The 144179-nt window shown below is 45.3% G+C and overlaps 1 protein-coding gene across 1 annotated transcript; it reads left to right on the top strand.

Moving 5' to 3' along the window:
• Positions 1 to 58539: 58539 nt before the first annotated feature.
• On the top strand, positions 58540 to 138034 carry STC2 (stanniocalcin 2). The gene is made up of 4 exons (XM_078653021.1): positions 58540 to 58752; positions 122694 to 122836; positions 129996 to 130207; positions 131624 to 138034. Exons 1-4 carry the CDS (start codon positions 58590 to 58592, stop codon positions 132012 to 132014), a joined length of 909 nt encoding a protein of 302 aa, XP_078509147.1. The 5' UTR covers positions 58540 to 58589; the 3' UTR covers positions 132015 to 138034.
• The last annotated feature ends 6145 nt before the right edge of the window (positions 138035 to 144179 follow it).

Raw genomic sequence — 144179 nt, 5'->3', positions numbered from 1 at the left:
GCCTTCTGGCCTCCTCTATCCAAGCCATCTTTCCAGGTCCTCTTCACTATCGGGCCCTTCAGTGCCTCAAGATTTATTACATACAAAAGAGGTTTCATTACGATCACCTAACTCCCTTACCTCCAGACGCTCGAGAGGATCTTCTTTGGTGGCTGGAGCACATGGCGGCTTGAAAGGGAAGAGCAATTTTTGGCGCCTCCCCAGATGTCATTGTTGAGTCTGATGCCAGTCGTTGGGGCGCTCGATGTGGAGATTTTGCCACAGGCAGATGTTGGTCAGCCGACGAATTAAAATTGCACATCAACTGCCTCGAGTTACTAGCAGGATAATTTGCGATAAAATCAGTATCTCCTCTGAAGAGCAATTGTTGCATCCTCCTCCAGATGGAAAATGTGTCGGCGGTGAGATACATCAATCGCCTAGGAGGAACGAGGTCATGTATGGTGGTCAACATTGTGAAGGAGGAGGAGGGGGTGTGGCCAAGCGGCATAGGGAAATGGCCGCGTAAACCAAGAGCTCCGTCCTCACTGACTCACCTGCATCAATCCGCCACAAAAATCCGCCAGCTGAACCCAGAATCGGACACCGGAGGGAACAAATATCGACCCCTCCCCCCCGGATACTACTGTGTCGATCTGACACCCGGAGACTGAGTTACGACTTCCGTCGTAGTGCAGCCTGTACTCCAGGCGGAGCCGTGACCTGGCGTACTGTCTCCAGCCGGGATCTGACAGGAGGCGGCTGGCAAAAGGCACGACTCTGGCCTGGAGCGGCCCTTACACCACACAACTGTTGCCGATTGGAGCATGCTGAGGGTACCCCCTTCCCCCTCTGCTTCTCGGGAGGGTTTTATACAATTAACTGCCCCCGGAAGCAGCCAACAAACGGATCGGCGGAAGCCCGGCCTGCTTGGTGGCTGATGCAGCAAACCTCCACACTCTAGTGCGCCGGAACAGAGGTGGGGAGTTCCTGTGGCGGCGACGGTGATCCGGTGAGTGCTGTCTGGGGTGAGCACACGGGGGCCCTCCATCCGCCGAGGGCCGAATGACCAAGTGGATGGAGTCCCACCTCCCCTCCCTCCGCAACACACCACGGCCGAGACTGTAATGGGGTTATTGCTCTGCAGATATCGGTGCCCAGAGTGCAATATCCTTCCCCCCCCGACCTGAGATTTCTGCTCCGCTGTTGAAGTAATTGCCAGAATCTTCGCCGCTCCACATGGAGCCGCCCGACCTACGCAGCGCCTAGGGAAAGGAGGGGGACCAAGGCCTGACTGCCACAGCACTCACCTGTACGATGGCTACCTCCGACAAGCCCAGAACAACGGGCCCGAAAGGCCACAAAGCGATCCAGTCCAATAGACTGGACCGGTATGCGGTCCTTAGAGACTCGCCCCCCGGTCTGCATCCCGGGAACCAGACCGAGAGCAAACCAGATGAGACCCAGGAACTGACGCTTAAGGATGTAATGGAAGGAATAGCTGGGATCAGAACCTCGTTGGAGCACAAAATGGATACGCTTTCCATTGAAATGAACCTTATGAGGGCAGACCTCACTAAAACCATTGAGAAAATTAAGCCGGTAGAAATTACAGCGGCAAGTCTGGAGGACGACATGTCACATCTTCAAAGAAATGTACATGACTTGCAAACATTCCTCAAATTTACGGAGCACAAGCTGGATGACTACGTAGGACGCATTAGACGAAATATCCTACGCATACTAGGGTCCGTGAAAAGGCGGAAGGCCTGACGCCTGACCTCTTCATGGAGGATTCTGTCGTAAAGCACCTAAAACCTAAAGGTCTCAGCAAATTCTACACGATAGAAAGAGCACACAAGAGTGCCGGGAGGCCCCCCGAAACCCGGGGCCCCACCACGTCCTATACTAGCGAGAGTAGAGACCGAGATGTCATCCTACAAAACGCTAGAACAACAGCGCCCCTCTGCTATGAAAATGCTGACATTACTTTCTTTCTAGACTTTACACATCTGGTTCAGAGGCAGAGAAGATCATTCCTGGCAGCGAAGGAATGACTCAGAGACCGGGGACTCAAATATGCCATGCTCTTTCCCGCAAAGCTCAGAGTAGAGTCAGGGGGAAAAACTTGTTTTTTTTGCCAGCCAGACATGGCCTCAGAGTGGCTGGACATTCAAGCAAATCATGACTCTGGACAGACCAGCCGTGATGCTCATGCCAGAGAACAGCAAAGGGACTGACATCGACTTTGGCAGCAGTTGATGATACCGGGTGTTTAGGCACTTCCCCATCGAGGCCAGCACCCACCATGACCCGAAGGGACCTCCTCTTGGTTTCCCGCCTTTTCCATCCAGCTACCTAGCAATATCAGGAAGCAGAGACTTTACTGGGTTCTGTAAACACACTATGGGAGGGGGAGGGAAGTGAGACGGGTGGCGTACCCCATTCTTTTTCTTCTTTTAGCCAACCAGTTGGGGCGACAGGCACTCTGCAGGTTTCATGGGCAGTTGGGCGCCCGAATTGCAGGGAAGCAGGGTGGGGGTGGTTGGAATGGGGGGTTGGGCTGGGGGGTGAATTGTTGTTTGGTTTTGTTTTTTTCATTGACAGTACAGGCCGAATGGATTAATAGATACACAGACAACTGTATAATCTTCAATGTATGCTCAGTGGGACAGAAACATTAAGCTATTAAGTTGGAATGTTAATAGGCTTGGGGACAAGATTAAACCTAACATAGTGCTCCAGCATATTAAAAGGCATATGCCTGATGTAGTCATGCTCCAAGAAACACATTTAGTTGGTAACACATGCAAGGTCATGCCTAGATATGGCTACACCATGGTGGCTCATGCTGGATTTACATCTAAGTCACGCGGAGTAGGTATAATGTTCAGAAAGTAGTTTCCTCACACAATATCATCTACATGGATCGACAGCCGGGGTCGCTACATTGGGGTCACGGGCACTTGGGAGGATCAAATCATCATTCTCATGTCAGTTTATGTCCCTCCGGGCCTACAGGCCATCAAGTTTAGAGGCCTTAGTGCCATCCTTCTGGCTTTACCAGAGGGTCTGCTCGTACTCAGAGAGGACTTTAATTCTGCATTCTCTGGCACAATGGATCAGCCCCCATACCCGAGTGCTTAGACAGTCACACTGCTGGTTGCCTGGCTTTCTCGATGCAATGGGGCTTGCTGATGGGTGGAGGACCTGTCACCCTGACAGCGTACAGTACACGTTTCCCTCTGGCGCACACACCAGCCTTTCCAGACTTGACTACATAATAGTCCCTGCCTCGCACATAGATTATATCCATGAGGTCCGACACCTAGCTAGGGGTATATCCGACCACTCTCCACTTTGGATACACTTAGTTATCAATCAAACATGGATGGGAAAACTGTGGCCATTAATCCTTGGTACCTCCGCGAACCCAAAATTCTCAAAGACTTGCTTAAACCCATGACTGATTACTTTAGGGAAAATGAAGGCTCGGTGGACTCACCTCAAACTCTGTGGGAGGCCTTTAAGTCAGTGATCCGGGGTCATCCCTGTCTTTGATCTCAGGTGACAAAAAGAACAAGCGCAAGGATATCTCTGACGCTGAGGAAGAGATTTACCTCCTAGAACAAGACCTGACAGGCAACGTTACCCCCGAAGCGATGCACACGCTTCGCCTTAAACAAGACAGTTATAGAGACTTATTGACAGAAAAAGCAAAAGCACTTGGGAGAGACAAGCTGAGCAGGATCTAAGACCTGGGCGACAAGGCGGGAAAGCTAATTTCTTGGCTTCATAAAAAGGAGTGGGCCAGAGCTCTGTAACGCCCCACAACGGACCCACAGGACATAGTTAACCAGTTTGCTGACCACTTTTAAACCGCCGATAACTCAATAGCGCCATATACCGAAAGCGAGGCGGCCAAACTCCTGCGAGATATCTCCCTCCCTACACTCTCCATAGAAGACCGTGAGTTTCTTGATAGCCCTCTGACCGTAGGTGGGATAGCTCTAGCCATACATACGCTACTCTCAGGCAAGGCGTTGGGACCCAACTGCATCCCGATAGAACTGTACAAACTGCTGCCTGGCGAGCTGGCTCCATATCTAAAAGCAATGTACGTGAGCAGCCTGGAGCAAGGAATACTCCCCCTAGACCAAAGGATAGCCTCTATAGTCACTATTCACAAAGAGGGCAAACCAAGGACAGATTGTGCATCTTATCGCCTCATCTCGCTCCTTAACGCAGAACGCAAAATTCTGGCCAAACTATTGGCTAATCGATTGATCAAAGCAATCGGAGGCCTGGTGCATCCGGACCAATCGGATTTATGCCGCGTATAAAAACGGCACTGAATCTCCGCAGGGTCCACAGTGTCCTCGGCCGAGTGTCTACTATACAAAAACAGGCACTAATAATCTCCCTAGATGCCACTATGGCTTTTGATACTCTAGAATGGCCATACCTATTCGCCACACTCACCAAACTGGGATTTGGCTCGGGTGGTACACAATGGGTGGTCCTCTTATACCATGAACCCCTAGCCTACGTGGTAGTTAATAACAAAAAATCAGCTAACTTTCAGCTCAGTCGAGGGACACGGCAAGGGTGCCCTCTTTTCCCCCCCTTTTGTTTGCTCTTACTCTCGAGCCTCTTGCGGCCTGGATTCGCAAAGAACCAGTCATCCGTGGTTTGCGGTGGTCCCCGAACTGGGAAGATCGAATTTCCTTCTACGCGGATGATATCCTCTTGTATCTTGCTTCCCCCACAAAATATTGGATTGCCGTTTTTGACATCCTGACCATTTTTGGTAGATATTCCGGTTTCAGAGTAAACTGGCAGAAATTCCTCCTTTATGTTCTCAAGGGGATCCCGCCCTGAAGGCCTCGAGACTGCCCCTTACCAACCGCAACGGAGGGCTTCACATATCTGGGGATCTTTGTTTCTCTAGACCGGTCGCTTTGTTATTCCCGTAATCTAGTCCCCCCGCTGCAGAGGCTCAAGCGAGATATAGCGAGCTGGAAGGCTCTCCCTCTCTCACTGTTGGGTAAAGCGGCCCTTTTTAAGATGAAGTCTTTGCCCCGGTTCCTATATGCCTTACAGAATTCCCTTGATCCTGTCCCTAACTCTTATTTTAGAGAAATTGAAGGGCTTCAGAGAGAACTTCTTTGGGGTGGTAAACCACGAATAGCTTTGCAGAAATTAACCCTCAACTAGTACAACGGTGGAATTAGTCTACCGGACATCAAAAAATATTACTGGGCGGCACACCTCGTGGCCGTAAACCATTGTACTTATGGTCGTTTTGATGACCCTGGCTATGCCATGGATCGTTGGCTCCTCCCTGGGGGAACCTTCAATAGTGTACTGTATTCTAAACCAGAAAGATATCCCCTTACAGGCCCAACCAGCCAATCTGCGGTGGTGTGGCACGCAGCCAATAGGTCCCTAGGATGGGAAATTAAGCTCACATTGGCTACCCTGCAGTGGCACTCCCAACAAATGGGAGACCTCTGGAAATTGAAAGGATTCACTAAGTGGGACTTTATCGGGATCTCCCATGTCCGAGATCTCTGGGACAAAAACAAGATTAAGTTGTTTACTGCCCTGCAGGAGCAATTTGAACTAGCAGACTCGGAACGCTTTTGCTACTTACTGGCGCGTCACGCACTTAGATCGCTTCTCCCTGCTGGGTCCTCCCCCCTCAACGCGTCTCCCTTAGAGGACAGAATACTGGACGGACATTTACCAGAAAAGGCCATTTCATTAATATATACACACACACTACGAGGAAAGTGGATGACTGATGGCATTTTAATTGAGGATGAGGAGCGGCAGGAGGCAGTGTCCTTCCCAAGAGTAGTTGCCATCTTAGCACGCCTGCGACTCATACAGCTTAAGGTTCTTCACAGGGTCTACGTAACGGGACCCCAACTGATATGCATGGGAGTGACTGGGGGAGGTGACTGTAGGAGAGGGTGCACTTAGTTAAGCACCTTTTTCCATATCATCTGGGACTGTGCTCACATCCAATCCTGCTGGGTCAAAATACACGAGGTAATCAGTGAGGTGCTTGAAATCTCTCTCTGCCCAGAAGAGCGCAGATGCCTTCTCAACATCTGGGAGCCCACTGACTTGAACACCTATCACACATTATGGGTCACTCTAGGGCTTACAATAGCAAAAAGGAACATAGTATGGCTCTGGGGAGCCACTCACGCACACCCACCCTGTCAGACTGGAAGAAGGACCTTGACTGGTGCATGTTCAGGGAGAAAACGGTACACACTGCTCGGGGTTGCCCCCGGAAATGGACCAAGTTCTGGAACCCATGGAATTCCTACAGGTGAAATGTTTGTAGCCCACCCCATGAAACCGATCTTGATACTGTCTCTTCCCCATGACTTCCAATTGGGAAAACTGTTGATTGATGCTTGGTGAACGTCTCCACTGTCACAGCACTTACCTAATCCTATGTACTGTACGTATATGTCAATGACTGTTAATAAAAAGAATTATTAAAAAAAACATTGTGAAGGAGTTCTGGCATTTCTGCCTGGATCACAAGATCAATGTCATAGCGGAATACCTGCCGGGCCATCTCAATCAGGTGGGGATTGGAACTCCAGATTCCTGAGGGATTACAGCGACTGGAGGCTTCATCCTTCTCTATTTACGGAGATCATGAATATGTGAGGTCCTTGCAAGATAGACCTCTTTGCCTCTCGTCTCAATGCCCATCTCCCGCTTTTCTTCAGCTGGAGACTGGACCCGATGGCGATGGGAATGGACGCGTTCCTTCAGCATTGGGGGTCTCAGAGGAATTATGCTTTTCCTCCCTTTGCTCTGATCCCAAGAGTGGCGGCCCTGGTCCGTTGACAGGCGGCTTCGATAGTGTTGGTGACACCGTTGTGGAAGACTCAGTCCTGGTTTCCCACATTATTGGAATTGTCTGTGGATCTTCCCTTTCAACTCCCAATATTCCCGATACTTCTCCAGGACCCAGTGGGAGCACCCCATCCGCTGGTCCTGCAGAACCAACTGTCTCTCATGGTGTGGACGCTCTCAGGAGACACAAGAGCATTGACAGCCTTTCACCGGCAGCTGCCGGCTTTATACAGCAAGCTTGGGCTCCATCTACCCGGAAACGACATTCAGCTTCCTGGAAGCAATGGGTGGGTTGGTGCCTTCAATGGCAGGTGGGTCCCGTGGGATTCAGATGTAAAAGAGGTTTTGAATTTTCTGTCAGAGTGTGCTGAATCGGGTCTTTCCTAAAGGTCAGTTAACAACTTCAGATCAGCACTCTCGGCAGGCCATGACTCTATTGATGGTAAACCGGTGGGGATGCATCCCCTAGTGTGTAAGTTACTCAAAGGTATTAGGGTGGCTAATCCTCCTCGTCCCAGGTATTCAACGTTATGGGATATCTCTAAGGTTCTATCCTTACTTGGCTTGGCCGGATAATAAAGATTCATCTCTGAAACAGTTATCAGCCAAGCTCACCATGCTGTTATGTTTAATTTCATGTCTGATGTGCGTGCATTGGATATGGCAGGAAGAATGTTCTCCCCGCAGCATGTCTCTTTCATCATTACAAGACGGACGAAAACGATGTCACGTTCGGTTGAGTATCCTGCTTTTCCACAATAGTAAATTATGTGTTTTGCAATGTTTAAAGGTTTATGAGGAACGCACTCTTGCTCATAGGTCTGAACCTTTGGGTCAATTGTTGTTAGCGGTTCCAAAACCTTTTTGACCGGTTGGCTAGGTGGGTCAGATGGGTAATGTCAGAAGCAGGCATTGAAATTTCTGTGTATGGCGCTCATTCCGCTAGAGGCGCCATGGCCTCTAAAGCATACATGTTAGGTTCTCGTTTGGAGGACATCCTGAAGGAGGCTGACTAGTCTTCCAATTCAATGTTTAAGGTGTTTTACTACAAGCCTATCTCATATGTTTCTTCTGCTGTTATTGGTAAGCTTTGACCAGGCATAATCAAAAGCCTCCGGTCGGTCCTGACATAGAATACAAAATCTTCCAGCTATCGCAACAAGAATTTTAAATTCTATTAAGGACACGAAGGCGAGGATTATCCCACCCGTTGAGACAGTTAATATCAACTGTTACATTGTATGACTTAGTGATTCATAATTTGTTAATACCCACCCTGAGAAGTCAAACCTTGTGGGTTCCCTATTGTCAAACTTTTTTTCTTTTTCAGGGAACGATTCTAAACAGAACTGAACTGCTGCTCCGGCTGGAGATGTGTGGTAAATAAAATATTACCCTGGCAGAATTTCTAGGCATTAACAAAGTATCATGCATCAAATGAGAGACAGGATCCGTGGTGTCCAAGTTAAGTGGGCTTTATTCCAATAACTCAAAGTCAAAGGGAGAATCAGTTCCATCACCACAGAGGTTCAGGAAGGGTCTTCTAACAATTATTTTCTGAACATGGGTTATATACATTTTATCTTGTACATAGGACGTAAGAAGGAACGCTCGAGGCAGAGCAGAGAGAACATGAGATAAGAACATGTGGGTGTACACTTTATGAGTCATAGGTAGGTGATAGGTAGGTGTCATAGGTGGGTGGTACACAGAGGAGGAGTTTGCATGACCAGCTCGAACTTTGTCCTACTTGTGTGCAACTTGGGCATGACGTGCAATTGACGTGTAACTGGGAGGAGGCTGACTTTCAGTCTAGAAGAGAGATCTCTTGTGTCAAGGCGACCAGCACAGCTAGTACAACTGATATCTAGAGTATTGGGATGTATTATCTGAAGCAAAGGTTGCTCGTCACTAAATGACAGAAAGGGCATATTTATTCGTTCGTTGCATGAGCTTTCTATGGATGCAAGCACTGTAATCCACTTAAACAGAGACAGAATGGCTGGGCCCTATCTATGCAGATGGGTTCTGTGTACCTTCTTCACCAGACTGAAATGTGATTCTGTAAAGCAAACAGATAACTGTTATTCATAATACTGTCTTGGCAGGCCTCTTGCTGGGCTTCTTGCGGCTTTCAGTGTGTCAGGAGTCATGAAAACATTAATTCAGGGACTGGTGGTTCAATCTGAACCACAAAAAGGGTTCAGTACGATATTTATTTAAAAGTGCACAATGTAAAATACATGGGCCTTTATGTTAGCTTAACTTTTGGGAAACTTGATGACAGGCACCTTAATGCAGGACATGAATGCAGAGGCCTAGTGATTCAGGCCACTACAAGGAAATATGCATGGATGACATGCACACACATGTAACATAGGGTATACGTAGGGGGCATCTTGGTCAGGCAAAATTTCATTTTCCTCATTCCCTCCTTGTCCCCTACTTAACCCTTTAGGATACATCTATATTCATGAGACCGTATAGTTGATCATACAGAATCATTTGTTCATCTTTTATCCTTTGTTTACGTGGATGGGGAATACAGGCAGTAGCACACAGGCCGCAAATGGCCAGGCCACACTGTAAACAGAGACAGCAACCAAATATCATAAGTAGGATCATTCCTAGGAAGGTCAGCACTTTCCATCCCCAAGAAGATATTATACCCCAGAGCCAACTGGACCAAGTCCATGTGCCTGGATCTTGATGTATGGCATGAGCAATTTTGTGGAGCCTTGTTATTGCTTCGTACACAGATGGTGCATTATCTGGGATGAAAATGCAACAACTAGATCGGATGACTCTACAAGCTCCGCCCCTATCCGCCAAGATGACGTCTAGAACGAGGCGGTTTTGAAGAACGACAAGTCTAATAGCAGACTGTTCCTGGGTCAAGTTCGCCAGGGCAGATGAAGTTATATTTATAACTGTTTCAAGAGTCCTTGTTAACCTGCGTATCAGTTTACTGTTTTGGACGGGGCCAACGAAGAAAAAGAAACCTTTGTTGAAGTCTGTATATTGCTCCCAAGCTGTTTCAGTCTGATCAATCCCTGCAGAATCTGTCTCTCTCTTTTGTCTAACATGTTCTAGTTGTGAATCTCTGTGATAATGGGATGGGGCCAAGAAAACAGGTGGCAATAGGAATGCTATATAACAAGTCCCACCCCAGTCTAAGGGCAGATGTACATAGGCTGTCTGACCGCAAATGAAATAGGTATGGCGTGATGGTTTGAAAGAAGAAAGTCCTTTATCACTAAACTCTACTACAGTGTTACACTCGCTGTGTCCCATATGTACTGAGCCTTCCTTATTAACACATAAATCACCTTTTGCTGGTAGAACTGAAATAAAAGGTGGACCTGTATTTTGCTTGGGCTGAACATTTAACATTATAAAATTAACGGATGCATTTCCCTGCTCGTACTCTTCATTCTCTAGATCGGTTCCCTTCCTTTGAGGAAATCCGTCTTTGTCTGGAAAACATGCGTCATTCATTACTTTATTCAGGTTTTCATATATCCAGCCACCTGGATAAGCTGTGTACTTTCTATCTATTGAGGTCATTAAGGCAAACCATGCTCCACATGAACCATTGTGTGAGAACGGTAGAGGATAGAAGGGCAGAACTCCCTTCGTTTCTTGATAAGGAGGCAGTTGGCCACATACCCAGCAATCAGTTGCATTGCTGGTCTGGTGAGAATGGTGTAACATACGAATAAAAGTATTGTTACGTAGTGCAAGTCGATATGACAGTTCATGAGGTGGCAGGTCACTGAATGTATGCTCTACAGTATTGTTAAGGGATGAGTGCATATGTGAGGCAAGAGGAAAGAAAACATGTAGTAATAAACTGACACAGATTATAAAAATGCACAGAACAAAAACAATGATCAAAGTAACTATACATCTACTGCGTAATAGTTTGCAGTATTTTTCTCTCATGTTTCCTTTCTTACTATTCTCGTATGTGATCTTATACATGTCAGAAATCTAGCCTAACCGATTCACCACCGAGTGGACTTAGACAATTAAACTACGTCTGACTTACTAGATCTTAATTTAGATTTATACTCCTGCTGAGGGGTCTTTTCTAGCAAAGGTCAGTGTTCTTTATAAAAGTTCCAAAGTTCCAAATAGTCCGAAGTATCTTTTGTAGTGATGAAGGTGAGTTCGGCCTTTACGTCCTTCCACCAACTTCGGCGTCTTCCAACGTGGCTCAAGGGGACTTGAACGATCAAAATTCCGGATGCATACAAAATTCTCGGGGACAATGGCGTGTTCCTTGACCTGGGTGTTGTCAGGGAAGGCAGCAGCAACCTGTGAACAACAAGAGAGTAGTGCAGAAATCAAGGAAGCCAGGTAATCTGTCAGCATGTTACTGTCAACATCAGGTATTTTTTTTTTTTAGGCATAGGCATACCCCACATATTTGGCGGTCTACCGAACACTACTTCATAAGGAGATAGGCCTGTTCTGGAATGAGCTACCATACGCATGTAAAAGAGGGCAACCGGCAAGGCCACCATCCAATCCACGCCTTTTTCTGTACAGATCTCAGCAACTTTTGTCTTAATTGTCTGATTATGTCTTTCATCAAGGCCTGCTGCTTCTGGGTGTCTTACACAATGGAATTTCCAAGTATATCCTAACAGAAGAGACACTTGTTTCATTAATTCAGAGGAGAAAGGCTGACTGTTATCTGAATAGATCACACGAGGTAATCCATACCTAGGGAAGTACTCACGCACTAACTGTCTGGCTGTTGTCACAGCAGTATAACCTGGAACTGGATATGCTTCTGTCCATCTAGATAGTGCACACATAACTACTAAGACATATTTGTAACCTCTACATCTGTCCATTTAGATATAATCCATCTGGAGAACCTCAAAAGGGTGGTCAGGAGGATGGAATCCGCCTTGTTCCACCGGGATGCCTTTACCTGGATTGAACTGGCAACAGATCATACATGTTCACAGATCATACATGTTCGCACTTTCTGTTTCGCTGCTGCACGTAGGTGCTTGTTAAACCAAATGTTCTGTAAACTGTCTAGCATTGCCTTCTCTCCTAAGTGTGCGGGACTATGTGTTGCGCTGATGATTACTTGTACCATAGAATCTGAAAGAAACCATGTGCTTTTTCCCTTAGTCATCCAACCTTGGTTAGTCTGGACCCCTCCTTGTTCAGTCCATTTCTTTATCTCATCTGCAGTGGCATGTGTCTGTATGTCGAGTACATCTTGAGTGGGATCCCTGACTGTCATATTTATTGTCAGTAATGGTACCTCTGTCCTTGTCGTGTCTGTTGGTGTCTGTGCTGTAAGCTTAGCTGTTCGGTCTGCCAGGTCATTACTCTGGGAAATGGTGTCTGTAACTTTGGTGTGAGCTTTATATTTCAGAATAGAAATGGCTGTAGGTAAATGTATGGCTTCTAACAAGGCTTGAATAAGTTGGCCGTGCTGAATCATGGTCCCATGGGAGGTCAAAAAACCTCTCTCTTGCCACAGGACCCCAAAATCATGAACTACGCCATAGGCATATTGTGAGTCTGTATAAATGTTCACTTTCAAGTGCTTAGCTCTTATGCAGGCTTGTGTCAGAGCAATGAGCTCTGCTGCTTGTGCAGACAGTGTGTCTATTTCCTGTGGTCACAGCATAGGCTGCTACTAATTCTCCTGCACTCGTTCTCATGCATGAACCATCTACATAGAGCGTCAGGTCAGGGTCTGGGAGTACAATATCTGTCAGGTCTTGTTTTGGTCTTGTCACTATATTCATAACTTCCACACAGTCATGTGGTGGTGTATTTACTGTACTTGAGGGCAAAAGTGTTGCAGGATTCAGAATATTACAACGTCTGATCTCTATGTGTGGCTGAAATAATGTCAGTTCATATCCTGTCAGTCTCGCTACAGTCAAATGTAAAAATAAATAAAAATATGGCGCGTGATATAATGCTCTTTTTAATTCCTCAAATGCCAAGGTGTGTTCTTGTGTCCTAGGGAGTACAGTCAAAATGGCTGCCTCCTTTGTAGTTAACTGTATGAGTGGTTTGGCTAGATATGCATACTGGGGAATCCATTGCCTACAGTATGAAGTGAGGCCAATAAAGGCACGTACTTCCTTTTGTGTCCTGGGCTGTGAAAGGTTAGTAATGACCTGTATGTGATCTTGTGTTAGTTATCTGTTAGGTATCTGAGTTAAAATGGGCTTTATTCCAATAACTCGAGTCAAAGGGAGAATCAGTTCCATCACCACAGAGGTTCAGGAAGGGTCTTCTAACAATTATTTTCTGAACATGGGTTATATACATTTTATCTTGTACATAGGACGTAAGAAGGAACGCTCGAGGCAGAGCAGAGAGAACATGAGATAAGAACATGTGGGTGTACACTTTATGAGTCATAGGTAGGTGATAGGTAGGTGTCATAGGTGGGTGGTACACAGAGGAGGAGTTTGCATGACCAGCTCGAACTTTGTCCTACTTGTGTGCAACTTGGGCATGACGTGCAATTGACGTGTAACTGGGAGGAGGCTGACTTTCAGTCTAGAAGAGAGATCTCTTGTGTCAAGGCGACCAGCACAGCTAGTACAACTGATATCTAGAGTATGGGGATGTATTATCTGAAGCAAAGGTTGCTCGTCACTAAATGACAGAAAGGGCATATTTATTCGTTCGTTGCATGAGCTTTCTATTGATGCAAGCACTGTAATCCACTTAAACAGAGACAGAATGGCTGGGCCCTATCTATGCAGATGGGTTCTGTGTACCTTCTTCACCAGACTGAAATGTGATTCTATAAAGCAAACAGATAACTGTTATTCATAATACTGTCTTGGCAGGCCTCTTGCTGGGCTTCTTGCGGCTTTCAGTGTGTCAGGAGTCATGAAAACATTAATTCAGGGACTGGTGGTTCAATCTGAACCACAAAAAGGGTTCAGTACGATATTTATTTAAAAGTGCACAATGTAAAATACATGGGCCTTTATGTTAGCTTAACTTTTGGGAAACTTGATGACAGGCACCTTAATGCAGGACATGAATGCAGAGGCCTAGTGATTCAGGCCACTACAAGGAAATATGCATGGATGACATGCACACACATGTAACATAGGGTATACGTAGGGGGCATCTTGGTCAGGCAAAATTTCATTTTCCTCAGATGGACCACCTCGTTGTTGAAGGATGGATGCTGATCTCAGGATTCTGGAATATATTCTCAGTTGAGAATTGAACTCTGCTGTTGTCTCTCCGTTGAGAGTTGGAACTGTTTTTCATTCAGACATTATGGACTGGTTTTGCAAAGAAAGAGGAAGCCAAGATGGTGCCTCTCTATTTTGTTCACTTTGATGTGTTGCCATTAGCTGTTTGACGAGGCGTGGTTTAAAGCCTCATGGGAGATGTTTTTTACTATATGTAGTTTACTTTTCATTGGCTGCTGTTGAGTCAGTAAAGAAATTGAGAAGCATAATCCTCACCTCTGTGTCCTTGATAGAATCTAAAATTCTTGTTGCGATAGCTGGAAAATGTTGTATTATACAAGCCTCGACATTAACACATGTAATTATCTGAATGAACCACCCCCTCCCTCTATCGGTTTCTATGCCGACCTCAATTGTTCACGGAATACACTTACCAAACGAAGTGGAGAAATGACCTAACAACACGGCTGTACCTCTGCGTGAGCCATGAGAACGCCAACTCTATTGTTGTATAAACATGCACTTGAAATTGAAAAAGGACAACTCCTCGAACAGAAAACAATGGCCGCCATCTTGTAGTGTACCCACCACCTAACCCTCATATTGTGGTTAAAACATGCCACCAGTTTATAGACCAATGACTCGCCAAAAGTCAAAATAGCATACACCTTGAAGAATCTCAAATCCAAACTGCATGATCCACATGTAACTGTGAATTCCATAATCATGTAACAAGAAAGAGCACTCCCTAATATTATATACACTCGAAATCTAACTAGTGTGGAAAGTAAATGAAGCGGCATCTGAGACCTATAACCCTTATCTATAAAACACACCTTTGCATTCTCATCACGTGCCTGACTGCCATAATGTCCATCGTATTATGATGAAAACGTGAGAATCAAAGAATCAAAATAGAAGTAACATGATGTGCTGGAAAGTGCGAACCAACTAAAAATTGCTGTTGTTTTTTTGCCATTAATGTTTGCAAAACTTGCCCATGGTGATGGGAGCAAAGTGAAAAACTTTAGGAACTTCACAACGATGTTCAAAAGATGTGAACATAAATACAATACGCCAATTTCTGTAAATAAAAAACAAACATATCAATGTTGTCATTTAATCCCCAAGGAGCCAAAGTATTCAATTTCCTTATCCACCAGATTTCACATTGCGATAACACTTTCGCATTATCGCGACCTGTGATTAATGCCACATTTTCCAAGATGGTATATCTCAACTGCGCTATTGTACATCCACACCCTGTTCTACAGCCCACCAGCTCATAAGCCAATTTCACCAAAACGTCTCTACTTCATAACACCTCTACTAATCAAATCAAACACCTTCATCCTCCTATGAGACCTGAACTAGCACCTAGAAGACCTCTCTGACCCCAAATCATCAGCCCTCCAAGTTAGCCTGAAGAATCTAAGCCTCGCCCAATGCGTAATAAGACCCAGGTACATTGGCAGACACATTCTGGACCCCATCTGCTCCAACCTCCTGAACCATTCGAACGGCACACCCTTTACTATCACCTCGTCAAACCATTCCCATATAAGCTTTATGATCTATAACCCACACCCCAGGAAAACAACCATTGCCTGCCTAGCCAGTTGACAGTGGAAAACACAACTGAGGGAAACTTGGGGCCGCCCTCTCAGAGAACCCTCCCAACCAAACAGGCAACCTACAGGCAGATGTTACAAATTTAAACAAATGGATGACGCATGTTCTGACCCACATTGGCCCCCTCCAAACTAAACTAAAGTACAAGACCACGAATCCCGGCTTGCTGGTACACAGAAGAACTCAGGGTGTACAAATGACAATGCATGGAGCTGGAGAAAAAATGGATACTAAGTCATAATACCATAGGCAGAGACACCTACAAATCTGCCCTACAGAGATACCACCAACAGATCTGAGAGACTACATGGAAATATCTTACAGACCACATAAACACAAATTACAACAGAAGCAAGCAAATATTCTCCCTTGTGAATGAATTCACCACAGCCGCCACCAGCAAAATCACTCCCTCCCTGAAGCTCTGAAATGACCTCTATAAATTGTTCAACAAAAAGATCAGGAACAATTACAGGAGCTTCAAGGACTAGCCTGATACCCGCCACCTAACTGCAGGTCTACCACTTACAGAAAGCAAGCACACCCTGATCACCTGGAACAACCTCAACGCCAAGGAAACAGTTGAAATCATGAAGACCATCCACTCTGTGGCCCTGTCAGACCCCTGCCCACATTACATCTTCAATAAAGGACTTGCACCCATAAGCATAGTCCTCACTTGGAATCTCAACACCTTCGTCAACATAGCCACTTTTCATGAGATCTGAAAGCACACATCGGTCAACACCCTACTTTATAAACTCTGCGCAGCCCACCACGCTTGACAACTACCATCCCATATCACTCCTACCGTACCCAGCTAAGATCTTGGAAAAAGCCACCACAGGCACCCTACAAAACACCTTCCTGACCACCAACTTCTTGACATCATACAATGAGGATGTAGACCCATCTACAGCAATTGACAACATCAGGAAAATCTTGGACCAAGGAGGTTCACAGCCATCATTCTCCTAGACCTCTCAAAAGCATTCAACACAGTATCACACTCCTAATCTGACATCTGCATGATACTGGCACCGATGGACATGCACTCCAGTGGTTTTCCTCTTCATCTTCATACACACAGTAGATAAGGGGTGGGAGGAAACGCCCCACTCCAACCTCCTAAGACTACACACACATAGAAATGGGGCTGCGCAAGTTATGTTGCTGTGATATAGATGAAAAACACACAAGTTTTTAATACTACCCTCACCCACAGTAATCTGTGGAAAGCTTCATCATAGGGCTGCTAACACACCTATGCGCAAGACAACTCTGGAGGTGGAGCAATATTGAGAGGGGGCAACAAAACAAACAAATAGAAAAACAGTGCGGGATCAAAAGAAGGGTGCAGACAAAATGGCCTCCAATAAGGGCAGTAAACAGTCTCACCAGAGACAGATCAATAAAATGTCATGGGGCTCTAAAGGTGACACCAAGGAGGTGACTCTCGAGAAGGCGCCCAACACCGTGACCCCCTCTCCGACGGCCCGTGCCCCCACGCTGGATGATGTGATGGAGGTGATAGCTGTGTTCCGCTCGTCGCTGGAAACAAAGATTGACTCACTGAATAAAGAAGTTACTCTACTGCGGGTGGACCTCCGCAAAGTGGATTCCAAGGTATGTGACATCGAGGTCAAAACCGCAGTGCTCGTGGATGATACCTCCACCCTCCAACAACAGGTGGCCCAACTACAGAAAAACCAAGCGCAAATGGCGGAACTCCTGGACTACTACAAATGACGTGCATGACGCAACAACGTCCGCATCCTAGGGGTTCCGGGACGGATGGAGGGGCCGACCGCCGACCTATTCGTGGAGAACCTCATCCTTAAGCATCTCCAGCCAAAGCAGCTCTCCAACTATTTCTCTATTGAGCGAGCACACAGGGTTCCTGGGGGAAGACCGAAGCCGGGTGCCCCCCCGCCCCATAATCGCTCGAGTGTTTAACTTTCGAGACCGCGACGCCATCCTTCAGCAGGAACTAGCGGGGCCTCCCCATCGACTTGAAAACGCACAGATCACGCTCTACCCCGACTTCATGGTTAAGGTTCAGGCTCACAGACGCAGTTTCCTTGAAGTCAAAAAGGCGCTCCGTGCCCAGGAAATTAAATATGCTATGTTATTCCTCGCCAAACTACGAGTGGAGTCGGAAGGAAAGACTTGGTTCTTTTTGTCACCTGAAGAAGTCTGGGACTGGCTTGAGGGATGGCGCCATTCAGGCTCCACCCGGAACCGTCATCGAGACTCGGCCGATCATGTTGACCCTGGCCTGCACCCGGAAAGTCAAGATCTGTTCGCAGACGGCAATCTAGAGGATCAGTAGAATTCACACCTGCCCGCTCCAGTTCGCTGACTGAGTGAGGGGCGACCCAGGGACCGGCCTGCCATTGTGGAAGTATCCTGGTCTTGACTGCCTACCTATATCGCTGGGCCTGGGTCCGCCCCCGCAGTCCAGTCCATTCATCTCTGCGGCCAAGACGGTCTGGCCCATCCAGGTTATTTCGTTCTTAATATACTATGTGTATGGTTTTGCAGAAATAATCAGTTATAAGTTGCACTAGGCTAGATTATATGTTTAGCTTTGGGCGAGGGCACTCATGGCTCTCCACACACCCCTGATATGTAAGGGAGGGCGACAGGCACTCTGCCTAGTTGGGGAGTGGATCGTTTTAAGTCCACAGGCAGGGGGTCAAGAAGGGGGGTTGAAGTGGGGGGAAGGGGGGTTTCATGGGGTTCTGTTTTGATGTTCCTCTTTTTTTGTATTTTCAGCAGAGTCTTTCACAGTCACATTATTCTTCTTCATCCGGTTCCAAACACGATGGACTGGCGACCTTGGGTATCGCCCGGTCCCCGAGTAGTCCGATGGCCCCTTGCTCCTGTATACCGCCTGGTCCTGATGGGCCGTTTAACTGGAGTCCTATTGTTCTCTTGTTTTCTAAGCGGAGTCCCTTGGTGTCACAATAGTCGCACTTTACGGCTCAATGTGGGTCCAATACTGGAGGGTGGTTCGCCCCTGAGGTTGCCGGATCCCCGGGATACTTGCATGCTCCCCTCTCTTGTACTTTGTTTTGACCCGCCGCCTCGGCGCTTTAGCCGGCCCCGCCGCCACTACTCCTTCCATATAGTTTTCTTGATCCATGACGCGTCCCCTCTCTAGAACCCTCACGATCCTGTCTTGGAATGTCAACGGTCTGGGGCACAAGATCAAAAGAAGTGTGGTCCTCCAGTATCTTCGGCGACACTCCCCCGATGTCGTCCTCTTACAGGAGACACACTTGGTGGGTAACACCTGTCGGGCTCTTCAACGGGGTGGCTATAAATTATTGGTCCATGCGGGTTTCACCTCTGGCTCCCGGGGTACTGGAATCCTGAGTAAAAAAAGTCTTGCACTCACTCACTCCAAGACGTGGGCCGACCCCCTGGGCCGCTTTGAGCTGGTTGAATCCACATGGGAAGGCCGCTCATTGAATCTATTCTCGGTGTATATTCCGCCGACATTAGTCCGCGACTCCCTTAAGGAGCTGGGCGCTCGCTTGTTGGGCCTGCCTTTGGGTACGCTCCTGATTGGAGGGGATTTTAATAGCACAATGTGCGACGACCTGTCGTGTATTTCTATAGGTTCTGAATCGATCCCCCTATTCCTGACCCTATTCTGGTTAAACTAACTATCAAGTTAACTAACAGTCAGCCCATGAGGCAAGAAAACCCCCATGATGCAGATACCGTTATCTGACGCAGTCACACTACGGCACAGGAACGTGTTATCTGATTAGGTCATAACGCTTGAGATCTAATTAGACAAGCGACATTCCTCCAGCCCCTGATAAGGCATACGACGTTCTCATAACAAATCAAACCTATGACAACCTGGAAAATCCGTGCGGCCATTGTTTTGATTTCACAGAGAACTTTAGTAAAGAATGTGCTAACGAGCAAATCGTATGACATCTTTATTGACGTATCTATGTCCATCCTTACGTCAATCTCGGCACCTTTAAGGTATAAATATTGCCGATCTTGCCCTATGCAAACACACGCGTGGTGACAAGACGGAGCAGCCATACTTGCCGAAGCCGAGAGCAGAAGCAGACCCCGCTGGCAGCAGCCCCGCCTTCCTGACGCGCTGAGAGACGCGCTGCTATCTCAAGCCGAGAGACCCAGCACCGGTGTTTCTGGGCAGCCCTCGCAGGCAGCCTGGGATATCGAGAGCAGAGAAAGAGATACCATTCCTCATTCATCCTAACTTCCAGGTACAGAACTGAATAACCCCTCACAGAGAATTCTTTAGTTATTCACTTGGCAAAAACAAACTTAACTTAAACTGTAACTTTCTATTCCCGCCCACGCATTAGACTTAGGTCAGGTACACGGGGTAGGCGTATTTAGAAACACCAGTTGAGCACGTTTAGTCAAAATGTATATGTGTATGTAAATATATTTTAATCATTTTAAAACATCATATGGCTCAGAAACCATATCAATGTTTTTACAGTATTATTTTATACTATTGCTTTTAATGTATGCACTTTACTTAACTATAAGTATTGCAATAATATCGATCCATTTCTCTTGTACGAGAAAAGAGACTGATCAATAAATAACATCTTTTATTGAACACGCCCGTCTCTTCCTTTTCTCTACATTCTGATGAGACTAAGAATGCACGTACTGACTGAGTAAAATAATTGCCTTGTGCTCACACGACTCTCGAGATTGACTCTTGATTAGGGGAGAGCAAAGTTGTCATGTTCTATGGTTGTCAGAAACTAAATCCCTTCTTGTCTAATCAGGGGAGTTAATTCCTTCCTTGAACATTCGAGAAAGTTTCTAGCGAACTCTGAGCTTAGCTGGCAAACCCAAAAATTAAGTCTAGTATCGACAGTAGTAGACCTAGTTAACGTCTGGCCTAGGCCTTTACTGCTGTAGGTACTATTCCAATGCGCAGAGCCTATTGGGAAAATAGGAGCTACACTACATGGCGCCCAACGCGTTTGGAAAGGGCGATAAAACTAACGTAAGACATTTAGAGTAACTCAGTCGTGCTTTCTCACTCAGACCCCTTTTTCCATTATACTCCAAAGACGTCTGGAGTGGGTGAAAGGTAATATCCTCCAAAACCTCGCAGGAGGGAACTCCTATGTAAGGTTCTTGGTATAGTCAACGTTGAAGGATAAAAACATTCCCAAAATATTGTGCATCTAATCTCAGTTTCCATAAAGAAACCTGATCTGCAAACAAACATAATACCATCCTGTCTGTAAAATGGCAGAGAGTGATGATGAAAGAGAGGCAGTTAGATTAGCAACTGAACTCGCAGATGCTGATGCTACCATGCAAGCAGCAGACCCGAATATAACACTCATTCCGGTCATTAAAAGGAGATCTATAACCTTAAAACTTATAGAAAATGGACTGACACCTAGAGGTGGCACAGTCATATTCGTAATCGAGGCACACGAATATCGGCAGACAGAGGTATACTATTCATGGATACATTTTCCAGCAGCAAATGCTGTAACAAAGTACTTCCACTATTACAAAGTAGAGGAACCTCCTGAAACGTACACTCCTTTCGAGGAGGTGGAAGTACCACTCAAATTCCAAGAGCATTTGCTCTTATTTGATGGCGCCCTAATACATAACAATCACATTACAAGACTCGGTCCTTTAGGAAGACCAGGAGCAACGTGGCCGGTCTTAGCCGGATACACACCGCATCCAGACATCGATAGAATGCCTGCAGCAGAGCTGTTAATACAGCTAAAACAACTACTAAAAATTCATAGACAATTAGTTCAGTATGTAATGCGGACTTCAACAATTCAGCCAGCGATTAAACTTCCACAGCTGACCCCTCACCAGGGGAACACAAATAAAATTACACCACAGAACATCCAATCCTGCCTAGGTAAAGTTCCAGCTAAACGGGAACAGATACCATTCTGGTTGGCACAGAAAATTACCCAAATAGAGGCGGTGTTTCCTGACACCACCCCATTAGAAAAACACAGGATTCTGACTATATGTCTCCCAATGGGAATCGCACCACACATTGAGGACTGTGACACTTGGGGTACAGTCTTTGCTTCCATCTACACAAAAACGCACGGTGTTCCATCCGTTTCGGTAATACCAGATGTGCTAAAACAAATTCAAGATGAATACGGTCCAGAACCTGCTTTAACTCTTGGTATGAAATTACTAAAAGACTTCAAGCAGGTCTCGGCTATATTATTAGCCAACATAAAAGGTGAAGCAGCAAACATGGCGATCCGCCAGAGGTTAAAAGAGACAGATATAGCAGACCAACCAGCTGAAATTGCCAGAATCATAGAAAAATCCTATGAAGAACTAGGCAGAGATAGTCTAGGTGGAATACCAGTAAAACCGCAACTGACTACAAGTCCAGAAAAAATATTTTTTAATAATAATTCACCAAAAAAGAACTGGGATGGAAACAAACAATCCAATCCTAAAGAAAAGAAATTCCAGTCCCGAGGAAGGTCTCCTAGGCGAAGAGAGAAATCTCCAAACCAAAGACAAAGGTCACCGCAGAGTGACCCCTCTGGGAATAGATATAACCTTAGAAATAGGGATAATATTAAAAAACCTGATAGATATCAAGACATTGATACACGTCCCTCTCAATCTTTTCAGACTTCCTCGCAGAAATCGGAAAGAAGAGGACGATCAGAAGAGCACGCCAAGTCCAAAGACAAGGAACCTGCTCAGCCAAAAAAGAAATTACAATTTCCAAAAAAGAAGGTAGCCAGTATCAAGGTAGTTAAAAATGCCGAGAATACTGAGGACACAACTGAAAAACGGAGAATGGGCCCAGACAATGCTAGACAGTGCAGCAGAGGTGAGCATAGCTCGCAAAGTCCTTATGAATCATCTGGAGACAGTGGACACGAATGAATACCTTCAAGTGGAAACTGCAGACACCAGAGTTAGCAAGCCCCACAAGATATACGAGATAACATTACGTATAGAGGGAGATAAGACTAGGAAAATTAGGGGACTATTTTGGGATAACCTCTCAAAGGGTTATGACATCCTTCTAGCTGAAAAAGACTGGCCACCAGAGTTTGTCAGGGAGTGCCCTCATGGCAAAGAAGTAATTATGCCTGCCTTCTCGAATCAAATACCGATTCATAAAAAATACACACTTGCTAGAAAGTGGGCAGTGGCCTTAGCACCTGCTTTATATAAAAATCATGTAGGATGGGATGAGGATTCTCCTCCTCACAAAATCCAGTTAAAATCACAACCTACTGCACAAAGGCAGTACCCAATTAAGCAAGAAGCTAAAAAACAGGTAAATGAAATACTAGATCAGCTAGAATACCAGGGGGTGATTGAAACTTGCACCTCACAAATGAACAACCCTTTGTTTCCGGTCTCCAAACCAGACAATTCATATCGTCTAGTTTTGGATTACCGACACCTTAACACATGTTGCAAAACCTTTGCAGTGCAAAACTCACACAGTGCTGCACTAATGAATAACATAGTGCGCAAAAAATACAAAACAACCTTGGACATCTCCAATGGATTCTTTTGTCAAAACATAGCACCAGAGAGCAGATATTTAACTGCATTCTCAGTAAATGGCCCTCAAAAACAATTCTGTCGGTTAGCCCAGGGGTACAAGAACAGCCCGGGGGTATTCTCAGCGAGAGTAACAGAATTACTACAACTATATGATGATGAAGCATTATCTTATGTCGATGACATTTACTTAACAGATGATGACTTGGAGACTCACTTGAAAAGGGTGAACACCATAATACTTGGGTTCGCTGCAGAGGGTTACAAATTCAACTTCAAAAAGTCCAGAATTGCCCATCTGACAGTCCTGTACGTAGGATATGAATTATCAAGTATAGCATGGTTGACAATTTTCTAAGAACTTGAAGAATTAAAAAATCTAAATTATGAAAAGACGTATCCTCTGCCAATCGACATTCTTCCTCTACGACATTACGCCTGTGTAATCTATACAGACGGACATGCTCAACCCTCCGTTTGGGGAGAACATGCATACAATCCCACATGTGAGATTACAAAAGAAGTGTGGCGCGGAGGTAAACTAAGACCTCTATTAACAAAATCACACTCAGTAGAAACTAATTCAGAACTACAAACTGAAATAATAGCTTTGAAAATGGCGCTAGATAATGCGGATCGCGAATTCCCGACGCTTATAGTGTCAGATTCATATTACTGCGTCAAAGCATATAACAAGGATTTGCAGACATGGATTCAGAACGGTTACAAAGATGACACAGATGCACCAATAAAGCAGAGACTGCTCTGGGAACAAGTAGCTCTTTTGAAAAAAGAACTACCAAAGACTCACGTGACACACTCACTGAGTCATCAGCGTGATGGCGTTCACGTTGTGGGGAATTCATTGGCTGAAACAGCCGCAGCGGCAGCCACTAAACCGGCTCCCGTAGATCGAAAAAAGCGTACATTAAAATACATTGACGGTGAAACAATGCTGGCGGTGAAAATGTCATCAAAAGGCGACTGTTCAGCGTTACCGATCAACTATCCACTCAATTATACATACATAATCGATGCAAACTCCGTCCCTTTTGCTCGAATCCCTGGAGTGGGGGATAGAGTGATTCCAAACATGGACAGGAGAAACTTGTTAATCGCAGACGCACACATGGGCGAGGGTCTCAGACACCTTAAATTAAAAGATTCTCTGGAAGAATTACAATCACGGTACTGGTGGCCAGGCATGAGCCTGCACTACACCGTGTTTGTAAAAAACTGCCCAAACTGCAACAGAGATCGCAGTGGGGAGAGAAGCAGTTTAATACCTCGTCGTATGAAGGCAGATAATATTACCAGCAAAAAGAATGGCTTGCGATTAACATATACAGGCTAGTTTCCACTTATAATGTAGATCACCAGCACTCGGCTGACGTCCGGACTATTATACAAGATTTGCGAGTCTAATTGGCATATACGCTAAGAGCATGTTACGTTTGACCATTGTTTTCACTCAGGCAAACCAGCCTGGGGGGAAACATGGCCAAATGAGCACAGTCCAGCGGGAATCTTCTCACTTCCTTCCTGAGGGTACGGGATGGTGTAAAGAAAAAACCAAGGCAGAAAGCAATCTATAATAGAAAGGATATTAGGTTCGGGAGCTGGGTGGGTCAAACATCTAATAAGTGTCCAACGTAGTCTGAATAACTTGCCAAGAAATTCTCTGAAAGGATTCAGTCCGTACGAATTATTATTCGGAACTAGGATGTTGATCTCTGACCTTGATAGTCAGACTTCAGTGGTAATAGAAAAAACCTTTGATGTCAAAGACCGTTTGGCTATTTTGCAGGACTTAAACAAAACAAGAAAAGACCTGAGCAACATACAGTTGAAACAACAGCCAAGAACCACTGAAGAATCACCACCTGTCCCAGCAAGACCTGTCTGGATTCCAAAAGTCGGGGATCTAGTCAGGGAGAAGATCGCGGTAAAGAAGGAATTTGGGCCTTCTTACAGAAAAGCAGTTCCTGTCTTGTCTGTCAACGGGACAAGATCAGTTGTACTACCGCCACTTGCTGGTAAAAAGGAGAACCGAGTTGTATCCATCGACCTGGTAAAACCACAACATGTGGCCGATAACAAACAGTAGGCCAAGTGGACTCCCAATAAGTAGCAGAACACCAAGGTTTGCTACCAGCACAGAGGTCCTAACAAAAAGGCTCATCACATTCGAAACGCCTAAAGAAGAACAAGAAGGACTATACAACAATGCAATAGAACTCAGACCTCTGAAAACCCAAATAAAGACATTTAGCAGAGACACACCAATCTATACTGAAGTACCGAGTGAAAATGCAAAAAACAGAAATCCTGAACCAATTGGAACAATTGACAGAACTGCATCCGGTTACTTCATCAACTTCGATGATTCCTCTGACGGCTTCAGTGAATCAAAGACACAGCCATCATCAAAATCCTTTAAAGACAAAGCTAAGGAACTTTTGAAACATCTGAAAGAAACATATCTGGTTTCTCCATGGATTGAATTTTGGGTGGGTTTTGGTGCATTTATCCTCATACTTTGGCTCATCATGGTATTTACTTTGGGACGCTTCATTGAGGGAAAATATGCTAAAATGGACACAGCAAGCCAGAACATCAACTTGGTCCTCAAACCACACACATCTTCACACGTCGAGAAAAGAGAACTTTCTTCAGCCAACTTCACAGCCAATCCTATACCTGATGGGGTAGCCTGGGACAACACTGACTATGAAATTTATGGTCCGGTCGAGATCCTGAAATATCCACACCAAATCAAGATCTCCTTGAGTGACTTTGCAAAACCAAACTCATTTGCTGATGATTGGGACTTCGAAAGTATTAACAACATGATGTCTGACTTAGTAATGTCTGCTAAATTTACAAAACATGATTATTTGCAAGGTTCTACAAATTATGACAGTATGTATTGCTATAACCACTATGGTAACCATTTTTTACATAAATCTGCACAACCTAGAAATGTTTTGATTTACAATCAATGGGAACACTGTGCTACACCTCCAAAAGGGAGCTCAAGCACCGTTTACGACAAATATTCATATTTTTCAGGTTTTAACATAAGTAATGCTGAACCATTTTATTTTAAATTGTCAAACAAGACAGGGATGAAAACCATGATAACCAACACAAAATTGATATATTCAGATTCATTCTTTGAAAAAATGAATACATTTGGATTTGATTATTGGGACAAAAATGTTGATTTGAAAAGTGTTTGGGGTACAAAAGAATGGCAAGTACAGGGTATAGAAGCTTTGTTTAGAGCCTGCATGATCCCAGAACAAATGATATTTTTAAATGACACTGTTCAACAAACCACCTGTCTTGGCTTAGCAAAAATCAAAGATTTAATTAAACCGTCTATTCCAAAGCCAACAATGTTTAGCAATAGCTCTGATACAGATGAAGAGATAGACGTAAACCATATATTAAACCAAAACAGAACACATCCTGATTGGAAACAATGGTTGATCTGGCCCACAGATACAAATAACTGTCAAGATAGATTCCTGAATAAAACACAGGGTTTCAAAATGACCAGGCCAGACCCTAGATATCCCCAAAGACATCACCCAGGGATAATAACAACCTACAGTGTGGGCAAATTATGCCTTCAATGGCTACAAACTTCCACACTGCCTGAAATTAAGCAACACCTAACTTTACTTACTGATGGTGCTGACTTGCGTGATTTCATAATGGGACCACGCAAACAGCGTCAAAAGCGTTTCATAGCAGCCTCTGTATATGCAGCATACAATGAGGCCTGGAAGGTTACTCAAATTGAAACAGCAGAAAGAATACGGGAAATTGACCGTATCAATTTGGAAAAATCACTTTCTGTAGTGGACAATGGGTTAATGACTCTGTCCTCCAGAATTTTTTCATTGGACAGCATTGTGTCTTCAGCAATCGATATATTATCGCAAGACTTACTGTTATTACAACATGGTCAGTCACAATTGCGTTCTATTGTACAGCTTGGCTGGACGTTACAAAATCTGCGTTCAGGCTATGTGCCTTGGCGTTTAATCAACACAACGTCACTATTCCAAATCTTTACCCTTACTGATAGACAAATCGGTATGGCGCAAAAGGGTGCTGATTATACAATCTTGAGCATTGAAAAACTAGAAAGATTACCAATGACAATGTCAGAACGACCTGTCAGTGAATGGATAATCCACGGAATCATAAATATTCCAATCTCAACCTTCAGGTTTCAATACTGCCAAAAATATATACAGGCTGGCATGTACGAGAAATTGGGAAAGGGGTACCTTAAAACAACTTGGAACCTGCCCTATTCACATGCATGTGTCAGTAATAAAGGACAGAAAGTGTTTCTTAGTGGCAACAATTGTGCTATGTCACTAAGCGGCACGGTTCTGTGTAACGGTATTAGTTTGCACGGAGCCTGTGAAGGGAATTCATACAACCTTTCATGTCACCAGCAAGGCGCACCTGCAACTGAAATAGAACCATTCTTTCAAAGACTCTATAATGGGAGTTACATTCTTATTGTAGACCGCAGATGTTGTAGTCTTAGGCCCGGGACTCCTTATCTAGTCACTACGACGGCGAAGGTCAAGTGCTGTGGACGCTCTTTATTCCCCAGCTCCTTTCCAGACAGGGAGGCAAGGGCATGGCCCAGTTTGAAAATTACTTCTATTCGAATAGATACTTTAAGCAGAATGAAAACAGTGCTTCTTCAGACGCCTACAAGGCTCACGTCATCAAAAGAAACGTATGATCTACAAGTCGCAAGGACGACTGCAGAGATACATACATTATTATCAACTAATTCCCCCGTACATTTCGCGGAAATCCTGAGCGAAATCTTAAATATTTCTGATACCAATGGGATCTCAGGGGTATTTAAGACAGTATTTTCGATGGCATTAACACCATTCAAAGCCATACTGGGTATTTTTCCAGATTTCGTCCATTCGATTTTTGGCGGACTTCCCCTGATCCTGGGACTAATTGCAGGAATCCTATTCCTAGTCCTTATTTTTCGTTATGGCAACCCATGTCACAGATCAAACTCTCGCGACAATGGAAGATACGATCCTAGCCATTGGATACCGGGACCTGATATCAAAAATCCTGGGACTCTCCCGGCTTAGAGACCTGAACATGACTTGGTTTCTATCATTTCGACCAATGTGGCAAAGATGTGTTTTACCTGTACTAAGGTGTCTGCTATGCGGAGAAGAATGCGTGTTAGACACCTGTCTGACGCTACAATCGGATGCGCCAGTGGATGCAGATACACTGTTGGTTCCTACCAAGGTTCATGCTTTGTGCTGCCCTCAAAGGCTGCCAATCCTGATGACGGCATTCCTGGAATCTTCACCACTGCGATTGAAGAGTAGTGAAGTTCAAGATGAAAGCAGCATCGAACAGGTACGACCTTCTGTCAGCAATGCGAATCAGAATGTCAATGCAGACAATCATGCGCACGAATGCATGGTTACCCCTATTTCCGACTTAGTGGAACTTTCCCATGAAGCTGTTGACAGTTTTTTCGAAAGCCTGAATGATATGATGTTCTCTCCAGAACAGAAATAGAGACTTTTGAGCAAGCTCGCACACGGCGTTCCCTGAATTCGGCCTTCAACTTTAAAAATAAAGTCACATGAACAATTCTTCCCACCAGTTCACGGACAACAATTTTTTAGCAGCCCCAAATTATTTTTCACAAATTTTTCGGGACACTTATCTTCTGCTTAAAGTAAGAAACTATTCCTAGAGAACTAAGATTTCTATTTTTAGATACTTTATAAACTTTAGTTGCCCGCTGGGATGTTCACAAATATTTTATTATGTGATGAGATGGTCTCGAACTTCCTTTCTGTATAGCTATATTAAGAGCCATTTCATGTGTATTTCTCATATACCAATAAGCAATAATGCATAACAATGCGTGTTTACTTTTGCATTTAATTCATAGCTTAAGTGCATACAATATATATGACTGCAATTTTTCAGTATATTTGAAAATTTCGAAATGCATTTATGTATTTTGGGGTGGTAAGGTATACACTATACTCTATAGTATGTTGTACTATGTTATACTATGCATAGATTAGTAGATATGACCATAGTTAGCGTGGAGTGGGTGTCGTGTATTTCTATAGGTTCTGAATCGATCCCCCTATTCCTGACCCTATTCTGGTTAAACTAACTATCAAGTTAACTAACAGTCAGCCCATGAGGCAAGAAAACCCCCATGATGCAGATACCGTTATCTGACGCAGTCACACTACGGCACAGGAACGTGTTATCTGATTAGGTCATAACGCTTGAGATCTAATTAGACAAGCGACATTCCTCCAGCCCCTGATAAGGCATACGACGTTCTCATAACAAATCAAACCTATGACAACCTGGAAAATCCGTGCGGCCATTGTTTTGATTTCACAGAGAACTTTAGTAAAGAATGTGCTAACGAGCAAATCGTATGACATCTTTATTGACGTATCTATGTCCATCCTTACGTCAATCTCGGCACCTTTAAGGTATAAATATTGCCGATCTTGCCCTATGCAAACACACGCGTGGTGACAAGACGGAGCAGCCATACTTGCCGAAGCCGAGAGCAGAAGCAGACCCCGCTGGCAGCAGCCCCGCCTTCCTGACGCGCTGAGAGACGCGCTGCTATCTCAAGCCGAGAGACCCAGCACCGGCGTTTCTGGGCAGCCCTCGCAGGCAGCCTGGGATATCGAGAGCAGAGAAAGAGATACCATTCCTCATTCATCCTAACTTCCAGGTACAGAACTGAATAACCCCTCACAGAGAATTCTTTAGTTATTCACTTGGCAAAAACAAACTTAACTTAAACTGTAACTTTCTATTCCCGCCCACGCATTAGACTTAGGTCAGGTACACGGGGTAGGCGTATTTAGAAACACCAGTTGAGCACGTTTAGTCAAAATGTATATGTGTATGTAAATATATTTTAATCATTTTAAAACATCATATGGCTCAGAAACCATATCAATGTTTTTACAGTATTATTTTATACTATTGCTTTTAATGTATGCACTTTACTTAACTATAAGTATTGCAATAATATCGATCCATTTCTCTTGTACGAGAAAAGAGACTGATCAATAAATAACATCTTTTATTGAACACGCCCGTCTCTTCCTTTTCTCTACATTCTGATGAGACTAAGAATGCACGTACTGACTGAGTAAAATAATTGCCTTGTGCTCACACGACTCTCGAGATTGACTCTTGATTAGGGGAGAGCAAAGTTGTCATGTTCTATGGTTGTCAGAAACTAAATCCCTTCTTGTCTAATCAGGGGAGTTAATTCCTTCCTTGAACATTCGAGAAAGTTTCTAGCGAACTCTGAGCTTAGCTGGCAAACCCAAAAATTAAGTCTAGTATCGACAGTAGTAGACCTAGTTAACGTCTGGCCTAGGCCTTTACTGCTGTAGGTACTATTCCAATGCGCAGAGCCTATTGGGAAAATAGGAGCTACACTACAGACCTGGATCGCAGTCCCAAGCGCAGCTCTCATCACTCACGCTCGGACCTGTCCGACTTCACGCATGCCATGGGGCTGGCAGACATCTGGCACCTCCATTACCCGACAACATCATATTTCACACACTGCTCGAATGTGCACAATAGCATGTCCCGAATTGATTATTTATTTTGTCCCACCGCTGAGCTTGGCTGCTTCATTAACCCGAAGGGTCTACCAGGGGCATATCCGATCATTCCCCCCTTAGCGTAGACTTGACCTATCATTGCCAGTATACGCGAGGCCCTATTGTTATTAGTCCCTGGCTCATGCAGGTCCCTGATATTAAAGACGGCCTTCTTGAACGCACTGAATTTTACTTCGCTGAAAACGTTGGTTCAATGGACTCGGCGGTGACACTTTGGGAGGCGTATCTGGCGGTTGTGAAGGGGGAGGCGCTAACGCTCAAAATGGGTTATCTGCGTAAACATAATGAGCAAATCCTCCAGGCAGAATCTGACCTCATCGATCTCGAGACGGCACATAACACCGCCCCCACTGACGACACTGCACGTCGCCTCCGCACTCAACAATTGGCGTATAATGCTCCAACTCAGGAGAAAGCACAGGCCCGACTGCTTCACACGTGCCACCGAGTGTATGAGTTTGGGGATACTGTGGGTAAAATGCTTGCGTGGCTGGAGCGGCGGGATCAAGGATCTAGATGGGTGCCCTCCGTTCTTAAGCCAGACGGTTCCACGGTTGTGGACCCTCAGGACCTTGCGGAGGCCTTTGCCAATCACTTAGAGCGCGTATACACCACTGGTCCCTGTTATACGTCAGAGGAGTCTAGGCAACTCCTGGCCGAGATGCGTCTTCCGGTCATATCAGACGAGGACCGAGCTGCCCTGGACGCTAATATCACGGTGGAAGAGCTCACCACGGCACTCTTCGCCGTCAATTCTGGCAGAGCTATGGGCCCGGATGGAGTCCCCATCGAATTCCTTAAGGGCATGGCCATGGAAATCGTCCCACATCTACGAAATATGTTTATAGAAAGCCGCAACAAGGGTATACTCCCTCTGGCTCAACGGCTGGCCTCCATCGCGGTAACCCTCAAGCCGACTAAACCACCCACAGATTGCAGTTCATATCGGCCTATATCCCTGATCAGTGCGGAGGCAAAGGTCCTAGCTAAACTACTGGCTAACCGTCTTCTTCCAGTGCTCCCCTCCTTAATACACGACGTTCAGTCCGGTTTCCTTCCGGGTCGTAATACGGCATTGAATCTGCGTAGGGTTAATAATGTCATGAGTCGCCTATCCATTATCCAACAAGACGCGGCCATCCTATCCCTTGACGCTACGATGGCGTTTGACTCGATTGAATGGCCGTATCTCTTCGAGGTTCTGGCTCGTTTTGGCTTCGGCCCCCAATGTATTAGTTGGGTGAGACTCTTATATAAGGACCTCTTCGCCCAAGTCCGAGTCAACGATCACACATCTCGACGGTTTCGCCTCCACAGAGGAACCAGACAAGGTTTCCCCCTGTCCCCGCTGCTCTTCGCCCTCACCCTCGAGCCCCTCGCCCACTGGATCCGCACGGATGTCTCCATCAGGGTTCTCCAGTGGACCGACGATGTTACGGACAAAATCTCCCTATATGCAGATGACATCCTGATTTATATATCTTTCCCCCGGTCCTCCATTAATAGTTTGTTCCATATCCTCACCAACTTTGGAAAATATTCGGGCTATTCGATCAATTGGACTAAATCCACGCTCTATATGTTGCATGGCCCCCCTCCTCGACTGCCCCGAGGATTTTCTATCGCGATGGCCACGGACGGTTTCAAGTACCTCGGTATTTATGTCACACCTGACATGAAGATCTTTCATGACCATAATTTGCTGGGCCCCCTGCGCAGGCTCCACAGCGACGTCACCCATTGGCGCTCTCTCCCGCTCTCCCTTCCAGGCAGGGCAGCGCTTTTCAAAATGCTGGCGCTTCCGCGCTTCCTATATGTCCTGCAGAATTGTCCCTTCTTGATCCCAGACTCCTATTTCCGAATGGTGGAGAGCGAGCTCCGTCTCTTGCTGTGGGATGGAAGGGCCGCTCGGATTGCCCTATGTAAACTCTTTCAAGGTTGGTACGATGGAGGTATCGCCTTACCCAACCTCCGCCTCTACTATTGGGCGTCGCAATTAGCGGCTGTTAACCACTGGATGCATGGCTCGCCGCTCAATCCGGCCTTCCTCCTTGACAAAAGCCAGACCGGACGAGAAGGATAACTAGGGGCCCTCTACAGTAGACCCACGAAACGTAGGTATGTCGGTCCCATGGCTCCCACGGTTGCACTGTGGCATAAGGCCAACAAGTGTTTGGGATGGGCAGACACGCTCACTAAAGCTACCCCCCTCTGGTCGACGCAACGCCTAGGCTCCCTCTGTTTCTTCCAGGGATTCGACAAATGGGACGTGATAGGGATTTCGGAGGTGGGAGACCTTGTTCAGAAGGGTACCATCTTGTCTTTTAGTGCTCTCCAATCTAAGTATTCCCTTGCATCCACAGAATTTTTTCGATATCTACAAATTACACACGCCATCCGGACCGCCATTCCTGACCTCTCCTCCATTCCTGCTGTCTCCCCCTTAGAAGACAGATTGTTGTCTGAACCCCTCCCTGAGAAGGCCATCTCCTACACCTATCGGAAACTATGTAATAATCTTCCCAACTCCTTCCAGTCATTGTGGACCAAGTGGGAGGCGGACTTGGGCCCACTAGATGAGGAAGACTGGCGTTCGGCCCTCATGTCCCCTAGACAATCGGCTATCTGCCACAGGTTCCGATTGATACAACTGAAGATTTTGCATAGGACATACATGTCCGCCCCAACCCTGGCAAAACTTGTACAACGCCCTGACCCATTGTGCCTGCGGGCTGTGGTTTACCTGGTACCTTCTTTCATATATTGTGGGACTGCCCGAGGGTGCAGTGGTTTTGGAGTAGCATTGTCAGGAAAATGAGTGATTCCTTGGGTAAACCACTCTCATCATTGCCTAGGCCTTGTGACCAAGGGATCTCCAAGAAAACACTTTAAGGATGGACTCCCTGGTCAGATTAAAAAGGTCATTCAAAAAATAGTGGATGGTGGTATGGTGGGCTTTAATGACGCCTCTGCTTTTTGCATTCATTCTGGAACCGTTGGCAGCATGGATACGATGGGACCCCATGGTAACGGGTCTTAATTGGACTGAATCATGGGAGGACCGCATATTGTTATACACTGACGATATTCTTCTCTATTTGACTCGCCCCAGGCGTTCTCTCATGGTCCTCCTTGACATCTGTAAGATTTTTGGGAGGGTTTCTGGATACACCATCAATTGGGCCAAGTCGGTATTATTTGTCCTCAAAGGGCCCCCACCAACCCTCCCGAACGACTGCCCCTTGAGGGTTACTGACGGACCATTCAAGTATTTGGGGGTGTGGGTGACACCGAATCAGGAGATTTTCTATCGCCATAACTTGCTGCCTCCACTGGAGCGACTCCGCACGGATGTGCGGCATTGGCACACCCTGCCGCTGACCCTATTGGGAAAAGCCGCTCTATTTAAAATGATGACGCTACCGCGGTTTCTGTATATTCTAGAAAACACCCCATTCCTGGTGCCTCCGAAATACTTTCAGTCCATAAATGCACTAGTCGCGGGCCTACTCTGGGGGGACAAACCTCCACGCATTTCCCGACTAAAGTTGGTAAGGAGTTGGTTTGATGGAGGCATCGCGCTTCCTGATGTCCAGTTATATTATTGGGCATCACAACTTAAGATCGTGAATCACTGGCTCCATGCCCCGCAGACAGAGCCTGCGTTCAAGGCGGACAGATATGACCTGGGAGTTGGAGGAGTGATGACCGCGCTCTATGATCCCCGGGGTGTAGCAGCCCTGATGGGCCCTACAGCCCATACGGTAAAGCTCTGGCACATGGCATCAGCGCGTCTCAAATGTCAGATCACGATCACGCAGATGACACCACTTTGGGCGTCACGCCTCCTCGGCCGTCTTTGTAATAGTAAGGGATTGGAGGCCTGGGACCGCATAGGTATTTCGACGATTGGAGACATTTATAGACGGGGCAAGGTCCTTACGTTTGATCAACTAGCGGCACAGTTCACCTACCTGCAAATCACTCATGCCCTGCGGTCAGTACTCCCGGCAGAGGGAAACCTACCTGAATCTACTCCCCTGGAGGATAGACTGCTTACGGAACACATGCTTAATAAGGCGACCTCACTGGTTTACCGTAAACTAATTAATAATATGCCTGACCCTATGGATAGACTTAAAACCGCCTGGGAGACAGACCTAGGTGATCTCGACGAATCAGACTGGCAGACAGCGCTCTCCACACCTCGGGAGGTTGCTGTGTCATCACGGCTCAGACTGATACAATTAAAAGTCCTGCACAGAATGTATTACACTAGGGTCACACTACATAAGATAGGCAGAGCCGCACATTAATATTGCCTTAGAGGCTGCGGAGAGGAGGGGACGTTTTACCATACTATCTGGGAGTGCCCTGTGATTGCTAGTTATTGGACCAAGGTACTGCGAACTATATCCCAGGTGGTTCATGTTTCGCTGCTCCCTGAGCCGCGACGGTGTCTATTGAACATTTGGGAGCCGAATGACCTCAGTAACCCCTTGCAGACTTCGGCAACGTTGGGTATTATGTACGCTAACCGAAATGTGGCCAAAGCTTGGGGATCCCCTGTGTCTCCAGCGCTCAGAGACTGGAGCAAGGATTTAGACTCCTCAATGGTTGCAGAAAAGATGGTGTATTTACATAGGAAATGTCCGCGAAAGTGGGGGGCAATTTGGGGAAACTGGAATGAATATAGAGGAAATATTGGTGAACCGCCCCAGTTCGAAAGTGATACTGATTCGGATGGATAGAGGAGAAAGATGGGGGTATTCAGGATTGAGGGGCTGCTGCTACTGTGATGTGCTGATTGTGATAATTATTTTCTCTTGTGAGCTTATAGTGTGTCCACCATGTGTCACCATATTACCTATCAATGATTGCTGAGTACAATGTAACCCTTGAAACTGTCCAATGTTTACTTTTATTATCAATAAAAAGTTTATAAATAAAAAAAAATAAAAAAAACAATACTTGAACTGGCGGGGGAGCGAGGGCAGCTCCCTAAAGTCACACGTTCGTCAAGGTGAGCTTGTCTCTGACCAGTCATCTCTCCCGGCGCCACGTGACTTCATCACCTGAAGAACTCAGAGAGTATACCTGCTTCTATATACATCGGAAAATTGAGAACTCATCTGTAGGGTACCTCAGCCCTACACTCTTCAACGTGTACATGACCTCTGTGGCAGCCATCATCAGGGCTCACAGTTTCAACCTCCTATCTTATGCAGATGACACATTACTGATCATATACCTATCGGACAAAACAACAAACGCAAGGAACAGATTCACATCATGCATGACTGAAGTGGCCAACTAGACGGGAGGCAACTGCCTGAATCACAATACTGATTAAACGGAAGTGGTTCTCTTTGGGAAAAAACCCTCACTTTTGGCCCTCGAATTTTGGACCAGCTCCCCCCCCCCCCAGCCAGCAAGTGAAAAAAACCTCTGAATCATCACCGATGACAAACTCGACGTGGCAGCTCAAAAAGGTCTTCAAGGGGCTTTTTTTACAACACCAAGCAGACGGTCACCCGAACCCTTATCAAAAGAGACTGGACTACGGAAACAGCCTATACTCTGGAATCCCAAAACATCTCACAAGCAGACTACAGACCATACAGAACACCACAGCTAGACTCATCCTCAAAGTCCCTAGACAAGAACACATCACGCTACACTACAGAAAGCTCATGTGGTTACCAATACACAAAAGAATAATGTTCAAGCTTCTCACCCACACATTCGAAGGTCTCCACAATACAGGACCGGTAAACCTCAACATTTGCATTCACTTCCATCAACCCTCAAGACACTTCACCACGTTCGTCGAATCCACAAGACAAGAAACGAAGGCTGGGTTTTTCGTACATTGCTCCCAAAGTCTGGAACAACCTTCCTCTATTCTCTACATAAGACCGCATCTTCCCTCCCCAATTTCTGCAAGAAGCCTAAGTCCTAGCTCTCTAAGTAGATATCCTAAAGGTCCAGTAGCACACCAGCTCAGGCGCCAGATACCCTCTCAGGTGATGGAGCGCTTTACAAATACTATAGCATATTACAGATGGAGGCCACCGCCAATCATTTTTGGAGGCCAGAGAATATTTTTCGTCATTAAAGTTTGCCACAAAGCAGGAGAGAGAAAGGTGATGAGGGGAAAAAGAAGGAGGAAGAGAAAGGAAAACAGTAACAAAGGGAGAAACGAGGAAATGTAGGGTAGTGAAATCAAGATTACGCAGCCGTGGTGCCTAGCAACCGCGGAATTCAGAAGCATCAGCGATGTGCTCTTAAGAAAATGTTTAGGCCCCCGAGTTTTTTTTATATAGATCTAATTTGTCTTTAAAGAATGGTTGTTGAATGCCTTTAACTGTCTAATAGCATGAATGTCAGTGACAAAATATTATCAAAATTCAGCAAGCATCGACAAAGGCAATAGTTCTCAGCTGTAAACAGAATTAAAGCTGCTGACTGTCGAGATGAGAACTCCTTCAGGAGAAGGACGGAACCACAGCCAAGAGCAATCAGGAGGCCGCACACAAAGGAAAAAGGGAGAGGTGAAAGGTTGCAATGATGTACAGGTAATCTCATAACTTAAGAACAAAGATAAAGCTGTAGAGTACCCAGGGCCTACACAGTGAAATGATTGACACTTCGGAGAGCTAGCCAGTCCAAGGGCCCTTGTTTCAGTCAATTATATTCCATCTTCAAAGATGAGGCCATTTGAAAGGTTTTCCTAGTGCTATAATAACCTTGTCGTTTCAATGTACTCAATCAAGCACATCATTTGCCCTCAATCACATCTGTAACCCATTGCAAAATGGGATGGTGATTATAAGGGCCTAAAATAATACTACACAATGCTCAAATGTATACTTGTTTACACACGGCTGAAATGCTCGAGCACTTGGCTGAGGCCTTAATAATAATGCGTCATCTCGTGTTACCCCGGCCAGCAGCCTCTGCTGTTCATCTGGCAGCGCGAGGCTCTGCTGGGAGACAGTTTTCTATCACTCCTTGGCAGCGCGTGTGCTCTGAGGACGGAATGCCTCTTGATTACTCGACAGGGCCAACCTCGGCTGGCACCTGACCCAGCAAGACGTGCAGTACAGCGTCGGTGAGCTGGTCCGTGACACGCCACAGGATTAACCTTTGGTTCTGATGGCCGCGCTACACCGAGTTGCGTTTCGCTACAATCATGCAATAGGTACAGTGCAAAACAGGCCTAAAAAGCCGTACGACTGAGTCCCAGTGAGACAATTGGGTACGGGTGGAGGGAGCTGTTTCGTGTCTTTAAGAAATCAAGGGTCAATGTGGGAGCATTGCTGCCTGCAGCCAAAATTCAGTAATCCTCCCTTCTAGGCACTTAAGGCAGCTCTCGTTATGGATGGAAACTATTAAGGACTTGTAGATTAGCATTCCTTTAAATGTAGCTAGGGTCGGACTGGGACAAAAAATAGGCCTGGCCACTAAAATTAAAGAGACCCCCATTCAGCCACGGCCCGTGCAGGTAAGAGCGGTGTGGAGGTGGGGCCGGGTGGTGAGGCCGGGTGAGTGAGAGCTATTTCGATGGACAATGATGAGGGGAAATTAAATAAATAATTAATTTCCCCTCATTATCGTTCCCCCACACACGGCCCCACCGCTCTTACCTGCACGGGCCGCCGCTGCCCCCATTAGTGAATTAGATAGCTAAAAAAAGTGACCCATATTTGCAAATCAGTATGAGAGACTGCATGCATTTGTGTTTGCTGCTAGCAGTTTGTGGTAATAGCAGTGAAATCAACTTTACAAACTGGCCCTGCAGCCCATAAAACCAGCCCACAAACTGCCCAGAAAATGGCCCACACATTCAGGGCCGGCTCTAAATCAGATTGACCGGGACTGCGCCCTAGGCAGAAAGAAAATTCCTAGTAAGGGCAGGAGTTGTGAGGAAGATGGGAGGAGGGCAGGGTGCTGATGGGATGCTAACAATTACGCTGAGGTACATTACGTGCTGATAACTAAGGGCCTGATTTAGATCTTGGTGGATGGGTTACTATGAATCTCATTAGATCCTATGGGATTTATATTTCAGCGGACGGGATATCAGTCACAGTTGTAAAGGCAAAACCTGTCCACCAAGATCTGAATCAGGCCCAAAGTCTTTAACAGGACCCAATCGGGGCCAAGGGGGATGGACGAGCTGCTCTTTGCATAACATTAAGTCAGGCAGCTCCCTGCTGATCCCCTCAGAATACTGGCACCCAGGGCCTGGGCCAAGCCCACCCATGCACAAGGCCGGCCCTGCACACACTGACCTGTCAGACCAGCCCATCGGGCACTGCCGGACTGCCCTATAGGCTTGTCCGAGCATGAATTTAGCTAATTCACACCATTACATAAAGGGGCATCAAGCGTATATTTCTGTTGGATGAATTCCTTGGCAATGAGGATATTTTTGTCCTTTGTATTTTTCTGTCCCTTCACAAGCTTGCTGTATGGTGCCCTCTTTTGCTTTAACCTTGAAATAAATGTCTCAGTATCATATTGACCAAGTGTTTGGGAGTTTTAAAGATAATGAGGCTGGCCAAGTTTCAGGAAAGGCCACCCTTTCTAGTTAGATGTCAGTCTGCTTCATCCACAGCTCCCTATGGCTGTGATATCCACCTCGATCTATTGTCTGTGCACATACCACCAGCACTAAGGTGGGGTCAGAGGCTATCCCCATTCATGTGCATACTAGGTAGCTTCATACTGCATCTACATATGCCGCTGTTCATGCATTCTGCTCCCATTGTACTCTTGGTGCTTCCTCTAAAAGCAGTGGACAGTTTGGTCAAGGCGTTCAGCAGAGGCTTTTTGTTTGAGCTTAAAAGACCTAATACCATTTTCTCTCTTCTGCTCCTTTATCCTTTGCCAATCCTCTGAGACTCAGGACGCAGAAATAAACCTTTGTCACGTGACTTTTTTCTAACACCTTTTCTGTCAGGCCTCTATCATTATCAGTACCCTGCAGCCATCCAGACCCAAAAAACAGGCTAAAAGAAACACAAATATGGTGTTCAAAAAAAATAATAGTAATGAACGTGCTCAAAAACTTAAGAGGGAATTTCCTCACTTTTTGCAAATCCACATACTTGGAACCAAGGATGCACAGCTCCAATTAATTATCATTAGAAACAGTTTGCACCCCTGACACTTGTACTACTCCAGATTGATAATGAGAGCAAATCTATGGACTAGGGCTGATTGTTGTATCCTCTTTCACCTTTTTAGATCTATACACAGGCGGCCTTTCCTGATTGCTGGCCAGACCTGTTGCTTCCAATATACATAGAGTCTGCTTTGGGTCAGCCCCTTGCTCAAGATTGGGTAGCTGTGTTGTCTATCTTACTTTCCTACTACTCATTCAATGACTTTCATCCCTATTCTTATCTTTGTCCTGCTTAGGAGCATTTTAGTCTCAAATAGTTCTGATGGAATAGTTGTATCCTTCCGAGGAGTATTCTCTTACTTTTGTATGAAGCACTCCATGGGAGTGCATGTATTTCCTTTCTCTGTTCCTGTCTTTTGCCCTTCCACACACCCAGGGCAGATTATTTTACTTACAACATCCCCATGCTCCCACCCTCAACCCGCTCCCCAAATGTACTCACTCTTTTTGTCTCCTCTGTTGGACCCAGCCCTATCTGCAGGGTCACGATCAACCTTTTTGCCTTTTACCCTCCACTTTTTGCTGAATTCATTTCTGTTGGCCTTAGGACTCTGTGCACTTTAGCACTGTTAACCAGTGCTAAAGTGTTTGTGCTCATTTCCCTAAACATGGTTCAATTGGCTTACACCTGACTGCCATATTTAATTTACTTCTAAGTACCTGTTAGTGTGGTATACCATATGCACAAGGACTGTAAATTAAATGCTCCCAGACTAGTTGACCTGCAGCACTTATTGTGCCATCCACTTAAGTGTCATCTTAAAACATGTCCAAGAACTGCCATTGCAGCCTGAATGCAGTTTTAAACTGCCAATTCAACTTGGCAAGATAATCCCCTTGCCAAGGCTTAAACTTCCCTTTTATTGCACGTAAGTTACCCCTAGGTAGCTCATAGGGCAGGGTGCATTGTAATAAAAAAAATTGGATATGTACTTTTAAGTTTTACATGTTGTGGTAGTGAAAAACTCCTACATTTAATTTGTTTCACTACTGTGAGGCCTACCTGTCCCACAGGATAACACTGGATTGCCTTACTGCATTTAATAAGTGCTAACTTTTGATTGGGACCATAGAAGCACTTCATGTATGTGGTATCTATGAAATTGTGTTGAAAAATCCTCTTGAATGGTAAAGTCCGATTTTACATTACAATTTTGAAAATGCCCTTTTAGAAAGTTGGCATTTTTCTGCCATTATCCATTTGGTGCCTGCAGCCTCTCCTATGTAACATGACTGGGTGTAACTGACAGTTAGATTTTGTGAATTCCTCCCAAGCAGTCACACAATAGAGGAATTAAGTGTGCCTGGTGGCCGTCTGCTGGCAGGATGAGTTTGAGGAGCTGATCACAGTCCCACTTGCAACTGAATAGGCTGTGCTCCTTCTTCGCACAAAGGGCTTACCATCTCCACACTGTCACTGCAGCCAGCTTGGAGCCAGGGTGGGGGAGTCAGGAAATTCCATGCACTTCAAAGTAGAAACCTCTACAAACTTCTCCCAAATTCAAAGGCAGAATTGCATAAAAAAATGTGGGCCCTATGACCCACACTTCGCTTCAATTTCTGGACCTGCAGAAGGACTCTCAGAGGACAATCTTCTGCTGTGATCTTCTGGGCACTCTGAAAGACTGCCTTGCTATTCCTGTAGGGCTGCTTTGCTGTCTGGAGCCTCCCTTGAACTCTCAGAGGCCAGCACTGCTGTTTGAACCATTCATATTCCTGGCACCGAGGACTACCACAGTGACTTCAATAGGCTAGTTTGCAGGCCTCCTGTTCAGATGCACAGGGGCACAGAGGCTCTCACCATCTTAAACTTGCACCTGGGCACAGCCTGAATGAGTTTTTAACCACCAAGTGGTGTCCCACCGGTTCTGGACCTTTGTTTGGGGTGCTAAAGGTGCCCAAATAGCAAAAATCCAAAACGGAGGACTTTGAACATATTTAGCTGAAAACTGCTTTGAGAGCCGAGGGAAGACTGGGACCAGCCTGCTCGTCTATCTACCCAAGGTGTATAGCCAGTCGGTCCGACTTTGTTGCTGCTCCTGTTACATTCTTTTCCGCAGCAGAAAATCCTGTTCAACAGTCCTTCACCAAAGGGGTACCCAAGTCCCTAGAACTGTCTTTGACTGCAGCCTCTTGCCTTGTCCCGCTGGAGATTTTTATCTTCAAAAAAGAAACAAAGGGGCTTATTATGAGTACGACGGTCCATAGGACCTCTGTACTAGCTGTGGCGGTCCAACCATCCCCACACTACGGACCCGCTAGCAGTATTATGAGTGTGGCAATCGGACCGCCACAGAACTGCTGCAATCGCCTGGGATCCAGGACCCCACAGTGGTCATGCAGAGGTCAGGAGCTACAATATGGTGCCGCTGCGACATCGTCAAGCATATTCTAAAATGGCTTTCCACTACCACTTTCATGGTGGTGAGTCTGCCATGAAAAAGGTCGCGGAGAGGCAACTAAGGGGGCCTTAACAGGGCCCCCTGCCGCTCCAGGGCCAGGGGGTGCATGCAGGGGGCACATGTTGTGCCCCCCTGGTACTACACCCCCAGTTTCTGCATGAAGTGGCATGCATGCCACACCGTGCAGGAACGTGCAGTCTGTGCTCTCACGGCAGCGGTTTGCATGTTAGGTTCTTCTATGAGCCTAACAGACCGCCACTCTCAGACCGCCCCTGCACCACCCACCCGACCAGGATTACACTTGTAATCCAGTGGGCAGATGCACAACAGCTTTGGCAGTCCTCCAGCGGGCAGGGCAGTGTCACCACTGCTGGAGGACCGCCAATCTTGCAATAAGGCCCTAAATCCGAACATAGAAATCTTTATTGCGGCTTCAACGCAAGGCTTCCCAACAACGATGCTCCCTCCTTGGACACCGCCTGCAGACTTTCACTTCTGAACTTTTCCTTCTCAGAACATTTTTCTCAAAATTACTTTCAAGTCTGCAATATAAGATCTGACCAGACCCAATCCACTTCTTACACCCTACCTGCACTCCATCACGGTTGCCCATATTTTTCTACTTTGTCCTGGTCTTGCGTGACTAGATGTCTGCACTAAACATTCTAAAAATGAATAAGTCTGGATCTACTGATTGGATGTATGTCGTTTGGTGTCATACAATTTATTAAAATGTATGCTATTTTTCTAAATTGGTGTGGGATTCTTCTTGTGTTGTGTTTTCACAGTATTACTGTTTGAGTGCTGCATAAATACCTTACACATTGCAATTAAGTTAAGCCTGACTGTTTTTTTTACAAATTGTGCAAAGTTACACAGGGTTAAGCACAAGTTAATTTAGTGATTTTTTGTGGTTTCACCCTGCTAGGGGTTGTGGCTATTGCTTGACCAAGGTTCAAACTCCAGTCAAGCAACAACACAATTTCTCACACCCGCCCTCCACCACTCCCTGCTGCTCATAATCCAGAGTTGACTTTTTTATTATTCTTTTTTTAACATGGGCCAGCAGTTGGAAAATGCTGCCAGGCTTCTTCCTCACTTTCTTGCCTTTGCTTGTGTTGTTTTACATTATTTAAACATTAATTTACTGGTCTAACATGGCCGTCCACCATGTTAGATCAGTGAATTAAAAATGCCTTATCTTGGATGTGCATTCATCACAGCTTATCAAAACTTTTTCCTAGCACAGTGTAAATGTGCGCGTAATGTCTGTACTATAGTCAAGGACACAAAAGAAAATCCAGACCTCACATGAACAGAGTCAGCAGATTCTTGGTTTTTCCCAGGACCACACGCTGTTGCTCATGAAGGTTATTACTTTTAATGAACCCTAGGCCACAATATTCCATTGTTTGACCAGTTATGTCACCAGAGAGGTGAGTTTTTTTTTTTTCACTGAGTGACACGTAGCGCATGAACGAAATGAAACATACAATTTGGCACTGATACCACCGTGTATACATGGATCTAACAACTGCCCGGATGTGAGAAATGACACTGAGGTATGGTCATACATAGGGTCTCGCATTAGTACTGGGTGATGATGGCATCCTGGCTGATGCTAGGTATTACACAAGGTCAGTCGCGTTCCATGCAGGTAAGTGCAGTGTGGTGGGTGGGTGAGGGTGGAAGTTGACCTACAACGGGTTAGTGAACATAAAATAAATAAAACCACTTACCTTGCGCTCGCCGTATCGCTGACTCAGCGATGCGGCGAGCGCAAGGTAAGTAGCTTTATTTACTTATTTTATGTTTAATATCCAGTCGTATGTCGACTTCCACCTGCCCCGCAGCGCTTACCTAAACGGCCGCCACTGCACAAGGTCTTGTACAGTCACTGACTTTAGTACTGGCATGGATAAGGGTAATGCTCATGGACTGGAATACACCCTGACTTTATGTGGATGTCAGAGAGGCGTGCAACACCCATTGGGATCACCGGGCTTCAGCCCCCCCCCCCGTCATGTGTGTCAGCCCGGGCTGAGACAGCTTCGCAGGCTGGCGACCGTCTAATAGCACCAGCACCCGAGTACTTCACAGGTCTTTAAAATACCCCTTATTAGAGCCACTCTGCCTGTGGCAGGAAGAATTAGGTCCCCCTGCAATCTTTTTCAGCTCCCTGACCGCCCCCCCTTCCCCCCTCCGGAATGTGCCTCTTTGCCCACCTGGTGTCAGATGAGTTAGGGAAACAGCCGTAAATACAAGCATGAGCATTTGTATGGCTAATGAGGAGTTCTAAGGGTCTGACGTACATTCAGATCTGATTGGTTCACCCACTTTGTCATTATTTTCCATTTTTACGCTGTCACATGCATAAGCAGAATAAAATGGAATCAGCAAACTTTGAGAAGTCAAAAAGACAAGAGACAAATATACTCCAACAAGACTATTGAGTATACAGTGGTAACGCTGGAGATAAGGCATGGTCTGCAAAGAGCAGCCGGACAGAGGAAGCCTGCTCGAACCTCCTGTGGCTTGACAAACTGTTTTCCTCATTTGACCTCGATTGCTGCTGCAGGTTTTTCCTTGGCCTCATCAATCCACCTTCCAACCCCTTGAAAAACAGACACATCTTAGCCCCTGGTAGGTTCTGCCCTTTATTTACCCTTTCCAGCTTCACCTTTACAAACATGAGTTACACTGTTTAACCTTCAGAATAGGAAGTGGTAAAATTCACTCTAGAAATTACCACTAGGGGTTGGAAGAGAGGAGCAGGAGGCAGAATTCCTGCGTTGTGGATAGTCTGCTGTCTTCTTGCAGGCACTTCACGAATAACCAACATTACACAGCAGGACTGCTACCCTGGTAAATGGCAGGGCACCCACTTCTCGGCAGAGCTGCTATGCTTTTAGTAGGGAAGTACCAGCAACACTCGGAAAGTTCCAGTCCCAAAATGTAACAGAGCGGACCCAGCACAGAGCAGACCCAGTTGATCTGCTGCACTTTTAGTTGGACTGTACTATCTCTTCTCGGCATGTGTGCCACACGAGTAATGGCAGTGCGACCCTTCTTGACACTGCCCCTTTAGAAATGATGGACAGCACCAGTTCTTCTCGGCAGAATGTCCACGCTTTTTGTGGGACATTAGCAGCACTTCTCAGCAGGTGTCCAGATAGTGCTACCTCCTAGCAGCAGGGCCAATAATAGATAGTGCTGTGCTAGCTTAACTAACGCAGACATCACCAGAGCCAATAATAGATAATGCTGGCTTACGTCAGGTACCATCAGCGGGGCTAATAATGGATAGTGCTGGATTACGTCAGTTTACATCAGCAGTGCGTGTACAATTGCAATGGGAGAGTGCCTGCACTTTTCACCAGGTCTGCAAGACTTGTATATGACATGACCAGCGTTTATCAGCTGCACCAACTGCTGCTAATATTAAGTCACTAAGTAATTACACGTCTTACCCATTGTTAGCGCATAGCATGATCCAACATGCACCTTCTTACAACTGTGTAAATATCACATGTACAACAGAGAGGTATAAGAGCAGAAGGCCTACTGTAGACATTCCTCTCCTGAATCCATACTTCAGAGCACCCTAGGTGCCCCATGTTAGACCTCCAGTCTTCTTTTCTCTTTTCATTCAGGAACTTGTAGTACTTTACTTGTATTGCAGTAATCACTACTGTGCTAATATTGGGGGAAGTTCAATAACAAGCACCAGAATACAATAGATTGCACAAGCAGTGGATACACTAGTCGTGCATAGCCTGGGGCAAATTGAGTGCTCATTCCATGAAGGTTCCAGATAAAGAAACTGGGAGACATACCCCATTTTACATATAAACTATACTAAAATGGACGGGACTACTAAAATGGGACTTCACTGTATCAAATTAATCATGGTTTTAACCCTACTTGGTGTCCAAGGCGAATTTATTGCCACATTAAGGATAAGCAACTTTTAAAAAGTAGGGACTCTGTTGCCCTGTTTGTCCAGTTGCCTTGCACAGTTGCTGGCCACCAGCCATCTGCCCTCCTTAAGAGTAGGGTGAGTGTCACAAGGCTCAGGAACAATAGACATCTGCTGCAGAGGGAGGTAGTACATCGACATTGCAGTACGCCACACAGGGTGTTGACCCAAAAGGCAAGCTTCAAAGGGGGGCGCCGCCTTAGGGGGCAAATGGCTATCACATTCATGCAGGGCTACCCCTTTGTTCAGGTAGATGGGCTGGAGGCAGGAACAGAATGGGTAAACCAGTGTCAGCACCAGTTTTGCCGTGGGTGTGTAGACCACAGGTAGCCACCCCTCTAGGAAGGGCTACCAAGATGGTGAGGGGCAGGGTGGGGGTAGTAAACTATGGATTACGGAGGTTTACAGGTAAGTAAACATATAAATAAATAAAACGAATTTTGTTGCGCGTACTGCATCGCATTTATTTATACGTTTACTTACCTGCAAACCTCCGTAATCCATAGTTTACTACCCCCCACCCTGCCCCTCCCCCTCCCCACGTCACTGCCCGGCAGGTACTCCCACTACCGATCGTTGCTGCCTGAACCTCAGATCACAATGGAACTGGAGAAAAGACTGAAGAAGCACTGGCCTGCTGACCCCTGGACCTGGCAAGATAGGCTGCACTGACTGCTGGATTGCACCTGCCGCACCCTGGGCTAGCAATAAGAAGACCTTGGCTGGGGGTCCTTGCTCACTAAAAAGTTGCTCCTGAGCCCCAGACCAAATCAGTGACTCCAAGGGTCAGTCTGCTGACCATGGAACCAGCACCAGGGCCATCAAAGCTGTAGTAGCCCATTCGGGCAAGTCAGTAGCCACATTTTTCTAATCAACGCTGACCACCGATGGGCAATCCTCTATGGCCAAAAGCGGCACCAGAGTCTACTGGATCTGGGACTGTCATCTGCTTCCAGGCTGGTCATCAAAGACAAAAGCCAGCCTTCACCAAAGGATACCGCTAGACCCGCTGTGTCTGGAGATCGGTAGCCCAACCACAAATGGACTGCTACTGGCTCAAAGAGGACTTCGAGGAACACCAACCCCTGTGGCCAAAGTCGCCCCACCTTACCTGTGGACTGAAGAATAATCGTAAGGACACCGCCATCAACCGCACAGCGCTCAGAGTTTCCTTCTTCATCCTCAGCATCCTTCAGCCCCAACATTAGGACCACTCTATTGAAGTTTATGGCGGTCTTCATGTAAAGCATGGAAGTGGACTTGAGACTGCTTTGGTGACCAGGTAATTGTCAAACTCTTCCTTTTTGGACCCCCAGATCATGTACCTTTTGAAATTGGTACTCCAACTCAGGCCGGAGGAACCGAACACAACTCTTTCAAACTTTTCAAAAGTTTCTAAACTTTATGATTACCAATGCTTGTTTGTGCTTTGGACTAAAAAGCTTCGATATGAGTTTTACTTAAAATTCTACATCTCCGGAACCCTCATATGGATTTTCCTCCTCTTGGTGCCTAAAAATTCATAAAATTATAATCAATTTCTAGAAATTGGTCTCCGTTTTTTTGTGTTGCATGGCTTTCTTATTTGTTGTTATGTGCTTCTAAATGCCTTACACTAGCTCAGTTTTTAAGCCTTGCTGCTCGAAGCCACAGTCATTCATGGTTGAGCTAAAGGTTTTACAAGTGAGCCTGACTGGGCCAAATACAGTTTTGCAAGTGTATTACACTGTATGGTCGCACAACCTAACCCTATAATACACTGCAATCCTCACACTAACTCTAAAATAAAAATGTCATTCAAGTGAGGACCGTAGGCCCCAATCTCTATACTGGGCAGGGCCACCTACAGTGCAGTTCTGGCTAAGGTCACATTGGTATTTCAGTGGTGATGACCAGGTTTGAATCAGGACAATTCATTTTTCTCTGCGACAAAGACCTTGAGTGAATGGGTGCTTGATACTATTACATTACGAATCAAACACCATGTGTTACATTCAGGCCTATTGCTTCCTGAACCCCAACCTACTCTCCCACTGTAATAGCCTCTTTCAGATAGATTCTGCCACAAACCTGACAGCCTTGGACCGCAGACACCTCTTTCTTCACATCAGAAGGCCCTTTGGTTGTTGCAATTCTTTGTAATCGACATGTCCTGCAGAATACATCAGAACATGGCCTAGTCAGTGGTGGTCACGGTAGCTTATGCAACCATCTAGTGTCGTCTCGTTCATTTCCCTCGCCCCAGTGCTTATTTCTGATCCTGGGGTGTGCGAAGTTTTTATTATACAAAGTGTTGTATAAATTGGGCTCAGTGGCGTAGCTAGGCCTACTGGCGCCCGTTGCGGCCCGTGCCTTTGCCGCCTGCGGCAGCCAAATGTAAAAGAGCAAGGGTGCTGGGCGATTCCTGGAAATAAAGGGGCGGGGGTCCGCCATCCCCAAAACTCGTGCCGCCCGGGGCAGACCCCTACCCTCCCGCTACACCAGTGAAAGGGCTCTAAAACTCTTCTCGGTCTATCAGAGCAGCATTAAAAATGCTCAAACAAAAAATCCTGACAACTGGCCTACCCGTAGTTTCCTACTTTTCAAACATTTACACCCTAATGTCGTTTTCTGCGCAATCTAGCAATATTTCTGCACGTTGCCAGTTGGGGCTGAAAAGGGACTTTGGAACCAGATGGATGTTAGCCAGCGCTTTAAAATGTGCTTGCATCTCAGGTGTAACGTGTGAAAGGCCACGTGCAGAAAACTTTGTGAATTACAGGTGGCAATCATAGTACTTCCACGAACTACAAGCAGTGTGCAAGAGAAAATCTGTGCAACTCTGCATGAACTTACTTTGTTGTCATCCCCAGCTATGTTCTGGTGCATCGTTTAATGAAGCCTCGGTAAGGCGTTTGTACTCAAGATGCTCAGCCAGTCAATGCAAACAATAAATACACTCCAAAAAAGTCACAATGTGTGACTGCTCTTACTGCAGAGATAGTGGGGGCAGAGAGGCTGAGAGATCCAATGACCGGAGGGGGAAGGGGTGGATAGGCTATTGCATCATGCAGCACGCGCCCGGCCCGCTGATGCTCAGGATGCAAAATTTGGTGCTCATGTAACTAGCAATTATATGCAAATCTATGCTAATTATATATGCCTGTGCATAACATTGCCGGTTTATTTTCACTTGTATATCCCTGCTTGCACATCTGCACAATCAGTGGCAGCTCCTTCGCTATGGCCGAGGAGCGGTGCCCCACTGCTTTCAAGCAGTGCTAGAAGCAAAAACATAATAAAATGGTAATAACTTTCAGTTATATTCCATTTTATGTTTCAATTGTGGGCGGGGGGTGGGCCGGGCTTCTCTGCTAACGGAGCAGGGCAGGGGAAGAGTGGTTTGCCCACGCCTAAGTGAGCAATGACTGCCTTCTTGGGCCACCCAAACCAGCCATGTGCACTTTCCCACTTCTCCATGCAGGCCACATCACAGCCTGCATGGAGAAGATGCCCACCCCTCCAGCCCCTGGCTGAGCACCATGTCACGGCGCTCAGACCATTCATAATGCTGCATTGCAGTGTTGTGGTTGGCTTGGGGGAGGCAGCCTGGCTGCCTGCTTCCTGAAGTCGGAGCAGGAGAGCAGGTGCAGAGACGCAGGACCCCGGGTAGCAAGGTAAGTGATTTTTTTTATTTTTTATTTTGATCTCTCCTGCAATCACAATCCCCTCCCCCCCCCCCCCCCCGCACCCACCCCCCTACCTGGGAGCCTTGCCGGCAGCAACTGTGCACAATGCTGTGTACTTGCCAGCATTGGAAAAGGATTGTCTGTGCATCACTATGTTTCAATTCATACTTCTTCATGGGTGCAGGTTTGAAATGTGAACAGGTTATTGGTATGGCTAATCGGGCATGGCTTGCTAGCGTGATTGCATGGGTTATGTAACGTGGTGCAAAGATAATGGTTGCCTATATGCTAGGTGTCAAGGCTGTCCGTCAGTTTTATGTGTCTACTTGTATCAGGCAGAAACTAACTAGCGGAGAAACCCGTATCTTGAAACACTGATGGAGTTTTAGGTTTAGTCTACCAGACAGTACTGCTGTTTGGTTTTGAAAATCATACTAAGACCATACAGGGGCTTGGAGCCCACCCATTGCTTACAATTGGTTGGCTTTCCTGTCACTCTAATTTGAATGCTTCTTATTCATGTCCCATCTTGTCAATCTTGTGTTTCTCCCTCCCATAGAGAATAAATAGTCCGTTTGCCGTCTCCCTTCATTGGTTAGTGTCTATGCTTCCACTTCTTGCTTATCAAGCAATTTTTCTTCTGCGTTAAGCACTCCATGGAATTGCATGTGTTTTTTGCTGTACTTCTTTCCCCCTGGACTCCGTGTTGCTCTCTGTCACCTTTTTGCTTCTACCCACCTCCTCCATGTTGCACTCGCCCTGGTGTACGCTACCATTGTCTCACCTGTGCACTTGTCCTCCGCCTGCTCCACATTGCTAGCATTTGCCTGTTTTCTTCCTCGAGCACTCCACTTTGTTCTCTCTTCGCACCACTGTGTTGCTTCTGCTCCCCACCAGCACCCCCACATGTTGCTTATTCCTCCCGCAGTGTTGATTCCACCCCACTACTTCTGAACTGAGCCATGTTGCTTACCTCCGCTTCAAAAACACAAAAAACGCTTTTGCAAATTTTTGGTATTTTTAGTTACAATTCAACCCAGATCAGTAACTTCAAACAATAAAAAACAGCGGCATCATTTTCTATGCACATGCATGCGTAATGCAAACCCCTACGAAATTACATGGACAGCCACGTCATAGGCTTTTTTAATATTTCTTTAGCCAGGCTGCACAGCATTAGGGTTGCAGTGCAGCATGGCTAAAAAAACATTAGCAAAGCTAATAGTTCCCAAAGGTGAGACTTATTGGCTTTGGTAAACCTTGTTAAGAAGAGGTGGGGAGAGTCCTTATGCTGAAATGGAAATGTTTCAGCAGACACACAGTACTAGAAGAGTGCTGCTTGGCAGACACTTACCAAAACTGTACCATGGTCCTTCACATCTCTCCTTTCCCCGCTGCAGGTAATTCCAGGATGAAACATGCAGCAGCTGTTGGTCTCATTGTCACTAAATGACAGCAGGGAAACACAATTCTTTATCCGCACCAGATGCTTCAGATTATGCTTCTTTTTTTCCTGCTTAAAACACAGCAGCCAATCACATTACAAAACAAACATATTGACTACATATTCCATGAGTCACTACTCTATCATCGCACCCCACCACCAATCAAGGGTCCCATGGCCCTATAAGACCTGTTGTCACTGTAGACCTTCCTTTTTCTTTGTGTAATTCAAAACATAGTATTAAACCAAACCTCAATGTTCTGCCTCCAAGCATAATCGTTACCTCCATGTTCTTAATAGAACAGAAGATTGTTGACATATCAACTTGAAAAATGTGTATTCCCTACAGTCTGATTTTCTGTACATGATTGGCAGGACATCTGGCTGCAGGGTATTGGATGGGTGAAACGAAAATGTACCTCTAAGAGAAGCGGGGAATATCGCACATCTTTGTAGAGTGTATAATTCCCTAACTATGCCATATTTTACAGATGTAGGGATTCACTTTGCTCATCCCAAAAAATGCATTATGCAACTCTCGTCTGAGAGATACTTTATAATTGGTTACGCAGTAATAACACTTTTAACGGGAAAGGTTGTACAGCACTTATAGTAAAGACCACAATAATAGGTTCAATGATTTCGATCAGCCAGAGTGACCCGTTTTGGTGTGCATAGTGGGAGCTTTTGTGTGCCCGTTTGCAGTGATGTATGCCAGTCATGCCCAGCAGAGCCAATTCCCCCTCATAACATGATTTACAAAACAGCACTTTGCAGCTCCACCTATGCCTCCCCACCAAGCTGCTGTGGTCTCGCCTCACCTCCAGTGGCGCTGGAACAATTCTCAGAGTGGGGTCATTACCATATATGTTAAATCACTGAACTCATAGGGATTCTCAAGTATCACACGAAGAACAAGGGTCACATATGGGCCACGCCCGTTCTGCATGATAGTAATATGGGTGTAGTATGTAGCTGTTGTTGCATTTCATGGGCACACTGTCACAAATATATTACTAAAGCATATTGTGGTAGCATACTGTCATTTACAGAGAGAATATTTTCCATTAAAATGACCACTAAATTTGCACAGACATACTGTTTTACTGAACAAATTATTAGGCCTGGGGTCTAAATTCCATTCTGCTCGCGGAATTTGGGTAATTTCGCGTTCCGCGGAGAACACCGAATTGTCAAAAATTCCACGATCCGCGGCTCTGCGGAATTTTTTACTTGTTCGCGCTTTCAAAATGCGTGTTCGTGAGATATTTCTCCCTGAGCACGCAAACAGCGTTCGCGAAGAGGAAAAAAGCATCACGAACGGGGCGAACAAGCAATTCCGCGTGTTCGCTGAACTTTTGCGTGCTCGAGGAGATTTTTTACCGTTTCACTGAGCTTTGCATAGCGCAACTACGCAAATTCCGCCCACCCCTACAAATTATATAGCTCACAAGTGATAATGTGGGGAAACTGGGTTTCAGTGAATATTTGTAATTTAGGCTTCACAGAGTTCAGTTTTTTTATTTGATTTTATCCTATCAAAATCTTTATCTCCATCACACTTCAGAATTAGGAACAAGCATTTACAATGCAATGGTTTCGCCTTCGGAAAAGTTAGAGCTATTGGCATTGTAAATGACAAACTTTTTATTTATGTGTTGGTTTTGAAACCAGATAAATAAATGGCATTGTCATTTACAATGCCAATAGCTTACTCTGTCGCAAATGCGAGACGTATTGCATTTGCACACACACACCCACACAAGAGCCCCACACACACACAAGAGCCCCCCACACACACACACGAGGCCCACACACACACCACACAAGAGCTGATGAATAATACAGCAAGAAAGAAACAATGGCAGTGCTTCCGGGTGGGGGTAAGTGGGGTGGCAAAGTAAACAAACCTGATTAGAGACCGATATATGCTAACATTTGCAAAGCAAGTTAAACATGTGTGCGAGGAAAATTGGATAAGGGCGAAACAAAGGAAGAAAAAGCACGTAACAAAAGAAAGAAAGATAGAAAAGAAAAATGGAAGAATGGAACAAGGGATGAAGGGAACTCTCTTCCGGCGGACCTTTCTAGAAAGGGTCCAGAACGCGCACAGTGGAGTTTTCATTTAGACAGTCTAGGGAAAGTCACTCATGATGCTATCTACTTTAGCATAGGAGAAACCAGGATAAAAACACGTGAGCGTAAAGTAAATGCGATTTTAGGAAAGTCACATGATCGAAAATTAAAGCACAAACTAAGAAGGTCAAGAAGGTAGGAAATTACAACCAAACATGCAAAAATGTGTCATCCAAATTACAAATCAACTGCAATGCTATGACAAAACAAAATACAAACTAAGGGAATGAGACCAACAACTGCGATAATATTAAAAGCATATCAGGCGTCACATAATTACACGTTGCCACATTGTTAGTACCCAGTGAAAAAGAATTATAATACAGTAGGCACTGCAAACGTGCTCTAGTGCAGCCTCCGGGCACCCGTTTGTACCTAAAACATGATCACTACTATCAAAACATATACAAATATGTTGCGTTGGAAAATTAACCATGGTCTGTATTGTTTATCATTATTGTGCACAAACACCAACGCAGGGTTGTTTCAGAAAGGTAGAGGCTCCTAATTAGGTTAATTATGCGAAACTGTGCGCCTAATCCTTGTCCACTCTCAGTAGCATAAATGTGGCAAATAGCAGAAGCCGATTTAACAGTTGTACACGTTCCCGTGAGCTCGCCTGCCAACCATCTGCTAATTTCAGCCGGGAGGCCAGTGAAGCCTGGGGCTCTGCAGGGGTCGGGGTCGCCGTGTCAGCTATGGATACTGCTACTCCCTCGTGTCTCCTGCTAAGGCATGCCCCGGGGCTCTTTCAAGCTCCTGAAGCCCACTGTCCAATGAGAGCGCTCGGACCCAGGAATTCTCCCCCTCCCAACCCCCACCCAAAACCCCTCTCCAGAGTTTTTTTTGTTCAAAACTATGGCCATGCCTCTTAGAGAATACAGCCCCGCTCCATCTGCATGTCGATTGACTCACAACACGTTTGCACGCCGCATTTGGAGAAAAAACTAGTCACTGATAGCATAATTAAAGAAGAGAGCGCCGTGCTGTGCCGAGGAGACCCGCTGTCAGACTCTTCCGTGAAGTGCACAGGGGGGCAGGAAAGGCACGGACAGCGGGGGGGGGGGCGGGAACGGCACACGGTCAGCGGGAGGGGGGGCGGGAACGGGCACTCACCTGGACTTCTTCCGGCGGCGGTCGTCCTGGAATGAACAAAACAAACCTAACAACAACAACAACAAAAAACAACCCGCCCACCGCCGCATGACGTAGGAAAAGGGGTGGGATGAGTAAAAATCGCGGGAACGCCCACGAATCTGCTCCGGCCATGACGGACAGATGTCTGTTCCAATGGCTAGCCTCCATTTATGGAGCTAGCCAATGGAACAGAGGGCGGATTCCCAAGCCACATACTCTAAACAAAAGATTTTGACTTGCGCGAAACGCTGCTTGCACAGCTTTTCGCCAGGTCGAAACCTAAAAAGCGCTTCATTAATGCTCTCCTGTTTATTTATTTTGAAATGTTTGTACAGTTCATTTATAGGTATTTAAATAGTGTTGTGTGTTAGAAGAAAACAACATCCTACAGCATTTCCTTTCACGCCAGCAAGATTGTCTAGTAGTTCACTTTACAAATGTCTCACACTTTGTAGTAAGAGAAAGAAACGTAGAAACTGTCTACATGTTAAAAGAATAAGCAGCAATTTGTTGGAACACTAGGCTGACATTTGACCTCTTTCTGAATGAACAGCAAATGTGACTAGACAAAAATTTTTATGTCATATTCATTCTCATCTGCCTTCAGAAGTCTAGTATAGGTATTTTGGGGGTGCTGCTGCACACCCTGCACCCCTAATTCCAGGGTCTATGCAGACCTCTATGGCCACAAGTTCTCATAGACCAGCCTTCATTAGTGCCACTGGAACTATGTGGCTTCCTGGAGAGTGGGACAATGCATTTGCAGTATCACAGGTACGTCAGTGGCGGCTACTACTGAGCAGGGGTGATGGGGCGTGAGGAAGGAATGAAAATGAAAATATAGCACTAAACTGGGTATGCCCGTCGCCTCTCCTCCGTCCTCTTCTCCCGGCAGCACGGAAGCACACAGGCTCCCAGAATCCCCAAGCTAATCATGACGCCCCTGTCACCAGCATGACAGCAGCGTTGTGATTGGTCTAAGCGATCTGGTTTGGCGCTCAGACAGGGAGTGAGAGCATGTGCATGTTCTCCACCCGGCTATGCAATACAGCCGGGAGGAGAACATACCAAGTGCGCCTCTCCCTGCTCTAGACAGCCCAGCCATGGCCTGCCCCCACCGCACCTAGAATTGAAAACAACTGAGCAGGTACGGAAAAAGAAAATAGCATTGCGCTATTATCATTTTATCTTTCCCTTTTTAACTGCTCAGAGAGCAGTGGGGAGATTCTCCTCCCCCTTAGCCGAGGAGCCGCCGCTGGTGTCTGGTACATCAGAACTCGCTGGGGTCCAGCTCTAACAGGGCAAACTGTGAGAGGGACCGGGCTGTGGGGACATTCAAACTTACGCCTGAGAAGGAAGTGCTTGGCTGCAATGGTCACAGCTATGGGGCATGACCAGGGCTTTAAGTGGGCCGGGTCACACCGCCGCTGCTGAGCACCAGCAGTTTTTTAAAGGGGGCTCGAAACGGGTCTCTATCGGGCTCTGTTTTGTGCCCTGGCACAGGCGGTCCATTTTTCTCCGGACTGCAGTGACAGCAGGCACGTCGATCCACGCGTGTTCACGCTGCTCACTTCTCACTGGTGGAGAAGTTACGGCATGACGCCAGGCCAGGTGAGCGTTGTAAGGGAAGGGAACTCCTTTAAAAAGAGTCATTTTCTCTCTGGATTTCCCTTCTCTTTTTGAAACTCAGGAGCAGCAACACTGTCCTGGTGTCACCAGGGCTTTAAGTGGAAGCTTTTTCAATATTATATACAAGCCATAGTTGCTGCTTATTTATCTTATGCAACTAACAGCCATTGACAAAGTCAATAGTCTTGACTTGTAGGTATGATGTTACTTGTTGTATCTTATATCTGGATGCAATGACAGAAACAGCAAAACACAAGTCGGCAGCACACTATGCTAAGCACAGATTTTTAGCTTACGTTTTTTTAGCCACTCCCTTAATTACATTGGCCACGCCCCTTTGAGAGACAGGTAGGACTATCACATATGGAAGGACGTAGTGACTTTGTAGTGCTTCAGAACAGGGTGGGTCAGGGTCTTTAGGGCAATGGAGAGTTTATGTAGACGCTGGAAGCCTATGGCAGGCCGGTAGAGCTGGGGCAGAGACAGGCATATGTAGTTCTATATGAAATGCAGAAATTACACGTCAAATATAGAGCATCAGATAATGTTGTGTTATGTTTTGTTAAATATATGTATAGCAATTTATTCCATCCTATGGTCGCCTCAACTCAGAGCGCTTTGGGAGACAGGAGAGGTAGAAAAGAAGGCCAAAAAGAGCACAATGGAAGGGACAGGACACGTGGAGGGATCAGGGATCCTTGTGAGTGGAGTGGACTTGGCATAGTACAAGGATCTCACCGGAGGGAACACGAGTGCCCTGGCAGCCCTGAGGCATCTGACCAGCTGGGAGTGAGCGAGGAGCACCTGGGATAGGCGGGCTGGAACGGCATAAGGGAGCAGGGTCATTATAATGAGGATGTTAATGGGTGATGCTGATATGACACTATGAGCTAATACCTAAATGCTGCATACATGATACACCTATTGTTAGAACAGGTCTTAGCAATGTGTACATTAACAATATGAATACTTAGAAAAACTGTTATTATTGATATTAATTCAATTACATATGTAGGCCAATAAGAATACGAACAATAATAAAGATGTCGTCTTTTTACTCTGACTTGTGTTGCATCGCCTATTTTGTATCTGGTAAAAAAAAACAACGGCACTGAGATCCTGTCGTGAATGGTTACAAAGCCCATGTTGTCACGCGAGCCCGCAAATTAAGATCTGACAAAAAAAGCTAGAAGAGATACATAGGGAGGACGAAGCTGAGAGAGCATTACCTATGCCGCAATGCGCTCGCGCATCCTGGCTGGGCTGGGCTGGCTCAGTCGTTTATCATTTGGGGGTCGATAGAGCGCCGTTACTGTGCTATATACGGGTTGGGTGTACGGCCAGAGTGGAATGGCTGGTGAGTGAGTGGTAAGAGTGTACTAACTGGTGAATGTGGCAAAAATGTCCAACTTTAGGGTGGGTGGGTGGGGGGGTAGCATATGTAAAGTTTATTACGGGTAGTAAATGTATGTGGACGTGTGTTGTTTGCGTAAGTGGGTGGGGTGCGACGTGTGTGGTGGCTGTGCTTAGTAGTGTATTTGCATGTCCCTAGTATGTGGAGTTTCGTGTCTTTGTGTTCGCTGTGGTAAACTGCCCGTGCGTGGTGAGCACGTGCAGAGGGTGAATCCGTGGTGTGTTATCGGTGTGTGCTTGAGTGCTGAGCGTGTGGCAGGGATGTAGCATGCGTGCCAGGCGGTAATGCAAGAAAGGGAGATGTGTGCTTGTGGAGTGTGCATGATGGTTTCAGCAGTGAACGTAATTTGTGTAATTTGTGTTTTGGGAGGCAATGCTGTGAATGGGGAAGGGTGGGCCCCCGTCTCCCCGTGGGGTGTGAGTAGCTCGTCCCCCGTTCTCTGATTGGCCGGTTGAGGGACAGCACCTGCCCGAGTCCCTCATGGGCTGACACCAGAGCTCCTCTCTATTTTAGGCTCTCGCGGCGCCCGTAACTCAGTCCCTCTCTGGAGCCCTTCTGAGTGAGCAGCCAGTGCACTCTCCCGCTCCTTCGCTCCCGCCTCCACCACCATGCGTGTCCAGGCGCTCTACACCCTAGCCCCCGTGGCGCTGCTGCTGCTGGCCGACCTGTACCTGGTGGATGGCACAGAGGGCACCGACTTGCCCGATACCCCCCTGGAGAGGGAGAAACTGACCATCCAGCAGAAGGGGCGCCTTTCGCTGCAAAACACCGGTGAGTGAGTGAATGAAGAACTTCAGCTTTTGTGTCTCGAGGCACTAGTTTCTTGTTAAGTCGCCCACGTGCCTCACTGATAGAACTTATACGTATAGAATCGCGCCTCGGGGATTCTCAGCCAGGGATGCGCCTAGACGCATAGCGCAAAGACATCAACAGCCAATGCACAAGAACAGAGCGGCCGGGATCACCCGCTGAAGATGGGGGCGGGTAGCGCATCGGGCATGGCGACCACCAGCACAGGAAGAACAGAGGATATAGGTTGTTTAACTGCTACATTTTGGGGGGCGAGGTTGTTTTTTACAAAGCGCCAATACGACACCAACGTACAACTTCAAGGAACTTTGGGCATGCAGACATGCAGTGGGGGGCGGTGGGCTGCGGGGCTTCCGAGGGGCCAGACTCGCACTTATTTATCATTCATTTCCAGTGCGCGCGTGGGGCAGTTAGTGCCTAGGGCGTTGAATGAGTCAGGACAGTCAAAAAAATCATACCATCCTGAACCTATGTTAGAAGTCAACACACATATCACATGATAGACGCATTAAGATATTCGGCGAGGAACTGTGCCCACGTGCGTTCTGCTGTGGGAGTTTAACCGAGTACCAAAACATGAACACCGGAACCCAGGCAGCAGGTCAGTCCAATTGGTGCCCCCAGCCGCCGAGCAACAGTCTAGAATTTCAGTTGGATCGCTATCTGTACGTTATCATATTCATTCAGAAACATGCTACCTGTAGCGCCAAGACGCAATCAATTTTGCATTACACGCCTCGCTGACTGCACAGTACAACAGCAGCTTGTACCTCCACCTGCACGCGCTCTTCTTCCTCTCACGTTTTTTCTCTCAGCCTCGTACGTTTTCTAGCTCCTTCGTGCTCCCGTTCTCACCTCTCTCTTTATCTCTCACGCTCACTTTCTTTTTCGTTCCGAGCCGAATTATTCTTTTCATGCAATTTGCTCAGGCTCGTGTTCTTGTTCTTTGTATAGCGCATACCATGCCACTAGTGCGGCACCGCAGCGCTCTCGGGAGCACATCGAGTGTCCAAACAGTCGCAAGGTCTCCATTGGCTGATTCGGTTCGTGAATACGTGCGCTCGGTCGCGTGGTCCTTTGCATTAACATTCCTGTGTAAGGTGAAAGTGTCAACTTCAGAGAGTTGTGGGTGGGTGTCCTCGCTCTCTTATGCATATGAGAGGGCTGTTGGCAGGGTCATTCCCCTGCAAAAATTTAGTTTGCGGTCTCGGTGGCGAGTGCTGAGTTAAGGCATATATGTGCTGTTTTGGATGCGTGTGCACTCACTGTTCTGTCTAGAGTGCGCTGTTGGTTGCTGTGTATGTGAGATTTCATTCTAGGTGTGTGATGTCACCGTGCTTTAAATGTGCCGGTACTGAGTACCAGCACTTTTTTGGGTAGGACGAGTACCTGCACTTCTCATGAGTGACGTAATACCTTTATTTGGAAAGTACCGGCACTTCTGAGAATCAAGCAGGTACTCTGGTGCAGGGTACCCGCACTTCTATTTTTCCATTTAAAGTGCTGGATGCCACTACCCACCTATATGGCACGTTGAGCCTGTGCTGGATGTATGTGCAACATTCGTGTTTAGGGTGTCCTACTCAGAGTTTACGTGTGCTGTCCATTCCTAGAATGGGTCTAGGAACGCATGAGTGAAGCCGGAGACCGACCTTGTACAGTGATAAGGGGTGGAGGAGGGCACCCCCGACAGAAGGGAGCCAGGAAGAAGGAGGCGTGTGCCCCTGACAGAAGATAGTGCTTAAACTGTGAGGGCACGTACAGCGCGAGGTGAGGAGAGGCAGCACCGCCTGCCTGTGCTTGAGTACAGAGGGTTTAGACACAGTTCCTTGCATATGTTCCTAAACATTTACCTTGGCAGGAAGAGGTATGTTTCCGGCTCATATTACCATATATTTGTTCCTGTTTGTGCACCTGAGCATGTTTCCAAACACACATTGCCATTAGTATATTTTGTCATGCTTCCACATGCAGAGGCGTGGCAAGGATGCCATGAAAACACTTTTAAATAACCAAGAAAGGTCAATTCTCTGGTTTAGTAGTTAAAACGATATTGTATTTGGGGTGCAATGGACCCTTCATACTTTTTGTACCTCTGTGTCAGTGCACTTGCTGCACCATTTTTTTTGTTGCAACACCCTGGTACACACATATTCCTGTGCTTGGTTGTGTTCTCATCTAGCATGCATCTATACATGCATTCTGATATATTTCAACAAATGTATTGGTCATTGCACCACATGTTTGTATACATGCACATAGGAAGGATTTCCTACATTTCTATAATGTTTCCATGCATGATTTATACATGAATTAATACATGCTTTCCAATGTGTTCCTGTGTATATATTCATAAATGTTTGCATGAATGTCCCCAAAGTATTCCTGTCATATGTTTATATGCAAATATTTCAGCATATTTCCATACATTTGTTTCTAAACATTGATTTAGGTAAGCTTTCAGATATGTGTATTTTTACGTGTGTTTAGGCATGTGTCCATAATTGTTGGTTCATGGTCCTAGGGCATGAACCTGGCACGTGTTTTATGCATATTTCCTGACACTTTTTGCCAACATGCATTTCCTCTGTTTTTGCATCAAGATGTTCCAATATGTGTATTTAGAAATACATGCACATATGTATTTATACACTATGGCATGTTTCTACTCTGGTATGCCTAAACATTTTCTCATGTGACAGTGTGCGTTTGCTTCCTAAAAATGGTTTAACCTGTGTGTGTGTATGTATGTATACATATATACTTACATTCTAAGTAACCCACACTTCTTTGGAGTGAAAGGGATTGGGACAAATTACTGTGTTTGGGATGGTGCAGTGCATGCGTGTGTTTCTGTGCTGCCTCCTGGCATAATCAGTAGCTGTGGTGGGGGCCAGAATAAACAGAGCTGGAGTACGGGCCCCATCTGCCCCCCCCACTCCCCCAGCCCACGCCCTATCTCTACAGTACAGACACCCAGGCACGTATTTAGGCATGTACCTAAGTAAGTATTGAGGAGTAAGATGTCCAGACCTGTTAGGCATGACTCTGGACATAGGCTTAAAGCATCATTCTATGTGTGTCTGAAACCCCTTAGCATCCAGATAAGTTTCCTGCGCACGGAATCCAGTGTAAAACAAACAGCTCACTGACTGTTTCTGCCCTGCCAAGTGCTGCATCCTCTCCAGCCTCCGTACATGTAAAGGATTATGCCACACACAGAGCTTGGTATTACACATCTTTATTCCTCAGCGTGTAACCACTAACTGAGCATTCTATTTCATGAATTCTATCAACCACACCCAAACACTTACGTCACTTTTCTACTAAGAGAGTCCCATCATCTATAACTCACAAGACACTACACTAAACACCACACATAAGGGGTTAAGGTAACACATTATAGTGCCAGTGTTTGCAACACTGCAATAAAATGATAATATCACACATTTAGTAGCTTCTATGGTCCACGAGGCGCGACAGGCTCCTCTGTGTAGTACAAAGAAAGCAACCATGACATTATATGCTGCTAACCGAGGCAATTTAGCCACTGTCAACCAGGTCAGAAGAGGCCACTCATTGCTATGGTGTGCGGGTGTGTGGCGGCATGGGCCCCGGCCACTACTTAACTTGTAAGGAGACCAATGGAGATTGCACCTCCCATTGATCTAAAAATGACAATTTAGACTTTTTAGGCATTACAAAAAAATATAATACCTGCCACCCAAGCTACTTTTGTAGCTGTGGGTGGCAGGTATTAGTTATTTGTAATGTATATAGAATTATTAAAACAACTGTTGTTGTGTGCATCACAAAATTGTAAAACAGCACCACCATGTGGCTGGCTGTCATAAGTCCCAGTGTTGACAATAAAGTGCCAAGCCCTGGAAACCACTGGCTAAAATTAAGCACTGGCCTCGGCTATGTTGTTCACTTTGCAGTTACTTTTTAAACTTTCACAGTGAAGGCGTGGTCTCCAGGCCTAGCTAAGCTTTCTCAATTGATCTGGTTTCACATACAAATATGAGCGAAACAAGCTCTGGGGCCAATACTCACCTTCCGGTGCCTTTTGTTCACCTGTTCAAGCCCCAGAACAGTTCAGTCCATGTACAGTCTGGACAGCAGCACAGTTTAATCACTGCACCAGCCTCAAGATATTATTACAGAGACAATAGAAGTCCTCGTCCTTGGAACTAGCCCCTCAGCATGGGACAACACCTGGTGGCCGGCGACCCTCGGAAGCCCACTTCCCCCCTCAGACCATGCCAAAAACCTCAGCATCGTGTATGACTCATACCTCACCATGAACCGACAGGTCAACGCCGTCACATCCAGCTGCTTCACCACCCTCCACGTCCTCCGCAAGCCCTTCAAATGGACCCCCCTGAATCAAGGAAAACAGTCACCCACGCACTAATCACCAGCAGACTGGACTACAGAAACGCACTCTAAGCCGGCATCAACATGTCCCTACTCCCCAAACTCCAGACAATACAGAACACTGCCGTTAGACTCATCCTCTGCATCCCCCGGCACAAACACATCAGCCAACACCTACGAAGTCTCCACTGGCTCACCATGGAGAAAAGAGTCACCTTCAAGATCCTCACTCACACATATAAATGCCTCCACAACAACGGACCCAAATACCTCAACAATTAGAATCAACTTCCACGTACTCAATAGAAATCTCTGATCCTCCAACCTCGCACTGACCGAAACCCCACACATCCACAGAACCAGAGAAGGCGGGATATCTTTCTCTCACATCGCAGCCAAGACCTGGAATGAGCTACCAGCATACATCAGACGGGCCCCCTCCCTGAACACCTTCAGGAAGACCCTCAAGACCTAGCTCTTCGGCTGAACAGATCTGCGGACCAACGCCGCCCCCCCCAACGCCTTGAGACCCTCACGGGTGAGTAGCGCGCTTATAATTCCCCTCATTGATCAGAGCCCAGGCCCATCAAGCACAGACAAAGGCAACGTCTCTGATGAAAGCAGCATTGAGATAAGCAGCACCGAGAGCTGCACTATTAAAGAGCACTATCCAATGCCAGTCCTGGCATGCTTCCGCCTGTACCAACAGACACAGAAGACTGGGCCAGCTGCGGAGGTTGAGTGTGTGACTCAGGCAGTTCCTACTGACGAGATAACCTAGGCTGTGCATCTTGCCACATGAACACCTGCTTACAGAGTTTAGTCTCTTTTGCACCTAATGATCTAGAGTAAATCATTGTTTTTTTAATTGGTCAAAGGTGACTGGTGCACTTTAATTCTTTTTATCATCATTGATCTCGAACCCTTCTTCTGTTTCTAAGAGTTTCATCTTAAAGTTTAGCCAAGGTTTTTGCTGTGTAGTGGAACCAAAAGAAGGAAAGGGAAACGGGACATAATGGGATGAGACAGACAAAAGGAGATGGAGAGGATAAGACAGACATGAAAAGGAGAAGAAAGAGAGCGGAGATGAGCAAAAAGGAGAGGTGTAGATTAGGAGCAGAGAGACAGAGCAGAACATAAATGGGGACAAGATGAGAGGGAAGATGGGGATGAAAGAGAATGAGAGGAGAGGAGGAAGAATAGAAGTAGAGCGTGAACAGTTAAATGTATAAGAGGAAGACATAGCTAGAAAGATAATAATAATTGGCAAAGGGTGAAGAGGAGAGAAAGCTGTTGCCAGGAGCCTTCTGATCTGTAATATTAGAATCGTGGATAATTCATGTTAGTTTCCTACCAGTCTAGGGGCCTGAATTATAAGTGGGTAATTATTGAGAATCTTCAAGTTTATAGATATGTTAAATCTGAAACAAAAATCACTAAGGTTTCCTGCAACATAGGAAATTCCAGTGGTGTAGTTCTCCGGGGTTAGCATTTCCTGCAGAAATAGGATAGTTTTCGGGTTACATCCTACTTCTAAATCATGACCTAGGATTGTCCACCAACAGTAGCTAACTAAGTACCCTAGCTGCCATACTTACTTCTGAATCTATTTAGTTGTTTCAAGGTATTTACATCACCCAAAAGCGATTCTTTTAGGTCGTGCCTAGCGACGCAGCACATGCGCCGCTTGCCTTGGCGAGATCTATTGTCGTCAGTATTTCGTCGGAAAGGGGACAGGAGATGTGCACGCACCCGGACTGGCGATGAGCAAGCGTGGGGCTCGTTGCGGCACAACCCATGCATGGTGCGCTTTAACTTTCCCTCCCTCCCTGTCACGTGCACAGCGAAAGGGCAGAAATTAATTTCACTTTGTCACGTTCAATGACAAAGCTGACTTCCTGACGAAATAAAATTGAAAAGTGACTCACTCCAGGCTACCGGAAACAGCAAGGAGGGCTCGGACTGTGTCTGTGCAAGTCTGAGGACAGGTTGGACCCTGAAGTGGGCTGGCGGCATCGTGTTACAAAACAGTGCGCGCTGCGTCTGTAAACATACATTGGCTTGACTGTTGAGTTTCCATCCTGCATGTTGTCTATTCTTGAAAACAAAGACACGAAGAGGAGAACCCTTTGGAAGTGAGTCCAACTCCACATTGTTTTAGTTTTGATTGAACCAACGTGTTAGGATTTCCTCAAAAGCACCACCACCCTATGTTGCCTTGTGACAAAAAGTTAGCGGACATACGCGCCCATTTATTTTTTTGCAGTTTTATATAGTGCGAAAGCGACCCGAAGGCACTGGAGCGCTTTACATGAGCACCAGTTACATCACACATGGACACGTTCATTTTTTGAAGGCACAGGGAGAATAAGTGATCTGCCCAGAATCACAGGATGTTGAGCCGACTCCGAGATTCGAAGCTGCTCAACATCTTGTCAGTTCGGACTTCTTTAGCCAATATCGGATTCCTAGTCAACTGCTCATTTGTAGCATGCAGGGACTTACAGACCCATACAAAACATGGGGAAGCTAAATGAAAAAATAATCGCCACCTAAACCCCAGATCTGCACTGGTGGAAGGTGTGATGTCACCTGGCAGCACTTTGGAAGCTAAATGACAAAATAATCGCCACCTAAACCCCAGATCTGCACTGGTGGAAGGTGTGATGTCACCTGGCAGCACTTTCCCAAATCTCTAGACGGCTCTTCCCACCACAGGGACCCCGCTTGGAGCGCCGATTACCTGCCCTTAGCAGGGTACCCCTGTTTACACTCCACTGCTGCCCCGTGCAGGTCTCCTCACAGTCTCTCCCTACTGTTTACTCCTTCACAGTCTGTTTTGGGATCTCCCTGACCCGGGACTGTTCCCTCTCTCAGGCCAAGTGTTTTCGGACCTCCACCACAGGGTGTAGCTCTCATCCGCTCATGGCCCTCTTCCATCAGATGCCACTCCGGATTCAACACTTCTCCCCCAGTACAAATGGGTTTATTCTGCCGTGGCATGAGGTAACCCCACTATCTCCCTAAATCTCACCCTCCATTTCTATCCCATAAACATCGTGTCTTCATATAGGGCCTCCTTGGGACTGCCGGTCTCCTTACCTTTCAGCCCTACGAGCCCCCACTCCAGCCCCCCGCCCCAAGTACTAGTGGGTACCCTTTCTTACCTTGTAAATGGCAAGCAACAGCGTAGCAGCTTTGCTGGTAGGACAACTTTAAACAAGAAATGGCAAAGCCAAGAGGTGTGGCCTTGGCAAGTGTACAGTATTATGATTTGAATTTTTATTTTTGTAAACATATGCAGTATACAATCCATATCCATACTAATAATATAATGAGAGAGCCCAAACCTTTGAGGCGGGTAATCTCAGTAACCACAGCACCAATCACAACACCCAATACAGCTTTGGAAAGGGCAGTTGCAGCAGAAGGACATAGGCTATGCAGACGGATAAAAAATTTATAACAAAATTGCAAAAAATACATACTATACTATCCATACTAATATTATAAAGAGAGAGCCCAAACCTTTGAGGCAAGTAATCTCAGTAACCACAGCATCAATCACAACACCCAATACAGCGTTGGAAAGGGCAGTTGCAGCAGAAGGACATAGGCTATGCAGATGGATAAAAAAATGTATAAAAAAATTGCAAAAAATCCATACTATACTATATACTATCCATACTAATACTATAAAGAGAGAGCCCAAACCTTTTGAGGCGGGTAATCTCAGTAACCACAGCACCAATCACAACACCCAATACAGCGTTGGAAAGGGCAGTTGCAGCAGAAGGACATAGGCTATGCAGACGGATAAAAAAATGTATAAAACACAATTGCAAAAAATCCATACTAATATTATAAAGAGAGAGCCCAACCTTTGAGGCGGGTAATCTCAGTAACCATAGCACCAATCACAACACCCAATACAGGTGCAGCAAAAGGACATAGGCTATGCAGACGGCCACCATATATATATTTTTTTTTTTGCAGAGTTTTATATCGCGCAAACTTGACCCGAACTGAATCAGGTATCAGAGCGCTTTACATAGCACCAGTTACGTTACATGAGGACACACATTCATTTTTGTTAGGCACGGGGAGATTAAGTGATTTGCCCAGAATCACAGGATGTTTGGCGTCGTTACCAAGACTCGAACCCAGATCCCCAGGTCCGAGGTCGAGTGCCTTAGCCATTAGGCCAACTCCTCTATACATTTAAAAGGTAAAAGAACCGTGCCAGCAAAGTAATGCCTTGTGGGCGTGTCTGCTTTGTGCTGTGGGCGTGGGCTGGGGGCGTGTGGTACGTCCATCACATTGTAGGCTGTGGGCGTGTGCTGGGGGCGTGACAAACGCTGGGGGGCGTGTGTCTGCCCTTCATGCCATGTGAGGCGTACATACAAGCGCCAATTACGTTGCTGCGCAGCATCAAGGGGCACGCTGGGGACATGACACGCTGGGGGTGTGACATGCTGGGGGCGTGAGAAACGCTGGGGGCGTGTCCGGCCTTCATGCCATGTGAACGCAATTGCGCCCCATCCAGGGGCACGCTGGGGCAACGAGAAACGATGGGGGTGTGTGCTACGTTCCGCCCTTCATGCCATGTGGGTCGTACATTAATCAGAAGATCGTCTGCTGTGGCCCTGTGCTGGGGGTGTGACAAACGCGTTCACCTGGAGGCCTGGTAAGTAACGATACTGCAGCCTCTCCTGCGCGCTGTTACTGAACTCTCTCATTCAACGAAATTACACGCGCCTACTACCATCAACAAGGGCTCTAGCAGGGCTCAGGTGGCGGATCAGTACACTAATTACATGCGCATGATAACATCAACCAGGGCTGCAGCTGGGCCTCAAGCGGGGGAACACGCGCCTGCTAACATCAAACAGGCCTGCATCTGGGCCTCTAGCGGGGGAACACGCAAATGAGCGTGGCTGCGGGGACAATTACTGCAGCCTCTCCTACTCACTGTCACTTAACTCTCTCATTAAACGGATTTACCCGCGGCTGATAACTCTCTCATTTAACGACATTACACGCGCCTGCTAACATCAACCAGGGCTGTAGCCGGGCTCAGGCGGCGGATCACTACACCAATTACACGCGCCTGCTAACATCAACCAAGGCTGCAGCTGGGCCTTCTCCGTCCCTATTCTAATTAAACAAAAAATGTTGTCTACCGCGAGATTTTAAAATAAATTGCCCTTGCCAAATACACACATTACACATATTCTATTTCATAGCCGGACAACGTCGGGATGGGCTGCTAGTAAATAATAAAAACACTGGAAAACATTGGAAAAGTCAAAAGGAGTCCCGAAGCATCCCAAACACACCAGCCTAGCACTGAAGTGCACTGCTTTCCATGTCTGTGGACGTGATGAGGAACAATGCATTATATATATTTTCTCAACAGAAGACAAACATCTCTCAGAGATGTTCAATAATCATGGCCACGTTCTTCCTTGTTTGGGACTCGTCGCGGTATACATGCGAGACCTATTGCATTGCAAATGTTTGTTTGCTTTTCTCATTACCAAAACATAACTCTTTTGGTGTACTGAATGTGTCACTCACAATGTCACACATAAATAAGCCTTGAAATGTCACACCTAGTGCACTGAAAGCCTGAAAATGTCACACATGTATAACTAGCTATGCTGTTTTATCCACAACCCTTTCTAGGCAGCTGCTCTGCAGCTAATAATAGCCAACCATGTTCTCCTGGGCTGGAAGACTTATTGCACATTTGTTTCAAAAACTACAGACGGGAACCCCTGGAGCAAGTTTTGAGCCAATGGAGTTTCAATTCCAAAATCGACTGTGCCTGGGAGAAAAAAATAAATGGTTTGGAAAAGTAAATAAATCATGTGACATCTGCACATTATATGTTTTGTTTTCTTTTAAATCCCTTGTTTTCGGATAGCGCAAGCAGCCTGTGCGAAATATTTCATCATTCCTCGCACAGTGGTGTCTTACCTTGTGCTCAGGCGCCTGAGTCCTGCAGATGCATTGTACATGCAGTCCCTTCTCGCTCTCGGTACCCTCCCACGTGAGTGGTGGTAGGGTCAGGGCTTTAAGTGGGGGGGTCTGACCACCCCCAGTTTTTTTGGGGGGGGGGCCTCGATAGGGGTCTCTAGAGGGCTCTATTTTCGGGTCTCAAAAGTCAAAGGCAGGGTGAACAGACGTCCCGGTTTTTGTTGGTGTTTCGGGTGAGCATGCCCGTGCACTGTATACGCCGTTACATCATTGTAGCAGTTGCCTTCATGTGAGGAATGCATTCTTTATGGTGAAACAGATTAAACAGATATCCAGAAACTGTGTTCAGAGTTTCAGCAGCCAGCAAGAGATAATAACCAAGCTTTTAGACTTTTCTAAGATTTTGGAGGAAAGATAACCCCTGAAGCATAAAAAAATTTAGTAGTTTGCATGGAAACCTGCCAGCAAGTAATGCAGATTGCGAGAGAGGTTTCAGCGCAATGAACTTAATTGCTTGTCCAACAAGGGCCTCTCTTCTTGTAGAGACCATTTCTTCATGCTTATTGGGTAAAACTCAATTGTCCGCCACTTGAAACATTTGATGCAAAGCTGTATGCAAAGAGTTGGCTGGTAGAAGGTCTGCTGAAGAAAATTGTTGTGAGAAACCCCAGCAAAATAGACAGTGAATATCTTCAAGGGTTTTGGGAAATCCTGCAATAGATTTATAAGTAATGTAAATATTTGTCCATGTTTTTTAAAGTGTTTGGTATTTTATGGCTTATACTTAATAAATATACCTTTTTGCCTATTTTATTATCCTTTGCTGGATGCGACTTAATGATTTTCTTAAGCACACAATGCTAGTTGTCTTGATTTAGACCACGCCCCTACTCGAATAGGTCACACCCCTTTAAGAAATTTGCCACGCCCGTTTAGACCACCCCCAGTTTTTTTCCCACTTAAAGCCCTGGGTAGGGTGATGGACTGTGATTCTCTGGGCAGTGTTTTAATGGTGGTCAATGTGCAGCATGGACACAAGGCTTCCTTGGAGGGATAGAGTTTGTGACCTGAGCTTCTCCAGGCTCTGCAGCGTCAGTGATTCTCACAGACGAAGCCTTTGCAAACACGTGGAGAGTAACGGGCTGCTCCTCTCACATTACTGGACAAGCAGGGGAACAGGATTGCCAAGGGCTCAGCAGTAGGGAAGGGGCCGATTTGGAAGTGAGAAGACGTCAGATGGCAGTCGTTTCATCCATACTTCTTCATGAAATAACCACACACCATTCCATGGTGAAGTGTAAAAGGCCACTTTAATAGGACAGGTTTTGCAGCACTATAGTAGCTTCAGTTTAACTTTAACATGAACGTCAACCTCTTCAAAGCATCAACAACCTCCCTCTTTGCCCCCATTGACCCTTCTTTTCTTCTGCCACAAAGAAGACTGTGGTTACTTCATCGCAGACCAACCTTTGACCTAAAAAGATCCTCCACTGTAGGACCTTGAGAGACTCTTCAATGCTTAATAAAGGTACACGGGATTGCCAAAGTGCCCACACTACAAATTTCAAACAAGAAAGCTCACTGAGACTCAGCTAGAGAAGTTGACAAAACCCAAGTTGTCCTGCTCTGTACCCCCAAAGGAGAAGGAACACCAAACTGAGAATAAGCCAAAGAAATCAGAGAACCCATCCACCTGCTCAAGGTCTGTGTGGCTGGTTTGCGACTCTTCCTGGCAGGCTCAAAATTGACAAACAAAGAAGAATCCTGTCTGAAGTCTTCAATTCTCTTGGCGTGCTTCATTTCCCTAAAGACTCTGCCTCCGCCAGTCCGTCCCTGGCGGTGACAGGAGCGCCCTGGACAAAAAAATGCTACAGCAAGCGCACCCAGCCATGAAAGAGAGACAAAGACAGAAAACAGAAGTGGAGGAGCAGGGTTTTAATTCTGGGGAAAGGACGTCGGGGGAGGCCTCTTGTTGTAAGGGTAACAATTGAGGGGAATTGTGTGTAAACGTTTGCAAATATGTGCCTTGATAGGAGTCAAGAAAAGTACGGCCCACCTAGTCTGCCAGTTCCCAGATAGCAGCAAGCCTTACTCATGCTTCAACACTATTGTGATGTGTGATAGAATTTCTATTAATGAAAAGAGCCAACGTGCTTCAACCAAGTTCGACATTTTCCCTTCCAACTTGACGAGCAAAAAACATTTGACCAAATAAAAGGCGTTTTGATGGAAAGACTAAGTTGTATTTTAACATGGACGGTTAAGAACATTAAAGCTGAAATTTCTTTAAAAAATGCCTCTTTTTCTCTGCTCAGCCATGTCTCTTATGGCAATTTTTCACTCCTCAAAGTGTATTTCTACTTTTCAGGTGTGTATAATTTTATGGTATACTAGCAGCCCGTCCTGACGTTGTCCGGGTATGAAATAGAATGTGTGTAATAGGCAAGGGAAATGTATTTCAAAATCTCGTGGTAGACAACATTTTTAGCATGAAGTGTCACAATAGTTAGACATGTGTGTGCAGATACTGTGTGTACGTCGGAGTAAGAAGTATTAGCAGATGTCTCTAGTGTGTATGTACTCCACTTCCGTAGGTAAGCGTGTGTGAAAGTGCATTCAGTTGTAAATTTCGTGTCCCCGCAGGCACGCTGAATCGCGTCATCCCCCGCTTGAGGCCTGGCTCCAGTTTTGTTTGATGTTGTGCTTGTGGTGTAAAGTCGTTGATGCAGAGAGTTGAGTGGGTGACAGCGCGCGCTGGAGACGCTGCGCGTGTGGGAATGTGCAGTCAGTTCAAAGGTTAGTGTCCCAGCAGGTGCGCTTAGTCGCGTCATCCGCCGCCTGAGCCCGGCTCCAGCCCTGGTTGATGTTGTGCGCCTGGTGTCAATTTGTTTATGCAGAGAGTTGAGTGTGTGACAGCGCGCAGGAGATGCTGCAGTTTGTGTCCCCGCAGGCACGGTCCTTTATGCAGAGAGTTGACTGGCTGACAGCACGCAGGATACTGTGCAGTTATTGTCCCCGCAGGCACGATCAGTCGCGTCTACCCCCGCCTTAGCCCCGGCAATTGCCGCGCCCATTGGCCACGCCGCATGCACCCGCGCAATTGCCGCACCCATTGGCCTTGGCCACGCCCCCGGCCCAACGCACATGTTTGTTTTCCACACGCCCTCAAGGAACGCTTTTTTTTGGGGATGTGCCGCCCGATTATTGCCTGTTGTCGCGCCCATTGGCCACACCCCTTGCTGCCACGCAATTGCTGCACCCATTGGCCTTGTTCATGCCCCCAGCACAACGCACACGTTTAAGGAACGCTTTTTTTTTTCGTCATGCCGCGCCATGCCCACGCCCACAAGGGACTACTTTGCTGGTAAGGTTCTTTTACCTTTCAAATGTATATGGTGGGCATCTGTATAGCCTATGTCCTTCTGCTGCAACTGCCCTTTCCAATGCTGTATTGGGTGTTGTGATTGGTGCTGTGGTTCCTGAGATTACCCGCCTCAAAGGTTTGGGCTCTCTCTTTATAATATTAGTATAGATATCTCACATGCAGTAAAAAAAAATCCAAATCAAATAAGATGATCGCTTCAATGGCCACTTTTCCTGAACAGAGGATGCACAGTTCCCGATGGTGATGGCTCACAGTGCTGTAAAGTGAATTAGAGAGCTGTAAGGACATTTGAACTAGGGATTAAGATTTTAGGTCTCTGTTGACAGCACTGTTGTCAGCATTACATGTTCTAACCAATTCTTAACATATAAACAGAGTGGACAGTGACTCCACCCCACAGCAGTATTACTTTCTAACCTCATGCAATTGGCGTTTCTATGTATCATATCATCTCCTGTGAATTGCTTGCATTTCAGAGCACGAGGGACTACTTTACTTCTCAGAAGTATAGTGAATCATCACTCATTAAATTCTTAATTGCATAGTTGCATTGTATATGGAAGCAAACATTTCTTTTTGTGTGTAATATTGTAGTCAAGTCTCAAAATGTAATTGGTTTGCCAATGCTTGTTTACACTGGAATTAGGAAACATGGGTGCTGGTTTATCTGCTTTAACCAATTATGTGCGATCCAGGGCACATAATGTTATCTTCCTCTGTGTCTAAATTCTGCTAGAAAAACATATGGGGTGGAAACAGCCTGAACACTATGGTTAAGCACTATGTATAAACCCATCAAACCCTTTACTCTACCTTAAAATGGTCAAGATCATTTCTGCTCATGATTTTGTATTATGTCAGTCTCTTCACACATAGGAGGGGACCCAGCAACATGATTTGTCCCCAAGAGCAAGACAGCACAGATATTACTGCCGTAAACCGCATCTGTTTTAGGTTTAGAGATTAAATATCAGGCCATATTTATTACATTACCCACAAAAAGAGTTCAACTCGAATACATCATTACGCATTTTGTTACAATACACCGTATGTTGGCAAGAAAAATTATTGAGAAAACAATCTTATGTACACTATATACTGGGCAAAAAAGATTCATGCCATGTAACCCCCCCCCTAAGTCCAAACAGTACATTAATGGTTGGCCCTCAACCAATCCCAACTTCATTGTATAATTTGGGTTCTTGCATAAATCGAAGGGGCATATGCCAAATTCCTAATGGAAAACTGCTCCCAAAGCAGCAATGTGGGCCAGTTCAGATACAGACCTGAAACCATGACATAGGCATTCCTGTCGGGAACCCCTGAGACCTTTGTGAGAGATGTGCCTTAGCACAAGTCCCATCTCCCTCAATACCAAGGGCATTTATATGGAAAACTCATAAAGGGTTGAAGCCAGTCGTGTAAGTGACCCCCATCCTGCTGTTACTGTTAGACCCCCAAAGCCTATGCTTGAGGTAAATCAACCATTTTTAAGAATACCACACGTTTTTGATGCAGGATGTCTGTCATGAAGACAACTACAAGCCTACTTCGCCCCTGATGATTAACCCAGAAATATGAAAAGCAATCCAGAATTTCCCAAACCACAAGTATAACCAAATCTCCTCTACCTCTGCCAGACAATTAACCAAACACCATTCCTTGATTTTGGGTGGATGGATAGGAAAAAGATGGCAATCGGCAGCTTGGTGTGGCAGGAAGAGTCTAAAGTTCAAGAAAACAGAGGTTGCTTCACCCTGATGCTGAACTTTTAACCTGATGCTGGGCATGCACCCAGCTGGCCTTAGAGAAAGACCACCACCCTCCCTGGCTATCACACAGGGCTGAAGTCCACACCACTGGTGGCCGCTACAAACAAGCCCTATAACAGGACAGTGGTTATTGGGCCTGTCCTCCAGCAGGCCTGCTCCTCGTTGCAGCATACTCCAATTCTGCCCTAGGAGTGGCCAGAGTGACCCAGGTGACCCCCCCAAGAACAGGATATCACACACAATTATGAACCGATGCGTTGTCTGTTTTAGGATTTAAGAATTAATCTTGGGCGATATGTATTGCATTGCAAACAAAGTGTTTAGTTTGAATACATCATTTACTATTGGGGGAGCAGAGCCCCAACCCCTAAAATGAAGACACCCCAAAATATAAAACATCCAAATTTACATTGGGCAGTTCCACTCCTGTGCTGATCTTGTGCTAAAAGGTACCCTCCCCTTTAAAAAAACCCAAAATTAGTTTAACTGAGTTCTAGTTCAGGGAAGAGTTAAAAGGGTTTTATTACAAAATCTCAAAAACCAAGCGGTACAGAGTAAGTGATACTTGAAATGGTGGCTCAAAATGCAAGTATATAATCAGAAATCAAAATTATTTTAAGTCCCACTTGAACATCACTATCATAAGAAATCAGGCAGCATCCCTAGAGGAACAGGAAAGTCTTCTTAAAATCTCTCTCATATAATTACAAAGAAATCGGACAGCATTTCTAGTGGAAAAGGAAGGTCACCTGGCTCACACCCACAAAAACTGCAGTTCATCGTGGCATGATTAAAGTAACACATTCTGTGCAATGTCATAATGTCTATAACACTGTCCCATTTTTAAGAAAACATCGAGCCTTTTCCGCATTACATTGTCATAGAAAGGTCAACTAATATATGCCACGTTTCTAAACAATGGACTACAAACCAGTAGAAGAGTGCTAAGCCCAGCAACCGAAGTACAGTGGAAAGAAATTGGGGGAAAAACTATTTTAGGAACTTGGAAAAAGTCATTCCAATACATGCATGCAGTACATTTCTATTACATCAACTTGTCTTCGCTCTGCAGAGCCTGTGGGGAAAGAAGATGTGCAGGGGGACAGGGTGGAAGGAAACAACAGGATTGAGATGAATGTGCAGAATCAGAAAAAGATCCATACTAATTTAAATATTGTTTCAGTAAAATATGGCCCAGCTAAAATATGTTAATAAATACACTTCTGTTCATTATATTAAACTTGTTTCGCCTATAATCATTTTAATTGTCCCACTTGCATCACCTATGTCTTGACAGAGATTCCACCGGCCTGATTTAAGTCAGTGTCTGAGCTGGCCCTGATCCCTTCTTTGGAAGCGGAAACGTTTACATTAAGAACTTGGCAGGGGCCCTTAGTTTTTGTCATTTAACTGTTCAGGTGCTTCCCCTAATTAAAACCCTTCACTGATTAACCATTTCTCCATACTTTCCTGGGAATGATACATAACAAGGCAATACCTGCATCAGGGAAGCTGCTAGCAAACCAAGAAATGTCAGCCATCGAAAGTTCAATCAAGTTTCTGGTGCCAGGATTGACCAGGTCATTACCATCAATATAAAGAATGATGAGGGAAGGCAGAATAACCCTCCCACAATGAGTCCTTTCAAGCACCCGTCTGGGTTGACGCAAGCGGAGTACACCAACATCAAATAAATGCACTTATAGACCGATTTTACTGGCCTGTCGTTTAATTCTCCTTGGCAAAAGATCACAGCACCACTTTAGATAAAATAATGGCCTAGGATCTAACCATGACTTTATCACCTAATACACAGATGAGAAGGAATGAAAGCTTTCCTTGATACCAAGCAAAAACAGCAAAGCAGACGGATCCCAGGTGACCTCTCCCACCTGCCTTTATGGGAATATGTCACACAACACTTTTAGCAGTCAGATTTTCACCTTCCAATGCTCTGGACTAGGCCCAGCTCTAACCAAAAGCAGAAGTTGCAGCTGAAATCCTGAAGGAATGCAAGCTGAAATTGGAATTGTAAATCCCTGTTGCTCGTAGTGCCATACCAAAGACTCTACTGAAATGTAATCTTGACAGAGGCACCCCAATGGCATGCACCAATCAAGCAGTAACCTGGCATGCAGGTAAATGAAATCCAGAGCCCTGAAACAGGGCAACACGAGCATCCTGAAGGTTGCCTAACAGTTATATGCTCCTCCTTCCCCAACTGGGAAGAGGCTGAATGGAATCACCAAAACAGATAATATTTTTAAGGAGCAACCCCTAACCCAAGTCATTCTTGGGATCAGCCACCAGTTCAAGAACTCTAGGTGTCCATACAAAAAGCTGGCTTAAATAAGGCTGTTCCATATTCTGAGGTACAGACCTGTGGGTGGCACCCCTCCATCCTGGTTGATTTCTCCAGATCAGTGGGTCCCCTTACATCCCCTCTAGCACTCTCGAGCCTTTCCCTACCTTTCAGTGCCTTGCATATATGGAAAGAATTAGAGTGATCCTGCTCCCCTACCACCTTGGTGAACAAAACTGAGGCTGAGACATGTATCCTGGAGGTGGGTTTTGACACTGTTGTAAATGGTGGCTCTCTGCTGAGGCTCTGAGGGGGTTTGTGAGGCCCAAGCCAATCCTCAACTTCCTAGGTGCACTTTATCGGGATGAACTATTGAGTGTTTCTGGTGGATAGCAGGCAGAGTCTGCTGCACTGATTCCCAGCAAGGTTAGCCATCCTGCCGTGCCTTGGGCTTGCCGGGAACTTCATCGCGGAGGTGCCTGTGAAGGACGCCCACGCTCTCCTGTGGATCCGCCTTACACAGATAGGCGTATATGCTGAAGACCGAATGTGCCTCCCTTCTTATCTGCTCCAGAGCTACTCCAGGCCTGACTGAGTCTGTGAATCAGCCACTAGGTATGCCGCATGTTTTCTTGGCAGTACTGATATATTACCCAGCCATTGCTTGTAATATCTACACATGGTCTGAATCGGGGACTCAATCTACTTGCAGGGCATGGGAGGAGGTGTGTTTCCTGGCACACACGAGTTTCCCACCCCCTCTTAAATACATCAAAAGGAAAGAAGAGACAGCAGGAATAGAGGAGAGAAAAAGGGAAGGAGTATAGGGGAATACAGTCAACTGAGGTGCCTAGTGCCTGGGAATTATATATTTTTTTCTATTTTCTCTTTGTTCTACTGCAGGCAGCCATTTTGAGTTGGGAATCAACTTTAACCCAGTTCTGCCTTTTACAACTACCATCTTGGTTTGGGTTCCCTTTTAAAAGCATACAACATACCTTTATAGCAAGGAGATGGGTTTATTCCCCATCCCTTTTTACTTTTACCTCCATATTGAGGTTTAAGCACGCTAGGCACCTATCGTACTCTAAAGCTCTACTAATGGACTCAACTGCCAAAGTTCCTTCAAATGTTATGGAAAATTCACAGGATGTTCCGTCGCCAGCGATGGATACTATACTAAAAGAACTGTTGGACAATAAAAGCTTGATCACTTCAGTAAATAACACAGTAACTGCTCCTACCCTGGAAGTTCACTCTTTAAGGTGGGAGGTCAAACAATGTCAATCATGCATGCAAACAACAGATGGTCATCTCACAGATGTTGAAACGCAACTTGACAAACCCCTCAACCATATTCATGATATCTGGTATCTCCCCAAAAAATTATCGATTTGGATGGATCGCAGCAGAAGGTAGAACATCAAAATTATTGGATTTACAGAACAATCGGAGAAGGATGATATCCTTCAATTCCTCACTAATCTAAATCCTACACTGATGAAACTTACTTTTTCTCGCCACCTCAGATTTCAGAGTGCCCACTGAGTATGCTCAAGAATCTTTACTCGTACTTCACAACCTCGTCACTTCTTGGCTTGTAGTTTAAGCCACCAACAGGCGTGACAAATCATCACAGAAGCAAAGAAACATGGTCCATACCTACATGACAAAGCCAAATCATTATTAATACAGACTTTTCAGCTCCCACTAACCTCAAGAGGAGTCAATGTGTAGCCCTCTGTCCTAGATTAAAGAAAAGAGAAATCAAATATGGGGCCTTGGAACTGGCAAAAATGATTATAACGCAACAAGGAAAATTCAAGGAATATCTCGACCCATATGACCTGGAAACTTTCTTAAATTACTTGGCTGACATCAACTCAGTGATGGATTATGAGGAGCCATCTCCACCAACTATATGTGAACCAAACAGTGACATTACGTTAGACTTAGATGAACCTTGGCAAATGTTAAACTGTGACTCGTAATTGGTCCCATGGAGGCAAACATGAAGTTTGGAAGATGTCGACAGGAAGTGATAAAATAAGATCGCCTTTAAAAACATGAATATGTACAATCTATAAAATCAAGATATCATATTACAAAGATCTGTAATGCATTACTTACGTTACCTCTTTTTTCTATGCTTTCTTGCATTACGTTGATTAGTCTTATTGAGCCGTGATCTTGTAAATACTGTGTTATAAGTGCTATCCCTATTGTTTGCTGTGACATGACTTATAAATATATTGCTCGCTGTTGTTTTATCTTTGCAATTTTATTTGTGATATTCAATGTTCAGTTTGCACACGGGGTATTGTTATTTGATTATTTTAGGGGTGTTGGTCTTGCCTCCCCTCAGTCCCACATCATCTTATACCCACTCCCCCAGCTAAAAGTTGATTGTACACTCTTGTCTGAACACCTGCTGTTAGACACACAACTGAAAACTGTTCTTATAATTGTTTTCTCATAGCTGCTAGACCATCCACTCTATGAAGTACCTGTTAATGAAATACTTTTAATTTAGAATTTACTGCCTCACATCAACGATATAATCCATACTTTAATTAAGATTATATCATACAGTTTCAAATCCAACACTTACTATGTATTCTCTTTCTTCTTTTACTATATACATAACTCCTACCATTCAATTTTAACACTTTCCCCAACCTCATGCCACCAACATGTACGAGATTGTTAAAAGTTGCTTCTTTGAACGTAAATGGTCTGACAATCTTTAACAAAAGGAAAAAAAGACAAAAAATACTTATATTGGCCACAACAAACCAGATAGTGCATTGTTGTAGGAAACCCATCTTACTCCACAGGAAAGTTAAAAACGAAAGCGAGACTGGGTAGGTCAAGTCGTACCAGTAAGAAAAACACAGACCCCATACCACAAAGAAAATGCTGGTACGCCATTCTTTTTAATAAACATTTGCCTTACAAAATATTGCAAAAATGCGAAGACACAGAAGGCAGATATATCTTTGTTAAACTCCACAATCGCAACACATTTTTAATAGTTTGGTCAATATGCGCTCTAATGGGACTTTAAAACTACCTTTATATCTCATCTAAGCAGACTATTGACATCCTTCAGCTCCTCCAGAGTATTACTAGTGGGAGACTGGAATGTTACTACTGACCCGTTTATTGACAGATTGGGTAAACCTGATCCCCACCACAATAAATATAGACATGTCCTTTTAGACTTCTTTAAAGATCATGCGTTGTAGGAACCCTGGAGGTTGCTATATACTGAGAGGGTCTATACTATCATGCCATGCCCACATTCAATAGATACAAGCATAGACTACTTCTTAGTCTCCCCTTCTATTTTGCAGCTAGTACTGAATACAAATATCATTCCCTGAAGTATATCTGACCATGATCTCTTAGATATTCAAGTGGATCTAGGACTATCCCAACCCCCAAAACCTCCTTGGAGGCTCAACCTGCCCTCATATAAGACTCCACAAGAAAAAGCCAACTGTGTTTATATGTGGAACAATTCTTAAAGTACAACAAACACTCTCTACCTAGCACCGCACATTATGGGGAGCTGCAAAAACAATGCTGAGGGGTTTGATAATGAAGAGACGTGGCATTTGCTAAAAAACAAGCAAACAACTCTAGAATCTGTTTAGAGAAGGACATTTTAAATCTTACATCCATCTACTCCCAAACACAATACCCAGACATACTGAGGAAACTATTTTCTGTGAAATTTGCTCTTAATAATCATTATACATCTCATGCAGAGAAATGTTTGTTTCACATTTGTCAATGCCATTACGAATGAGGGGAAAAGGATAGGAGACTGCCAGCTCACCAACTCCATCAGCAAGAATCATCTAGAACAATCCCTGCTATTCCAAATTCTGAGAGTGAATTACACACTCTTCCTTCAGAACTTCTGTCTCAATTTAAGAATTATTATGAAACACTTTACACATCCACAAACTTCTTAGATCAGACAAAAGAAGATGCTTTTTCTCCATCTCAATCTTCCTAAAGTTACACTGGGACAGAAAGATGCTTTAGAGGGAGAAATCACTATTGACTATATAGTTAAGACGGTTGATTGCATGGTCAATGGTAAAGTTACCCATTGAATTTTACAAGATTACCAAAAATCACACTATTCTGATTTTAAGATCTGTCTTTTATGAGGCATTACAAGTGGAACTTCTGCCACCTGATTTCTTAAGGGCCGGTATCACGGTTATCCCAAAACTAGGTAAAGTTCCCCCTGAGTACTTTAGGTTTAGGTCAATTTCACTAATAAATTTGGACATTAGAATTTTGTCCAAAATGTTGGCTTATCATCATAATTCGGTCATTACTTTTCTAATACACCCACCTCGGGTCGGGTTCATCCCTAAACGTTCATCCACGAATCATCTCCACACTATTTCACACATGTTATAGCAACTGAGGCAGGGTACAGAAGAGAAAGCACTCCTTTCCATGTATCAGAGAAAGCTTTAGACTGAGTAGAATGGACTTATTTGTTCCACACCACACAGCAGTTCCTACGGCAGTTGTCAGACGTGGCAACTTTACATCCCCATATTTTAATGTCAATCGCAAGGCAAGGATGTCCGCTATCACCATTGTTATTTCTTCTGGTCCTTCGAATCATACAAAATAACACTGACATTAAAGGAATTCAAACTGTCACCGGGGGAATTAAAGCCTTTTTATTATGCAGATGAAATCCTCCTAACTCTCTCGCATCTAAAGATATCCGCAACCTCTTTAATTTCTCAACTGAGCATATTTTCACATTTTTCTGGCTATAAAATTATTTGGACCAAATGTGAAGCACTTCCACTGACTCTCATTGTTGGACTTGGCCCGTCTGGCAGGTCCACCCCTGAAGTTTGTGCTTAGTATATGTGACCGGGGGATGGTGATTCCCCTCCTGAGTGTGTGCATGGTGAGAGAGACCTGCCGCCCATAGGAATGCATGGGGGATGTATGGGGCTCTGGTAGTTCCTGATGCGTGGGGCGTGCCGGGCCGTGTTTGGTATGTGTGCGCTCGTGCGGTTGAATGCTACAAGATGATGTATGCGGCATGCGTGTGGCTAGAAGGGAAGGGCCCCTTCTAGACCTTGGTGTGTGTGTGCAGTAGATGTGCTGGCGCCTGATTGGCTGAAGCCGGCTGGGCCTTCCCCCACCAGGCTGGCCCCACCCCCCCGGGGGTGCGTCCAGTGTCCCTGGCCTGGCCAGCACCAAGAAATTCCTTGTAACCAGTTCCAGCTGGTTCTCTCCCTGCCTGCCCCTTTTGGAGACAAAGGGAGCTCCTGTATAAAAGGGGGGTGGGCCCTTTTCTCTCTCTCTTCCCTCTTCCTGCTTCTCCTGACTGGAACCCTGCCAGGGGCTGCTGCTGCGTGGGCTCAGGGTTGGCTGGCCTCCCTGGGCCCTGCCCTGCTCCTGAACTGCTGTTGGGCCTCTGCCCCTCCTAGGAGCTGCTGTACTCCTCCTGAGGTCCTGGACTCTCCCATGGACTTTGCTATCCCTCATCTAGCGCTTGGGAGCGCTTTCCTCCGACCCCTAGCGCTTGGAGCGCTTCACTCTGTCTCCGAGCGCTTTGGAGCGCTTTGCCCGTGTTTCTAGCGCTGGGAGCGCTTCCTTCCACCAGCCGGTGCCACCCGGCCCTTGCCCTGTTCTGCGGGGTTCTACACCCCCAGCGAGTGCCTACCTCGCTACTGCCCCATTCCCGAGGGGGCCTGACCCTCGCCAATTCCCCCCAAGTCACCGCCGCCGGCCCGGGACCCCTCCGTGAAGCCCTCCCCCGGGCCGCGCTGTGATTGGATGGCGGCCCGGGCTTGGCTCCTGACGTCTCCCCGGGCCGCGCTGTGATTGGACGCTGGCCCGGGGAGCTGTGGAGGCGAGGAAAGAAGAGCCGAGTAATGCAGGGGGCAGCGGGAGCCTACTCCGCGCCCCTGCTTGACCCCAAGGACTGCCGCGACTTCCCCCCGGGGCCCCCAGGAGCGAGAGGGAGCCCCGGAGAGCGGAGAGAGACCGGCGCGCCCGCCGACCGGTGAGTGATGCCGGAGGGGAGGCGGGGCATCGGGCCACATTGCCGGTGGCCGCCCCTCCCCTCCAGCGCGAGCCCGAGTGTGCTCAGAGGCCCCCGGGGCCCCCAGTGATGCCGGGTCCCCCGAGGGGGGCCCCGCCTGCCCACTGTTCTTGCCCCGAGCCCCGAGGAGGCTCCAACGTGCCCCCGACCCTGCCTGGGCCCTGAGAGGCCCCACCATGTTTCCCTGAGCCCCGAGAGGCTCCACCATCGCCCTCCTGTCCCCCTGAGCCTGCAAGGCTCCACCCAAGTCCCTCAGCGGCCCAGCACTTCGTGGGCCGCTGCCACGTTTAGGTTTGCCCGAGCCCTTTCAGGCCACTTTGGACACCGAGACTCTAAGGCGCCCCTGCCCCAGGACGGTCATCTGGCCTAGGGGGTGCTGCTGACTAATATCAATGTGATGCTGAGGATTACTATGTGTTGCCCTGCTGATTGACTATGTGTTGCCCTGCTGATGGGGGCCTCTGTTGTGTTATGTACCTTGCCCCTTCCCGCCTGAGTACCCGATGTCTCATGTATGTGATCCCTGGTCAGAGTGAGTTCTACTGCTAGTTCTAGGAAGCTCCCAGGAGATATGTGTTCTAATGCCAGTTCCATCAGATGCGTACCACTGGCAGTGGTCCCTTGGCCCTGCCCTGTACCTTTTCCCTGGTAACCCCTGCCGTGCCTTGAACCCCTTGTAAAGTGTATATCCCTATGTGTCCTGTCTAATACAAAGACTATTTTCATATATACTTCGTGTGGAGTTCCTTTTGTGGGAGGCCGGGGATGTTGCGGTTGGTGGGTGCGTGCGCAAATGCTTCACACATGTCCTCCGAGATAGGCCTGACTGCCCGCGCCGCGTTACCTAGAGGGCGAGCAGGGGTCGACTTTATATAGGAGTGGCGGTCTCTGACTGGCTGGGGCGCAAGCCCTGGCTGGCCGGGGGTCCCATTTCTTACACTGGCGGCTAGCGGTGGGATCCGGACTGGTGTTTGCGCAAGTACCACAACGATAACTGGCCTCCCTACAAAAACTCTGTATTGTAACTGGTCGCAAAGAAAGGAGATTATTGTTTTTAGGAGGTTACTTAAATGTCCGTTCTGTGAAAAATGTGTTCTGGTTAGGTGACCCTAGCCCGGGAGGGTAGATCAACCCCCTAGTGCGATGTGTTTTCTGGATTCACCAGAAGGGTGGGATCCAGTGGTGGCAGCGTAATTGTGTTCCATGTGTATGGTCCCTGTTCCTTCCCTGGAGTAATGATACCTGCGCCACATGGGGTAAGGTCAGGTTGCTAAAAATGTCTGCTCTATGGAAATGTTTAACGATCAACGGAAATGTCTGTTCTGTGGAAAAAGTGTCTGTGTACCCTGTTAGTTAGTTGCCCCTAGCTTGGGAGGGTAAATCATCTCCCTAGTACAATATGGTTTTCTGGATTCCCCAGAAGGGTGGGATCCCGTGGTGTCTGCGTAGCTGTGTTCAAATGTGTATGGTCCTTGTCCCTCCCCTAGAGTAATGGTACCTGTGCCACAAGGGTCAGGTTGAGGAATCTGGGCGGTAGAAAACTGTCTTCCCAGTCTAAGGGACGATGTGTGGATGAATGTTGAGGTGTGCTGAGTAATGGGGTGTAAGTTCTCTGGGAGGGGGAGCGGCTGAATCAACGATAATAATGTCCTTCCTTACCCCGCTGAATGTGTTGGATGCATCAGGTCCCCTTACCCCGCTGGTTGTGTTTTAGGCGTCAGGTGTCGCCCTGGCTGAATTTATGTTGAGTTGTACTGAGACCTGCTGGCGCTGCCGCGGCTCATCTTGTAGTGTTCTAAGTGTCAGGTGTCGCCCTGGCTGAATTTATGTTGCGTTGTACTGAGACCTGCTGGCGCTGCCGCGGCTCATCGTGTTGTGTTCTAGGTGTCAGGTGTCGCCCTGGCTGAATTTAGGTTGCGTTGTACTGAGACCTGCTGGCGCTGCCGCGGCTCATCGTGTTGTGTTCTTGGTGTCAGGTGTCGCCCTGGCTGAATTTAGGTTGCGTTGTACTGAGACCTGCTGGCGCTGCCGCGGCTCATCTTGTTGTGTTCGTTGTACTGAGACCTGCTGGCGCTGCCGCGGCTCATCTTGTTGTGTTCTAGGTGTCAGGTGTCGCCCTGGCTGAATTTAGGTTGCGTTGTACTGAGACCTGCTGGCGCTGCCGCGGCTCATCTTGTTGTGTTCATTGTACTGAGACCTGCTGGCGCTGCCGCGGCTCATCTTGTTGTGTTCTAGGTGTCAGGTGTCGCCCTGGCTGAATTTATGTTGCGTTGTCCTGAGACCTGCTGGCGCTGCCGCGGCTCATCGTGTTGTGTTCTAGGTGTCAGGTGTCGCCCTGGCTGAATTTAGGTTGCGTGTACTGAGACCTGCTGGTGCTGCCGCGGCTCATCTTGTTGTGTTCGTTGTACTGAGACCTGCTGGCGCTGCCGCGGCTCATCTTGTTGTGTTCTAGGTGTCAGGGGTCGCCCTGGCTGAATTTATGTTGTGTTGTACTGAGACCTGCTGGCGCTGCCGCGGCTCATCTTGTGGTGTTTTAGGTGTCAGGTGTCGCCCTGGCGGAATTCATGTTAAGTTGTATCCCGGACAAGGAAGACCTGCTGGCTCGGCCGCGGCTTGCCTTGGGGAGAGCTGACCGCTTAGTTCCCAGGTGGAAGACCAGTGGAGGGAGGAAGTTCCAAGACTGGTAGGAAGGTGTGTTCTGAGGGTGTTTCTCCTGGGAGAACGCGGAACCTCAGAAGTAGAGGTAGGGTGGGGCATTCTTGCCCGTGACCTCTGGCAAACCTGAGGGTGCGGACCCTAGGTGGAAGGAACCGTGGTAGTCGTGGCTACACTGAGAAAGGGAGTGGAGAATGGCTGTTGGGGGCCAGGGGTACCGCCCCCCACTTCGGATTAGCACGGACCAGTGGTATCTGGATGGCTTAGGGCCTGGTCCTAGTCATGGGCAACTAAGGAGTACCAGGTGGGTAGCCTGGTTGGACCTATGTCTTCATTTTTATTTTTTTTGTTGTTTGTTTTTTTTTTTTTTTTTTTTAACTTTTATTATTTTTAATCTGGATATGTTTATTGGTCCGGCACTGCGGGCCGCGTCCACGTCCTACCGCCCTGCAGCAGGGAAGTCCATCCCGGTAGTGATTGGCCTGCCCTGCGTTTGGGCTGGGAGGGGCATGTGTTGGACTTGGCCCGTCTGGCAGGTCCACCCCTGAAGTTTGTGCTTAGTATATGTGACCGGGGGATGGTGATTCCCCTCCTGAGTGTGTGCATGGTGAGAGAGACCTGCCGCCCATAGGAATGCATGGGGGATGTATGGGGCTCTGGTAGTTCCTGATGCGTGGGGCGTGCCGGGCCGTGTTTGGTATGTGTGCGCTCGTGAGGTTGAATGCTACAAGATGATGTATGCGGCATGCGTGTGGCTAGAAGGGAAGGGCCCCTTCTAGACCTTGGTGTGTGTGTGCAGTAGATGTGCTGGCGCCTGATTGGCTGAAGCCGGCTGGGCCTTCCCCCACCAGGCTGGCCCCACCCCCCCGGGGGTGCGTCCAGTGTCCCTGGCCTGGCCAGCACCAAGAAATTCCTTGTAACCAGTTCCAGCTGGTTCTCTCCCTGCCTGCCCCTTTTGGAGACAAAGGGAGCTCCTGTATAAAAGGGGGGTGGGCCCTTTTCTCTCTCTCTTCCCTCTTCCTGCTTCTCCTGACTGGAACCCTGCCAGGGGCTGCTGCTGCGTGGGCTCAGGGTTGGCTGGCCTCCCTGGGCCCTGCCCTGCTCCTGAACTGCTGTTGGGCCTCTGCCCCTCCTAGGAGCTGCTGTACTCCTCCTGAGGTCCTGGACTCTCCCATGGACTTTGCTATCCCTCATCTAGCGCTTGGGAGCGCTTTCCTCCGACCCCTAGCGCTTGGAGCGCTTCACTCTGTCTCCGAGCGCTTTGGAGCGCTTTGCCCGTGTTTCTAGCGCTGGGAGCGCTTCCTTCCACCAGCCGGTGCCACCCGGCCCTTGCCCTGTTCTGCGGGGTTCTACACCCCCAGCGAGTGCCTACCTCGCTACTGCCCCATTCCCGAGGGGGCCTGACCCTCGCCAATTCCCCCCAAGTCACCGCCGCCGGCCCGGGACCCCTCCGTGAAGCCCTCCCCCGGGCCGCGCTGTGATTGGATGGCGGCCCGGGCTTGGCTCCTGACGTCTCCCCGGGCCGCGCTGTGATTGGACGCCGGCCCGGGGAGCTGTGGAGGCGAGGAAAGAAGAGCCGAGTAATGCAGGGGGCTGCGGGAGCCTACTCCGCGCCCCTGCTTGACCCCAAGGACTGCCGCGACTTCCCCCCGGGGCCCCCAGGAGCGAGAGGGAGCCCCGGAGAGCGGAGAGAGACCGGCGCGCCCGCCGACCGGTGAGTGATGCCGGAGGGGAGGCGGGGCATCGGGCCACATTGCCGGTGGCCGCCCCTCCCCTCCAGCGCGAGCCCGAGTGTGCTCAGAGGCCCCCGGGGCCCCCAGTGATGCCGGGTCCCCTGAGGGGGGCCCCGCCTGCCCACTGTTCTTGCCCCGAGCCCCGAGGAGGCTCCAACGTGCCCCCGACCCTGCCTGGGCCCTGAGAGGCCCCACCATGTTTCCCTGAGCCCCGAGAGGCTCCACCATCGCCCTCCTGTCCCCCTGAGCCTGCAAGGCTCCACCCAAGTCCCTCAGCGGCCCAGCACTTCGTGGGCCGCTGCCACGTTTAGGTTTGCCCGAGCCCTTTCAGGCCACTTTGGACACCGAGACTCTAAGGCGCCCCTGCCCCAGGACGGTCATCTGGCCTAGGGGGTGCTGCTGACTAATATCAATGTGATGCTGAGGATTACTATGTGTTGCCCTGCTGATTGACTATGTGTTGCCCTGCTGATGGGGGCCTCTGTTGTGTTATGTACCTTGCCCCTTCCCGCCTGAGTACCCGATGTCTCATGTATGTGATCCCTGGTCAGAGTGAGTTCTACTGCTAGTTCTAGGAAGCTCCCAGGAGATATGTGTTCTAATGCCAGTTCCATCAGATGCGTACCACTGGCAGTGGTCCCTTGGCCCTGCCCTGTACCTTTTCCCTGGTAACCCCTGCCGTGCCTTGAACCCCTTGTAAAGTGTATATCCCTATGTGTCCTGTCTAATACAAAGACTATTTTCATATATACTTCGTGTGGAGTTCCTTTTGTGGGAGGCCGGGGATGTTGCGGTTGGTGGGTGCGTGCGCAAATGCTTCACACATGTCCTCCGAGATAGGCCTGACTGCCCGCGCCGCGTTACCTAGAGGTCGAGCAGGGGTCGACTTTATATAGGAGTGGCGGTCTCTGACTGGCTGGGGCGCAAGCCCTGGCTGGCCGGGGGTCCCATTTCTTACACTCATTAATACTAAAGCTTCCCATAGTAGCCTACCCTTCAAATGGTTCCATTCAAAGTTAAAATACTTAGGGATACTTAGCAATCAAGGATTAAAATACATGGTTATGGATAGCCTAAACCCTGTAGTTGAACAAATGAAACAATACTTCCACATTGGTAGCTTGTGAACTCATCATTCTGGTGTAGAGTGCATATCATAAAAATTAACACAATCTCACAATTCAACTACATTTTCAGGATAATTCCACTACCAATCTCATGTTAATTTTTCAAAACAATGACTACCACCATCTCCCAATTTATCTATGTTGGTTATAGACCTCGTCTGAAAGGCCCAAAATTGCATTTGTCCTCTGTGAAAAGTGCTTTATTCCTTGCCCACTTGGAAAACTATTGGATTGCGCAACCACTTGCTAATTCTCTCTATATGTTAGTGTTGTAGATGAACGGCACACCGGAGATCAGGTAGGTGAAGAAGGCAGGGTTTATTCAAAGTAGGAGTTAAGTACAGAGCCTCCTGCCTCAGCAACCGCCAGGTCGGAATGAAGGGAATCTGGAATCCACTGCATGCAATGCATGATTCCAGATTCCACATTCCATGGTGAGAGGCAGGAGAAGCAGGAGAATACAACATATCCTCTCTTCTTAATGAACAAAGTATAAACCATATAATTACAGACTAAAGACATGAAAGGATCAAGTAAAACTCACGCTTGGAACAAAGTATCTTTGCAGAGTGAAAGTGCAGTGAGAAAGCACGAACATAACTAAGCAATGAAATTACTAAAGATAATAAAGAATGGCAATGAAAGCATCATACAAACAAGATAAAACTTGTACTACATGAATAACATTTCTCAATCTTACTCTATAGTGTAATATGCAATAATCAAACAAGAATAGCAAATGGGAGCAGGAAAGGAAGGTTAGAGTAAGAATTAATACAACACAAAGTTATCAAACTTCCTAGGAGTATTACGCTGTCTTGAGGAACGAGGGTCTGCTTGTGCAGGCAGACTGACCTGCTCGTTAATTCGCTCAGATCTACTAGGGATGGATTTGGGATCGACTGCGACTCCAGAGCCATTGGAACAGGAAGCATTCTCAGAGTCACACGAGTCATTCTTGGCAACGCCACCACTTCCTTTCGCAAACAGAGCAATCCTTCTAAAGTTCCAATTCTGGCCATTCTCAAGTACAACATGCCACTTGTGCACCTCTTTAACTTTGAACGGATCAGAAAATTTGTTCGCTCCAGACTCCTTTCTACCTAACTTGATTTTGACATAATCACCAACATCAACTTTACCAACCTTCCCTTTGAAACATCTGTCATGCATGGAATTAGTGTTAGGGGAGCACTCAAACCCTTGAGACTTAAGTTCCAATAACCACTGAGGAATCATCTTAGTCTTGGGAATTCTACCTCGCATGGTCACAAAGGGAACTTTATTAGTCACACTATGAACTGTGGTATTATAAGACCAAACAGCCTCCTCCACAGCACTACGAACATTCCGTTTACCTTGCAAAGCCAGTTGAATAACACCCTTAATAAGTCTGTTCATACGCTCCACAATGCCGTTCCCCTGTGGATTATATAAGGACGTATGCATGTGTCTAATACCATGGTTGGAAAGAAAAATTTGCATGGAGGAAGACGTCAATTGTGTACCGTTGTCTGTCAACAATACGCACGGAAAACTTTCTTTCATAAAAACCGACCTAAGATACCCAATCACACTTTCCGTGGTTATATTCTTCATGAACTTAACACTCAACCAACGAGAACACGCATCCACAAGGACTGTTGCAAACCGACAATCAGCAGACAAGTAGTCCATAGGACCGATAAAGTCTAAACAAACCTTGCTCCAAGGTAAATCTTCGCAGCTAGAGATAGATCCTAAGGGACGTGAATTCACCTTTAACCTTTTTTCACTCTCCTTGCACATCATACAGTTCTCCACCCAACGCCTTACATCATCATCTAGACCTGGCCACCAAAAGTTGGTCTTGAGGCGTTTACTAGTCATACTCTGACCGAGGTGACCTTCATGGGCCAGAGTAAATAATCTCTTCTTCAGTGAATTAGGAGGTACAAATCTTTCACCACGCAAAACAAAATCATCAGAGCTACCTACACTAAGCTCCTCCTGTACCTGTATGAAACTGCGTAAAGAAGATTTAATGTCACCCTCACGCTTCCACCCCAACCGGATGGCGCTAATCAATTCTGCATAATCAGAATCGGCCAAAACAGCTCGATGCCACTCTTCTCTAGATATGGAATTAAAACCATTTGAGCAAACATCACTGAAATCATCAACCAAGCACACAGTCTCATCATCAAAATCATAGCACTCCCCACAATCAACAGGGAGACGGGACAAGCAGTCTGCTTGAACGTTCTTCCAACCAGAGATGTGCTGCAGCGAAAAATCATACTCTTGTAACTTTGCAGCAAACCTCATGAGCCGAGGAGAACCTTTACTTGCACCACCAGGTGAAAGTATTTTGAGGAGGGGCTTGTGATCTGTTCTCAGTGAAAAGTGTGAGCCCCATACATAAGTACGGAAGTGCGACACACCCCAAACAGCAGCTAACGCTTCACGTTCTATGACCGCATAATTGCGTTCTGAAACCGTTAAGGTGCGTGAAGCGAAAGCTACTGTTTTCTCTGTGTCACCCTTCTTCTGAGAAAGGACTGCCCCAATGCCATAAGCACTTGCATCCACGGTCACAAACGTATCTCTACCTGGTTCATATGTGGAGAGAATACCTGCATTGACGATCTCTAACTTGATCGTTTCAAAGGAATCAGATTGCATAGGACCCCAGTCAAATTGAACACCTTTCTTGAGAAGTAACCTCAAAGCTTCAGTCTTGTGAGAAAAATTGTGGACAAACTTAGAATAATATTCCACTAACCCCAGAAACGATTTCAATTGCTCTTTGTTCGTAGGAATGGGAGCACACCTGATGGCTTTCAACAAGTCTTCCTTGGGTTTAACACCTGCATGTGATATAGTGTAACCTAGGTAATCTATTTCTGTTAACATGAACTGGCATTTATCTTTTCTAAGAGTGAGACCCGCATCAGAAAAGATATGCAACACCTTGGCTAAATTATCGTTGTGTTCAGATTCATCAATCCCTGTCACTAAAACATCATCTTGAAAATAATGTACTTGTTTCAGGCTCCCAAACAAAGAATGCATCATTCGTTGAAATACGCTGACTGCGGAAGCCAACCCAAAGGGCAATCTTTTAAATTGGAATACTCCCTCAACAGTGACAAAAGCAGTAAGTTCTCTGGACTTAGGATGAAGAACTACTTGGTGATATGCTGAACGGAGGTCTAGTTTACTAAAAAATTTCGCCTTGTCCATTAACAGTACCATTTCGGAAATATTAGGGAGTGGGAATTTATCCACTACTATGTTCTGATTGAGGGACCTAAGGTCCACACAAAAACGCAATTTCCCATCCTTTTTCTTAGTAACGACAACAGGCGAAAGCCATTCTGAGACTTCTACAGGTTCTATAATATCCTGTTTTTTGCATGTCATCTAACATGTCCTTTACTTCCTTGCGAATGGCAATGGGTATTCTCCTGAGAGTGTGTCTTACAGGAGAGGCATCTTTTTTTAGTTTAATGACATGCATGTAACCACTCAACTTGCCTAAATCTGTGCGAAAAACATTTGCAAATTTATCCAAAATAAAGTCAATACTATGACATTCATCAATTACTAAAACACTTTCAGTAGAACGCGGGTCTAAAATAATGTGTAAATCGTACTGTTGTATCCAGCCCAAAATTGCCGGGCCGTCATCTGAAATGTATACCTTACCATGAGAACATCTGCCTTTAAATTCAAATGAAGCATCCATAACGCCTTTAATGTTGATAATTTGCCCACTATACCCTTTAGGAATTATGTCACTCACTTGAAGTGTCACATCGGGCCAGTGTTTTTTGAATAATGACATGGGAAATATGGAATGCATGGATCCCGGATCAACGAGAAGCGTTATGGTAGCACCATTTACAATAAATTTTGCTTTCGGCCTCTGGAGACCAACACAAAGGCACGTTCCCACATCATCACAACCTTCAATGCACAACGACATTTCATTGGGAACATATTCATCATCTACAAAAGCAACCTTATTCACAGAAGGCGACCTGCAGGCCTTGCTAATGTGACCCTTTCTTCCACATTTCATACAGGTTTTGTCTCTGGCAAAACACCCTGCAAAGTCGGCTGCATGAGCCATGCTACCGCAGCGAAAACAACCCATAAATTTGCTTTTCCCACTTAAATTAGAATTTCTGTTTCTCTGTCTAAAATTGGAAATTTTGGGTTTAGTATCAGTTGAACCAAAAGTTTTAGGTCTGACATCTGCGGAAGTGGGATTCTTGTCTGTTTTGTTCACGACGCATATAGAATCATCCTTGTTCACATCCAAGCTGTGCATTTCTTCCATGCATTTGTCGGCCTCTTCCACTACTTTTGCAATGGCTATGGCTTCCGTTAGGCTTGGATTCTTTGCAGCCCAAAGTTTTTGCTGCATCCTTTTGTTCTTGCATTGGACGATTAATTGGTCTCTGATCATTTGATCAGTCATGGGTCCAAAATCACATTTAAGTGAAAGTTCCCTAAGTCGTGTAACCATTTGATCAATGGATTCTTTATCTTTTTGAGGCATAGTGTAAAACTTGTGTCTCTGCATGACAATGTTCACCTTCTTTCCGAAGTATTTCTCAAGTCTCATTTTCGCTTCCATATAAGGATTATCAACTAGTTCCCCATCTGCACCACGTAATTCAGGTAAAAACTTGAATGCATGTTGACCACCCTTGCCTAGTGAATTTAATAAGATTGCTTTCTTTCTTGACAAGGGAAATCTAAGGCCATCAATGGCTTCAAGATAATTTTCGAAGACACCAATCCATTCCTCCCATTCCAAGGCTGGTGTATCTCCTTCGGCTAAAAATGGGGGAGGAGGTGCAATGGTGGAATTGGCTGTCGTGGCCATGGTAATGAGAAATTATAGGGTGATCAATGCGGAATTAGGCTGAGGCAGGATAGGTTGTAGATTCAATAAGTACGTAGGCAGGTCAATGTCAATAGAACGGTTGCATGGGATGAGTTCGTTTCTTGAATAAGTTTGTATGGTATTATTGTTAGTTATTATTAAAGGAAGAGAAAGAGAAAAATTTTTTTTTTTTTTTTTTACTTTCTACATGTAAGTAGTAGTATAATGTTGTTCTTATACTATATTAATAAAACTTGAATAAAATAGTCCTGCACCGTGTCTTTTATACTCCAGTTATGTTTAAAACGGTTATAGTCAGCCTTTGTGACGTGATTGGCAATGTAACTCACGTCGTGGTTGGCAAAATGAAGATTTTATCTTTAAAATGGCCGCCGTGCGTGCTGTGAGGGCGTAATGACGTGCAGCGTTGGAGGGCTTCAGCGCGAGTGAAGGTGCGCGCGGTGTTTGTCCTCAGCGCGAGGTGCGCGCGATGCTTAGCGTTGCCTGGCAACGGGTGTTCGGGAAAGGCCGTTAAATGGCAATTAATGGTTTCTTTCGTTAGAAAGCGAAAGAGCAGAAAAGCACAACTCACGGCAACCTCGGGAAGAGCGGAGAAGCTCCAGGATGTGCACCAAATTGTAGAAGGGGCACCGGCAGCGTCTAAAGTCAGCACAAGACGCGGTGACTGAGGGCAGGCCGTCAGCAGTCAGCAGGCAGCAGGAAGCCGTGGGTTTCGCAGGATCGTCGCCAAATTGTTGTAGATGAACGGCACACCGGAGATCAGGTAGGTGAAGAAGGCAGGGTTTATTCAAAGTAGGAGTTAAGTACAGAGCCTCCTGCCTCAGCAACCGCCAGGTCGGAATGAAGGGAATCTGGAATCCACTGCATGCAATGCATGATTCCAGATTCCACATTCCATGGTGAGAGGCAGGAGAAGCAGGAGAATACAACAGTTAGCTACTCACAGAATTTTTCCCTGCTGGGTTAAGTTTGAACAGTTGTTACTCAAGTCTGCCATGGAACTGGCGATGTATTATTCTAAAGGTCCGCAATTTACGAATTCTGCTCATCCAATTATTTATTCATCACAGTTAGCAGGGCAGAAAGCACATACACTCTCAAGCATACCTAATCGCTTACACTCCCATGCTCTACTCTGGAACAATGCAGACATTGTGCATAAGTGGGCCTAGCTGAATTGGCCTCTTTGGGCAAAACATAAAATAATCCACGTTATTGACATGTTCACGCAACAACACTCATTAAAATCATTCTCACATTTGCAACAAGAATTTGGACTCCCTTCTTCACAAATCAAAAGATATACTCAGCTTGTTTCTGCTGTTACATTAAGTATGGCAAAAACTCAGGATATAGCCTCCCATGCATCAATGGTGCTCAATATACACACCTGGAAACATTTCTGGAGCATCGTCTCCAGTCTTTATGCCGTCTTACTTGATCACTCTTTCTGTATAGACACCTTCTCTTCTTTACAACTCTGGTGGTTTTCACGTCCGAACTTAAAAGTTTTCAGATAAGGATTGAGACACCTTTTTGGAAAAATACAAGAAAGGGATTGAAGATTCACATCTTAAATTCAATTACTTTAAAATACTACACCGCAGGCACTGGTGTCGGGCCAAGTTAAGTTCAGCCAAACTTAGTCCCAATTGCCTCTTTTGGAGATGCCAAAAACCTGATTGCGATATAGTCCGTATATTGTAGGAATGTCAGAAAAAGTCATACATTCTTGTGTGAGATTGAGACATACTTGAAGGACTAATTTCCTATTAACCTTTCCTTCATAGCACAATATCACTTTTGCATGACATCTCTGAATTGCCCCAAATCCATACACACTTTTGAATGGCTTTCCATAGCACTCAGTTTAGCTAAAGTCAACATGCTACGTTTTTGAAAGACAAATGCAATTACTAATATTCAATCCTGGCTTGAGGATATCGAAGTAGCAAAATTTGAGAAAATGGTTTATAAACTAAACAATAATTTGCAATGATTTGACTGTATTTGGGGTCCTTTTCTAGATTTGCGGCAACCTTGAATTTGTAACCCATAAGTAGATATGTACTCAGGGTATAGTGTTCACCTAAGTGCTAATGTTCATTGGCACACTAATAAATTATATTGAGACAATTGATCTCACATATTTGTAAATATGGTACTTGATTGCTTTTTGTTCTTTTTCTCTTTGATTATTTTCATACGTATCACTAGTACATTTGTATGACGATACTTATATGCTGATTATATCTTGATCCCTTTTGAAAAACCTATAAAAAACTGAGATACCAACACGTTTCCTAGAGAAACTTGCTGACTTCCCTTGCTCTACAAGTGCTTCAGCCCTACTCCTAAACCCATCAATCACAAAACAAAGGAAGACTAAAGAGGTGGCGGGACCGATGGTTTTTATCAGCTGCCATGGGGACGCCAAAGTTAGCTGTGAGGTTAATGAGGCAAGGCAATTAGTCGGTCCACTCGTGTAAACCCCGCCTCCACCTCCACCAGCCCAGCAAGGAATGGTCATCCAATCAGCAGAAGATTAAATTAGTCACAGCTATTTCTTTGAAGACACATTCCAAGAAAGTGCTAAAGTACTCGAAGTGGGCACATGATAAAGAGCACCCCACTTGTACAGGGCTACTGGAATTATGTAGCAATTGAGGACAACATTATGCAGCAGGATGACTACGTTATGCAGCAATAAAAGGAAAATCGCGTGGCCTAAAGCAGCACTTCAGTGACAACATATTTTCACTATAATGCCATTTTAACACACATTAATTCTGTCTAAGTAGACTTTTCATCTCAGTTTAGCACCTGAATACAGCAGTCATCAACTTAAAGGTGAATTATTGCGTGAGGCAAAGACTATTGGCCACATGCATCATTGTTGCCGTTTGCGATTTCTTAATTGCAAAAATTAAGGAATCGCAATTAAGAAATCACAAACGGCTATGCATCAAGAAATCACCATTTTTTTGCGATTTCTTAAAATTCCTTAATTGCGATTCACAATTTGCGAATCGCAATTAAGGAGTCCCTTCCCATTGATTCCTATGGGCCCCCCCTGCACCCCTGAAATATAACTTTAAGTGCATTTTTCACACACACATGCCCCAAGGGCATGTGTGTATGTAAAATGAAACTTTCAAAAATGCACTTTTGTGCATTTTTGAAAGTTTTCGCAAATTACCATGAAGGTCGACTTCATGGTAATTTACCTCTCCCTATTTGCGAATTCGCAAATTTAAAATGTTCATGCATTGCATTTAAGAAATTGCAAATTGCGATTTCTTAAATGCAATCGCAATTTTAGAAATCGCAACATGATTGCGATTTCTAAATTTGCGAAAAACATGATGCATCCCAATTTTGTCAATTGCATTCGCATACGGCCGAAAATTGCGATTCGCACCGTTTGCGAATGCAATTGACAATGATGCATGTGCCCGTTTGTTACTGCGGGACCAGTGGCATAGTGAGGGAGCCAAGGCCCCTAAAGCAAACATGGAAATGGGACCATGAACACTGGTTGAGCAGTAAAATATAGCCAAAAAAAGGGTCCTGAATCCGGTGCCACTGCACCTGCTGCATCATTGAGCGCCTCTGGAGGGGGCCCTTGTGTGCACTTTAATTTAGAAACTTCGATTGGTCGTAGATAGAATACTTTCCTTTGCTGAAATTTGTAATTTAAGAAGCGGGTGGTGGATTATACTGAAAATGCAGTTGTTCAATATGCGGAAAATGAAGTGGCCACAGAATCTCAAGTGTGCTTTAGCATACCTATGTCTCCAGTCTTGGCAGTATGAATGCAATTGAAATACGAGTTTATCAGGCGAATTAAATGGGAAATCTATTTGCTACTGATGACTACAAATTTATATTGAGGGGACCAGTAAAGAAAAATTGAAAATTGTTGAAGGAACTGTTCACCACCCGTAGGCGAACACTCCATGCTCTGTCTTTCCTCACTCACGTGGTTCTGTCCGGGAAGAACCATGCCGGTTTAGGTGCCATTTCATCTCAGTGTACTAATGCTGCCACTACAGGAAACTCTACTTGACGTCATTGTTCAACGTTTGAGTTCTGGCTGGTCCACTCATCCTTCTAAGGTCGATTAAATTAGTAGTCAGGTAGCAACGGGGAAACGGTTACCACACCAATGCCACCTTATTTCACAAAAGGGTCTCCGAAAGTGCACAGATGTTCGGTTTGGAGGATAACTGAGACAGGTAGGAAAGCACAAGTCTCAAGTGCTTGAAATGGAAAAACAGAAGTGCAGGTACATACCAGAGTAACTCTGCTTGTTTCTCAGAAGTGCAGGTACTCTCCTATTAAAAGTAATATACTTCTCTTGAGAAGTGCCGGTACTCTCCCTCTCAAAATAAAAAAGTGCCGGTACTCAGTACCGGCCCATTTAAAGCACGGCTAGTCTCGAAAAAAATGTTCTGGGTCATTGTAGAACGATGCAAATGACCACATCAGAGCGCCGCGTGGCATGGAGCCCTCCCTCACAGCGCTCGGCTCTGTTTGGGTCCCGCTGGACATGGCTAGACCGTGCAGCCGAGCACGGACATCAGTTGGCCCCGATGACGTGTGCCACGCTCCGCCCCCTCTACCCACGTACGGTGGCGCACTTGAATCTCGTGCGCTCTGACGTGTACGTGCCCACAGCAAGTGGAGCTCCGCCAAAACTCCTGCTGCGTCCGGCGTCCCTTCAGAACATACCATTAGGAACCATTAAAATATCTTCACCGCGGTCCAGAGTTGGCGAGTGGAAACACTGAGTGAATTCTATGTACAGCGGAGTGCACTGCAGACATGGAACCAGGCGCCTCGGTGCCATGTTGTGTAACTACGTGGCATAACTCACAACTCCTTGCGCCAGTAAGAATAATTATCACATTAAATAAACTGAAACCAAACCTAATCAAAATAATTAACTTATGAATTAAACTTAACCTAGTCAAAATAATTAACCGGAGCACAAGCACCTTCAAGACCAGTTTCGCCCTTATTAGGGCTGATCAATCGGGTATAGCTTTGCTCCAGTGTGCACGGGAGCCACTCCTGGGTATACCCGTCCCACTCGGGGCGTCAAACAGAATTGCTCCAAAGACTTGTTATTCCTAATGGCAGTAGTGACAGAAGGTGGCAATGCACATAGACATGTGCAGTAAAGGAGTAAGGAGAGAAGCATTAGGGACAGAGTATTTGGGAGTGTGCTGCAAGAATAGTGTAGAAGGAGGAGGGAGTAGACCGAACAAATGGGAATTAGCTGCAATGTACACTAAGTTAACCCTTACACAGTGTACTGGCCCTCACATTTCTCGAACAGGCACTGACTGGCGATGCTCTTTGCTGTTGTCCCTTCCCTATGATGCCAAAGCACTTATGGCACCAAGAAAGTGACGCAAGTCATCCCAACCCAGAAAAGCTTGCTTGTCTTCCATCAAAGTATCTGTCCATTCATCTTTCCATCTTTCTACCCACCCACTGATAATCTCCATTTCACCTTTACATACTGTCATTCATTCAGTCTTTCATTGAACAGTCAGTCCGCCTATCCATATCCAAATTTATCTTCAAACCTATCCATCAAACACATCCATCCATTCATCAATCCAGGGATCCATTCATCCTTTTGCTCATCTATTCATCCTTTACTCATCCATCCATCCTTTTACTTCATCCAGCCACCCTCCCTTTCACTAATCCATGCACCCACCCTCAGTTTCACTCAGCCGTCCATCCACTCTTTCACTCATCCATCCACTCTTTGACACATCCATCCACTTATCTGTCCATTCATTTATCCTTTCACACATTCATCTATCCTTTCACTCACTCATCCATCCATTTACCCTTTCACTCATTCACCTATTCATTCACCCTTTCACTCATCAGTCAGTCTACCCTTTCATCCAGCCTCCTATCTACCCTCCCTTTTATTCATCCATCAATTTTTTCACTCATCCATTCTTACATTCAGTGTTCAACCCATCCATCCATCATCCCATCCTTTCACTAATACATTCATCCACCCTTTCACTCAGACCATCCATCCATCCTTCCATCCATCGACTCATTGCTCCATCCATTTACCCGTTCACTCATTGACCCATCCTTTTACTTATCCATCCATCCATTCAATAATAAATCGATCCAGTCACCCTTTCATTCATCCATCCATCCATCTATCATTCCTTCCTTTCACTCATTCATCCTTACATACACACTTTCACTCGTTCATCCATGAATTTCTCCATCCACCTTTTCACTCACACACCAATCCATTCTTCCACTCACTCATCCATTCACCCTTTCACTCATCCAGCCACCCTTTCATCCAACCATCTATCTATCCTCCCTTTCATCCATTCTTTCACTCATCCTTCCTTACATCCATCCTGATACTCATCCATTCATCCATCCATCCTTTCAACTCGCCCATCCCTCCAGCCTTTCAATCCATCCACCCATCCATTTACTTTTTCACTTATCATCCATCTTTTCACTCACTCATTCATCCATCCTTTCTCTCAACAGCCATCCATCCATCTATTCATCCATCCTTCCTCCTTTTCACTCATAGATCCTTACACTGAGCCTTTCATTCATTCATCTGTGCATCTATCCATTCACCCCTTCACTCACCCACCCATCCTCCATTTCACTTACACATCGATCGATCCACCCATCTTTTCGCTCACTCGCGTTCCCACCCTGTCACATTGATTTATGTCTGCTGAGTTGCAGACAGAAGAGGACCATCAAAACCCCCACCTGGCTGTATCTGCTAAAGCGGGGGTTTACGAAGCCCCAGCACACAGCTAAAAGGGAGAGTGTACTGCAAATCCTGGGTTAGCTGATGTGTGACATGCCCAAGCAAAGAATGACACTCTTTTCATAGGCATATGAGATTTCCCCAGTCTGTAATGCCTGCTTTTTTGAGTTTTTGTTTCAAACGTAATTCAACCCTATTTTTTAATTAGGTCGAACATACCAGATACACTGCCTGTTTGCAAAAGACCCACCCACTGTGGGCTTACTAAGAACCTACCGGAGCTGGCAGCCAATTTCTTGTCACTGGTTGGCTTTATTGTCACTCTCATTTGCTTGCATATTATTGCATGGCTTTCCTTGTCCCAGCTAGCCGATCTTGTATTTGTCTTCTTCTGGAGCATAACATCTTTACCATCTCACTGATTGGCTGGTTTCCATCCTTCCACTGATCACTATCATAGAACGTCTTTCTTTTTGGTTAAGCAATCCTCGAAAGTGCATGTGTTCTGCAGCTTATCTCATTCTCTCTCCAGGTTCTCTCCCTAACCTTCACACTTCTCTCCAGAGGCGGGACCGGTGCCTTTTTAGGCAGCACCACCTTCTCCCGCGCAGCGGACGCGCGCAGCAGACCGCCGGCGGGTCTCCGAAGGCTCGCCTAAGGCGATCCGTTTGCGCCCGTCCGCGCTGGTCCGTCGCTAGTCACTAGGACCCCTGGTCGACAGGTAATCGAATGGCCCCATACGCCCGGGAGGAGCTGATTGCTCTCCGGTGTCAGGCAGCCTGCACGGCCCATCTGTGGCACCCCGGCTTCTTCTGTGCACAGTGTGACCACTGTGGCTTTAAGGCCACAGAGGTCTTTTTACCCCCATCGCCCATAGCCTCAGTGGCAAAAAATACCACGAATTTCAGCATACTGAGCCTGAATTGCAGGTCCCTAGTTAAACATCACGATGACGTCCACGAGCTCCTCATAGATCACTCCCCCGATTTCTTATTTCTGACGGAAATGTGGCTAACCGATGACTCCTCGGCTATTTTAGCCTTGGCCCTTCCCCCTGGCTATTTCATACATACTCAGAACAGACCTAAAGGAAGGGGGGGTGGATTAGCAGTGATCTTCAAATCTAACTATTCCTGTACCCTCTTCCCCACAAACATAGTCAATTGTGAATGTGCGCTATTTGAGATAAGGATCTCCGACATCTTCACCCTTACGGGGCTCCTGATATATCGCCCCCTTGGGTCTCCGAGTGCTTTCCAGGAGTCCCTGGTCTTGACCATCTCGGCGTTAGCCCTACAGTCAGCAAACTTTAGCATACTGGGGGACCTCAATCTCCATCTTGAGCGTCGTGATTCCCCATCTATACTGAAGTTTCTGGGTGACCTGGAGGCCTGCCAGCTTAATCAGCTGGTTGATGGGCCCTCTCATCTGGCAGGCCACTTGTTAGACCCGGTGTTCACAAACTTGCAGGGAATTACAACCACTACCCCTAGTCCCCTCAGCTGGACCAACCATTTCCTGATCCACATCTCGATCAAGATCCCAGCCAGTTTTAGGGAAAAGCTCCCCCCTACCTCTTTGGAGGCGTCCATGGAACAAATTAGATGGTGCCCTGTTTGAGGCCAGACTGAAAACTTCCAGCCCAGTTTGGCCTGGCAACATGGAGGAGGCTGACGCAGCATATAGGGAGTGGATCAATAAGTCACTGGATCACTTCATTCCTAAGAAAAGGTTGAGGCCCAAGCGGGAGCAGTCCCATCCATGGTACTCTGAGGCACTTGCAATTAAAAAAAAGCAATGCAAGTTACTTGAGCGTATCTGGAGGCGATCATATGATCCCCTGGCTAAAACCAACTTCAGAGTCGCCACCAAAGCCTATCACAGACTTATAAAAAAGACCAAAGCCAGCTATTATACTGATTTGATCAATTCCAGTACCAATCGCTCTAAAACCATTTTCGCTCTACTGAAGGATATGACCAAGACTTCGGAGGAAACAAGTAGCATAATAGTATCCGACTCGCAGTGCGAAGAACTAGCCTGTTACTTTGTCGATAAAGTCAAAGGGATCTATAACTCTTTATATCGGACGGATCCACTACGACCTCTAGCCCTGCCATAGGCTCACCAGTTCTCCCATACTCACTTCAAGCCCTCCCACCTATTGCGCAGGCAGACATGGATCTCTTGGCTCTAAAAGTAAAGTCTGGATCTCCGGAAGATCCCGTCAAACCTGAAATGTTTAGACTATTCCAGGATCCCATTCTGCGGGGGGGCGAGAGTTGATCAACAGTTCATTTCAGTCAGCCTCAATCCCCAAATCTTGGAAACATGCCAAGGTAGTCCCCCTGTTAAAAAAAACCACTTTGGATCCCTCCAGGCCAGATAGTTTTAGACCTATCTCTTTACTTCTGTACCTTGCTACGGTGGCGGAAGCACATGTTAATTCCATCTTGACCAGCTACCTGGAGTGTAATGGGATTCTGGCCGAGTCTCAAAATGGATTCCGCGCTAAACATAGCACGGATTCTGCTTTATTGGCTGTCACGGAACATCTTAGGGCGGCACAGGACCTGGGTAATACCTTGATTTTGGTCCGGCTAAATTTCTGTGCGGCGTTCGACACGGTCTCCCACGAGATCTTACTCGGGAGACTTTGGGAGATCGGAGTCAGGGATAGAGCTCTGGATTGGTTTGTGTCATTTCTATCCGACCGTTCCTTCCAGGTACATGCTCCGCCGTACTCGTCCAGCAGGCTCCCTCTTGGTTGCGGGGTTCCGCAGGGGTCTGCGCTCATCCCCACACTGTTTAACGTGTATGTCCGCCCCCTGGAAATGCTGGCTCGGGAACGTGAGATCAAATTAATATCGTACGCGGACGACACACAACTTATCTTCACCCTTTCAAAGGATACTGTGGCGGACCGAGCCAAATTCCAAGAAGATATCTTGGCCATTACAAGCTGGTTGTCAAAGAACTGTCTCCAGCTGAATTCCTCCAAAACCGAGGTACTTCTAATTGGCAGTGATGCACAGAAATGGGACGAGCATTGGTGGCCCCCTGCACTGGGACCGCCTCCCATTCCTAAGAAGGAAGTAAAAAACTTGGGTGTGATTTTGGACAACTCACTTGCCCTAGAGTCCCATGCAAAAAAAGTGGCAGGCACTTGCTATGGCCGCCTACGTTCCCTCAAGCCCATCCTCGGCTTCTTTGAGCCTCCCACCCGTCAGATCATAGTCCAGGCCCTGGTCTTATCCCATCTAGACTACTGCAATGCTCTTATGCTTGGCCCCAACTAGACAGTGATAAATAGGCTACAAAGAGCTCAGAACGCCGCCCCCCGCTTCCTGTTCGCACTTCCAAAACACTGCCACACATCCCCGATCCTTCGTCGCCTGCACTGGCTGCCTGGAAAACAACGTATTCAATTCAAGACTCTCTGCCTAATTCACAAAATCCTGTACTGCGTCGGCCCCCAAACCCTGCAAGGACTCTGTTCCTTTTATGCCCCTACGAATGCTCTCTGCTCGGCGGACATTTTCCTTGCTCGTACTATCAAGATCCGGAGGAGCAGAGCCGGAGGCCGCTCATTTATGTATCTGGCCCCGAAACTCTGGAATTCGATCCCCCTAAGAGCACAGGCTACCACCAACCACATGCTCTTTCGAAAACAAATCAAAACCTGGCTGTTTTCTTCCATCTAAGACACTCTCACTGGCTTTGGATGTTCTGTCATCTGGCATGTCTGCAAGCGCTGGGACGCCCCGTTGCTGGGGTAGCCATGCACTATACAAACTAGCTTAACATAACATTGTGTACTTCTCCCCTCAACCATCTGCGCTCTATGTCATTCTTGCACTTCTGTGCTTCTCCCCTGCTCCTCGTGTTGCTTTCACTTTCGTGTGTTTGCTTTCTTAGGTGCTTCTCCCTTCTGTCTCCCACCCTCCATGATCGTCTCTCCCATGCTCTGTTTTCTTCTCTCCATGTGTGCTTCTCCCCACACCCCCCTTGTTGTCCCCTCTTTCTTGTGATCCTTTTCCCCATCACACAACCACCCACTTCTCAGTTCTGATACAACCCCACACCCCTGAGGTCCTTTTTTTTCCCTAATTGTCACTTTGACGATATAAATATGTTTACAGTTCCAAATGACGTCCATCATCTTGGGCGATAAATAAACAAGCATTTGCAATGTAATGGAACTTGCTTTACTGAAAGTTTGAGCTATTGGCGTTGCTAATAATAATGCAATAGCTTACATTTTCAGTCATGCGAGACCTATAGCATTGCACTTGTTTTCTATTTATTTACTTTTCAAGCAATCACGTCACCCGCATTTTACCTTAGCATGTTTAAAGATAAAGCGTGGGTGCCTCGATTGTAACAAAAGTAAAGAAATAGAAAAAAGCAAGGTGTGCAGGTGCATTTTTTTTATTTATTGACTTTTGAAGCAATCGTGGCACCCGTGCTTTAGCTTTAAACATATTACGCCAAAGCGTAGGTGCCAAGATTGCTCCAAAAGTAAACAAATGGAATAAAATGGGGACTGCACACTTTTTTTCCTATTTATTGACTTTTGAAGCAGTCACGGCACATGCGCTTTAACATTAGATGTTTAAAACTAAAGGGTGGGTGCCGCAATTGTAACAAAATTAAAGAAATAGAAAAAAAGGTGCACAGCCACATTTTTTTCTATATATTGATTTTTGATTCAATTGCAGCGCCCATGCTTTAGCTCAAGATTTTAAAGCTAAAACGCCGGTGCCGCCATTGCTACAAAAGTAAACAAATGGCAGCCGCATGCTTTTTTTGTGTTTATTTACTTTTAAAGCAATCGCGCCACCAGCCCTTTAGCTTTAAACATCTTAAGCTAAAGCGCGGGTGCCATGATTGATTCAAAAGTAAAGATATAGAAAAAAAGGCTTGGGGATTAATTTTCTTATTGACTTTTGAAGCAATGGTGGCACCCACGCTTTAGCTATAAACACCTTAAGCTAAAGCGCGGGTGTCGCAATTGCTACAAAAGTAAACAAATGGGGAAAAAAATGGTGGCGCATGCTTTTTTTTGCCTATTTATGGATTTTTGAAGCAATAGATGCACCTGCGCTTTAGCTTCAGATGTTTAATGTTAAAGGGCGGGTGCTGCAATTGTAACAAAAGTAAAGGAAATAGAAAAAAAGGCGTGGAGCCACATTTTATTTCTATTTATTAACTTTTGCAGCAATCGCGCACACTTGCGCTTTAGCTTAAGATTTTAAAGCTAAAGCGAGGCTGCCACCATTGCAAAAAAAGTTAACAAATTGAAAACAAATGGCAGCCACATGCTTTTTTTCTATTTATTTACTTTTGAAGCAATTGCGCCACCCGTGCTTTAGCTTGAAACATCTTAAGCTAAAGTATGGGTGCCACTATTGCTTCTAAAGTAAAGAAAGAGAAAAAAGGCTTGCCACATTTTTTCTATTTATTTACTTTTGAAGCAATCGCAGCATCCGCGCTTTAGCTTCAGATGTTTACAATTAAATCGGGGCGTGACGCTATTGTAAGAAAAGTAAATAATAGTGAAAAACAAAGTCGTGCACAGTTCAGGCAGGTGGATGTTGAGAATGAGGCTATACTTGTGCCAGTTTTATTTAGAACTGGAGCACTGCTGAGATTCCCATTCCACAGACAGACTTGATGGCGTAAGGTTGAAGGTGAGCAGTCAACGTACTTCTTATAATAGATGTGCAGCAAAGAACTTCGGTGGACAACCTTGTAGAGAGAAAACGTTGTAAGCATGGCATCATTCCATTAATTCTGACTGTAGTTAAGTGCCTGATTTCAAAGGGTTTGTGGTGTTAGGGCAGTGTTATTACTCAATTTACACAATGTGTTCCTTAACAATCGTAGTCAGATTATTCCTGTAATGTGGAGCAGATTCTACCATTTCAGTACTGTAAAACCGATTTGTATTAATTTAGCAGCCACATAGGTACCTTGATGTGTTGTATTGTACTGTGTAGGGCATCAATACAGCGCCTTGTACCCCTGAGGAGGCCGCCCATGGCATTAATTTTCATCAGCCTCCTAGGCACTCTTTCAGAGTGTATGGTTAAACGGATGTTGGATGGCACATGCCCTTTATTGTGTGAGGTGTGTGATGGATAAGATAACAAAGACGTTGTGGTGTACATTGCTGTTCATAAACATGAAGTAGAGCAAAGAGTGTAAAAAAGGCATACTCATGAAAACCCGATTTCCAACTTACAAAGCTCATCTTCTGCAACAGCCAGGTACTTTTTGTTTTATAGATTCTGAATTCTCTGTCATTTCAATAGCATTAACATGTGTACTAAAGGCATAACCTGTTGGCGCAGCCAAGATGGAAGACTACTAGATTGATGGCAGCTTGAACTTTTTGAGGAAAGCTGAGGTATGGGAAACCTTTCCAAAGGTAAATCATCATTATTATGAAGGTTCATCTGGTGGCTTCATTTACTTGTGGCATGAAGGAGAGATTGCAGACCATAATTACACCTGGGTTCCTCACATGAGCTGGGAGGTATGGTGGGGTGTCCTGGTGCTCTAGACCGCATTGTTGAAAGGTGAGAGTTGGTCTGTTTGCCACATGCAAGTAAACCAGTCTTTGAGGTAATTAGCTGGAGGCACTTGGCTAACATGCAGTGGGAAATTGCTTACAGGCAGTGCCTGCTTGTGTCCAGTAGCCAAAATCTGATGAATTTCGTAGCTTTAGGATGATTTGCATGTTATAGCATGTAAATTGAACAAAAAGATGAGATCTGGTAGCAGATGGAGGTATACATTGAGCAAGGCAGAAGCAATGTTTGAACTTTTGGGCACACCAGGCTTGCAGTTTAATGGTTCGTAGGAGATGAGTGAAGTGTGATTATGATCAAGGTAGGAGGCAATCTGAGTCAGGGCAGTTCCTTTGACTCCTTTGTCATCAATTCTGTACAGAAGCTTTAAGTGATGGACCATATGATCGCACAAGGAGGAGTATTCAGCTTCTTTTGAGTCAACAGTATTTCAGATATCATATTATGTGGCTATCAGTTCTGCTTCAGTGCCATGGCCGGTACAGAATCCATTTTCATTACCCAAGTGCAGGCTATTTTCTCCAAATAATGTTTATATTGATTTGATGCAGTTCCTTTGATGCACTTACCTAAAAAGGACCATTAGATATTGGTCCATTGTTGGTAGAATCAAAAGCATGCTTTTGTAAAGTTTTTTTAAGTTGAGTTTGCTTAGAAGATTTGTGTTTGCTTGAGACGTTTCTGGTCACTAAGGAGTGATTGATATTGGCTCTGACCTAGAATGCAGCTGGGCTACTGTGAAGGATGCCCTTGAATATGTGAGCCAGGCATGGGCTAGCTTGGAATCTGGATGAATTTGCAGCTCTTGGGGTGTTGAAGAAGTCTTCAGGGACAGAGGTCTAGAGAGGAGCCCCTTGAGAACTTGATTTGTTTGGTGTGTTATTGTGGAAGTGAGATATTAGGTACATGTGTCTTCTTTTTAACTAGCAAGGTCACCTTTCAGGTCTATTCGTTTTGAAATGAAATGGTCAGCCTGTAAATTACTTAGTTTCTGTGAGTAGGTCATACTAGATTTAATGTTTAAGGATTCTGGAATTCATCAAACCTTTTATGCAGTTCTCTTCATGAGCAAAAGGCTTCTGTCATACAGCACAAGCAATATCTTTATTTTTTAATGGAGTCGGTATAGACGTTGAAGTGGTGCTGGAGTGTCAGCTTCTTCCAGAGTCTGTCAAAGTTTCTTAGGTCGAATTTTTTCGATGATCTGAAGTTCAATGTTTTTCTGTAGTTTGTAAGGTTACTGGTATTGAGTGTTGAGGCAATGGAGAGGTTAAATATTACCACATATTGATCACTCTAGGTGACAGGATAGACCTTAGTCCTTCAGATTTTGTTGGAAGAGACAAATATTGCATTGATTGTATGTCCAGCTGTATGTATGGATCGAGGTACATGCTGCAGAAAATTGATTGTTTATAGTTTAAAGAGTTCTTATTGAGCTTGCTGTAAGTCAGACTAGTCAACCTTGTTTAAAATTCTTCCAGAATGCAACATTTAGGAGGCGTTAAGATAGTCTCTGCAGCAAAGTCCAATGAGGGCTTGGCAAAAGGATTTTGTGTCGTGGCGGTCTGTAGACCAATAGAAATGCACATGTATATGTTGATGATGCAGCGCATTGGGTGACTCGAGGTTCACATTCACATTAGCATTCAGCGATTGCATTGTTAGTGAATGCACAGTATGGATCTGTGCCTTGCTAGCAGGTCACATGTTAGAATCCTTTCAGTACTTACTCTGCCTGCCATCTTTCTGAGGTGATAGAAACATTTGTTGCCACGGCACTTTAATAGTGAAGCTGAAATAAAGTCTTATATATGGTGGAACATATAATTAAAATATTATAAAGCAATATTATGCATTTCATGCTAAGTCTTAAATATTTCCATCGGGACTGCCGTTAACAAGATCATTGCAGTGCCCCCACTAGACCCCCCTGTGGCAGCAATACGCATTCTGGAACCTAGAAATTCAATGTTATCTTGCTCCCTTGGGTAACACTACTGCCATTGGTGAGAATGTTATTGGGGCTTTGATGGGAAGTGCCTCGTTTTGGACAAGTCTACTTCTGTTCATGATTTGTAGAATAGCGCTGGCAAAGAAGGTAGTGCTAACAAGGCTTCTCTATCACTTTGGTCATTTGCCAAGTAAATTATTCAAAGAGTTGCATTCCACTTTCTTTGAACTGATATGGAGTTTGGGGAGACATAGGGTGGTTTAATTAAGGCTCTGACTCTACTCAAGTAGGGGATTTTGGGGTAATCCAGATTTTGGCAGCAGAAATACAGTTGGTGGCCAGATGGTTTTCAATCCCTACTTCCACCGAAGATGGAATACATTATGGTAAACCCCTAGAAGGGGTATCGTATTGGTGTATTTCTAGGTCCGAAGGGTCAGACATGAAAGTTACACAAATTCCTGAGAATCCCTAGATAGTGTAGAGACAGATGTCCTCAATGGAGTTGTAATATTGCTTCATTGTGATATGGGAACTCTATGGGCTAAAGGGTGAGATGGAGCTCATACATTCACATCTAAAATAGAGTCAGGGAATATAACATTGGGGTGGGGTGCTAAGAAAATGGAGGGCTCAGACTAATCTAAGACTTCGGATAAAAACCACGACATTCTTGCTGGCCAATTCTCGATATATAGGAAAATGCTGGGAACCGAGGTCAATCTGAGGATGTAGAGAGCTTAGAACCACCCCCACACGCAGTGCTATGGTGTTACAAACCGTTCCCATGATGAGACCAAGGCGCATAGTGGTGATAGTATTGTATCAGACTTTTATAGATATGATCAAATGTAACTTGGAAGACCTCAAAAAGAACTGGTCCAATGACTTTGAGCTCATTAAGGAAGACTAGAAAGTGATACTGAGTTAAACCTGCAAACACTGGACTGAACTTGAGGGCATGATTCTTCTTCTGGAGAGGAGGAGAGGAGTGGGTGTCCTTATACCTCACCAGGTACTGGGATGTAGACTACATATACCTACCCAAAATGCAAGGAAGGCACAAAGACATAACGCTCTTTTAGCTTTGCACATGGACAGTATTATGAAGAAAAATGAAATAGGATAAATAAAAACAAACTACATCCAATTTGAACCCACCCATCTACATGTTGATATTTGTGTTCCATCTTTTCTTTTCCATATGTTTCATTCATCCTAAATAAAGAATCTGACAATAAAGCATGATATGTTTTTTAAATGAAGTTTTCATATTGCTAGTGCTGCAGGGGTCGAAATGCAATATATTTGTTTAAAAACAAACATTGATAGCATGCTACTTTGCAGGTATGACGCGAACTGCTCTTTTCCTATCATGCATCAACACTGTAGACGGGCCCTACTCTCCGGCTCTTGCAATATCATCCTTCGCCTATCTCTGGGCTGTGCCCAGGGCCTTATAACTCTGAATGAGAGATCGTAAGATGGCTCAGCTACAGAGATCTGTGTTGGCCACAGGCTTGAACCCCGGCAATGCAAACTCACCTCTTTATACTTAAGAGCTCTATACATTGAGCAACATTTAGTGGGGGTCATGTGTTGTAGGAGGTTTGAGATTACATTGTTTTAATCGAATGCTACACATATTATGATAGCTTCCTGTTCCTTGTGGGAAAACGATATGGAGTTTTAAGGTGCACTTTTTACTGGTACTTAGCTTCATGCACTTTGTTAGGTCCTCCAAGAGTGATATACGATTGACTATTCTTATTCATTCGTCACTGCTCTTCTCCTGATTCACATTGTCCCTGTATGCTGGCTCCTTATTCCTATGAACATATTGTTGTTTTTGCCTTGAAGTAAGATGAGGTGGGCAATAAGGTTGTCACATGTCGTGAAATAATGCGAGGTGAATACCAGTGCTGTCCCAGGTCCTGAAGTAAGGAGATGTGGTGCTGGGAGCAGAAGAGAGATGAGGCAGTTTCCAATAGTCTCAACTTTAACGTAAAAAAACCAATGTTTATGAGTCACTCACACAACTGAATGGAGGCCACAGATTCCAGGTCTCTATTCCTACTGTATTCAAAAGCTTTACACAAGTTGACAATGGCTTTCGTGTCCTTACCTATGTGTTCTGGAAAACCAAAGGGTTCTCTTTTAAAAAGTGGTATTACACTTATAGGGGTGGGTGATGGTTTTATCTTTCTGTGCAAATTCTTGTGAAATTGAATTTTATTTTAGTGGCAAAGCAGGCAATATTTTCAAATTCTGTCCGACTTTGCGAATGTGACGTTTTCCCGCCTGCGGCCCCATGATAGATTGTTTTACATTTCAGGCTGTCCTCTTCAATACGTGCTCTTTACTGCTGTCATAAATGGCAACTGAACATGCCCCCCCCCTTTAATTTGTTAACAGTGCTTTAAAATATACACCCAAAAATACTGCCTCACCTCAGTCTGTTGGCTGTTTGATGTATCATTTCGACTGCAATGGAGTGCTTAATTATCAATGACCAAGGAACATGGGCCGGGCTGGTGTAGCGGGCATCGGGCATTTCCCCAGTGGGCCGGAGGGGTGGGGGCAGTTTTATACCTGCGGGGGTCGGTTTTGTTACTGGGGGTCGGTTTTGCATAGAAACAATCATCATGGTTTTGTTTTTTCACTTCAGCTGGCTTAATGTTTTAGTCAGGACTCAAACTGCAAGGCAGGCCTATTGATTGGGACAATTGTTTTAGTTTTTTTTAGAACTTTGTGTGTTTCACTCTTTGCTCACGAATATTTAAATAATAAACTAGGGAGATTGGAAGTCCACAACCGTCACAACTTCGCAGATTAAAAATGTGGATTGTTGTTCTCTAACTTTTAATTTATTTTTCTGTTTGGTGTAATCCTGTTACAAAGGGACCCTCTTGGAGTTCATGTAAAAATTAGAGGTGGGTGAGGCACTGAATACTCAAGCCAATGCCAGGCTGTGGCTCAGCTAAGCATCGGCGTAAAATCCGTTCTGCTCATGAAATTTGCGAATTTTAGACAAATTCACGTTCCGCGAATTGCGCGAATTTGTCAAAAAATGCGCAATTCGCAAGCTTGCGGATTTTTTTGCTTTGTCCGCGAGCATGCAAAAACGGACGCGAACACGCAATTGCACAATGCGAGCATGCAACTAGCCCATGTACGACCGCATGGGTAACCTCGCAGTAGCCGCGCTGAAAAAATCCAGCGAACAAGCAAAAAACCCTGCGAACACGCAATAAGCCCCGTGAACACGCAAAAAAAATTTGTGGATTTCGCGTACCGTGAATTCGCTTTCGCGCGAATTCGCATCCCACAAATTCGTAAATTTACTTAGGCTCAGCTCGAGGTCGCCTTGGACCGCAGAGCCCAAAAGGAGCCAAACTTTCATATTGCTTCTGCCTGCCACCCACTAACCTCAAGTACCAAAAATGACAGACACCAGTAATGTTTGATGTAAAACAGGAGAATGATAGCCACCCAGTGGCTCAAATACGTGATGTGAAACTAGAAAACTTGGAATCAGTCCCGGCTTCCATGCTTGTTTGTGTGAACCTAGACATCTATTTAATATCTCCAAGCCTCCCTTTTTATCACTTAAGAGAACCCCTACAAATACATAAGTCCAGGATGTTGGCTGTATAAAAATCCTTCATGAGTTTCATTTATTAGACTAAATTGTTGCTTCAGCTATAATAAAAAGTTAGGCCACATATAGGGTACTCCAGACAATATACTTCCATTTAATTTCAGTAATGGCATTATGTTATGTTATAAATACTTATAGAGCGACAAATACCTGTGGGTGTCTTTGTGGCCCTAGCTCTGCTAAACCGAAGGTGGCGACCTATTAGTTGGTGAAAAGCCACATTTGTAATGCTTCCCTGAAGGTAAAGAGGCTGGGCATGGCTTTGTTGTGTTGAGGTAGTAAATTCCAGATTTTAGCAGTACTTAACACAAAACTTTTACCTCCTCAAGAGGAACGTTTGAAGTTGGGAAGTCTGAGTCTTTTTTCCCTCACTGAGCGTAAGTTTCTAGGTGGCTCGTACCAGCTGAAACTCTGATTCAGGAAAGCTGGGCCAGATCATGCAGTGCTGTATAGGCTGTTCGTAAGGCTTTAAACTTAATTCTCTGTCTGACTGAGAGCCAGTGTAGCTTATGAAGGAATCTGGAGACGACTGATGTTTTGGGATGCCTAGCAACATTCTTGCAGCCGCATTCTTAACTGTATGGAGTTTGTTGAGATGTGGTTGCATATTGAGATAAAGACTATCACAGTAGTCTAACTTTGAGAGCACAAATTAAGTTACCACTCTTTTCTGTGTATTTGAGGATAAGAACAGGAGTATTTTTTTATAGTCCTCAGGATGTAAAACGAATATGATGTGATGGAGTAAACTTGGTCTTCAAACATACGTTTTTTGTCTGTGACAACCACTAGGTTTTGCTCCTTCTTGACTGGAGAAGGTAGAGTTCCTAATTCTTCTGACCACCATGAAAGGGACCAGATGGAAACCTGGTTTGCAAGCAGAACAACCTCTATCTTTCCAGAGTTAAGTTTAACTTAAGTTAAGGTTAAAACAATTGTTGTTCATCAAATTGCTTACAGAGCACATGCAATCATGAAATCCTGTATTATGATCTTTATTGGACAAAGACACAACTATTTGCTGGTCCTCAGCATAGGAATGAGAGAACAACCAAAGGACTTAATCAGGATGGCTAATGATGTGACATAAACATTAAAAAGAGAGGGACTTGGTGAAGACCCCTGGTGCACTCCACAGGGCAGTACCAAAGGTTTGGAGGCAAACTCTTTTAAGGATACAGCTTGCTCTCTCATGGTAAGAAAAGACTTTAGGAGTGTCAAAGCCATCTCCTTGATACCAATATTGTGAAGGCTCTTGGTAAGCAGGCCATTATCGTGTTGAAAATTAGTACGTTTTGGTGAACATTATCTGCGCCATCTTGCCTCTTCCCCTGATGCCACACTTTTGTCGTGCGCACCCGCCATCTTAGATGCCCCGATCAGAACGAACCCTTTTACATGCCGCTGGCCCCTGACATAGCCCTTCGCCTTCACTAAGCCTGCACGCTGACCACCCCCTGCTTGCACCTGCCTTGAGTCATAAACCCCTCTTCGGCGCTGCTCTGCCCCAGGCCCTCATCCTGTCCCCAGCGCGACACCTCCCTGCTTCCCTTTCATGATCTCCGGCCCTTAGATGCAAACCCCCTTTTCCCCGTGTGCCCGTTTTGTCTTCCCCGTTCCCAGGCCGACACCCAGCTCTGCCGATACCATTCCTTGCCCCTCCCCGTACAATAGAAAGCGTCCCCCATCAAAGGATCCCCGGGTTGATCAAAGCCCCCACTCCATGAGACCCGATCAAAGCCCCCACTCCATGAGACCCGATCAAACCCCCCACATTCTGTGAATCGGCGGAATATCCAGCTGCGTGATACTCATCACCTGTTATGACTAGGGTGGGGATTTCAACTGTAAATGTGTGTGGGAACGGGCCCCAAAGGGGGATTCCGGGAATGTCTTTCCGTATATCAAAGCTTTGCCACATGTATGTAAACTGTAATAAAAACCACAAACACTGTATATAAGGGGCCAGGCCTCAAACATAAGTTAGAGCACCTCAGAACGATACCTTCTGTCCGTTTCGTTGTGTTCTCCTCCGGAGAGAATAAAAAAAACCTTGTTTCCTGCTTTCCAGTCTCCAGCGCCTGCCTCTTCATTGATTAAATAACTAGAGGGTCACAGAGGCAATACCGCCGGGCAAATATCGATTGTCCCCGACCCGCGTCAGGTTTTTACAATTGGCGTCCCAAGCGTGGGGCCCATCAGCGACTCGTGGATCCAGTGGGAGAGGTCCCGACGACAGAGTGAACGACTGCAACGATCGGGAGAGCTCTTGCCCAATAGACCCTCGTCTGGCAGCCGATCATCCGAACTTCACTAGTTCCGAACAGACCTCTCTCGAGTGATCTACGGTCCTGACTGGGGACCATCAGGAGTGCCGTGAGAAATACGAGAAAAAGAGGACGATCGGGCGCTGGATTCGGAAGACAAGAAACTGTCCACATGGTCCGGGTAAGGTCGTGTAATCACGACAAGTTGCGAAATAATTGCTTGATTGCTTGATTGTTCAAAAATACTAGTATTGCTCTTTTTATTTTATTTGGAGATTCACTGTCTACAAACGGAGAAACAACGGGCTCTCTCTCTTTGCAAGCAGTGGAGGATAGGTAGGGCAGCAACCGTGCTTATTTTTTCTCCCCCACTCAATAATTGCTTGAAACTGAACTGTTGTTCGCAAAACTATTGTTTCCTGGAGATTCCCTGTCTGCAAACAGGGAAGAGACCACCCTTTTTGCAGATAGTGAAAAGGGTAGGTAACGCAGATCTTTGCGGACCTACTCATTCTCCCCATTGTTATTTATTGGTCGTTTGGTTATTATCATTTTTTTTGATCCATGAGGTATTCACTGCCTGCAAACAACGTCGAATAGAAATATTCTGTACGGTCTTTGCACCTAGTGATAAGATAGGCAGTGCTGACTTTTTAGTCCCTCGTTACGAGCCGTCATGTCTGTCTTCTCCCCACTGATAAATAGCCTGTTTAGCCCGGACCGCGTATTAGAGGTGGACCATATAGCTCCACTAGAAGGCACCCCTAATAAGGACATGTTCATAAACTATGGATTAGTCACCATAGCCTATAATAAATTGTGGCACAGGTATACCGAAGAGAGTCAAGACAAACAGTGGCCACTGACAGGATCCTTTGACCTTGATAAAATAGAAACGTTAGAAATAGCCCTTCGAAATAATAAGACAACGCCAATTATGCTCGACAGTCTCGGTATGTGGCGCAGAGAGGCTACGAAACGACAGAGAAAAGACGAGGACAAACCAAGTAGAGAAATATACCGACAGGACAACCCCAGGACACCGCTACCCACAACTTATCCCCCGACACTGTGCAAAAGACGACTAGACTTAGGGCCAGACCAATGCGCTTTCTGTAGGTATGTCGGACACTGGAAAGCCCAATGCCCGACTCTACTGAGCGTGAGTAAAGGCAAAGGGCCGACAGGAACGACAGACCGGCAGTACGGGAAAAAGCGCGAGACAAAGAAGAACCCGACTTACATAGACAGACCAGACAGAACCACCACGTTTGATTATGCCCGATGGCACAGATTTCGCCAGGAAAATCTCAGCGGCATGCTCAAGTTCTCCTAGGTCGGGCAACGTCAAGACAGGAACCCAGCCTCGTTTCAAATTCACAGACGGAAAGAGATAATTATGACCAATAACTGTTTTATATTCGTCTTGGGTCTTTGTATGTCGTACTTGTACTGTCCCCCGTCTGAGTTTGTGTGTATGTAATGTACAAATCTGCGTCATCCCTCTACACGTGTTTCCGTGTTACTCAACCTCTGTTAGCAGAAACTTAGCATAAAAGCAACCTTGAAAGAAAGAAATGGTAAAACAAAATCCGTAGACCATTAATGAACTTGAACTTTTAATTTAGCACAACAAACAAGGAATAATAACGGTAAAACTGTAGAAAAATGAAAGTCAAACAGAACATTCGCCCCCCCCCCATTCTGGAACCTTCCAAAGTTGGGCAGGGTTACGGCTACGCCCAACCAACGGCAACCCATATAAGGCGGGCCCGGCCGCCAACTCTTGGTCAGGAAATCTTAACGTATGGGGGAGCCGGAGGAGAGGCAGGAGCCAGCAGCCCGGGCTGTTGTAGGTAGTCCCGCCACATGTCCAGAGGAGAACGAGGCACCTTTTTTCCTTTTCTCTTCCGTAACAGCCGCAGCAGCTCTGGACGGCGGGATGTCCTGCACGTACCTCCACAACAATTTGTCCAAGTTGGGCTGGGAGGGAGAGGCGACGCGGACGAGCCTCTCCCACCTCCACCGGTAGGAGGTTTCCCAGCCCCCGGCCCGACGCCGAACACCCCCAGTCAGGCGATGGTGCCCATACTTCCACAGCACCGAACACACCATGGTGGCACCCCAGTACTTGCGCAGCACCGAACGTGCAATGGTGGCCATACTCCCACAGCACCGAGCACAGGACTTGGGGAACACCGGATGTGGAGAAACCTTCATGCGGGGCGATGAAAAGGAGCGGCATGGAGTGCACCGGGAGAAGGAGACGATGCGAACCAGTCTCCCTCGCCCCCCCAGGTGGGGGCATCACAGCTGCACCCCAGCCGAACGTCCCGCTTTCACAAAACAGAGACCTCTTCCTTTCACTCCGAAGGATCTCTCCCACTCTTGCAAACTCGACGAGAGTGGCCCCTGCAGGGCCTCAAAATGGCGTCTGGGTCCGCTGGAAGGCGGGCCCCGGCCACTAGAGTAACTTTGACCAGCAACATAACTCGAACATTTGCCCCCTGGAGCACGAGCCCCCATCTCCGACAGCATCTCCGCAGCCTTGAAGATCCTACAAAGGTCCCCGGCGGAACCTTCGGCCTTTGCAGGTTTCCGGTAAGGGACGGCTGCCTTGACCGCCAACGAAACAAACATGACATTGCCACTCCTTCTGTTAGCATGAATTCTAGAACTGCCGAAAAGGACTCTGGTCCAAACTGCCAGTAATGGGAAACATTTCCCCCTGATGCTGCTTCCGGACTGAGCCGGCCCCGCCCAAAATGGCGCTGGTATCAATCGGAACTTACGAACACCTCGTGGTGTCCCTTCGCACTAATATAAACTTGATGTTCTGAGATTTTATATGATCCTTTGTACACTTGGCTAGAAAAGACTAGGAGAACTCACTCGACGAACAGTATGAAAGGATCCCCGTTACAAATGTTGATTACAAATGTACAAATGTATTATATTTTTATAACTGATGTAAACCTCATTTACGACGTACACGTACGGTATGCATATAGGAAATCTGATTACAACCATTATGATTATGCTTCTAAATTATGAAAATGAATGCCCCCGAACCCCCAGCCAATTAATAGATGTTTTAGTTTCTTACAAATGAATGAGTAAAACTTTCCGATGTTTTTATTGCTGCAAACGACACCCCCCACTGTACGCACTTTAGCCATTGCCACGACCGGCCAAATACGACCGCACCCTCATAATCCACATGCTGAAATAATTTTTGCAAAATAAAATTTTTGAAACTATGGACGGGTATTGCATGCTTTATTTTAAAAAAATGTGGGATCGGTGGGTAAGTTCTTTTCTGTGCACCCTACTCTGCTCTCTCTTTAAGGTTAAAAGAAGATGGTTACCCAGCCCTGGAGGACGGATCGGATCAACAACACGACACTCCGCCTTCAAAGTACGCGACTGACTCATGAACTCTCGCGTAGAGGAAGACCTTGACTTCCAAGGATGGGTAAAACGAACGGTGTAAATGAGGGAATGTAAAAGGAGGGTGAAATGAAATAATATAAATGTTATAAAGTACCACGTTCCAAAGTATCAGGGACCCAAGAACCGAAGAACCTTAGAACGCCACAGCGTTGAAAGAGGTTTAAGGATCCCGATAGTGAGATACATCCTTTGACTAGATACCTCGCACTAGGCACCTCTGGTTTCCTTTTTACGTTTCCCCGCACACGACCTATATGAACACACTACCCCCCCCCCCCCTCGACTCCAGAAACCATATCCCCGGGGACCCTGCCCCAAGGAGGAAAGACGAGTAAGAGGTAAGTAAAGGACTTATGAATCCATGTATTTGAATGCGCGCGAATGCTGTCTCCCCCACCCCCCCCCCTTTTTTTCTCCCTCTGCAGGTTACATCAGAGATTACAGCCAAGGTGTGGCGAAGATCTGAAGCCTTGCCATGTCTAATACACAAAACGGACTAGCGCCGCAAGGTGGTGTCTAAGCACGCCTGCAAACTACTCACGTACCGAACAAACCCGAAAGAAATTAGCACAACCTGATAAAAAGTGATCACCCTTAAACCAGACCGGACGAATGAACCCATGTCACGTATGATGCGAAACTATGAGGGAATGTGTGTGTGTGACTGAGGCGTCGACCCAACTGGTCGAAGGACCGAGAATGCGAGAAGTGCGACAAAATGGTACCTCCTTTCTTCTTTCCCTTTTTTCTCAAAGCACGTCCCCTCTACCCTGTCTAATGCTCAAACTGCATGATTACAAGATTCTAACGCAGACCCGTGAATGCCCTTTACTGTGTAATGCACTAAATAGCCTTTCTTGAATACACTGCCACCCTCTCTGTTGCACGTGTACTATTTAGCCTGCCGTTGCACTCTCTCTCTCTCTCACTCTCTCTCTCTCTCTCTCTCTCTCTCTCTCTCTCCCTCTATTTTTGCACTCCCACTCTTCCGAGTGGTTAGCCCCGAAATTGGCAGACCGCCACCCCTAGCACACCACCTAATTGGCTTCAAATACCGTCAGTATTTGCACAAAAACTTGTCTTTAATACAATCACCCTGAGACCGCGTCGTTACCTCTCCTTTTCCGCTAGAAGTCAATGAACCCAGGTTGGGCCGTAAGGGAAAGGACAGGTAAGACGACAGAGGTTCCCTAATCTGACCCGAAATAAGGGAACTACATGTCAACGGCTCCTATGGTATAAAACAAGGACCTCAGAATACGCGACCCTCCCCTCCCCGAATTTTCGCAATACCCAAGCCGGAAAAATGATCACCCCCGTTACCTCCCCTGTATCAGCCGCCCAAAAACTGGGATTATGAAACTACCCCCCATTTCCGGTTGTGAGAGATGGGTCGATTTATGCCCTTACCACAAGTTTCCTATGTCCCTGGTTGTTTCCCATAAAACCCCTGTCCTTCCTAATTAAGTAATCGGGCTGTAAAAGGTTACGTAGGATCCAGAATGATGTTTTACAAGGTTAACAGACTAGTCCAAGGTAAAGAAATCATCAAAATGAACCCCGCAGTAGTTGCAAAGCAGGATGCACCGATAGAAAGGAAATGTTTAGCCATGTTTGTCTCTCAGCAAAATACCTGTGTAGTACCATGTTGACGACTCACTGTACCCTTTTGTAAATATAAAACTCTAGAGAACGGCATATCTTTGCCAGATTTGTCTCACGAAGGTGGGTTACCATCAGATGAACTGTCATGCCTGTAATAAATAGTTATGAAGGAAAGTCATAGTAAATCCAACAGGCCCGTCACCGGTCATTCATATGCCAGTTGCGAACACTAACATAACGGGCATTTTCATTCTTTGCCTGGAGCTGGGAGAGAAATAGACTTTTTGATTATCTTCATCTGCAAACTCTCTAAAGACTGTCTTTTCAAACTTGTTTAAGGGTACTGCTGTTGGAGGAGAGAAGGACCGGATGTGGGAGCACGAGGCCTGACTGCAGACTAAGGAACACCTGCGACATTAGCCAAGGCGAGACCACGACAGAAAAGAGCTGCAGGACGAGGCACTGTTTTCGACAACATGAGAAGAAAGGGTCGACCTGATGCCCCTGCTCGATGTCCAGTGTCTATCGACAAGTCCCCGCTCTCTGAATTCCGTCACACGCCCGCCTATCTGAAGTCTCTCGTTCCCCTAGTTTGTTCCTACTTTGGCCTTGCTCCATCCCCCTTTTTCTCTGACCTACCCTATGGACTGTTTTGTACGCTCTTCTTCCATTTGAACTTTCTGACAATCACCTCAAAGGACACAGAGCGAAAAGGACCTTTCCGACCAGAAACGTGAGGAAAAGGTCGCGCCCTGCAACGCAGAACTCAGAACAGAGCTGAACCCGTAGCTCCACCGCCGGTGCTCAACAGCGCCAACGAAAGACAACAAAGAATGATGAGAACTCGTTAAACTTCGAACATTTGACATCCCCAATCGCCGTTTCTGCTAGACCTCATTTCTCTCCCAGCCGCCATTGTATTGATCATGCTCCAATCCGAACCTGATATATATGTAATAACCTGCCAGTATGAAATATGCTTGCTGCTCTCGCTACAGAATCGTTTTTGTATTGCATTCCTATGACTTTCCTGCTAAACAAATTGATCAAAGTTTATCAAATAGGCCCACCTCCTAAAAACTAGAAATGTTAAAATGTATTGTTTACAACTCTTTTTTCATCTAGGGTTCCTACCGTTTTCTTTCTCAGGCCCACCACAGTAGAACCGAATAGAAAATGAACCAGCAAGATGTCTTGAATATGTTAAAGGGAGGACTGTTGAAAATTAGTACGTTTTGGTGAACATTATCTGCGCCATCTTGCCTCTTCCCCTGATGCCACACTTTTGTCGTGCGCACCCGCCATCTTAGATGCCCCGATCAGAACGAACCCTTTTACATGCCGCTGGCCCCTGACATAGCCCTTCGCCTTCACTAAGCCTGCACGCTGACCACCCCCTGCTTGCACCTGCCTTGAGTCATAAACCCCTCTTCGGCGCTGCTCTGCCCCAGGCCCTCATCCTGTCCCCAGCGCGACACCTCCCTGCTTCCCTTTCATGATCTCCGGCCCTTAGATGCAAACCCCCTTTTCCCCGTGTGCCCGTTTTGTCTTCCCCGTTCCCAGGCCGACACCCAGCTCTGCCGATACCATTCCTTGCCCCTCCCCGTACAATAGAAAGCGTCCCCCATCAAAGGATCCCCGGGTTGATCAAAGCCCCCACTCCATGAGACCCGATCAAAGCCCCCACTCCATGAGACCCGATCAAACCCCCCACATTCTGTGAATCGGCGGAATATCCAGCTGCGTGATACTCATCACCTGTTATGACTAGGGTGGGGATTTCAACTGTAAATGTGTGTGGGAACGGGCCCCAAAGGGGGATTCCGGGAATGTCTTTCCGTATATCAAAGCTTTGCCACATGTATGTAAACTGTAATAAAAACCACAAACACTGTATATAAGGGGCCAGGCCTCAAACATAAGTTAGAGCACCTCAGAACGATACCTTCTGTCCGTTTCGTTGTGTTCTCCTCCGGAGAGAATAAAAAAAACCTTGTTTCCTGCTTTCCAGTCTCCAGCGCCTGCCTCTTCATTGATTAAATAACTAGAGGGTCACAGAGGCAATACCGCCGGGCAAATATCGATTGTCCCCGACCCGCGTCAGGTTTTTACAATCGACCTTGTCCAATGTTACGGAAAGGTCAAGCAAAAACCAGCATTCCCTCCCTGGTCAAGAGCAGCCCTGATTTCCTTAGCTGCCTTCATCAGGGCCATCACGGTGCTATGGCCACTTCTGAAAACCAAACTGCATAGGGTCTAGCAGGTGGTTCTTCGGAATAAAATCCATCAGTTGAAGAGTCATCATCTTTTGCACAATCTTAGCTGGGAGCGGCAGGCGTGAAATAGGGCGATAACTGTTCAGGTCTGTTGGGTTAAGTCTGGGTTTTTTGATGAGGGAAAGTATTGACACTACTTGCTGTTCTTGATCTCCTCTGGTATTGCACTCTTAGTGGGAGAGAATTTCTTATAGATTGTTCTACTTTATCTAAAAAGAAATTAGCCAAGGTATCGCAGAAGGATTGGCTATAATCTACAAGATTTCTTCAAGGGACCATGGTCAAATTAATGACTGTCAGGAATAGTTCCTTAGTAGAATTTTTGGAGCTGTCGATTTTTTTTTTTCAGTAGGATCTTGTATTCTTCCATACTTTGTTTATAATTAGCTTTCTCTGTGGGATTGTACTCTCTTCTCCACTTGCATTTTAGTCTCCTACAGCACTGCATCTTTTGTCCAAGCGTGTCCGTACACCATGGAACAGATTGCATATTTCTCAATTGATACTTGGCCTTAATCAGGGATAAGATCTCTACTTCTTTTATTCAATTGGAATAATTAGAAGTAGCCACGCTTCATGCCGATTTCTAAAAACAAATGAAGCAAGCGTGTACCTTGTGTAAACAGTCTTGGTGGAGACTGGTTCTCACAAAAACAAATTGCATAAGAGTTGCTTAATACCTTAAAAAAAATTCATGAGATACTGTCAGACCTCATTTTACTATGAGCATGTAATACATTTTAAAAACAGGTTCATGGACCTTCCAAAAATGTGCATGAAACAATGACGTGATTTTGCACACCCATATTTGATAGTTAAATCCTTTTTTGAAGATAGATTCCTTCGTGCATGACTTTAAGTGCTGTTTAATACCAAAGTGCGAATAAAATGTGCTGTTTCCATTTTTCAGTGTGCTCTTCTTCGAATGTCCCCATTAACTGTACTTTATGCCTCTTCGCAGCTGAGATCCAGCACTGCCTGGTCAACGCCGGAGATGTTGGCTGTGGAGTCTTCGAATGCTTCGAGAACAACTCCTGCGAAATACGCGGCCTTCATGAAATCTGCATGACCTTCTTGCACAACGCTGGGAAATTTAAAGCACAGGTAAAAAAAAAAATAGAACGACTTTACAATGCAGATGATTGCAGTGCCCTGTCCATCAAATATATGGAGATTCAGGACCCTATTTAAATGTGGTGGTTGTCCCGTCTGCCCTATTACAAGTGCATTTTAGCCTATGCAAGAGTATGGCAAAAAAATTAAAAGAAGAAGAAAATTCTGTTAACTCGATGTGCTGGCATAAAGCTTACAATGAAAAGTTTACATATATAAAAATAATTTAAAAAAATAATTAGCCTTCACATATAATTTCAGTATGGTGCTTCCTGGCATGTAGGTGTACTACACACTGGTACAGAAACCTTTTCTAATTTTAATGCACATCAAGAATATGATTCATATTGGCTCAATAAAAAGGAGGTATTAGCTCAATTACTGTAAACAGAGGCCTAGTGTAAGACATAAGGGTGACTTTAATAAACAAAGTGTAAAGAACAAATACAATTATTGGTAAACTAATGGCACTGAAGTGCACTTCTTTTTAGGACAATTTGCACATGTGATGAGATAAAATGCAGTCACTCACAGTGCACATCAGGAAGTGGCTGCAGTGGGCTGACCCATTGTCCCATGCGGCATCCACCATAAATTCTTAGGTTAGTAACAAGAGACTCATCAGGAATGTGTGAATATATTCAGGGAACTGCTGTGCACCTGTTTGTATCTGAGTACACTGTCTAAAGCACATACATTTAACTCCGCGATTTTCCGATGCATCTTTATAACCAAACAGTTCATTACATATGATATATAGATTAGTTTATAAATGAATAGATGCTGGCACCCAAAGATGTTCTTAAGATGTCGATGCTGAACTGTCCATCACCAGTGCTGTAAAATGCCATAGTCAGTGCTGCACTTATATTTGGCCCTTCCCCTAACTTAGTTTCAACATCAGTCCTTTTGGTACCTACAGCACTCTATTGCTTTCCATCTACATGTGTGCAACTCTATATAAATTGCTTGCATTTGTCCAATTGTTTTTAATGTGTGGCACTCTACATTTAATGTAGACAGAGACATCCAATGTGTTGCATTCTATTGTTTTGGAACATTTATGAGTGGGTCATTAAAGCACTTGCCTACATGGGCAGTATGCGACACTATGCAGGGTGCATAGTTGAAAGGGGCTTATTTTCGTTTTTGAACCTATATGGGAAGCATCTCCCTGTCATAAGTGATGATCACAGAGGAGTGGTTATTGAGTTACAGGACACAGCCCTTAGCAGTGTGATAGAGGAAGAAGTGTGAGACATAGGCACACCGTTTTCAGTGAGATAGCAGCTTTGGGCAGGTCTGCCGGTTCCTTAATAGTATTCCTTTACTTCACTGGGTTGTTTATTCTGAGATATTTGGTTTAAGATTTATGGTCATGAGCAGCCATAGTTTGGAGGGAGAAGCGGTAGAGAGATCTGCTGGGATGGACTTTGCAACAATCACCCCTTATTTGATTGTTTTTGTGAGGTGTCAAGAAGCAGCCATGATATGTGGGTTGTTGGGACCTGTCATACTAGACTAAATTAAAGCCTTAGTTGGACAGCAGCATGTGGCAGATCTATTCAGTTATTGTATGCCTGTTCAGTTGGCGATGGGTGGTTTATTGCTGTGGACTGGTAGAATACTGGATATGGACATGCCCCTAGCCGTTTTACCTTACATGAGTGTAAGATGGTCAAGCAGTATAAGGGACCTTGATGAACTACAATTGGTTGCCCCTGACTCCTGAGTATTACGGAATTAATATTTGTGCTGGCCAGGAAGGATACATATGCATTGCTATTACTATATTTTTCCCAGTACATTGGCCTGTTCCCTGTGTGTACTTGAATGTGTGATTATTTTTCAAGGTTCTTGTCTATGGTTGTAGAATGATGTAGTTATCTTGGAAATAGCATTTATTTTTCTACTCAATCATGAAGTGTATATGTTACTGAATGCATTGAATCTTGTCTGGTAGTGAGTTCTAGAGCTTGAAAACTTGTACCAAGAAAGCCGCGCCTAATCATTCTTTCTAGTAAGGTGGTATAATGATCTGTGGTGCAAGCCGGGGGTACAATTTTCTATTTTATTTGTTGTTGTAATACTTTATTCAATAGCAAGGTATCATAAAAGTAAGTACATCATAAATTGAATTAAAATACAATTACATCATAAAAAGAATAAAAATTGATAAAGGAATATTCAGATATAAATTTTGTTTAAAAAAAATGTATCCGTATTTCTTGAATTTAACTTGTTGGTATAGTAGTCGCTTTCCTTGAGATACTCTGTGAACAAAGCAGAGAGCCTTTGAAATTGCTCTTCTAGCAATTGGTAGAGATTGGACTGATTGCAGAACAGGAGTCATGCATTCTCTTACAGGAAGGGAGAGAAGGAGTCTTGCAGTGGCATTTTGGGTGAGATGTATTTTGCATTTGATGAAAACTTGGGCCGTCAAGGTATAGGCTGTTGGCATAATCAAGCTTGGAGATTAGGAGTGTGAGGATAGCTTGTAACTTTTGTAGGTATCCAGTGTATAGCGAGATGTGACGGAGAGGCTTCATTGTGTAGACGGTGACGTTTGTGATACTGTTGATAAGTGGTATCTAAATCCATCCTTACCCCTTGGTTTCTAACTTTTCGTGATGTAGTTTAACGGGAAACGCAAATGTGATTCAGTCCTGCCAGCCTCGCACCCTCTACTTTAGGAGAAAGCCAACATTTTCAACACTATGATCAGTTTGATGTAAACTGAGGATTTAAGATTTTTTTTTTTTCACCATCAGCAGTACCGGACACATTACACTGTGTCCTCAACTGAACACTGAGCACAAAAAAACACAAGCACACACCACACAAACAACAGACATTTCTTCAGAGAGTTCCACGTAAGCAAAACACAAAAACAGGCTAAATGGGGCAGCATCACAACTGAATAGAGACGTACAAAACACAACACACCCCACAGCAAACTCTCACTGGTTGTGTAACAGCGGACCCCTCCCTGTCACAGGGCAGCACAGGCACCCTCCTCTCCCAAAAGTCAGGCGGTGAGGTTGGACGCCAGGCAGGAGTAGGACTTCAGTCATTTCCTGAAACTTAGCATGTGGGTTATCTTGCCATGTGTTTGAGATATACAGCCCTTGACGTGCCTAACCCCAGGTTCCTTTCACACAGCAGCAAGCGTCGTCTGTTCAAATCTAAAAACAGACCATAATAGCAGGAGGAATTTTGGATCTGAATATGAAATCAACTTCAAACAAAATTCCTAGAAAGGTAGAAAGGAGTTGCAGCAGCAGGGAGCCTAAGCAGAAGCAAAGTAATAAGCACAGACTTCCACTCAAGGGGCGAACCAGTGCATAGTTCTGTAATTACAGCACGCCTTCATTAGCGCGGCCTATTACCGCCCTTGCCTGCTGGGTCCTTCAAGAAGGATGTCTAGAAATGTTCAGCTGAATTAACTGTTTGACGAACGTGCTGTGGGTTTTCACCAGAAGGATTGTAATTTTTCAAGAAATGCGTTTTTGTCTTAAGATACAGATGCTTCATGTATTTGCTTGATATCACTAGAGAGGGGGGCTTTCTCGTTAGCTCTTCCGCATCATGTGATTGCTGAAACCCCACAACTGATACCATTTGGGTTGGAAGTGGGAACCACTACCATACAAGCATGAACAAGACTGGCCAGATTTCATGTGTTGTACAACTGTGTAAGTGTGGTGAGCCTGCGTGTTTGCCGATGGGGTGTTAAAGGCCCTGCACACCAATGACAATGCGTATGGTTCTGTGATTAACTAAGTACCCGCAAGGGAGTGGCTGTGTCTGGGCATGTGTAAGAAGTTCCAGGAAACATTCTATCAGCTTTGGGAGCGAAGGGTAGTTCCAAAGGGTTGCCATCAGGGGGAATGTGAGATTTGAGACTCCCTTCCCAAGGCTCCATTTCCTACCCTCACTCTCATTTGCTTGTTTCTTCTTCGTGTCCCAGCTTGTCAATCTTGTGTATGTCCCTCATATGAAGCCGTGCCCCTTAGCTGTTATTACAGCATCCACTGCCTGTTTTTCAATCACTACTTTGCAATGGCGGCTCCTCCACTAAGGCGGAGGAGCGTCGCCCCACTGCTTTTAAGCAGTGTAACTAAAGAACAATTAAATGATAATAAAGTGATGTTATTATCATTTTAGTGTTTACATCTGCTTTGCAGGCGGCGGGTGGGGCTGGTCTTCTCTCAGGGCAGGGGAGGAGTGGTTTGCCCACTCCTAAATGTGGAATGACCCATTTTCCGGTCCTCGGGGGCCTTGCCAAACCATCATGCGCACTTTTCATGTTCTTCTATGCTGCATTACAGCCTGCATGGAGAACATGCCCAGGCCCCCAGGTACCGTCTGAGCACTGAGCCGCATCGCTCACACTAATCACAATGCTGCATTGCAGCGTTGTGGTTGGTCAAGAGAGCCTGGGTGCTTACCAATCAAATGCTGCATGGCAGTGTTGTGATTGGTCTGGGGAGCCTGGCAATGCTTCCTGGTTCAGCCGAGTCCAGCGGAGGAGTGATGTGGGACGCAGCGATACGATAGTTGGTGTTATTTATTCTTTAGTTTTTACATTCACCCGCCCCACCACTGATCCCTGCAGGTCGCCACTGCTTCTTTGTTCTTTTGTGTGAAGCACTCTATTAAGGTGAGTACATCTCTCTTGAAAATGTCTCTCCTGTTGCACTCCGTGTTGATCTCTGTTGCCTGACTGCTTCTTCCCATACTCTTCTCTTTTGCTCTCACCTTTCTCCATCATGCTTCCTCGCCCTCACCCATGCCCTTAGTGTTTCTTTCTCCAGTTCCACGTTGCCTCCACATACCTCTCCGGCCCTCCTCCACTGTTGCTTTCATGTCCCCTCCCGTGTTTGTTCGGCATTCCCCCTCTATCCCATGTTGCTTCCCCTTTCACCCCCATTCCCCCCGTTGCTTTGCCATTTCTCGCCCGACTGTGTGATGCTTCCTCTTTCCTCACCCTGCCCTGTGTTGTTCACCATTCCTTTCCTCTCCCACTTTCCCCATACTCCTTTACCATTCCACACCTTCCACTGTGTTGCTTCTGCTCCACCCTTTTTATGTTTTTTATTTTCTTTTTAGTTACTGATCCAACTCGGTTTGATTAATAGAATGAAATAAAGTGCTGCAGTCATTTTCTAGGTGTGTACGTGTGTGGTTTGCATGCCTCTAAAAAGAAGCAGGGGACTGTGCCAAAGTTTTTTTTTACTTAAGCCTAACTACACAGCATTGTGGATGCTGTGCAGTATGATAAAAACAATTCGCAAAGTCAATAGGTCACAAAGGCAAGATCTATTGGCTTTGCCAGTACTTTGTGCAATCGCCAATTTTCGTCTTCAGGAAGCTCAACAACAGACGAGTCTGCAGATGTGCCTTTTTTTGGCCCATAGAATTTAAAGGAGGTACTCTATGTGCCATGGAGCCCTCAAGATGAGAGTCCACGTGAAAGAAATCCAGGACTCTCCCAAGCACGACGGTCAGTTCTGTTCGATCAAGAGTATACTGGCTGAGTAATTTATCATTAAAAACAGCAGCGGCTTACAAAGTCAATACTCCCGTAACCTGAAGTTGATGGCCAACAATGTCGTCCAGATACAACCAAAGATCTCTAACTGCAGAGTGACAGATCTGTTGTTGGCAGAAAATCTGCTGAGTTAGTTATCTTTCTGTGTTCACACCACAGGATTTTAGAGAATCCCAAGAACAAGAGTAACTTTGCAAAAACAAGTGCATGATTTTATGTAATAGCTCCCAAATGTCGATAAGTCCTCAAGCTGCCAATTGCACATGCGCACTTAAGCGAAGCAGTGAAGTCTTCTTGCACAATTATTGCATTCCCAGAGCGTACAATCTTTTTGTAAAACTTTAACATTAGTTTTGTATGATAACTTCACTGCTGTCAGTTTTTAATAAGGTTGCCTTCATAGGAAGAGGGTTCAGGGGTTTTTCCTCAAGAGGGATTTTTGGCTTTCTGACCAATATCATAATGAAACAGAGCATCAAAGCATCCCTTTAGGCAACATCACAACTTAAGCGGGTCACAAGAGGATGAGAGCAGTGTCCATAGTGCGAGTGAGTCATGATGAAGATGCAGCATTTTGGGATGATGGAACCAGCCTGGCCTTAGAGTAATGTGCAACTATGTCTGGATGCTAGATAGTAATAGTGAGAGTATGTGAAACATGCCAACGCTACAAGCAATAAGTAGAGTATGTGCAGAAGAATGTCTGCACTTTAGTGAGGTAGCTTACCATAAATTCAGCAAATAGAATTTGCCGAAGTGATCCTGAACCACTGTATACCTGCAGCCGGACCGATAACGATCCCTCTTGAATGTTGGAAGTGTGTGTTCTGCAGTTTTGTCCTATCCCAGATTTCACCCAGGATCTTAGTAAGGAGCTCTCTTTTATTCGTCCATTTCGCAATCTCCATAGGTGATCAAAGTTGTACACTATCCCTGAATTCAAATCAATTAAGTCAATGTTCGATCTTCATGAGTGATGGATTTTTGAATGCTTTTCATTAGTTATTTATCTGATCTGTCCTGGATTGTTTGCAAAGTTATTAGGTGGATATATTGCATCCTAACTTCAAGGTTTTGTTGGACATCTCCCAGTGAACACCCTGCTCGCTACACTTCCCTACTCTGAGACGTTTGCATCCTACACTGTATTCCCATCTCCATGTCCAACCTGAGCCTTGGAATCCAGCACTCTGGTGTACACCTGTTACAGTGTTGATCCCTAGTTCAAGTAGTGGCTATCCTCTTATCTACACCAATCTACATCTCCAGGAGTTGATGTTTTCAAAAGGAACTTTATGCTATGCAGCCATCCCATGGTGAAACTGAATTTAATGCACTCATCCCTGTGTATATTCTAATCTTGGAAACAGACTTTCTAAGGGGAACGCCCATATATGTCTCCGTTCCTGATCTGTGTATGAAAGAACAAGAAACCACTGTGGTTATGCATTGATGTCCGTGCTCGTCCTAGCCTTAACATGTATAGTCAAGTTGATAGCCCTGAATGATCACAGTTGCATTTCTGTAACACTAGACATAAGTCTCACAAGTACACTCAAAAAACCAATCAATTTGTTCCTGTCCATATTTCTCCAGGGTAAATCCTTCATCAAAGATGCACTGAAGTGCAAGGCTCACGGGCTGCGGCACAAGTTTAGCTGCATCAGCCGCAAGTGCCCCGCCATCAAAGACATGGTGCTGCAGCTTCAGCGCGAGTGTTACCAGAAGCACGACCTGTGCTCCGCCGCCAGGGAGAACGTCCAGGTCATTGTGGAGATGATCCACTTCAAAGATCTCATGCTCCTCGAGTAAGTACAGAGGCAGCCACTGCTGTTAAAAAGAAATAAAACATTTGAAATTAACTCTAAAAATAACGACTTATAATGTATTATTTGTATATAGGCTGTATTCAGAGATTCTCTGTGTCTGAAATGGCTGTTTCAGTAAGGGGTAGATTGTGCCCCAAGTTTGTTTCTAGTTGACTACTGGAAAATCTCTTAATATCTACATATCAGTGGTGGCTAACAGGAGAATAAAATATGGTGGGGCACAATAGCTACAAATGCACCATATATGTGCCTCCTCCGGGGCGGCACTTTTTCCCCGGGTCCCTCAAGCAGGAATGGAAGGACTTCCTTCCTGCTCAGTAGAAACATGAATCCAGCCAATCCTGGTGCTGCTCTCATGCAGTTTCAGCATGGGAGTAGCTCCAGGATTGGTGGGAGCAGGTTAACCCAGTGTTCATTTTGAGGCTGTGGGCCTGTGCCAGCAACCCCCAGGCTGTTCAACAGCCCTGGTATTGCTGGCTCTACAGTGCGCATGTCAGCCCTGCTGTAGAAAAATAGCCAGCCAATCCGACATGTGCACTGAAAGGGTAGGCAGTCATCCTGCAATCGCAGGATTCAGCCCGCCCCCTGCCCTCACGCTCGAGGTGTACACAGGGTGAGCTGGTGGCAAAATAAAATGGCATTATTATACCGTTTTATTTATTAGTGTTTGCCTGCTGCCCTCGCAGCAGGCGGAGCGACACTCCTCCACTCTTTGGGAGGAGCTTTCCCTGCTACATATGCCCACCTCCTGCAACAAATCCTGCACGGAAACAGAGATACACATAGCTGACACTAGTTGCCTCAGGGCAAATGCAGCCTCCACTGTAAATTCTCTCTATGTATGGCTGCTCATGCAGGGGTCTTCTGGGAGATTTTTAAATGAACACATACTTCAAAATATGTACTACTACTATGAAACGAAATGAGCAGCCTTCTATTCCTTGCATCCCCCATTGAATATATTTTGCGATCCTGGGCACAGTACTTTACTTGTCGTGCAGAGTTCTCTTGCTTGGCAACATTTGTAGAGCACAGAAACACTGAAATGCTGCTAAATGTACGATATAGTAACTGATCATTTAAGTTTCCGAAAGGGAGCTGGGTGAGATTCCATACCTTGCTTCTCTTTCTGCCCATGTATGTTGGAAAGAACTCTGCTGGTGTAAGGGATGGCACTTCTGGTGGGGAAGACAGTGTAAGAGGTCTTTCACCATATTTGTTTGGTGGGGGTGGACGACATTTCGCATTACGCTTCTGTCTCTAGAGAAATCTGTATACTGGATTGGCATAGCAACCCTTACTTGCTGTGAAACGTGTCTATTGTGTTTAGCAACACCTTTTATCAAGGAATTTCTAACAAACTGACTTTAAATGTTGCATTTCTTTCACCCTCAGGCCCTATGTAGACCTTGTGAACATTCTGCTGACCTGCGGCAATGACGTCAAGGAAGCAATCACACACAGCATCCAAACCCAATGCGAGCAAAACTGGGGAAGCCTCTGTGGCATCTTGAGTTTCTGCAGCTCGGCTGGGCATGCAGATATCGCCCTGGCTCCAGAGAAGAAGTTTGGGGATGTCCTCCAAGTTCCTCGCAGAGAAGGGGAGCCAGCCCCCCAACTGGAGACGGAGAGGGAGGGCTTCAAAGTTGTCAGAGGAGATAAAGACAAGAGCGGCTGGGGACCAATGAATGTCCGTGTGAGAACCGGAAGCCAGGTTCCTAGAGTCCCCCAAGCCACGGGTGACCAGGCCGAAGAGCTTGTAGAGTCATCAGATATCCGCAGGTGAAAGGATGTCTGACTCCTCCCCACCACACTGGTCACTTACAAGTCGGTCTTTGTAACTATGGACATTCCAAATCATTTACCATTGACAAGGGTTTTGTCATACATGGTGCATTCTGGGATATTTGGCCTTCTTGGGCTGTGCTTTACATACTGACGAGAGATGGTTACGTCCAGATTTTCCACGCACTCAGCTAGCAGTGCCAAATCCCATAGTCATTTTTCCCTTCCCATCCTTAAAGTAGGGAAGTGCATGGTAGTACTGTTGCCTCCCCAACTATTTAACAAATTAACCTAAGTTAATTATTGCAGTTAATATCCTTTTTATTTCCATTTCCACCATTTGCAGTCTTTTTTCCAGCAAAATAATTTCCCCTAGATAGGACTGGGATCATCAACTCACAGAGTATTCAAATTCAGTATATATTGGACAAAGGCATATGTAACACATTTTACCGGCGATTATTTATATATACATGAGCCATTAAAACCCTTGATTGCTATCAAATTCGGTGCCTCGACAGCGCCCAATTCACAGATATTCTAAAAAGTAGTTTTAGAATTTTAGGCTCCTACAAAAAAGCTATTTTTGATGAACAAGTACGGTTATCTGTTAACCGTGATAAAAGTTGTCTACTAGTTTAAAAAAAAATCACTTAATTGAACCCACAGTAATAACATGTACATCATAACAAACAGTTTGCATTAATTGTTAAAAGGTGATAACCTAGTCAGGTCTGTTTAGCGACACATTTTGCAAGCTATTTAGGAGATTAAGAGAAAGGTGGAATTGCTTCTTAAAAACTATATATATCATTGGTGTTCACAAAAACAATCGATATCCTTTAGTGCAAAGAAGAAAGTAAATCTCAATATTGGGACAAGTAGCAAGTAGAGAAAGTAATTGATATCTGAACTTATATATAACAAATGGAGTTTTGATAATGCAGAAGTGTAAAGGCATAGATGTCCATATTCATCACGGCATAATAACCGCATGGACGTGAAGTGAGGAGAAAGGTGTACGTTCTACTTTATTATTTCCTTCATAGATTGTAACTCACTGGGAGGCAGAAAGAAATAGAAGGTGAAAACTGACCCTGGAAACTGAAGGTGAAGACTGACAAGGAAGGATAGTGTGCCACTGGGATCAACCTTTCTGGCAAGTGTTGAGAATCTATTAAGGAGAACGAAAAGCAAAGGGGCTATGTACCGGCCCATTTGAATTGCATTATTGACCCATTGGAGCAATTTACCTCTTGTAAACTGAGTAGCAACCACCTCTCTTAAATACAGACACCCAAGCAAATGGGTGTATGCACTCCCTCCACCCTCCAGCTGTGAGCGATGGGTAAATGTGCTTGTTCTATGCGGCATAAGCAGGCAGAAAACTCTTATGACCAATTCATTGAACCCTTTACATGCCTTGGAATGTTCTTGACTCCAGGATTCAGGTTTGTGAGCCACTCTCTCCTAGGTAAGTGCATTTAACCTGAAATCCACTAGAGTGCCATTGAGTATACATACTTCCTTTTCATTATGGGCGCTTTCTCTTCGTGAGAGGCACAATACACAACCTCAGCCTTCATGAAGCATATTTTCTCTGTAGTCAAACCTTTTGTTGCCCTCCACAGACCAATGTCTAAATTCCTTGAATGGCCCTTGATATCTTAGATGTGTACTGAGATATCAAAGTAAAGAGCAAAGGTTTTGCAGCCCTCTTGATCAGATCTACCTAAAAAGAAAATCAACATTGCTGCATAAAAATTCTCAGTAGGGCTCCTTGCTGTGTATTTAAAGGAACATTGACCCCTTATATTTGTGGGACGTAAATCTCCCCGAAAAGCTACCTTAAGAGTTGGTCACCTAAGGTCAGAATCGAACAATAAAAGGTGGGGTCCTCATGCACTCTAATGCACTATACCTCTGTTTCTTTCACAGTCTTCATACATTAAATATCTTTTCTCTTCAAGTAGATAACTATGAATGTAGTTAAAATAGTTGTGACCGTGGTTCAGGGGTGTTATAACACCCAGCAGCCCAATTTACTCCAATTCATTCTAGGGTCCGACAGAGGGAAAACATGCAGCCTCGAGGGAAGTGAAGTAAAATATCTTTTTTTCCTTGTGCTACATTACAGACCTTCTGCGTAAGGCTAGTCTCTGGGTAGGCACATGGACTGGGGAGTGGTGTTACCTAACTACAAAGACCCCGCCCATCCCTTCATGCAGTCCAGTTGCCTTCCTAAGCTGAGTAGTCCTCTTCTTACATCTGTAGGAAATGATAAGCTCCACCACAGAGCAGACATGCAGTCATCTCAGGAAACACAGACTATGTTCTTTAAAATATAACTCTATTGCAAAGTTACTACCCAGATGCACTTCCCTATATCTGCCACATATCCTGCAAGGATTTGGCAGTGAGAGGAGCAGAGGCCATGACTCCTGGACTAAGCCCTAGGCTTCCAGGACTTTAAGAGAATCTGAATGCATTGTTTCCCTGAAGATCCACATTCAAAGAATATCAAATTGTCTTGGAACCAGCATATTATCCTTCAATCAAAAAAGTGTTATTCTTTTATATCCCTGTCTTCAACTGTTATCTTCTTCTAAGATATACATTTGCTGCTAATTAGAGCATACACTATTGTATGTGGGATGTAAACAACACCATTCCCCTCTCAATCTTTCTTATCTACCCAAAAAACCGTGTCCAGTTTTCTCATCACAACACTCCTCACAGTTAAAGACTCGATTGTTATGTACCCATACCAACCTACCTCCTCCAGATCTCTCTATGCACCACCCATACATACTCCAATTGGCCAGGCTTGTGTGGAAAAAAGGTTCTTCAAGGAGAATGTGCATGTTCATACAAGGCATCTCTGTTTCAAGAGAACACTCTGGTGACATAGACCATGGAGTTGAGTTTAACAATGCTCCTTTTCAGTGCACGCCATTCATCTATAGGGCTCTCCAAACAGGTTAACACGGAAAAGCTCCTGCTCTCTGTCATCTGTTTTGTCACCCCTCGCATTTTGTGTAGCCTATGATGTCTGTGAGAGAAGTACTATTTAAAGCCTGTAAGTGGCTAGCCCAGTCATCTTGCCTCAGCTGAAACTGCTGCCTCCTCGTAGAGAACGGAGCTAAGAACCTTGTTGAACTAAAGACAACTTACATAGGGACTTAAAAAAAAAGAATTGGCTCAGGATAGTGAAGCGGACATTTATTTGTGTTTCTCTAGGGTTCCTTTTCATTGTCACCTTGGGAGCTTTAAAAATCCTCCTGCCAGAAGGAAGCAAATGTTGTTTGTCAATGCAGAGGCAGAATTTCAAGTCCCCTTTGGGGAAGGCTTTCCTAATATGCAGTAATAAGTTGCATGCATTGGGAAAGCCATTCCGGATCCTCAACCTTCCCCTCTCATCAATGCTGAGCCAAGGAAAACATCTGGAGTTATCTTTTGGCATCATGTGCGCAGTTCATGCGAGGTCACTCTTTCCCAGAATCACATGGACACATCCCTGGACTATCAAATTCAACACATCACCTCAGCATGCACACACGTTTTGTACTATTTCTTTATCATAAGGACGTTTTGCTGTACATATGTGTAGCCTATGTAAATTTGCGTATACTTTAGGTATTTTTTTCTAATAAGATAGAAACCAGGGGTCATCAAACCACAGTGCATTTTCTGTCACCAATCCTGCATTTTATGGACAGTTATGTTACTTTATAAATTCGCTAGAAAAACAATATGTTATATTTTTACAGCATTCGTAATACAAATGTGCCATTTTGAATTTCTTTCCTTCGTGTTCGCATATTTGTAACAGGTGTGGGACTTTTTGGGATATATGTAAATGATCTTTATGTAAGAGGTGAGTTCTAATGTCAGGCTCACAGTGGTATGGATTTGACGTTCCTTCTGATCATGTTCTGCCATAGAGGCACTGCGGAAAACAAGAAACTGTTATACTATAATAGTTTATGTTCCAGAATTACCCTTCTGGGCTAATGTTATAGGGATAACCCGTAGACCCTACAGACTTCCAGCAGGTGTGAACTGAATAACATAAAAAAGTCAATGCATATTCGTTGTGTTTCTCAGAAAGGACAAAGGCCCACATGCATCAAGCATTTTTGGAGTCGCAAACGGTGCGATTCCTTAAAATCGGCCGTTTGCGATTCCAAAAGTGCTGTTTGGGATGCATCATGTTATTTTACAAGTTGCAACTTTTTTACGATTTCCAAAATTGCGATAGCATATAAGAAATCGCAATTGTGCGATTTCTTAAATGCTATGCATCATTTAAAAAAAAGTGCGATTTTTCAAATAGGAAGTGCAAATTACCACGAAGTTCAACCTCGTGGTAATTTGCGAAATTGTTTAAAAATGCACAAAAATGAATTTTTTAAACTGTAAAGTTACAGACACACATGTCCTTAGGACATGTGTGTATGTAACTTATACTGAAAAGTACATTTCATGGGTGCAGGGGGGGTCATTTGGACCCCCCTCTCCACCCTTGAAATGCATTGATGAATTGCGATTTCAAATAGCGAATTCGCAATTCCCATTCATTCCTATGGGCATTTTGGCCCATAGGAATGAATGGGAATTGTGAATTCGCAATTGAAAATTTGCATTTTTTTTGCAATTCGGTAAAAATAGCGATTTTTACCGAATTGCAAAAAAAATGCTAAAATATTCATGCATAGACTTTTGCGAATTCTAAATTGCGAATCGTTATTTTTCGCAATTTAGAACTCGCAAAAGCCGATATTGATGCATGTGGGCCCAAAAGAAAAATTTTCCCCAAAAAGATGGATTAGCTCAGAAGACTTTTTTTTCCAAAAAGGGAAAACTAAAAACTTACAGGTAAACCTGACAGGCCAATATCTCTGAAAAGCAATAGAATTCGGCCACAATTAGCCGTACCCAGGCATACTTTGTATTAATAGGCATATAGATGCAATTGGTTGGTCAGTTTCTCATTCAACCATATTAAGGGTACTGATTGTTAGCCTAACGTGTCCTAAAAGGCTGACACACTGATCTTCATTTCGCAATCTGTCAGATGTCTCTTTTCTTAAATCTCAGCCTTAATGTACAGAAATTAATTGCTTTTATCGCCATTAGAAAGCAGGTCAGAACTCTTTTTTTTAATTGTTTTTTTAACTTTTACCTTGTTTTATGCTACAATCAACTCCAAACATTGCAATCAGCTCCAGACATGTTCACTCCTATGTGCTTACAAACAATCTTTCCTGTAGCACTTATGAGTGATGTATTTTCTCTTTGTTGCAGCATTCCACACTAAAGTGTTTGTGACAAGCACAAGCCTAAAGACAGTTTTCTTTAAATAAGTGGAAAGTACATACCAAATAAAATAAAGAACAATCATGACATAGCGAACAGTAAAGAAAGCGACAGTATAACAGTTTGGACCTCCTGTTGGGGAGGGCATCAGGCTCCAGTGCTCACAGCACTGCACCTTTGGCAAGTACTACATCTACACACTTTATTCACCCAAGTGCCTAGAGGCGATCCAGTTCACAGTGTGCATTACAATAATAGATACCCACTCATTGCAGATTATTCTAGATAAACAAACCTTGAAAAGTCACGAAAAACACAGAATATGTTCTTTAAATGAAAAAAAGTGTGCGTATGTTGATCCCTGGTAATAACTTTCTGTATGTTACAGTATGTAGGTGTGAGAGGGTTCTTGTGTGCATCTACTGATTCTGTATATGCTATTACTGTAAATATTTAACAGTTCTATTTATTGTAAAGCCTTCATTTCAAAAGCGAGAGAATAAAACACAATTGCTGGATATGGTAATTTAAAACCTATGTCATGATCTGTGTTGTATATATTTATGCCACAAGTACATTTTTTGTTTAAACAACGAAATATAATTTTATACCATTGTCTGATGTTATTGGCAAGCCACATTCAACATTACTATTTATTGCTGTTGTGTTATTAAACTTATTTTTATGTTTATCTGAAAGTCACACGATCAAAGTCTCATTTTTTGTAACTCTCAGAATGAAAGAAATCTCTAACTTGGACCTAAAACAGTGAAGTTTATTCTTGAAGGCAATTTTTACAGTTCTATATTACTGTTGCACCGCACCCTGATTCAGAAAAAAAAGTGAATATTACAGTACACAACCAAGTTAATAATACTGTACAGAACCAAGGGTGCCTTCTCTGTAATGGCAGAATATTGCAGTCTCCTGCTAAAAAAGGAAAAATAAAATAATGATAATAAAGCATTTTATTATCATTTTTTTGCCTAACAGCTGATGATGCGAGTCTTCAGCGGGGCGGGCCAGGCAATCCTGTTGGACAGGGGGAAGAGTGGTGAGCACTTTTACGTTTACATGTGTGTTTGACCGGCCGGCCTAGGGTGACCAAACACACATGCACAGTTAAGTTTCTCCAATCCAGCTGTGTTGCACAGCCGGTCTGGAAAAACACTTCCAGGCTTCAATGCACTGTCTGAGTGGCAAACAAAGCCACTTCGACCGATCCCAGCTGGGATTTTGCTTCTAGGAGCCTGCGCAGTCAGAGTCCAGGATTGGAGGATATAGGCAAGGCGGCGGCTGTCAGAGCGACAGTAAGTGTAACTTTGATTATTTTTAGTTGTGCTTCCTTACTGCTAAGCAATTATAGCAGCTGCCACTGTACACAACCACAATATATTTTCAGCTTTTGTTGTTTCTAAGTAGCATTACTGTTGGAAAAATTATGTGTAGATCTGTGCTCACTTTAAAAACAAAGCTCAGAACCCTTCCTGTAAGTGGACATGTGCCAAGGGTTACTGATTGATTCCAATGCTTTCTGGGAGTTGTAGCTTTGGCTCAAATTTCAACCAATTAGATAGTAAGCTCCAATAAACTGTACTTTGCAAAAGGAATGCACAGGGCTGCAAACAAAAGGGCACATGTTAATCTTTGTATGACTTCACGGGGATTTGAAAGTGTAGCTATTTAATTTTCTGTATTTCTGCCTCTGTTGAAGTGCCAGATGAAGTTTTGCCCCCATTTATGTATTTACTGAGCTATTGGAAGTTTTAGATGGTTCAATGCTTATGCTGTTCGGAAAGAGTCTAGGACAGCTGATCGGCCCCTTCTCTTAGTTATGCCGTTGTTGATGGCAATGTGCCTTATCTGCAATTTACAAGTGCAGTCAAATTTTTGAGAGCCCCAGGACCGCCCGGGGACACAGGGCTGAGACTGCAACAATCAGAGACATTTACCACTGGTGTCCTGGGGTTTTACCCCACTATTGAGCCTAAAACTGAGCACCAAGTACACTTCTTTAGCACGTACCGTCAGGGTAGTGAAGTCGAGCAGTCCAAGGCTTACTCAGGGATATGACGTGAGGGCACAGACTCAATAGAACATCCAGTACGAATCAGCATATTCAGGTCCAGCACAGGGGCCTAGCTTGGTCAGTAAGATTGAGGGGGTGGTCTTCAGAGTTTCCAACATTCATGCTGGCATATAATGTTAAATACATTATAGAACAAGCAGGAAGCATGAGAGGGGCTTAAGGGGCAGTGGAAAGAGAGAGGAATGTAGATTGGTAGGGGTACTAAGTGAGAGGAAACACTTTCAAAACAGAAAGAGGGAGAGACTGTATGTTTTTGTCTCTGTGTATGTAAAAAGTTCTGGTGAAACCAGACAGACACCTCACCATACTCGACTGAAAGCACCTGTGCCCAACTATTTACCTAAAAATACATTTATTGTGGGAGATGCTATGTCTTTGGTCCAGCAAGTGTTTATACTTTCAATAGAAAAAGTACTTAACTTTAAATACACAACTCAATACTGTACAAGATCACAAGTGGGCACTTCAGCTGGAACACCGATGCCTCAGGTAACAATTGATGTGGTTTGGGAGGCCGCCTATCCTCCTCCTAGAGCGTGGATGTCGGGTGGCATCTGAGTGGGCGTCAGCCAGCCCTCACAGGCGATCTTGTCACAATTCGTCACAAAGAGTATAAGGGACTAAGGGATGACTGCAGTGCTTTACATGAAGAAGTAATACACTTAGTGAATACAAAAGAATAATTTTGGATTATCGGTAATTATGTGATTGTGCCAGATGGCATTAGAGAGCATTGTGATATCTGGGTTAAAAAATACCTGGACCATTTTCGCACAGTATAATCAAAAATTGCTAGCTCCTGGTTGTTGAGAGTAACTGGTTTTCAAAACTGAAACTGCAGAGTGAATAACATCAGATTCCTTTAGGAAGGAATGCCGCCACTGGCCTATTAAAATGTAAACAGATGTCCAAGGGCCTCTCTTGAGCTCTGGCAACATTCCAGGGACTCAAGTAGAGCACAGTGGGAGACGTGATTCGACTATAAGCCCTAATGCACCCTAATGACATCAGTCTTCAGAAAGACAGCGAAGCAACATTAACAACAGATGTTAAAGTCTTCCACCAATCTTGAGAGCGAGCCCTCAAGCTGATTCTCGACAAATGCCAGTTCTGGCACTCCAATGACAATGACATCAGTCAGATTGTCTCGAAGCAAAGCATTGGCGTGGAGGCAAAGAAATTGGAAGCTCTCTGAATCCATTAGTTTGAGGATAGGGTTGTGCAACTATTGCTGCTGCTTAATCTCCATATTGTCAAGATCAGCTTGCAACAGCCCAGGACTGAACATTTCCCACTACAACAATGATATCCCAAGATTCCACGTGCCATTTGGGCACATATGTACCTAGAGGACCCTAGTATGCTAGTCCTGATGCCCTCCTACAATGTCTCTAGCATTCGTGTGATGTTCTATCCCGCTTACACCATTTAAATATCAGAGAAGCCCAGATGAGGGATTCCAGCCTTCGAGTAGTAAGGAAAATCGGGATAACAATGTCATGAGTCAACTGCTCTCGCCCATAGACTCACACAAATCTTTTTTCTCGGGACAAAATGAGGCAATGGCTGTCAACTTGGTTACTTAGAATCCTCAACTCTAAACATTCCAACAGCTAGTACTACCACAGTATTTCTGAAAGCCCAAGTACTTCCATGATAAACAAGAGCTGTTCTGTCCCTGCATAGTCACTAAAGAAGCCCAACGTATTTGTGCGGCAGAGGGAAAACACCTGCAGGATAGTGGGTTTGCGGCTCTTGCATACATGGAGGTTTTTCACCATGATCTGACAGCCAAGGAATATTCTTTAGGGATGTACAGGCATTCCTATGCAAGGGGCAAAACACATCTGCCATCCTTTTCAAAGGTTAATGAAATACCTCATGTAGTACCTGTTAAAACTCCTGCTTGGTTATGTCCACTATAAAGTCTATAAAGATGTTAAGATCTTGTACTCGGGGGAGTGCGGCTGGTTGGCATTGTCCAAGAGCATACTTCGTATTGCGACTAATTTTGCAGAGTTGCAGCACTGGGACTCTGTCTGAGTGGCTGTGCGCTTTACAAGTTATTTCATTCATTCATTTAGTTTAAAATAATTTTTCATCCACATAACGAGAGTCGAGTCTTTGAAAACAGGTTGATTAGAACCATGCTTATCTGAAAGCACACAGTAACATACCAAATGCCATTATTACCCTCTTGGTGACACTTCTTGTGGGGTAAAGGGTATGTAGTGTGATGATTTGCAAACATTTGCAAAACTGCAGTTTCCTTTAGAGGTGGACCATTCCGTGGGGAAAAATACAGCATGGTTGTGCCTCTGATGAGGGCAGTGCTAGGCTAAAGAGCGTTAATAGTGTGTTCTGGGTCTCAGGCATCTTTATATAAATTGCTGAACATGAAAATTTAAAGAGGAGTGTGAAAAGAGCATTAATCATAAATACAATATTTCATTCATACACAGTTGATTGCATATAAATTAGCACAATTAAACAGTATTGATAACATCTCGGAAAAATGAATACAATATATGTACACAGCCACTTAATTTACTAATGCCACAGTCATGGTAAATAATACTTCTGTCTACTTAATCTATGACTACCTGGGCCTCGTATATGTCCATTCATTCATTATTAGCACCACATTCCAAAATTGCAACTTCCGTACTACCAAAATCCATACATTTGTTCCATCACTACGGTATCTGTGGGGAAGTCATTCTCTACCCAGAGGTAAGTGCAGCACGGTCAGCTATCAGTGGTGCATCCAGGGGAAGCCAACCTGCCCTGCCTCTGCTGCAGTAAACCATCCAGTTCTAAAGCAGGCTCGCCTCTAGTCTAGACAGTACCAGGTCAAAGGTATTTAGGTAGCGGGTTGTCATACTGTGTTACACGTGCTGTGTTGAGATTTCTGACTACCAGCTGGCCACCTTCTGAACCAATCCTGAGCCTCCCGAAACGTATTATTATTGAATCAATGGCTACTTCTGCGCCCAAATGCCTCTGTGATTAAGGCCAATATATAATGACTGTGCTGTACTGGGCCAGTGGCAGTTGTTTTCTTAACTTTTGGCGCGGGCTCAGACTGGCACCCCGTTTCCTTATTTTTTTGTTTAAATGTTTTTATTCATGGTTTTACATTTATTCTCCCCCCCCAATCCCCCGTATGACGGACAGGTAAGCATACGCACATTAACGTCATGAGCATTACATCGTTTTTTCCTTTTTGTTTAACCCATCATTACATAAACCAAACTTAAAAGCAAAGTCCTATATACATTACAGCCTTGTAGGTACATTAGATTATGTTTGTGAATCCCGCCATTGTGTAAGAGGGGTCCAGACTTTCATACCCCTTTTGCGCCGCTGATTACCTTTCCGTTGATAAATGGCTATCTCAATATTATGTACCGCCAATAGCCTAGCTACCCACTGCTTGAAAGAGGGCGCTAACGGCTCGAGCCAAGCGGAAGCTAGGCATAACCGCAGGACAGCCATCGCTACAAATATGAACTCTTGGCCACTTTCAATGTTATCTGCTTCATCTGCCCCAAGTACCATTGCCTCTTTTGACAAAGTCACCTCTCTATGAAGAACGGATGATAAGAACCTCTCTATGTCTTGCTTTAAAGAAATTAACCCAGGGCAAGAGGCAAAGATATGTATGGAATCGGCTTTACGTGAGTTGCATCTCGGGCAACAGGTCCCTTTGCCGGTTCCCCATTTTGCAATCTTATCAGGTGTATAATAAAGAAAAAAACAAGTTTTGTAGAATTGTGCCTGGAGTTTGTGGAAATCAGAATAGTTTGAGCTAGCTGATAGGTGTGTAGAAAGCATTTGTTTGAAATCTCAAGTTTGCTTTGCCACTTCATTGATGTTTTCTCTAGGTCGTCCGGAAATATGGTCAACAGCAACGCATAAACTCCCCATATAGTATGATTTTTAGAGTGTATGATCATCTCTGCTAGAGTAGATTCTTTCCCCAATGTCCTGGCCCCCGGTTTGCGAGTTAAAAAATCCCTGATTTGGAGGTATTTAAAGAAATCCCGCCAGTCTAAGCTGTATTCTTCCTTCAAAGCTTCAAAAGATTTAATCCCCTGTGTTGTAAACATGTCCCCTAATTGTATAATTCCTATTCTATGCCATTTGCTTACACAATTGTCCTTGAAAACCATTGGTGGAAGAATTGGATTGTTCCATATCGGTGTGTAATGTGAGATTTGTCCTATTCCAAATGCTTCTCTTACGGCCTTCCAGACTTTAAAACAGCTATAGAGAGTCTTAAATTTGACCTTCTTGTGATAACTGTCATGAATATGCCTCCATAGATAACCATTACTAGAATTTCCAACAAGCAGCTGGAAAATCGATACTGTATGATCTTCTGTGTTATCCCCCTCTTGTAGTAGTTCCTTACTATAAAGTAATACACATGACCAGTAATATCTTCTCAGATTAGGAAGAGCTAGCCCACCTCTATCTTTAGGAAGGGTGAGATATTTATATGCCCGCCGGGGTTGTGCATATGCCCATATAAATCTAGAGAATGTACGTTCAATTGAGGTAAGCCACTGGTTAGAGAATTCCAAACAACTTGCCCTAAATAAGTATAATATTTTTGGAAAAAAACACCATTTTGATTGCGTTTGCTCTCCCAATGATGGACAGATGAAGGTTATCTAGGTGTCGTAAGTCCTTATGCATTGAGTTCAGCATTGGCTTGACATTAATATCCACAACTTCCTCCAGGTTTGAGGA

This window comes from Lissotriton helveticus, chromosome 7 (assembly GCF_964261635.1).
Source record: "Lissotriton helveticus chromosome 7, aLisHel1.1, whole genome shotgun sequence".
Taxonomy (NCBI): domain Eukaryota; kingdom Metazoa; phylum Chordata; class Amphibia; order Caudata; family Salamandridae; genus Lissotriton; species Lissotriton helveticus.
The sequence above is the reverse complement of the archived record's forward strand: the minus strand, read 5'-3'. Positions and strand labels throughout refer to the sequence as shown.

Coding starts and splice junctions, on each gene's coding strand:
- STC2 (XM_078653021.1), top strand. CDS start 58,590: ATGCGTGTCCAGGCGCTCTACACCCTAGCCCCCGTGGCGCTGCTGCTG. Junction 58,753..122,693: donor CCTTTCGCTGCAAAACACCG/GTGAGTGAGTGA, acceptor GCCTCTTCGCAG/CTGAGATCCAGCACTGCCTG. Junction 130,208..131,623: donor AAAGATCTCATGCTCCTCGA/GTAAGTACAGAG, acceptor TTTCACCCTCAG/GCCCTATGTAGACCTTGTGA.